Source organism: Equus quagga, chromosome 7 (genome assembly GCF_021613505.1).
Source record: "Equus quagga isolate Etosha38 chromosome 7, UCLA_HA_Equagga_1.0, whole genome shotgun sequence".
Lineage (NCBI taxonomy): Eukaryota > Metazoa > Chordata > Mammalia > Perissodactyla > Equidae > Equus > Equus quagga.
The window spans coordinates 98364189-98508367 of NC_060273.1; the positions used below are offsets into that span (position 1 = coordinate 98364189).

The 144179-nt window shown below is 39.1% G+C and overlaps 1 protein-coding gene across 1 annotated transcript; it reads right to left on the minus strand.

Annotated features, from left to right (window-relative positions):
* Positions 1–20196: 20196 nt before the first annotated feature.
* LVRN (laeverin) lies at positions 20197–98534 on the minus strand. Its single transcript, XM_046665436.1, has 20 exons — positions 97727–98534; positions 73938–74080; positions 72749–72888; positions 68900–69026; positions 54758–54912; positions 52915–53028; positions 47166–47309; positions 46567–46632; positions 46412–46477; positions 45825–45997; positions 44128–44204; positions 43628–43767; positions 41478–41533; positions 37834–37987; positions 36274–36368; positions 33754–33861; positions 32856–33023; positions 32499–32636; positions 26389–26464; positions 20197–22161 (listed from the first exon to the last, which is right to left on the minus strand). The coding sequence occupies exons 1-20, from the start codon at positions 98422–98424 to the stop codon at positions 22021–22023; spliced, it is 2979 nt and encodes a 992-aa protein (XP_046521392.1). The 5' UTR covers positions 98425–98534; the 3' UTR covers positions 20197–22020.
* Between the last annotated feature and the right edge of the window lie 45645 nt (positions 98535–144179).

The following is a 144179-nucleotide window of genomic DNA, read 5'->3' on the forward strand; positions in this document are numbered from 1 at the left end:
CTCACCCATCTTCCATTTGCAATAAGCAATGAATCTAGAGTTTACATTTTGACTCTATTGCTCAGTTTCATATCTTGACTTGAAATGTTCAACTAATACTAACATCAAATTGCCCCCTGGCTATTTTTGTACTTCAGTGTAAATAGCGCGCGCACACACACACACAATATATATATTTATTTTTAAGCTAAAAAATCTAAGAAAAACTATGTTGTCCCAAGGGAAAACTGAACCACGTTTATAAGCTGTGTCTAAGACATTTACTAATCTCTAAATTATAACCCTCTAACAATTGTCCTTTGCCACTAGGACTCAGATATTGTGTTGTGAGTCATTAAAACCACTTCACCGCAGGTTAATACCCGCCTCACTCATTTGTGAATTATAGGGTAAAAACCGCCATTTCAATCCTAATTACTTTTGCTGCAAAGAACAAGGAAAGGAAACAAAATCTTCAGTTGTAAGAGCTTGCGCCCCATCTGGCAATGATGCAAAACCTTAAGGTGGTTCCAGAAGTAAGGATATTGACCTGAACTTTATATCCACTAAGCAACTGCTGTATTTTTTTTTTTTTTTTTTTTTTGCAGGGAGGTGCTTTATGGACCCCAGGGTCCTTGTTTTTTTTTTTTTCTTTTCACTTTTTTTTATTGAGTTATTGATAGGTTACAACCTTGTGAAATTTCAATTGTACATTAATGTTTGTCAGTCATGTTGTAGGTGCACCACTTCACCCTTTGTGTCCACCCCCCACCCCACCTTTCCCCTGGTATCCACTAAACTGTTCTTGGTCCATAGTTTTAAATTCCTCATATGAGTGGAGTCATACACAGATTATCTTTCTCTTGCTGGCTTATTTCACTTAACATAATTCTCTCAAGGTCCATCCATGTTATTGCAAATGGAATGATTTTGTTCTGTTTTGCAGCTGAGTAGTATTCCATTGTATATATGTACCACATCTTCTTTATCCATTCGTCTGTTGATGGGCACTTAGGTTGCTTCCACGTCTTGGCTATTGTAAACAGTGCTGCAATAAACATTGGGGTGCACAGGACTTTTGGGATTGCTGACTTCAGGCTCTTTGGATAAATACCCAGTAGTGGGATGGCTGGATCGTATGGTAGTTCTATTTTTAGTTTTTTGAGGAATCTCCATACTGTTTTCCATAGTGGCTGCACCAGTTTGCATTCCCACCAGCAGTGTATGAGGGTTCCTTTTTCTCCGCAACCTCTCCAACATTTGTTGCTATTAGTTTTAGATATTTTTGTCATTCTAACGGGTGTAAGGTGATATCTTAGTGTAGTTTTGATTTGCATTTCCCTGATGATCAGCGATGATGAGCATCTTTTCATGTGCCTATCGGTCATCAGTATATCTTCTTTGGAGAAATGTCTGTTCATGTCTCCAGCCCATTTTTTGATTGGGTTGTTTGATGTTTTGTGATTGAGTTGCGAGAGTTCTTTATATATTAAGGATATTAAGCCTTTGTCAGATATATGACTTGCAAATATTTTTTCCCAGTTAGTGGGTTGTTTTTTTGTTTCAATCCTGTTTTCATTTGCCTTGAAAAAGCTCTTTAATCTGATGAAGTCCCATTTGTTTATTCTTTCTATTGTTTCCCTTCTCTGAGAAGGCATGGTGTCCGAAAAGAACCTTTTAATACTGATGTCAAAGAGTGTACTGCCTACGTTTTCTTCCAGAAGCCTTATGGTTTCAGGTCTAACCTTTAGGTCTTTAATCCATTTTGAGTTTATTTTGGTGAATGGTGAAAAAGAATGGTCAATTTTCATTCTTTTACATGTGGCTTTCCAGTTTTCCCAGCATCATTTGTTGAAAAGACTTTCTTTTCTCCATTGTATGCCCTCAGCTCCTTTGTCAAAGATAAGCTGTCCATAGATGTGTGGTTTTATTTCTGGGCTTTCAATTTTGTTCCATTGATCTGTGCACCTGTTTTTGTACCAGTACCATGCTGTTTTGATTACTGTAGCTTTGTAGTATGTTTTGAAGTCAGGGATTGTGATGCCTCCCATTTTGTTCTTTTTTCTCAGGATTGCTTTAGCAATTCGGGGTCTTTTGTTGCCCCATATGAATTTTAGGATTCTTTGTTCTAATTCTGTGAAGAATGTCATTGGGATTCTGATTGGGATGGCTTTGAATCTGTAGATTGCTTTAGGTAGAATGGACATTTTAACTATGTTTATTCTTCCAATCCATGTACATGGAATGTCTTTCCATCTCCTTGTGTCGTCATCCAATTCTCTCAGAAAGGCCTTGTAATTTTCATTATATAGGTCTTTCACTTCCTTAGTTAAATTTACCCCAAGGTATTTTATTCTTTTTGTTGCGATTGTGAATGGTATTGTATTCTTGAGTTCTTTTTCTGTTGGTTCATTACTGGAGTATAGAAATGCTACTGATTTATGCAAATTGATTTTATACCCTGCAACTTTGCTGTAGTTGTTGATTACTTCTAACATTTTTCCAATGGATTCTTTGGGGTTTTCTATATATAAGATCATGTCGTCTGCAAACAGCGAGAGTTTCACTTCTTCCCTCCCTATTTGGATTCCTTTTATTCCTTTTTCTTGCCTGATTGCTCTGGCCAGGACCTCCAGTACTATGTTAAATAAGAGTGGTGATAGAGGGCATCCTTGTCTTGTTCCTGTTTTCAGGGGGATGGGGTTCAGTTTTTGCCCATTGAGTATGATGTTGGCTATGGGTTTGTCGTATATGGCCTTTATTATGTTGAGGTAGTTTCCTTCTATGCCCATTTTGTTCAGAGTTTTTATCATAAATGGCTGTTGGATCTTGTCAAATGCCTTCTCTGCATCTATTGAGATGATCATGTGGTTTTTATTCCTCAGTTTGTTGATGTGGTGTATCACGTTGATTGATTTGTGGATGTTGAACCATCCCTGTGTCCCTGGTATGAATCCCACCTGATCCTGATGTATGATTCTTTTGATGAATTGCTGAATTCTGGTTGCCAAAATTTTGTTTAGAATTTTTGCATCTATGTTCATCAGTGATATTGGCCTGTAGTTCTCTTTTTTCGTGGTGTCCTTGTCAGGTTTTGGTATCAGCGTGATGTTGGCCTCATAGAATGTGTTAGGAAGTGTTCCATCTTCCCTAATTTTTTGGAATAGCTTGAAAAGGATAGGTATTAAATCCTCTCTGAAAGTTTTGTAGAATTCCCCAGGAAAGCCATCTGGTCCTGGGGTTTTATTCTTTGGGATGTTTTTGATTGCTGTTTCAATCTCTTTCCTTGTGATTGGTCTATTCAAATTGTCTGCCTCTTCTTGAATGAGCTTTGGGAGATTGTAGGAGTCCAGGAATTTATCCATTTCCTCTAGGTTATCCATTCTGTTGGCATATAGTTTTTTGTAGTATTCTCTTATAATCTGTTGTATTTCTGCAGAGTCTGTTGTTATTTCTCCTCGCTCATTTCTGATTTTGTTTATTTGAGCTTTCTCCCTTTTTTTCTTTGTAAGTCTGGCTAGTGGTTTGTCAATTTTATTTATCTTCTCAAAAAACCAGCTCTTTGTCTCATTGATCCTTTCTACTGCCTTTTTCGTTTCAATAGTATTTATTTCTGCTCTGGTTTTTATTATTTCTCTCCTTCTGCTGACTTTGGGCTTCATTTGTTCTTTTTTCTCTAGTTCAGTTAGGTGTGCTTTAAGGTTGCTTATTTGGGATTTTTCTTGTTTGTTAAGATGTGCCTGTATTGCGATGAATTTTCCTCTTAATACAGCTTTTGCTGTATCCCATATGAGTTGGTATGGCATGCTATCATTTTCATTTGTTTCCAGGTATTTTTTTATTTCTTCTTTAATTTCTCCAATGATCCATTGCTTGTTCAGTAGTGTGTTGTTTAGTCTCCACATCTTTGTGCCTTTCTCAGCTTTTTTCTTGTAATTAATTTCTAGCCTTATAGCACTATGATCTGAGAAGATGCTTGCTATTATTTCAATTTTTTTAAATTTGTAGAGGCTTGTCTTGTTTCCCAACATATGGTCTATCCTAGAGAATGTTCCACGTGCACTTGAGAAGAATGTGTATTCAGCTCCTTCAGGGTGGAGTGATCTATATATGTCTATTAAGTCCAATTGTTTTAGTTTTTCATTCAGCTCCACTATTTCCTTATTGATTTTCTGTCTGGCACATCTTAACAAACAAGAAAAATCCCAAATAAGCAACCTTAAAGCACACCTAACTGAACTAGAGAAAAAAGAACAAATGAAGCCCAAAGTCAGCAGAAGGAGAGAAATAATAAAAATCAGAGCAGAAATAAATACTATTGAAACGAAAAAGGCAGTAGAAAGGATCAATGAGACAAAGAGCTGGTTTTTTGAGAAGATAAATAAAATTGACAAACCACTAGCCAGACTTACAAAGAAAAAAAGGGAGAAAGCTCAAATAAACAAAATCAGAAATGAGCGAGGAGAAATAACAACAGACTCTGCAGAAATACAACAGATTATAAGAGAATACTACAAAAAACTATATGCCAACAGAATGGATAACCAATGATCTGTCCATTGATGTGAGTGGGGTGTTGAGGTCCCCTACTATTATTGTGTTGTTTTTAACATCTTCCTTTAGGTCTGTTAATAGTTGCTTTATGAATCTTGGTGCTCCTGTGTTGGGTGCATAGATATTTATAAGCGTTATTTCTTCTTGATGAAGTGTCCCTTTGATCATTATATATTGTCCCTCTGTGTCTCTCTTTACCTGTCTTATTTTGAAATCCACTTGGTCTGATATGAGAATTGCAACACCTACCTTTTTTTCCTTGCTATTTGCTTGAAGTATTGTCCTCCACCCCTTCACCCTGAGTCTGTGTTTGTCCTTGGGGCTGAGGTGTGTTTCCTGGAGGCAACAAATTGTTGGATCTTGTTCTTTAATCCATTTTGCCACTCTGTGTCTTTTTATTGGAGAGTTCAATCCGTTCACATTGAGAGTGATTATTGATGTATGTGGACTTAATGCTGTCAATCTGTCGCTCATTATCTTGTTTTCCTGTGTGCTTTAGACTACCCATTTAATACTGCAATTTCTTATGCTGGGTTTCTTAGATTTTCCTTATCTATGATTTGTGACTCTGTTCTGTACTTTATTTTAGTGTCTACCTTGAAGTTTGTATTTAGAATCTCGTGTATAATATAGTCTATTCTCTGGTGGTCTCTTACTTACTCGACCAATACTGATTTAGACCCTTTGCTCTTCCCCTCCTAAATAATTATTTTCATTTTTTATTCCAACTCGTCTTATTAATTTGTAGTTAGTGTGCTAAGATCGTCCTTGTTTTGGTAGTTTCCTTACCTTTACCCTAATGCTATAGTTGAATATTTGCTATCCTGTTCTGGTTCTATCCATCGGTCTCCCTAGTCTGTGGATTGTGTTCCCTTTCTCCCTTTTTTCTTTTTTCAAGTATGAGAGCCTTCTTGAGGATTTCTTGTAGTGGAGGGCTTTTAGTTACAAATTCCCTTAACTTTTGTTTGTCTGGAAAAGATTTAATTTCTCCCTCATATCTGAAGGAAATTCTTGCTGGATAGAGTATTCTTGGCTGAAGGTTTTTATCCTTTAAAGCTTTGAATATATCACTCCATTCTCTCCTAGCTTGTAGGGTTTCTGTAGAGAAATCCGCTGACAGTCTGATAGGGGCTCCTTTATAGGTTATTCTCTTTTTTTTTCTTATTTCCCTGAGTATTCTTTCCTTATCATTCCTATGTGCCAACTTTACTATTATGTGCCTTGCGGTGGGTCTTTTTACATTGACAAATCTAGGAGATCTAAAACCCTCCTCTACACACATTTCTCTGTTGATCCCTAGATTTGGGAAGTTCTCTTCAATAATTTCATTAAGCACACTTTCTGCTCCATTTTCCTTTTCCATATTCTCGGGAATTCCTATGATCCTTATGTTCTTACTCCTCATTGAATCCATTATCTCTCGGAGATTTTCCTCATTTTTTTTAATTCTTAGTTCTCTTTCTTCCTCTGTCTGGCGCCATTCAGCCTGTCTGTCCTCGATTATGCTGACTTGCTCCTCTAGGTTGTCTACACGGGCATTCAGGGAATCCATATTCCGTTTTATCTGGTCTATTGTGTTTTTCATCTCAAGTAATTCTGTTTGATTCTTCTTTATGATTTCAATCTTTTGTGAAGTAACTCCAGAACTCGGCTTGTTTCTCTATCTTTCTCTCTACCTCATTGAGTTTTTTGATTATAGCTGCTCTGAATTCATTATCACTTAGTTTACCTAATTCCAAGTCCTCAGGACTTAATTCTGTGTTTTTATTGTTTTCCTTCTGGTCTGGGGCTTTTATAAATTGCTGGATGGTAGAGGAGCGGTTTTTTCTCATGGTGGTAGAATTCAGTTGCAGTTACAGCCTGTCGCCACTAGATGGGGGTCGAGAGCGGCATGTTAGCTCTCCGCCTTGGGGCAAGATGGCTGCGCCCACTGGCTTTGCTGTGGGGTAGGGGCTGTTACTCACATGCGCCGGTCTGGGTTCAGATCAGTTCTGTTCTCTGGTCTCCCAAGGCCCTTGATTTATAGGGTCCCCGCAGACGGAAGCTTTCCCCCCGTCAGCGGGTCTCCACTGAATCAGCGGCAGGAGTCCTGGATGATCCCCCGGTCGCGCGGCCCCTCCCCCGCTCCCTCCCGACCCGCGCCACAGCGATCACAGACTCTAGGGGAGGGAGCGATGTTCTCTCCTACCGTTCCGGCTCCTCCGAAGGTGTAAAGCTAGGTTTATGATCTCCTCCTTCTTGGTATAGTAGGTCTCTAACGACCTGGCATTATGTTTATTCTCTGAAATTCAGTTCTTCCAATCTTTTGTTGTATTTTGGAGGGGAGAGAATCCCGGGTCAGCTCACCCCGCCATTTTGCTCCTCCCTGCAACTGCTGTATTTTTGAAATTACACAGTAAATTTTGCAAATCAAAAGTTTGCCATCTTGCCATTTAATGATTATCAATTCCATCTTGCCAATTAAGGAATGATAAACCTCAAAGCAGGTAAAAATCCTACCAGACTTTTCCACAGTCAGTCACACCTTACAAAAATACATTCTTTGGCCAACGTTTGCCTTTGTTCTTATACAATCAACAGGAGAAGGTGCTCTTCACTGATCTTACCACCCAAGATGCTACAGAAAGAACAAATACATCAAGGGCCAAGGGAAAGGGCTGGAATCCTCTAGAACTAGACAGAGGAAAATCTCCTAAAGGATAAGAATTGTGGTCAGCCAAGAAAAGACCCGACTGTAAACTTTTAAAAAAAATTAAAGTGCTAAGAAATAATAGGGCACCACAGAGTTGAAAGTTACTTCCCCTCATTTCTTCAATTTAAAACAGAAAATGAATCATACAAAATAATCCTCCTGTATTATCTCCAAGTTTCTCAAGCAAAGTCTAATAGCCTTCAAACTAACGGTGTAACTTGCAAATCTTCAGAAGAACTTTGCATTACTTTTAAAACATGTAACAATTTAATCTTAAAAGATGGAAGAGAATTTTTCAAAGTTAATACCTCACTAAATTTACTAGTCCAGAATTTATAGCACTTATACATGACTTTTACTTAGAAAAATATATTTCTTTCTCTTCAGATGTTCTCAGCTTTCCTAGAGAACAAATTGATGTAATTTAAAATTGGTTGCTTTTTCAAATGAAGGATTCATGTAGTAAAACACTCCTCAGTTTACCTCTTAATTTCTGGAGAGTATGAATCTTTGCTTATGAGTTGTATTAAATTATTTTATTAGTTTGTAGCCATCTGTATATTAATTTGTAATGTATACTGTACTTTAAAAGTAACACAACTCATAAGCTTATTTATTGTGATATTGTTTATAATTGCAAAATGTTGAAATGCGCATATGCAAGGGAGTGGTTGAATAAGCTATCATATATCCACATGTACCATAAACATGGAGTACTATGCAGCTGTGACAAAAGAATAAGGAAGATCTCTACAGAGTGATAGAGACTTCTAGAATATATTATTAAATTAGAGTACAAAAAAGTATCTACCCTTCAAGTAAGAAAGTGTACTACCCTTCATGTAAGAAAGAAGGAGATGTAATAAAATCCTTTACCTGTAGCCAAATAAGTTTAATAAATTCAACATGATGTAGGGTGTGGCTTACAAAATAAAAAGTCACTGGCTTTGAGAGACATGAGCCTCTAGGGGCTGCTGCAGTAAGGAAACTCTCTAGTTTATCTTCCTTAATGTATTAGCATCCTTCTCAGCAGCTACTGAACAAACTCTCACTGGGCTTATTCAATCCTCCAATGGAAAGATCCAGATAAGAATAATCCTTATTGTTTGGGTACTATTACTGCAGTTTCTCTGTGGTTACTGTTTGATTAAAGTGCGGTTACATTGTGAAACTGTAATGAGTTGTACTTTTGAAAAGGCAGACTTCCTAGTGGGAATCACCATGGAGGTCTAGAAGAGAATGGAGCTGATAACCTGAGCACAACCAGTGGCTCCATCACCGGAAGTGCTCAAGGTTGTCTATTACCACAACTCTTCAAATCATTCTCTCAGCAAGCATTGATTATATACCTCTTATTGCCCCGGCACTGTGTAAAAAAAACAAAAAAAGACAAATAAGACATGGTTCCTCTCCTTAAAGAGCTCACAAGTCTAGTAGAAGGAGATATGCAATCAAATAAATACAAGATGTGCTTTGCAAGTGCTCAGGACACTGCCAGGGCCAGTGGGGAGAGTGGAGGGACAAGTGGCTTTCTTAGGGAGGGAGGTATCAAGAAAGGCTTCCAAAAGGAGGTGGCAATTGAGTTAACTTTGAAAAAGGAACAAGGAAACCCAGGTAGAGAGGGAGTGAGAAGGGCGTTCTCGGCAGATGGAGCTGCTCGGAGCAAGAGCTTTATGTGGGGAAGGTCTGCATATTTCAGAAGGGTCTAGTGGGAGGAGGTGGGGGTTGTCCAGGCTATGATAAGGCTGAACCCCAAGTGCACTGCAATAGCATCTGTTATTTATATAGACTCTAAAGAATGTCATTCCTAATGACAGAAATGGAGTGGCAGGCAGGCAGATGAAATAATAATGCAAGGGGGAGGAGAGTAAACGGAGTTATGCAATTTCAGGACCTCCAGCAGCTCCGTTTTGGAAAACCATTAAGATAATTTTACACAATTTCTAACCTGAACAGAGATCAGCATAAGTATATAGAATGTGCAGGTGAACAGCCGTCTTTTTTAAAAGAATGAATTGTTTTACTATTATTACTATTATGCTTACTACTGTTACTATAGTATATTTACCATTATTCACTGTTACTAGTAGCATAACTGTCATGCTAATGTTGCTTCACTAATTTGATTTACTAATGTCCTGCTACACTTATTACTTCATGGACTACTTCCTATTCGCAGGACACATTTTGTATTTGCTGTATCTAAATTTGTTCCTGTTATTTTCTCTTCCAGGAATGCCTTCCCATCACACTTTTAAAAAAAGTATAGGGGGCTGGCTCTGTGGCTGAGCGGTTAAGCTCCAGCGCTCTGCTGAGGCAGCCCAGGGTTCGGATCCTGGGCACGGACATGGCACTGCTCGTCAGGCCACGTTGAGGCAGCGTCCCACATCCCACAACTAGAAGGACCTGCAACTAGGATATACAACTATGTACTCGGGGAGTTTGGGAAATAAAGCAGAAAAAAAAAAAGATTGGCAACAGTTGTTAGCCCAGGTGCCAATCTTTAGAAAAAAAAATTATAGATATTTGGTGTGCAATAAGAAGGTTTAAAGTAGGTATCTTTGAACCAGCAATTCTTCTTTGGGGAATTTCTTCTAAGGAAAGATAAAACTCTTTGCAAAAATTTAGCATCATGTATTAATTGCTAGATTATAGAGTTACTAGGTTGGGAGAGTAAAAGTTTAACAACTTGATTATCAAGCAAAATTATATAACACAACGTAGGCATTAAAATGATACTGTGGAAATATTTCCACAGTATCATTTTATCAGGAAGAAAGATGTATGCACTTTATTGTTAAGAAAACAGATTCCTGGGGCTCACCTGGTGGCCTAGTGGTTAAGTTCACATGCTCCACTTTGGCGGCCCAGGGTTTGCTAGTTTGGATCCTGTGTGTGGACCTACACACCACTTATCAAGCCATGCTGTGGTGGCGTCCCACATAGAAGAACTAGAAGGACTTAGAGCTAGGACATACAACTATGCATTGGGGCTTTGGGGGAAGAAAAAAAAAAAGAGGAAGATTGGCCACAGATGTTAGCTCAGGGCCAATCTTCCTCACCAAAAAAAGCATACACAGAGCAGAAGTTTTAAAAAAAAAGAGAGCAGATTCCAAATGAGAATCTAGAGGGGTTTTTTTTTTTCTTCTTGAGACAGTTTTGTTAAATCACGTTTTTCTAGGACCTTAACCATTTCTTCCAAATTTTCAAACTTACTGACATAAATTTGTTCATAATATCATAATGTTTTCTTTCGTGTGTGCAGCATCTGTAGTTATGTCTCCCTTTTCATTCCTGATACTATTTGTGCCTTCTCTCTCCAACTTTTCATCTTGCCAAAGAAAACTTTCCTTCTGTCTCTTTCTCTCTCCTTTTCTCTCTCTTTCTCCCTTTCTCTCTCTCTCTCTCCTTTCTCTCTCTCCCTTCTCTCCCCATTTCTCTCTGTCTTCCTCCCTCCCTGCGCACCGCCCTCCCTACCCCCAGTCCCCTTTCTCTCCCTGTCTTTCTTTCTTGCATTTTTCTTTTCTATTTCATGCCCTTCTATTCTGGGTATATTTTAATGGTATTTTTCTATTGTTTTAAGATGTATGATTAGCTCCTTAGTTGTTTTTTTTCCTAATATAAGCACTTGTTAAAATAAATCTCATTAAGTCTGTCTCTGCCAACTTACTTTACTTTTGATCTATTTCCCCCCTTACATCATATCTCTTTTGAGTCCTATCTCTGATTTGATCTCTTGTTTCAAAGAAATGTTTTCTATTTTTTTTATTCCATAGAGAAGTTTGTGCATATTTTCTTCTGCTTTATGGTATATTTGTTCTGCTGTATATTTTTTATCAGTTTTTTTTTGCCCAGTGCCTTTGTAGAGGTCCCATTCTGATCCTTTCTGATTATCTGTGATCTATGCATGCAGGCCATTCTTTCTGGGACAGCTATTTGTTGAAGGATAATGGAAAAAAGGACTGAAGGGATGAACTGGGAGAGCAAGTAGAGGTATGTTGACTTGGAAATTTTCCCACAAACCCCCTGCTCTGGTCATAAGCCCCCATCCAAGGCTCCACATGTGTTCCTAGCTTACAATTAAGCCTGCAATGTCCCTGGTCCTTTTACTGATCAAGACTAGTACCTGTAGGGCTGATGGCCACCCACCCTATTTCCCTACCCTACTGCTCCAACAGCAGAGGTGGCTTGTCTGTGCATTTCCACATTCTGTTCCATTTTCTCTGTCACTCTGTGATGTCTTCAGGCCCCGAGACATGCTGGAACCCTGTCTGAGGCTTGCAATTCCAAGGAAAGGGTTTCCAGTTTCCCTCAAGGTGTGCTGCTTAATTTTGGAAGGCTCTGCATATAGTTAAAGATCCATAAAACTGTATATTTGCTCTAAGATTTCTTTCACAATTGGGTCCAAGTTTTACTTTATTTAGCAGTAATTATTCATGATTGTGGTTTTCAGATTGTGCTGTTTGCTAGGTGCATTGAGTAATGAATTTTCATCTCTGTTTCACCCACACCCCGTATTTACCAGGCCAGCTTCAGCCCTAACCTTGTTTCTCTGCCTTCAGTCCTTCACATCTTCACACAACACAATCACGGTTTTATCTTCCTCAAATCCTGTTACATTGTGTCACTTTCCTGTCCAGCACCTTGGTGGTGCTCTGTGATGCTCAGCACGATATTCCAGGCCTTCCATGGTGTGACCTAAGACTACTTTCCCAGCCTCATTGTCTTGCATCCTTCCATTAACCTGGCCCTAAATGCCAGGAATGTTCCCATCTCCAACACCCACTCATGCTTTCCTCACGGTCCTGTTGCCCAATTAGGAAAAGCACCCCTGCTTCTACGTTTCCAAGCTGGAAATATTGTAGTTATTTACCCTCTTGTCTCCCTTCTTAGACTTCCCTCACTTCAAAGCAGCATCTACAAGATTTCTTTACTCTATAGCATGTGTCACAGCATCTAGATCATTGGCGCTCAATGCATATCTGCTAACAGAAAGTCACATTACCACAGGAAATGGTAACTTGGGGTTCTGTTTCCTGTGAATCTGAGCAATATAAGGCACTTTTACCAGGGTTTAACCCACTGCCTCAACCCTACCTCTATCCCACCCTCCCCTGTTAAATTGGAACGTAAGATTCCTGCCTTGCAGAGTAGGCAAAGCAAACCTCAAGGCTCACACTCACGACAGGGACAGAGAGCAGTCCCTCCCATGAATCTCATCTCTGCAAGATGTCCTCTTCTTTTAATGCTGCCGTAACCTGGTCACTATAGCATTGATCTCAAATTTCTGTTTAACACAAACCCAAACTAAAAGATAACATATTCTTGTGTATGTAGAAGGAAATACCGATAGATCTTGACAGTAAGTATCTCTGGATTTTTGTTTTATCCATTATTATTTCCTACACTTACACATTTCCTGTAATATACATATATTTTACTATTTTTTAAAGTATTAATAAGTATTTTAAGAGAGACTTCTGAGAATAAATGTACAGTTCTCCTAGTATGTGCAAAATAAGTCTGGCCAGCAGGTGGCGCAAAAACCTTAACTCAGAATTACAACAGATTAAAACAATCCTTACTAGTTCAAAAATGCCATGTGGAGGGCATGTTTCTTAGTGACCAAGGATCAGTCAAAATGGACACTGACTCTGGAATTTTCATATCCATTAAATATAATTTGTTTGACCTCTTCTATAGTCAAAGGAGTCATTTCAGAGGTGAATAAGGGACCTCTGAAGAGGGCATATGTGGGACCTACAGAGGCTGCAGAGCAAGAGGATTTGTGTAGAAGATTCTTGAGGAATGGACAAGCTAGATGTCAGTGTGATGTCATGCCTGGAAAGGGCTTCAGAGATCATATAGTGCATCAGTTTTCAAACATTGTTTTTTAGATATTTTTCTCTAAATAAATCCTAATACATGAAACCAACAACACTGGAGCTAACGTAATTGACGTGGGGATTGGGGACAAGAACCATGCTGGGTCTTCTCTTTGCCCAAGCTCCCCACCCCCATCCCCCTGGTGGCTGACATGATCACGAATTGGTTACTTAATCAGTATCTATGGAATTCATAAAATACTTCCAAGAAGCCCTAGGAAAAACCAGTAATGCAGTACTTTCACTTTCCCACTGAGGAAAGGGATGCTCAGAGGAAGAGAGTTTCTGGTTTGAAATGGAAAAATATATAAAAAGAAAAAAAATCATTAATTGTTATTAAAGGTAAAAATCAATTAAGGACATTCAAAATGCATCAAGAGATTCAACACTAAGATTTTTCACAAATTTTACATCCATATTTAGAATTTATATTGAATTAAATTTCTGATATTTTTGACTCAGGATTTACTTAAACCCTTTTTATGGTTGTATATGGTTTATGGAAACTATGTGAACTCAGCCTTTCAGCTAAAGCTAGCTTTCATGAGTAATATAAGCATATTCTTGGGTTATATTTATATCAATACAGTTTATTTATATCAATAAAATGTTGTTAGGCTGTACTTCCTGTATAATCTATAATTTTTAAATGCAATTATGAGTTGAAAGCATGAACCTAGCTATTTTAGAACTTTTGCAATCTCATAAAAATCTGTCATAAATTATGTTTGCAAAGTAGATGCAACAACCTATTTAAATGCACTTGCCTAAAGTTTCTTTTCAATACAAGTTCAAATTTAACTTTCTTTTAAAAATCATTCTTAGAAAGTTTTCTTTTGTTTTGAATGGCAATGTTTGCATGAAAGCACTGCCTGTTATTTCCAAGAGCTGCCTACTTGACACCCTATCCTTCTGGTCCACACTAGATGTGTGTGGATTAAAAGCTTTCAGATGAGGCTTCCCAGCATATAGTAGTCTCTTTCTTAACTGTGTCCTAAATTTACAAGTAAAAGAAAAGCCCTAAGTAAATGGGTTTGGCGGTAAACAGAGTTGGTCTTAAATACTGGCTTCTGACTCTGCGAGCACTGTGGCCTTAAGCCTCTGTTTCCTCATGTGTTTAAAATCAAAACAATTATACTGACCTGAGTTGGTTAGCAAGCCATTGTCTCTCAGTTCCAAATCCATCTTTTTATTCTCTGATCTGTGATGTTAGGACTGGGACTCTGCAGACCACATTACAACTTTGCCAGCTCTGCCAACAGGAGGCGCTCGGGGATACAGGAAAGCTGGCGGAGGGAGAAGGGGCTTGCTGCTTCCTGTTTGCTTCCTGTTTCTGCCAGCATCACCTCAGCAATGGTTCTTCCTCCTGACAGCGGCTGTTGGATTCCAGTTCTCGGGATTGCTCGCCTTCTCTCCTACCCCGGGCAGTCTTCCAGACCTGGCCTATGGTGTCCCCTTAGAGATACCAGCACCTAGCCAGCACCCCATCCTCAGAGGTCCAGGTCCAGCTCCAAGAGGCCCTCCTCTGAGTTCCTGAGGCATCAGCACCAGTCAAGTCAACCCCCTCCTCCAGGTCTGGATCCCAGCTCTGCCTGGCCCTTCCTCTAAGCTTCCAAGGCAGCAGCACCAGCTTCTAGGTTCTAATAACCCACCCTTCCCTTTGCTGCCACCACCACAGGAGTGCTAGCTGTTTCTTGCAGTTCCTGTCTTGGTGTTATCTCAGTGTTACTCTTTTACCTTTTCAGTTTCTTAGATACCAATTCCTATAATATGTTCTCTCAGTCAAAAAAGGCTGGTCCAGCTTCTGTTTTCTTGACTGGACCCTGACTAATTGATGCCAGCAGACTCCCAGGAAACAGACTCGAGGTGGGATTTTGAGATGAGGCTTGATCTCGCCTTTGGCCTTGAACACAGCACTGACCCCTAGTGCCACCACAATTAATCAGGTTATCACTAGTTGATGGCAGTGAAGTACCTACTGCAGCAAGTACCTTTGGAGACCCAGTGGCTGCTGTGTTTCACCACTGTGACTGACTACAAGGATGTGGCTATTTCTGAGTGTGCTGGAGGGCTTACAGGAAGAAAATGACCAGATCAAGTTGTGGTCAGAGAACCAGAGAACCTCAAAGGCAGTTCTAAAAGAACCTCTTGATTCTTATAGCTGCTCTGCAGGATGCACCATTACAGTGTGAGTTGAATTCACAGCCTTCCCAAGTCTCTATGTAGAATTAGGATGTTGATTGGGAAGGAGAGAGACCCTGAGATTTGGAATGAGGACATCGAAACATAACAGAAAATCGGGTACTCCCTAGTCCAAGCTCTACTTTCTAGTAACTCCAGCCCTCGGGGGAGAACTACTTCCTGGGCCACAAGTTGGGGGGTCGTCTTTTGCTTTTTAACTTCTCTAACCTGTTGAATAAATCCCTAACATTAAAGCCTCTTTGGTAAAACAAACAAAAAAGTAGCTAGTCTGGTTTCTGTTTTTCTGAGTGGATCCTAAGGACACACTGCCTCATAGAGTTCTTTTGAGGAGAGATAAAGCGTAGATAGCATGTAGTTCGGTTTGTCATAGGCAGAGGGCACTCAACAAACGGGTAGTAGTTTTTTTCCTGCTGACCACATCTATCTCCACTATATTGTGTTACTTTGAGTTGGGTAGGTGATAACTTCTCTCTGAACTTAATTGTAAAATGAGTACATTTTCTCTAAAATTTGGGGTATGTGTTGGTGGGAGAAAGATGAAGGAGAGCATCAACCTCATGAAGAAATACGTACCCTCATCCTGCTCATAAACACGGAAGCCACCAGCTGCAGCGCTGGTGGTTAGGAAAGCTTTCTGCTCACTGCTGCTAAGTCCAAGAAACACTTTCTGAAAGGAAGCACACCTATTCTGTTACGGGGCATTCTTAGGACAGTCTGCTAAATGAGACTCCCGGCATCACAAAGGTTCTTTAGGTTCATAGGGACTGACGGAACTAACAGACTGTGTTGATCCTAAGTAAGATATGCTAAGATGGAAGGGCCATTATAAATGATAGGGTGATCATTGCACTGAGGACAGAAAAGAAGAAACTCCTGCAAACCCCATGCTTAGCACCATTTTACTCTTCAGATATATGCATATGGACTCCCAGGGTCCAAGATTCGTCATCAAAATAGCCCACTTTCAGCAGCTTGGCATCGTTTGCAAGAGAGAGTAAAGAGAGGAGAACTTTGACTCATCTCACCTAATATCCTGCTTTTTCTTTCCCATGGGAATCAAAGGAATCAATGTACAGTTCAGCCTAGGACAGGCAGGTGTTCACGCACATACTATTTATACATACACAATCCATATGCAGGTTAAATATACCCACACATACACAAACAGATTTTTTTTCAAAAAATAAACTTTTAGCAAACATAATAACTTATAGTGTACTTTTAAGGATACAGCTTGAGTGGGAAAATTTTCTATAAAATGTCTGCAACTTATTATTTTGAAAATCCTGATCCAAGGATATTAATTTTTTAAAATAGAGCAGAAGTCCATATATGAATTTTTCATTCTGTACCTCTAAATCCCATTTAGAATTTTGAAGTCATGTTAGAACACCCACGTCAAAATAATTTTTATTCATCTAGTTAGGTTTTCTCCAAGGAAGAAAATAATGAAAGCAGCTGGTATATGTACCTCGCAGAGTTTTTTAAATTAAATCAAGATTATAATACTTAAGAATACATAGCTATATAGCGGGTATTATACACTACACAACTTCTAGACTTCGATGCCATTTATCACTAGTTGTGTGTAATGGCAATATATTATTTAGGCATTGCTACAGCATAGATTAGGTCAAGTTGTTACCACAGTGACTTCAAGGTTACATTCATCCATATAAAGTTTTTTCCAAAAGATTTAGTTCCGTTTTAAGTTTTAATAACTCCAGAATCATAAATGCTACAAACCTACCTACAAGTTTCAAACAAACTTTATTTGAAAGTTTAATGATTTACATTTATTTTACATTTATATAGGTTTGTTAATTTTGAGTAATAAATTTTTTATTTTAATCTTTTAGTCCCTCTGGTTTAAGATGGAAAATATTAGCTGAAACAAGAAATTAAGTCTTTTGGGACAACTTGTGTTTGCACTTTGTGCTTACTGAAATGTTGAGTAGCTAACTTCAGGGCTGTGGCTGTGGCCGTTACCAAGTTTGAAAGAAAAAATGGTTTCAAAGAAAGTGCATTGCACTTCTAATTAAAAAAACATTTATTCTAAAATTTAATTCAATCACAAATTTATAGAAAAGTTGGAATTATAGGAGAAAATTTTTTTTCTCAATCATTATGAGTAAGTTGTCGTCTTAGGCCCCATTCACCCCTTGATGTGTATTTCCTATAACCAGGGATATTTTCTACATAAATACAACACAACCATCCGTCAGAAAATTCACAATTAATACATTTCTAGTAACCTATTCTCAGACTTCATTCAAATTTTTCCTATTGTCCCAATAATGTCCTTTATAGCAAAAGGATCCAGTTCAAAATCGTATGTTACATTTTGTTGTCATGTATCTTTAATCTTCCTCAGTCTAAAACAGTCCTCTATCTTCCCTTGACTTTTATGACCTTGACACTTTGAAGGATACCTTGGGGCATGTACCTCAATTTCAGTTTGTCTGACGATTCCTCATGATTAGATTCATGTTATGTAGATTTTCCAGGGATATAACAAAAGTGATATTGTATTTCTGTCATTTCATCTTATTAAGTAGAACAAAATTTTTTATTTATCCCACTGTGACGATATTCACATTGATTAATTAAGGTGATGTCTGCCGGCTTTTTCCACTGTAAATTATTCACTTTCCCTTTGCAATTTTTCAGTATTTTGTGGAAAGTTACTTTAAACTTATGCATATGTCTTTTCCTCACCAAAACTTCAATTTTTCATTATTTAGACATATAAGGTATAGATTCATGAGTCCCTATCTTATTCCATTACGGTCTTTATTTATTATGATGCTCAAATTTTGCCCGATTTGACTAGTAGGCGCCCCTTCAAGCTGGCTTTTGTACCTCTTGATATGTCCCCATCATTCTTTACACACTTCCTTGTTTTTTGGTATAAAAAGATGTTCCATCTCGAATAGTCCCTTTCCTGCCCCAGCCCTAAAATCAGCCATTTCTCCAAGGAGCCCTGGTTCTTGTAGCAGAGCATGGCATTTAGAAGCCAAGATCTGGGCACTAGCTGTGCTCATTGTTATTAAGATGTTGCTGCACCCAGGCCCGCTCAGTTGAAAAGCTAGGGTACATGTCTACATCTGTATCTCTATCTATCTGTATCTGTATTTGTGTCTGTATCTGTATATCTATATCTATGTCCATATCTATCTATCTGTATCTGTATTTGTGTCTGTATCTGTATATCTATATCTATGTCCATATACCTATAGCTATATCTAAAGAGAGAGAGAGAAAGAGCAAGATATGTCTACAAACACACATTTACATCTATATGTATAACTCTATCTGTATATTGGCAACTGTGAGAACCATTCACACCAATACCTCCAATTCCAGTCCAACAACAAAGAGTTCATTCTAGTTTCTTCCTTTTGAATGTCGGCAACTCCCTTCTCCAAAAGTGAGAAACCTGGGTCCTATTATCATTTGTATATTTTCTTATTTGATCTATACCCCTGCAGTAACCAAGCTCCCATCTCTGCCTCTCCCCCACCCCGTGTGGATGCCCTCCTCACCCTCCTCAGGCTCTGATACCTCATGCTGGGCCACCCTATCCCCAGTCTGGGCCTCCTCTTCACCCACTAGGACTTGGACTCCTCAATCCCACCCTATTTGGGCTCTGACTGCCCATGCTAGGTGGTCCCTCTGCATAGACATCCTCCTTATCCTGTTTGGCTCTGATTCTCCCTGCCAAACCCCCGCTCCTTGCACTGTGTGGTCACCCTACTCACTCTTCTTGGGCTCTGACATCCTGTGCCAGCTGCTCCCTGCTGTGTGGACTCCTTCTTTGTCCCACTCCAGCTCTTACACCCCATTCCAGGTCACAGGCCACCACAGCTCCCTCTCAGCTCCCACTGGTGTAGGAGCCTACCTTGCTCTGCCTCATCTCTAGGACTGAGCTGTTTATAAAAGGAGGGAAGAGGAAGAGTCCAAATAACTCCTAAATATGTGTGCTGCAAAGAATATCCTTGCTGAATGTTGTTGAATTAGAGAGAAGATTGAGCTGGAGACAATACCATATAGGTATGGTTTCAAGAGCTGCTGGCTATGCTACGTAATTCTTTGTGTGTACGGGGAACACATAATGCTTTGTTTTGTACTTATTTGTAAGCCCCCCTAAAGGCTTTGCTTTTGACATATTAATCCTGCTACAGGTTGGATGGAAAAAAGATAGCATTCACTGGAGGAAACAAGCACAGTATCAAGTATGGCTCCCTTTTAAATCTCATCTCATTTTGCTGCTTCATTTGTTCTTCAGAATAAGTTGCTGTACAGCTGGGCCCCCGAGCTCTAAATTACAGAGGATCTTGAGTCTTCAAGACTAAGGCATTTGTTCTTTCACTCAAAGCCAACAATGGAAAGTCATGGAATAGATCTGAGCAGGAAAGAAGCATAAAATTGTGGGGAAAACTTTCATTTCTAATTACCAAATGGAAAAACAATCATAAATACATTGTACATTTTGCTAACATGTTTTAGGATGAACATTATAAAGTAAACTAGTGGAGTCAGAAAAATTGTTTCCTAGTTGGGGTGCTAATAGATAAGCTGGTTTATTGGTTAATAAAATAGTTACACCTTTTAGACGAATCTGCCTAATGTCACTGCCCGACTTATTGCCATCACAGTAGTCAATCAACAATTACTTCTTTTTATGCTAAGTACAAGATATGGTATAATAAAATGTAATGCTTATCTGGAGTAACTGGCTTCATCCATGTAAGAAAAAATGTATATCACTCACAATTCTTTTTAATATTGAGGAAGGATTATTAATTAAATATTAATAAATATTTGGGCATTGATTTTGGATAAACACTTTCAGTGCTGTTTAATTACTATAGAATCTAAGATATCACAGGACTTTAATTTTCAACAAATGGTCTGGAGAGCCCTGCCTACGCGCTCTTTTGGTAGAATCAGCCCGTGTTTGGCATCACCTGGTAACAAGTGCCCGCTCAGGTGCCCACTTTCAGCCTCCATGTGCACTTGGTGGACTGAGAACACAGCAGGGCAGGAAGACCAAGGAGAGAGGACATGGCCAATTGGGCAGAAGGAAGACAGAGGTTACTGGAAAGGGAGAAGGAAGACAGGAGAGCCCAAGGGAGAAGGGAGGGAGTGGAAATGGAGGACAGGAAGAACGGGAGGAGAAAGGCAGTAGAGAGGCCATGCGACAGGCTGTGGAAAGATCAGACTGATGATCAGAGAAAGTACAGGAAATATAGAATAAATGTTTAAGAAAGGGCAGGAGATATCTCACACATAACAATTTGAAGACACGGAGATAATTTATTGCTTAAATTTTAAATTTCTAAATTTAAAGAAAACTCTGACCTATGACCCATGATTTTTCCATGTGGCCAAGTCCCATAGCTTCCCACTCACCCTCGAAGCATCTTGTGAAGCGAATACAGAAGTGAACTGTGTATTGCATTTTAATTTGTGGCCACATTAACTTATACAAGAAATAGGGGGAAACCTTAGATCACATTGCCATGAGTTTACATAACACATTTAAAGGCTTTTAATTGACGGATTCCTTAATCTTTACAATATCGCTCTGAGGTAGATAGGAGATCTGTAGTTTTACCCCCATTCTAAAAAAACAAAATCAAAATTAAAACAGAATTATATCATATACACACAAAGTCTAGGGTAGGATGATGTGCCTTAGTTGTCCTGATTTAATTGGGTATAACAAAACTAAGCTAATTCCATAAGTTGTGATGGGTCAAAATTTTTAAAGTTGTCCAGACTACAAGTAGGTTCAATTTGGCTAAATGAAACCACGTTTCAAACTTACTCCCCTGAGTGCAAAGCTGTAAAGATTATGCTCTGGTTAGCCTTTTAGTTCTATTTCTACTTATTTGACAATTTCCCTTTGTGCTGAAGATTAGCCCATAATTGCTATGGTCTGTTGACGTCATTAATTTTGCTCATAAACTGGTTGAAAGAGCATCCATCCCACAGATGAATGCACAGTCGAGCTCCAGGGCAGAGCCCTCCCCTCCTCTCTGGCCTCCACAACAGCGATTCCAAGGGCACTTCACGGATCCTACAATCCTAAGTCTTTTTGCGACTCCATAAAGTTCAGTAGCCAGTAAGTGTGGTGCGATGCAGCAGCCACTGTGGGGAGAGAGAAATGGGCAGGAAAAGACACATTTCTTGCCTTTAGGGCACTTAATATGGCTCATAAAATTGTCTGCTCCTTCTTTTTAAAACTTGATTTTCTTTGGCTTTGCTGTCTTCTAGTGAATATTATTTTTCTGGATTCTGTTTCCTTACATTGTTGTGTTATTTGCTCATTGAGCTTTTAAATATTGAACTAAATAAGCCTTAGAGTATTGCAAATCTGTATTTCCCTCAGAAAAGAATGTGTTCATTTAGCCACTTATTTCATACTCCACTGTTTTTACCAGGCATTTAAAGTAAATTCTGTGGTTTTATAGCCCAACATGAAGTGAAATCTTCCCCGGAAATACAGCAGGGTTGGCAAAATCCTCAGCAATGGCTGAGCCTTGGGGCCAAATGTGACAAGAAGGGAAGAACAGGTAGTAAGTGTACTGAAATACAAATAACAAAACATGTGGTTTTCCAGACTCACAAAGTGTGGGAAAACCAAACTGTGAGCAAGCTACATTATAATATGCAAGAGGCGAGCTGGAAGTAGCCGCTAACTTATGTGTTTTCCCGTAGCCACGCAGTTATCCTGGCATTTCGCTTCTTCTTTTCCAGATTTTCCTGCTTTATCGTCTGTAACTTGGCATGAATCGAGAGCCTCTGGTGCTCCTCCAACACGTTACTGCAAAACTGCTGCATCTGGAAGGACAAAGAGCCCACCGGTTGGTGCCATCTAACTTCTTGTGTAGACACAACAAGAACGCTCATGTTAAGTCGCAACGTGATTTTGCAAATGGACGATGATGGTTGGAATGAGTAGAAATGTGAACCCCAAGATTGTGTGTCCCTGGGGAGACTGTGACTGAGAACATGCGCTGAAGACCACACCTGCCCCGAAGAATCAGATGTAGACTGGAAGCTCCAGGAAGTGGCAACTTACCTGTTTTATTCACTTCTCTCATCCCCAGTGCACGTCAGGTGCTCAGTAAGGATTTCCTGAATGCATATTGGACACCATACAAGATTCGTGAGGAGAGATACAAGGACACATTTCCTTATCTCAAAAGAAACTTTGCAACTTCCACAGCTCAAAACTGGACATACTATCTGTGTCTTTACAAATGTTATCTTTTATTTAAGAATATTTATAGTGGATTTGTCCATTGGCTAAATTCCTTCATTGAGTCAGGTCAAGCGTCAGATATGGGAACATTTGCCACAATATTACATATAAGCCAGACCCCAAGTGACTAATAAGTTATATTCAAATAGTCTATTTCTGTGTCAGTGGGTTAGAATTCAGAACACATGTTACTATAAGATGATAATGTACCCATACCAGCTCACAAAAAGGTCACTTAAACTCTAATGCACTTGAAATTAAGTAGTAATACGGCTATCAAGCCTAATTACAATGTAAAAGAGAAGTAAGCTTCCAGGAAGAAGTAGGTTAAGGAACAAGGAACTAACCTCCACTCTCCCCAAACCTGCCCGCTCCCACCATGGAGTGGGAGCCACATGCCCACGGCCCCATACTACTCGTCATGTGCCCACAACTGTGCCTGCAGTGGGTGGGAGACGAGTCGGGTCTGTGGGATTGTAGACGGGGCTTCATGAGTGCTTGAGAGCATGAGGCCAGGCTCCAGCAGGGTGGAGTATAAAGACCAGAGCAGGAGATTCAGAGAGAGTATGGAAACTGTGCTGGGATGGAGGGAGAAGGGATTCACGCAACTTTCATCTTCCTTTTTAGTAGTAATTATTATCGATACTAACATGTGAACTTCTAACATTATAGTAGGACTGTGGGGCATTAACACTTTTTTTGACAGGGATATTCATAGTAGCTAATTTACTTGTTTTCAAAATTGCAATAATTTAACCAGTGCTAAAGCCATTTTTGTATTTTTTTAATAAACTATCAGTGACTATAGAGTTTTGGAACTTTGAGGATTGCTAAATTTATACAAACTTCATTTGCTTGTTAAACAACAACAAAACTTTCCCAGGTTCTGTAGAGACAAAGATGACCGGAGGCGCTTCAGAAGATACAAACACAAACCCAGTCGGGGATCTAGGAGCTTTGTTCCAGAGATGCTGGGTGTGCCCTGCACTCCTGTCAGGGAATCCCTCATAAATCAGGTCCTGGCAGCTCAGCCCCAGGCAGGCCAAACCCAAACAATGATGATTCCTTCAGGAATGCGCGGTTCCTCCCCTCTCTCTCATAATAACAACTACATAACTGACTGCTGCTTTTTTTTTTTTGGCTCAGGCTCAAATTTCAGGCATTTATGACTACACATTTATTTGTTTCTTTGCTGGGGCAGGGGAGTTGAGTTTCCTTTCTTATTTAAACAGGCGCTTTCTGTCCTTATTAATATAGTTCCAGACCTTTGTGTTTAATTTGCTCTCACGTAATTTAAAAACAATTTTAATCAACTTTATTGAGATACAATTTACACATACTAAACTGTATCCACTTCAAGTGTACGAGTCAAGGAGTTTCGACCATTGTGTACACCTGTGAAGCCACAGCCACAGTCAAGATAAAGTACATTTCTGCCACCCACGGAAGTGTCTTCAGGCCCTTGTATAGTCCATCCCTCCGTCTGTCCCAGGCAACCACTGATCTGCCCTTTGTCACTACACATTAGTTTGCATTTCCTAGAATGCATCTGGTTTCTTTTACTCAGCATAATCATCTTGCGATTCTTCCACATTGCTACACAATCTTGTTCCTTTTTTTATTGGGGGGTAGTATTCCATTGTGTGGATAATTACATTTTTCTTATCCATCCACCTATTAATGGGCATTTGAATGGTTTCTAGTTTTTGGCTGATGTGAATGAAGCTACTATGAGCATTTATGTGCAAGTCTTAGTGTGGACATAGGTTTTCATTTCTCTTGAGTAAAAACCTAAAAGTGGAATTGTTAGGCCATAGCTTTCTAATGACAAATAAAAATGGCAAGCAATAGGATATATTGGAGAACAGGAGGAAGCCATTTGGTACAAACCTAATTCGGCCTGACCTTGTCTTTCCAAAAGGGCCTGACCGTGGCCGTTGAGCATGCATTGTATATCTGCTTTAGAGATTCCCTATGGCAAGAACAAACGCCCTTGAGATAAAGGTGCAACTTCCCTACCCCTCCCAACATTGGCATATCCTTAAGGATTAAGTATCTTTTCTTAGGCTAGAAAGTGATTGCTGCACTCACCTGTGACTGCCCATCCGAGACAATAGACCTGCCTCCTGCTACGCCCTCTGAGATAGCAGACCCACTACCTGCTGTGTCCATCAAGTGCTGTGCCGACAGGGCAATCTTGTGACTATTGTGGGAGGGACATTTCAATCATATGTGAAACACCCTGTTTGGGGGTATATAACCACTCTGTGCACCCCACTTCTTCGGTGCCCTTTCTTCCTTTGGGAAGAAAGGCCCCGGGCCATGGTCCTCAGATTTCAGCTCAGAATAAACTCACCCAAATTTTCATTTACAGATTGGTTATGGATTATTTTCGTCGACACTAATTACCATTTTAAAAAACTGTCTGTTCTGCAAAGTAGTTGTACCATGTTACATTCCCACCAGGAGGATAAGAGAGTTCCAGTTGCTTCATATCTTTGCCAACGTTTGGTATTGTAAATCTTTCTAATTTTGCCTATGGTACTGAGTGTGTACAGGTTGTATTTATATTTACTCTTGTTTCCTTTGTGTGTGTGTGGCTTTCTTGTAGACATTCACTTTTGTCCTTCAGTTTACCTTCTGGTTATAGGATCCCCCTTTCTTTCCAGAACTACCCCTCTGCTATCCCAGTGCCTGTGATTTGGGTGGGGCTGGCTGTAAGTGTGGGCACATGACCCAGGCTAGGCCAATCAGAGTATGTCATTCCCCCTGGACACAGTGGGTGGTGCCTGTGACCCAAGTAGGACCAACCAGAGTCCCTCCTTTAGGGCTGAACTTGAAGCTGGCTGAGAAAGGATTCCAGCTCATGGAAGCCTGGAGCCATGCTTGCCTCCATGTAGAGAAAGCCCATCTAAGAAGAAATTCAGCCCAGAGGAAAGCAGAGCCTAGAAATGGCAAGCCCCACGTTAGGTTCTAGATACAGATATGATTAAAGTGTGGTCTCAGTCCCTGAGGAACTCATCAGATAGCCTCAGGGGGTAGACATATTCACACATGATTACGTATAATGTGACAAGCGCTATGATAAAGATATCCATAGGATGATTTGGGAGCAGGGAGGAGGTGAGGGTGCAAATCAGTTAATTAAAAAATTCCTAGAAACAAAGTCATAAAGGACGATTAGGAATTACTCAGCAAAGGACAGGCATGGGGAGGGCACGCCAGCAGAAGGTAGAGTGTTTCCGAAACCTGGGAAATGTGACACAGCATGATAATTTAAGAAAATCTGTAAGCAGCATAGTACAACTAGAGGAAAAGTGTTTGGGGGTGTCTGTGTCTCTTGTTCTCTGACACTCGGTGGTGAGATGGGTAAAAATAAGGCTAAAGAGCAAGGCAGGGGCAGATTACGAAGAGCCTCACATGAGAATGAAAAGATTTTAAAGTTTCTTCTAAAAACTACGATGAGCTACCAAAGCTTTGGGAGCAGGGTGGCAGCTGGGAGCAATGTGGACGATGGACGGAGGGAAGACCAGCCTGGGGCAGGAAGCCCAGGCCAGAGTCTGCTACTATTCTTTCCCTCAGGCAAGAAGGAATAAAGTCCAGTCCTCTGTGAACAAGGATGGTCTCTATTTCAGAAGCAAGATATAACTAAAAACATTTTCTGCACAGTGATAAGAGCACCAACGGGAGCACAGAATGTAATCATTCAGATAAGCATATTATTTTTAAACTTAGCAACTCCAAATTACATAAAACGGGGCTTCCAAATTACCATTATAATTCACAATATCTAAAGTACTTACCTCCATGATCTGTGAATCCGTACTTATGGTTCTCCCTATTATATCTATGAGAGTAACCAACGATTGTGCTCCATACCTACAAAGCAACAAGATGCTAATCAGGAGTGGAAAATGTTTTGCAAGATAAAGCTATATTTTATATAGCAGATCAATGCTAAGTGTGCAGCCCCTAATAATTCCTATCTCCCAGATCTAAGCAAAAACATATATGAACTAGTTTAGCTTAATCTTTTAATAGACAATCTATTATGTTAGCACTAAAGAAATATTTATAGTTAAATACTGATTTGTATAATACAGAGTTTTTAAAGTTTTATTTAAATGTAAAAGGCTCTCAAAAAAATAACAACTGTTTTTATCACTTTAAATGAGGTGGTTAGAACAGATGTCACATACCTCAAATTAAGAAAATTTATAAGAAAGTAAATATGCAAATTATGCTCCTTAAAAAACAACAGTTAATATGAGATCAATTTCAGAAACTCTGACTAAAATACCCTGAAAGTTTATGTAAAATTTTGTATTTGTATATGCTTTTTAAAGAGAAAATCCTTATCTTCTGAGATTCTCAAAATGTTGGCGATCACTGAAGGCTAGGAACCTGGCTCTGCTTATGGTCCCTCAAACGAACATGGTAATCGACACTTCCCCTTTAGGTTAGTGTCCTTGAATACCCAACAAGAATCATCTAAGAAAAGCCATGAAGCATTGCTACAAAGAAACAGCAGATACATACCTGCCCAAAGCGTTGCTGTAGTTAAAAAAGTAAAGACTTTTGGATGCATTAAAAAAGAAAGAAAAATTAAAATAGAGTTCAGGGACCGAAAATAAAATAAGGGACCGAATAAGAAATGGTTGAACTGCCTTGATAGGTAATAAACAATTGATTTACTTTAAAAACGTATACTTGAAATTAAAAATTGTAAGAGTTAACCTTGGCATAACATACAGAGATGAGAGGTAACAGGACTTTTGTTCTTAAGTTTCCAGCTGTAACTTAAGTCGTGTCTACTTGAGCAGAGCGGAGGACAAGAGACAGTCTACATGTAATCCAGGCAAGCAAGCCTGTTTCTATGAGGAAAGAGGAAATGTTTCTTACTCCTCCGATTTTTGTTGGCCAGATATAAAAAGCCTGTGAGATGACTCAAAATATTTGGCAAAATTTGCAAAGAAATTGAATTCCAACCTTAAAATAAAAAGTAGAAAGCTACCTAGGCTGCTAACTATGTGATTTTCAACCAGACACAGGAGAAAGTTTACCCCAAGAGGCAGAGTGGGGTTTGAAGTTACCTTGGGCAACTTATAAATGGTAAAAATGGGGACTAACACACAGTTAGAAGCCTTTTCTGGAGATTAAATGAGATAATGGATGCTGAAGCACCTATCAGAGCAGCCAGCACACTTCATTCCCCCCGCTCTTGCAAGCTTCAAGAGGAGATGTTTGTGAGACAGAGAGGACTTGTCACTCTTGTTGAGAGGGAACACTCTGAAGCATTACTGAACAAAACATATACATTACAAATAATTTATCCTACCAGTATTCACATGCATTCTAATTAATATAAAGACAAGAGCCAATGTGTGTCAGGAGAGCTACCCTCTTAAAAAATTGGTAACATTCAATGCTGGTGTGGGCACAGTGATTTTGGTACTCTAGTTTAGCTTGCCTTCTGTCTCTCTCCTTTCTCGCATTTCCCCTCCCCTCCTAGCCCTTCTTATGCCATGTCTGACTTCCTGTGACAAGCATGGCCATTAGGCAACATGGGGACACCAAGGCATCCAGCCTTGTCCAGTGACAGTTGGTGGGAATGGGCCCTCCGGTGCTTGGGCACACCCCTCCGATACCTTCTCAGCTCTCTTAGTTCCCTTGTGCTCCTGTTTAGCCCTTTCAACTCTGTTCCCCATCATGAAATACAGCAGAGTGGAAGCGAAAATGAGTGCAAGTTTTCAAGCCTAAGGGAGTTTAGCCAATATAACAGTATTTGGAGAAGAAATCAAGAAGACGGTAAGACTCATTTTGGACCAGCTGAGTTTGAAAGTGATTATATCTTGTCTTCTATATTCAGATAAAACTAGGGTTTTCCTGGGGCTGGCGTGGTTGCATAGCGGTTAGGTTTACACCCTCCGCTTCAGTGGCCCAGGGTCTGCAGGTTCGGATCGCACTGCGGACCTACACACCTCTCATCAAGTCATGCTGTGGCAGCATCCTACATACAAAATAGAGGAAGATTGGCACAGACATCAGCTCAGGAACAATCTTTCTCAAGCAAAAAGAGGAAGATTGCCAACAGATGTTAGTTCAGGGCCTCACCAAAAAACAAAAAAAACCCCAAACTAGGCTTTTCCCTATAGGCTGTGAAGCCTATGTTGTTTTGAGAGAGCCAGAAGCAACTTAACAAGGATGATAAGAGCACAAATATCCTCTCTACAAGATACAATAAAAAGTCAGAAAAAATCCTATTGCTTCATCTCTTTTCACACATTCTTTCACAGGATCTATCCATAGCTGTACGTATATACCGATTTTTCCGTAACCCGATAGATGTCTTTATGGCCTGCGGAGGTTCCTTCATTGGGATCAGTACTCAAAAGATCATCTTTGGCCCAACAATGAACTGATTATTCCACAGCAACCAGTGCAGTGCCTTGCACATGGGAGTGAGGGGCAGGACCAAGCCAAAGTTGTTTCACTCAATCACATATTCGAAAATGTATTTTCAGATTAGGCTTCCTGAGGAGAATTCTGGGCCTGGATGAGGGGACCAGATGTTCCTGAACTGCTATTGGCGGTGTACTCAACTCTAACACTTGACCACCCCTCTCTCCTCCTTTCCAGCGTCCTCAGCTCCAGCCTGCTACTGTGACCAGACCCAAGGCAGCCTCTCAGGCCTTCCATGTAGATGACTTTTTCCAACTCTGACTGTTCAAATCCCTTTCTTCCCTTTGAATCCCCAAATCCCTCTACAGCATTGATCAGACATCACGTCCCAATCACTTTATATCCCCAACAACAGCTTGAACTAACTGTGCCTTGGCATAGAAAAACCAAAACTTTTTATTACTGGAAGGAACCTTAGAATTGATCAAATACAATGTCTTTCATTTTATAGAAGAGGAAACTAAGGCCTAAATGTTAACTAATAGGCAAACAATAAATAGATGTGCTAGTTACAGTTCCAGATGAGAGGGTTGGAGAATTTAGTTTCTCATCCATGTTTCTCCCAGAACAACTGATCTACTGGGAAAATGATACTCTGTTTATATTACCATCTATGGTACATAACAGGATTACAGCTATAAGATGCTGGGCAAGGTGTACGGAAAACTCTAGATTTCCTTCTACAGGACTTCTTAGAGCCTTTACGATGCTAACACATACTGTGAATTTGCAAAAGTGGAGGTTAAAACAGACAGTTTCCAAACTAATTGGGTTATTGTGTCCCTTGGTAAAGAAGGCTTGTCAACAGCTTCGATGAATAACGTTCAGTGGAACATATTGGAGAAACACTAATTTCAGTGCTAACTTGACAGTGATCAGCCACATCTTAGCAAATTCAGAATAAACCCTTTCCACATAATTAATGTAAAATTTAATTTGTCATAAGCACTTGTTTACTTACACTTTGATACTATCTTTATCATCACATGAGGACTGGTGACATGCAAATATTCATGTCAAATGTAACTGTTTAATAAGTAATAATTCAATATTCTGATGTATAAAGAATTAACTGAGCATTCCTGTGCCATTTTTTAGTGTATGTAACATTTTAATTCTTAATCTTAATATTTATTTCCTTCTAACAATCTATAAATATTGACTACCTATTTGAACAAAATGATTTGCAAAATTCAGCGGGACTGGTGAATATAAATTGAACCCGAAAAATAAAAATATTAGATTAAGAAAGCAAATTTGAGTCCAAAAGACTTTTTGTAGCAGAATGTGCAAGAGGAGTGAACTGAATTTACCATAAATAGAATAGGCATTTATTTTAATGAGCATAGAATTCTGTGGATAAAAGATAAAAATATTCAAGCCATAGTTATAAGTTCATGCATTTATAATACTAGGTACTTCTTGGAGATAATCGTAACACTCATTTAGAGTTTTTTAAAAAAGGAATCCCTTCTATACTCTTATTTAATACAGTTTTGTAGATCATTTGAATAAATTGCTAGACAGTGGGCTTTTCAGAGAGTTGCTAACATGTTCCTGTTCTCTAAATGCAGAAAAAAGTTCTTCCGAGGAATGAAACTTAAAACACGTTTAGAGTCACTTAATTAAGAGGAATCTTACCCATGGTTGCTGAAAGCCATTTTGGGGGCTTATTGGCACGTGTTCTGTGTATGGTAAAAGAAGAGACGAAAAAGTGAATTGAGGGGATGGTTTACCCCTTAGAGCAGTGCTGTCCAGTCGGACTCTCTGCAATGATAGAAATTTTCTCTAGCTGAGCTGTCCAATATGGTAGCTACTGGCCACATGGAGCACTTAAAATGGGTTTAGTGCAACTGAGAAACTGAATTTTAATTTAATTTAATTTAAATTTAAATGTAAATATCCACATGTTAGCTAGTGGCTATTATGTTGAGCAGCACAGCCTTAGATAATTTTTAAATCCAGCGTCAACTGACTCTGTTAAACTATACTGGAGTCACCTGGGGAGCTAGCGAAAGGTACAGATTTCCCGCCCTATTCAGGCAGATTCTGATTTTAAAGGGGGCTTGGGTGTCTTAAGGTTTATAGCCACTCCAGGTGATTCCGAAGCTCTGCTACATTAGGAAGTGTCTGGTTTATGCTTAGGCTCACCTGCTTGGGGACAGAGCTTTCGTTACAAGCTCCAAGAAGAGAGCAGAAACTACAACCCTGTAAGATTAGAATCTCTGAAACCTCAAAGAACAAGGAGACCTGTGTAAATAATCCTGATTTACTATATCCCAACTCCAAAATTCCCAGTGGGAGGTAGGATCTAGGAAAGAGGGAATTCTTTTTAATGACTTAAGCAAAAATGGAAGACACCATTTACCCTCAAGGTCTTAGGGATCCCAGGAAATTTAAGGAATTCATAAGGCCCTCTGAAGCAATGAACCTAGAATGACAGACAATTTAAAACAAGAGATAAGGACAATTTTCTCAATATGTAAGTAAGCTATGTGTTCCACTGATGAGCCAGAAAAAAAAGATACTGTATAAATGAACTTTTATCTACATGTTTTTAATTTCTGATTTAAAAACACATTTTTTGTTGTTTTAAAGGTATTCAATAAATGTTGTTTTAAAGGTATTCAATAAATGTCTAGAAAAGAAAAAGATTCCATTATTTTTCCCTATAAAAGAAGGATATTCACATTCTTAAACATTGATATTCTAAACATACTTTCTGTTCTAAAGGGATAAACTTATTTACAGGAAGTATCTTCCAATTTTACAGGTGTAAGGACCTGAACTGTTGGCTACTTTGTATCTGCTAACTCTATGTGAATACTTGTAGGACATATTATTCTAGGCTTTGAAGAATGTGTGGTTAGGTAATGTTCTAGAAAGAGCAACCACCAAGGGCATGCTGTCTGATTTTTCCATGTCAATGTATGTTTTATCCAACAGAGGAGCTAAGAAGTAAGCAGATTTAATTTTAAAAGGCAAGAAACATAAAAAGTTAAAAAATATGGAACCCAGATGTATAAAGGGAATATGACAAATAAAAGACATAAGCCACATCCAGGCTGATGTTAGTAATGAGCGTTGTTGTTTCTTAAAGACATAGTGATGTATTTCACAAAATAAATGAATGAGTGATGTACACACATACTGAAAAATAGTTTTGCTCTAATCTGTGTCTCTGAAGACAAGATTCTTGGTGGGCACAATGAGGAAACTGAGGTAGATAAGTATCCCATGCAAATCCATTTATATACAGACAGCCAAAACTGAGGATAAATGTTCTTCTCTTTTAGAACACAATCAGTTTGTGGTGAGACTAAATGCAGGAAAAATTATCACTTTTCTAGTCAATGCAAAGGACTTCTGTGACCTAGCCAGACTAAAGCTGAGCTACTAGCACCAAACCAATGACCTAAATGAAAGAAGACATCTCACATTTCCTTCCTACCTTTCACTCACAGCTTGCCAATTGTTGACTAAAAAGTCCTTTGCGATGTACCGGCCAACTTCAGATTCCGCCACAACTTGGATTATATTTGTCTCATTGAAGGTGAACGGAGACGTAGCAATGGCATACTCCATATATCTGCAAAAGTGCATTTGCAGAAAATAAATATGTAGAAATTATCCAATAGAAAGAGTTAATTTACATAAATGGAATTAAAATTCCATATGATTCTAAGCTGCTGATGCACAAATATGTATAGTATTAATTCTTACATTAGCTCATTTTTATTTTTCTCCCTTTGGTTTATTAATTGCATTCCTTCACCAGGAACTTTCAACGTAAGTTGACAATAATTACCTGTTAAGTATCCATGGATCTTTACTGCAGCCCATTGCATAAGCAAGTTGCATCCTTTCTTCTTCTTTTGTTTTGTTATTGTAGATACTTAGCAAAAAGTCCCATTCTTTTTCATTTCCCAAGGCAATGCCATAACATAAAATCACATTTCTAATCGGATAAGGTATTCTGTAAGGTATAACATGCAATGATATTTCTCATAGTACTTAAGCTATATGTTTACCTAGGTTGTCATATATTCAGAAGTATAAATCTAGAAAAAATGTTTGAGATCTCAGATACGAAGATAAAAAGTAGACAAGCAATTGTGGAAACTGCCATTTGCATTAATATCATCAGAAGAGATCATCAAATTAGTTTAGAAACTAAGAAGTTTTAAAGGAGAAGTAAGTTAGAATAGAACAGTGTACGTTGATAATTCAGTTTGGTCTCAAATCTTATTATAGCATTTCCTAAAAGTCCATCTGTCCATCTGAGGTGATATATTAAAGGTAATACAGTAGCACCAAATGACAGAGTCTTAGTCTCAGCTCTCAGTGAGACTGCAAACTCAGAGAAAGAGATGCTCTGAAGCACATATATATATAACAATAAAAAACAAGCATAAAGCACAACATAAATAAGACTCAAAATAGACATAAGTGCTTATTAGGGAAAGCACTGGCCACGAGAGGTCCTGATTGACAATTCAGTGTATTAATTCTAATCTGTTGTTATGCACAGACCTACATTACACAATTGTTTTTTTAAAAGGGTGTTTGAAAAAAAATAGCAGGAGAGAGAGATTAACCAAGTGAAAATGAAAGGGTCACTCCCAGAGCGAGAGCAGCAAAAAGGTAGAGAAATTTTTGGTGCTGAAACAGGACAAAAACAAGCGCAATTACAATGTTACTCTTACTCATTCTCTGGATGGGTCACCCAGTTTCTGAAGAGCTCTCTTGACAGTTGAAGACAGTCTTCAAGACCCAACCAACACGCAGTTCTAAAGAGTTCTTCCAGTGACATTCTTGAAGATAAAGTCAAAGAAAAACATTATATCTTGCATTACTACATTTATTTTTTCTGCCTCCAAGAATATGTGTTTCATAAAAGGAAAGGTGTTTTAAAACATCCTTCCAATAACATCAGTTTTGTTAGAAAAGCAGCTTTTGCGGATGGCAAACGTATTTAAGATTCAGACAAATATTTGCTGAGAGGATCTCGGGCATCAAATAAGCTCTAAGATTGGTATTTTTTTTTTTAAAGATTTTATTTTTTTCCTTTTTCTCCCCAAAGCCCCCCAGTACATAGTTGTATATTCTTTGTTGTGGGTCCTTCTAATTGTGGCATGTGGGACGCTGCCTCAGCGTGGTTTGATGAGCGGTGCCATGTCCGCGCCCAGGATTTGAACCAACGAAACACTGGGCCGCCTGAGCAGAGGGCGCGAACTTAACCACTCCACCACGGGGCCAGCCCCAAGATTGGTATTTTTTGAAGGTTAGAAATAAATTACTGCCATCCTTCATCTCCCTCAAACACACATGGGTGTACATGCACGCCATATGTGTTATCAATTTATTTTTCCTCCGTTTTATAATAATTGCCTTATGGATTAAAAAAATGACTTTAGAGTATCTGATCTAATACACTTAAAAATAAAGTTCTTCTGGGGCTGGCCCCGTGGCGGAGTGGTTAAGTTCGCGCGCTCCGCTGCAGGCGGCCCAGTGTTTCATTGGTTCGAATCCTGGGTGCGGACATGGCACTGCTCATCAAACCACGCTGAGGCAGCGTCCCACATGCCACAACTAGAAGGACCCACAACGAAGAATAAACAACTATGTACCAGGGGGCTTTGGGGAGAAAAAGGAAAAAATAAAATCTTGAAAAAAAATTAAAAAAAATAAAGTTCTTCTTCCATACATGAAAACAAGAAGGATGGTTTATTTCTGTTCTTTGACAACACGCCTTCATTGCTTGAGCTTCTGTTCCTTCCTCTGCTCCTCCTGGCTATTATAATCATGTCCAGAAAAAAAAAAAGAGGCTTTTGTCTTGTTTTGCTTTTATAGCTGGGCAGGGGTACTCATTATGGTTCCAAACAAAATAAATTCAAAAGGATACAGTGAAGAATCCAGATAATAAATCCAGATAAGCAGTGCCTTGAGGTGTGTCTCCCTACACTCTCTGAGTTTGGAGTGAGAGGTAAAGGAATTGAAACTGGCCATAAGTTTCCAGAAAATGCAAGAGCCAAATCTCCATTGCTCCACCCTCCAGCTTCCACCCAGCCTGCCTTGACCTCCTGATAAGCAGAAGTGGAATGTCCAAGGGTGGAGGCCCTCTGAGAGACAGTTCTGGGCATCCTTTACATACACACTCCCTCTCCCCACCCATCCCAAGTTGGCTGCAGCAAGATGAAGTGCTCTGGAAGTACAGTCCAACTCCCCAAGGTTGCTCTGAAGAGAAGAACTGGCCCCAGGATGCTACAAAAAAGCAGGTCATTTCAGTCCAATTTAGGAGAGCCAAGGATATAGCTGGTTAGCGTATGTGCTGCCTGATTGAGTACACTTTTGCCTTCCTATTCATTCACACAACTTGCCTAACCACTTTCTATCCTCCGCCTTCCATCTACTTGTCTGTTCGACATTTTGTCCATCCAGTCACGCCCTAGCACTAAAATTTATCCCTTCTCAGGATACTCTCCAGAGAGTATAATCACATTTCGTAGATTTGGTACTGCTTGCTTGGTCTAATTATTTTAGCTTGATGTTGACTAGAGCTGTAAATATAATCCCTGTAACATTCATTGTTGGTCACAAGTTCCCTCCCTAAATCTACAAGTCCAGCCTAAACAAACAAACCTTGGGTCATAGGGAGGCCAGCGGTACCACAGCCCTGTCTTGCCTTTCACCCCCTTCCCAGGCCATCACGACAACATACTTATTCCCCTCACCAAACCAATGATGTGAAAATCATTTGCAGAACTTACTCATGCTCATACACAAATGACTGATATATTTCACTCTCAATCTCCCTCGTGATATTTGCATAATGGTAGAATTGCTGTCACCAATAATATACAGAGACGTTTTTCCCCATGCCTTCGCATGCCCTTCAATTCATTGGTATAGCTGGCTTTGCTTAATACAACCCTTTAACAACAGTAGGACAAACTTATAATTTCAACCAGTAGCCTAAGATTTGAGAATGTTGAGCTGTAAATTCCTGTATGTACATGTATGTGCTTTGCAGGTAAATTAAGATCTCAAACTATTATTTCTCATTAGGATATGTGTAGCTCACCGATCCCAAAGCTACTGTTCTCAAGTAGCATACAAAATCTCTCAGCGAATCAGAGGTATTCAGATCTTATTTTATGAATCTGGAAGCCTATCTATTCATATGAATCATTTTATTCAATTATCGTTGCTCAAAAAATACTTACAGAGCTAAATAGTCATCTTGCAATGTTGCCACATTTTCACGAATTATAGTCGAATAAGTATTCCATATTGACATAAGTCTCTTTAATAAATACTTCTATAAACAATAAAGAAAATATACTGTTAGTTCTGGTTCACAACACTGAATTTTTCACTGTATTTCTCTTTGCCTGAAAAGACATTAATAGAGAACTGACAGATATTTCTTCAGAAATGATCTTTGTTACTAAATGTGTAACTGGTTTATTTTTTAACCTTTCTGGATTCAGTTTCCTTATACTAAGTAATTTGTAAAATATAAAGTATACAAGCACACTGCGTGGCATACAGGAAGAATTCAGTAAATATTAGCTATTATTATCATTCACTATCACTGCAAACATTTCCAGTTTTCTTCAAAATAGAGAAAAAAAAGGGAAAAATATAAAACTATTAAACCTTCTACATTAAAACTTCCATCTTAGTATATCTACCTCCAAGAAAATAAGGAGAATTGACTTATGCCTTTGACAAATTTAAGCCCCAACTCTGAAATAAAGTTTCTTCAATTTAGCTATCAGTTGGTAAATAATAAGATTATGAAAGTTATACATTTACCAGTACATTCCTAAGAATAAACCAGATGCAATTCATAGAAATTCTTCTTACAAACAAACATTAGTTTTGACTTTACTCAGAACCAGTCATCAGATATTATCAACAAGCCACCCTGACCCCACAAACATTAAGCGCCTCTTTTATTGGGCATCATCCCCATATTCAAGTAAGTGCCCATTAGCACATAGGACGCCAGATAAAAGAAAATATGGAACCCAAGGTATTTGTGATCTTGCCTACAGGCTGCCCCAGAAACTCACTTGGAATCCTTGCCTAACCTACTTGCCGGTTTGTCTGCGGCCCCCAGCTCTCTGAAGGGTTGCTCATGAGCTTCTGCTTTCAATTCTCCTGTGCCATCTGTTTTATGACCACTGTTTAAGATCTAATAGTGGAACTTTTCCCCTTTTATATTGTGTTATTTATGTTATTTTCCCCTTTTATAATGACATGATGGCATGTCATTTCTTCATTCATTAATTCTAATTTCCCCTTGTCTCTTCTTTCTTTCAAAAGCAGCTTCAAAACTTTTACTTTTTCTGGAACATATCTCTCTGGACTTAAGTGCTGGTCCTGTAAATCAGAGTATTTCAATTATAAATATAGAGTTGTTAAAAGTCATGCTGTTTGACTAACAATCTTTTAAGGAACCAGTTGCTAATAGATACTATCTTCTTCTATAAGAAAAAAAGCATACCATTTCCATCCACTTCTGGTTTCTCAGGACACATTGTCACTTTGCCACAAATTAAGTACCTTTCCAAACTTCACTCACACTCATCTCCTAGACAGGTCTATGACTAAGGTATTTTCTTCCAACAATAATCAGCCATTGTGAAGAGAATGAATATATACAGAACCAATAGACTATTACTCTGGGAAAGACCTGTCTCACAGATGCTTGTCTAGAACATGGAAAGAGGAAGAGAAGATTTTTTTCAAAACCACACAACAAAGAATGCAATTACCTTTAATAATGGGTATATATCATAGTTGTTCACATTGGAAATAAGATCCCTGGTCACCAGATTCAACAAAACTGCATGCCATACTATGATTTCATCTTCTTCAGCAAGGTACTTGGTTAAATCAAGTGCTGTTTCGATCTCGATATAATTGTTTCTGTTTGGTTTTTAAAAAAGTACACTCAAAAAACTTTTACTTGCTAAATAATTTGCATACTTTCCATATTCGTTCCTTGCTTCAGTGCCTGACTTCAATAAGGTATGTGAAATCAGGAAGCTAGAGGGTAAAGTTCTCTCTAAGATGGAATCCAAGCAATGTTGACAGACCCTCCATTTCAGTTTGGTGTGTTCAAGTGCCCAAATTTTTGGAGGCTATAGAAAATCCAGGCTAAACCTTAGACTGATTATCAAGCAATAGAGTATTGGTGCATTTAGTATGATTCTTATGAGAGTATAATTTCCATGCAACAAATATTAATTAAAAGTCATTCTTTATCTAATACTTTGCTGGCCACTAATAAGAACACAAACTAGTACATAGGATGCTACTCCTGCCTACCACTGAGGAGCTCATTACTTCAGTGAGGAGTTGAAACTTACGTATAAGAATCTGTTAATGAAAGGTCCTAGAAAAGGCAAAGAATACAATAAAGTAGCAAAGAAGGAAAACATGTACATGTGATGAAAAAGTCAGGGAAGGCCTCCTAGAGGAGAAACTTGAGAAGGGCAATGAAGGATGGGTAGGATTGAAATGGGTAGAGAGAAAGGGGAAGGCAGCTTGGAACAAAGAAGATAAAGTGGGAATTAGTGTGATAGGCAGATCAAGCTCACCGAGGCAGGGGGTTTCTTTTGTGCATAGCAAGAGGTGGGGCCCAATAGATGAGGGGGATCAAATCTGTGGAGAGCCTTGAATATCGGGATGAAGAGTTTACATTTGGTGGGAAGGTTTTTAAACAACTGAAGTAACATCATGAAATTGATGCCTTATAATTCCATTGCCTTGTGCTAAAGAAGACAGAATGGAATTCAAAGGAATGAGGCTGGAAGCTAATGCCATAGGCCAGGCAAAGGATGATGAAAGCTTGGTTTTGTATGAAAGCAGTGAAGGTAGTAAGTAAGGTGAGAATCCAAAAGACATTCCCAAGAATGAATAGATAAGACATGGTGACTATTTGGGAGATGGAGAGAGGAGGAAGTCAAGGATATCTCTGATGTTTCAAGTTTGGGTGATGGGAAGAATAGTAGCACTTTTGACAGAGAGGGAGAAATTGATAGCAGGAGTGATTTAGAGACAGAAATAACGTTCAGTGTTTAAGGTACTGAATTTAAATGACCACAGGATAAACAGAAGACAGGAAACAAGGAGAGATGTTGACTTAGAAGTCATCAACATATCCTTCCACAAACATTTGTTGAGGAACTTATATCTGCTGGGCACTGTACATGTATGTAATAAAATGATCACTGAAACCATAAGAATACATGAGTTATCCAAAGGAAAGACAGCAGAAAATAACATAACCATGATTGGTCTTAAGGATGCTCACAGAAGCAGGAAGAAGTCAGATATATTACGAGAACCAGGTTTGCACGTTGGAGTTTCAGGAAGCCAAAAAAAGAAGTTTCCAGGAGGATGTGGTCAACAATATCAAAGTCATGTTAACCTTAGAGAGGAGTTTCAGCAAAGTAGGAGGCAAAGAAATGTGCCGCAGGTCACAGAGGGAAAAGGTAGTGGAGAAAGAAGGATAAAATAAGCAGACATTCATTCAAGAAATATGACAGGCCAAAGAAAGAGAGAGCACACTGGATAATTTATTATGTATACCCCTTAATTTTATTGTCTGAAAATTTAAATTCTGAACATATATTAATTTACCTGGTTAAATATTTAGAAGCATAGCTTATATTGAGTAAATCCAATATAGATAAAATCAATAATTCTGTAATATACTAAAATACAGCCTCATTAGAATTATACCTACAGCCATCACCCTTGAGTAACAAAAATCACTTCAAAATCTTAATTGAGGGGCCAGCCCAGTGGCACAGTGGTTAAGTGTGCATGTTCCACTTTGGCACCCAGGGTTTGCTGATTTGGATCCCGGGTGTGGACATGGCACCACTTGGCAAGCCATGCTGTGGCAGGCGTCCCACATATAAAGTAGAGGAAGATGGGCATGGATGTTAGCTCAGGGCCAGTCTTCCTCAGCAAAAAGAGGAGGATTGGCAGCAGATGTTAGCTCAGGGATGATCTTCCTCAAAAAAAAAAAAAAACTTAATTGATAGTCTATTTATTTCCAACAACTCTTTCTTTTTTGATACGTCAGCTACTTTATTTCCTTGACTTCCAATAGTATAGAAAAATATGAATACATCCTCTACAATCTTCCTAAATTTATCCATTTTAATATTTAACAGATTTTAAAAAGCCTAATCACTTGTATTTTACTTAAGTTTTATTCTTGATTAAGATTTTAAAAATAATGATTCCTATACTATTAAAAATAATTCTATAAATATTGAAACCCCATTATCTTTTTCTATTCACATCTCCTCTACTGCATCCTTTTAAAAGTTTTCCTTCAAGGGCTTTGTTTTAAGACAATGAATCATCTTTATTGTTCTTTTACGATCCTTTAAAAAATTCTCCATAATCAGTTTAAATCTTATTATACCAAAGTAAATTTGACTGAAAATATATTGGACTTTGATATAACTGACAGCCAAGTTTTGACTTGAGAAAGAATATATTCCTTCTCAAGTTGTTGTAAAAAACACTGTTTTTTTGGCTTTCATTTCTAATAGCAGTAGATGTTATTGCTGTTCCTGATATGACTTTTTTGAATTGGCTTTTTTCAATTTTTTTTTATTGTGGCAAAATACACAAAACACAAAATTTACCATTTTAACCTCTTTTTTTTTGGTGAGGAGGACTGGCCCTGAGCTAACATCTGTTGCCAATCTTGCTCTTTTTTTTTCCTTCCCAAAGCCCCCCAGTACATAGTTGTATATCCTAGTTGTAGGTCCTTCTAGTGCTTCTATGTAGGACACCGCCTCAGCATGGCCTGATGAGCAGTGCTAGGCCCGTGCCCAGGATCTGAACTGGCGAATCTCAGGCCGCCAAAGCAGAACACACAAACTTAACACTTGTCTACAGGGTGGCCCCCCATAGTAACCATTTTTAGATGTACTGCTCAGTGGTATTAAATATATTCATAATGTTGTGTGACCATCATCACTGTCCATTTCCATAACTCTTTCCATCTTTTAAAACTGAAACTCTATACCTATTAAACAATCTCTCTTCATTGCCCCTTCCCCTCCAGCTCCTTGGCAACCACCATTCTACTTTCTGTCTTTATGATTTTGACTACTTTCAGTACCTCATATAAGTGGAATGACACAGTACTTGTCTTTTTATGACTGCCTTATTTCACTTAGTATAATGTCCTCAAGATTCATCTATGTTGTTGCATATTTCAGCAACTCATATATTATAAAATTCCACTATAACTACAGAATTTGATCCTAATCTAAAAAGTTAGGGTCTGTATATACTAAAGAACCATCCTTACAGTGATGAGGTTATGATGTTTACAAATTTCTTCAGGTCCACTCTAAACCATGAATGAAGAACATGTACTCACTTAGACAAGGAGAAGGCATCGTCGATCAACTGCAGTCTGTGAATAACAGGGATAGCCTGCAAATTAGATCCAAGTGTGTTCAGGAAAAGATGAAGACATTTTTAGTAAAAAAATAATTTTCAAAATAATAACAACATTTAAAGATCATTGCTGCTCACAAAGTACTTTCATGTGAATTATCTCATGTGCAGAGAAATAACAATTTCTAAAGATAGTTCCCATAACTTATTTATTATATATCTGTTTTTTGATAAATGATCCCTCAGGACACCAATCATAAGGTTTAAATATGGTGAAGAGTTTTGCCAAAATACTCCCTGAAAAACAGTGTGTTAAAAAATAAAGCAAGAAGCCAAGTTTAAAAGGCTTCTCCAAAACAGATATATATATTAAACTGTATTACAATGTCAAAATTATTGTCAGGGGAATTTGAAGCATGTGAAGCCTTAAATAAATATTATTTACCACTATTTTTGGCAGTAATCAGATACTCTTTTAAATGGCATCTGTCTTCTCGAGATTTTACTAATTTGACACAAAACCACTGACAGAGCCCTTTGAAACACGGAAAGGCAGGGGTCAATTGCCAACCTAACTCCTTAGGCTTCTGTTTGAGCTCCTTGGCGTTGCCAGGCCCCAGGACTTTGTCTCGTCTTGTGCCCTGAGGGTGCCCAAACTCCCCTACAGCATTCCTCCAACACCTCCCAGCACGTCCACTTCTGTGGTCCCAGAAGATTTATCTTCACAACATCCCTTCAAGCATCTGACCAGGCCAAGCTCCAGTCTTTCCTTGGTAGTAGTCTCATTTCTTTTCTGGCCGTAACAGCACTTACATTTTCTAGATTAATATTAATAATAGAAGTGTTTTATTTGCTCACCAATTATGTTGTAGGAATAACTGACCTCAGTTTTTCAATAAGTAAATCTACAACTATTGTAGCGGCATGACCTAGTGCTTCCAAGGCCAAGAGTACCCTTAGCAATTAATAAGTATTCAGCTACTCTGAAAAGATTTAAGAAGAAAATATTATTATAAGTGGGTTTTGTAGCTTTATTCAAAAGCCCAATAATAATTTTTTAAAATTACAAAACATGTTCTGAACACCTGAATTTTGTCAGGCCTCTGTTAAACATGATACCCACATAACCTTATTTAATCCTCACAACAGCTCTTAGGGTTGTTTGTAACCTATAAGATTATAAGGTCTATTATACCCATTATTACATGGATAAGGAAACTGAGGCATGACTGGTCAATAAGAGGCCCAAGGTCACATATCTGGTAAACGAACAAAAATCTGAACACAAGTCTACTTGACCCAGAACCCAAGCTCTGGACCAATATGCCGTACTGCCTCTTCTGCTAGAAAGGCTGATGCGTGTCTCCGAGAACTTTCGAAGAGAGAGACACCTAGGATATCTTTTAGTTCAACACTCTGCTTTTATGCATGGAGTCTCATTGAACTGTGCCAGGCTTCACAGCAGAGCCAACTTGATAGACTTCTAAGGTAGCATCCATTTCCACCAACGGAGATTTGGTTTAATTCAACCAATTAAAATCTGACTGACTAGAGCTAGCCAACATTTTAATATTTATATATTGCATAATGATTTATAGTTGTTTTACAATTTAAAGTGATATTGGATTATTATTGATATTTTATTAATTAAATTCTCTGCTATGAGGGAGAGTGAGAATTTCTAAAAACTCTATTCTAGCATACACTGCACATCCATTATGAGCTTAGAAATTTTAAGTATATGCTTACCTACATTGTCTTATTACATACATAAGAAAAATATGATATTATTCCCATTTTTAAAATGAAGAAATAGAAGTAAAATATTTAAGTAACTTGCCGAAGATCACAAAACTAATGGTTAATTTGTATTCTGATTTTTACTTAGAAAGGTAAAATCGTTGTGGGAAGGCAAGATTAATGTTCAAAAACATAATACATTCAACGAAAATCTTCCCTTTCTAAGAAAAATTTAAAAATCCAGTACATCTTGGGGTGAGAGGCAGCAATGGGGGTGGCGTCTCTCCTCATCCACTATAAACCACCAGGTTTATGAAAGTTCAACCTCTGAAAGGCTGGACAGCACATTATCAATGGTATTTAATAAAAGGTATAAAAAATTAACCCTACCTTAGGATCTTTTTCAAGCTGTTGATTTAATTTCTTCCAGCCTAATTTATCATAGTTAACTCTATAATATCCAGTCATATTCAAATTCAAAATCACCCAGTCATGCTCAGAATCCGAAACTTGCATTTCAGGAAATACTTCTACAAAGGAACATGTGAAAAGTTTGAAATGGTGTATTTTTAAAATATTCAATACATGTTTATACTATATCCTCTTAATTCTAAATAATAAACCCAAGAAAACAAAAAGTAAATGAATTCTAAAATATATACCAATCTTACCATATAATTATTTTTTTCACACATAATGGCTTTTGATTTATAACTTTAAAGCTCAATGTTGAACAAGAATGATATAATATTTTAGTTTTAAACAAGATAGCTTTTCAAAAGGTAGACATTTCAAGATTTTACTCTCTTCCTATATATATATATATATATATATATATATAACTATATTCATATAGATATGCGAAGATATTTTTGAAATTTGTTACTTACTGCTGCTATTATCTAGCCAGACTAAAGACTGTGTAGTTCCATTTTTTATCCAAAGAATAGGTACAATCCATGTGTCACTTATCGAAAAAAAATTAAAAATTCAGTTAATTTTCACACATAAGAATATAAACTCTGAGCCAATATTCAATGAGGTGATAAAACAACCGGACTCAAATCCTTTGGTCTCTCCCTCTGGAAGTGCAGGACTTGCTCTTAGGATTATTCACTGTCATTTTCACAAGCCAGCTTTGCTTTGGCTACTTGTTTACTCTCTCTTCTTATGTCTTACAGATTTACTTCCTCTTATAACTTAAAGCAGCTCTTAAGACTATCTTGTATCTGAAGCTTTAAAGACCTATTCATATTAATTCATATTCATATTCATATTCATATTAAATTTTAGCCAGCTAAGCTTAGTCCAGGGTCATTCCAATGCGGCAGACAGATCCAAACCCATCTGTGCCAAGAGAGGGGAAGAGGAATTTAAGAAGAAAAAGCCTCAAACATTTCATAATGCTTTTCCACCTCACGTTTTCTCCCCATCTGAAAAGTGTTCAGCGCAAATCATCCAGATTATTCGCATTCTTCCCACGTTGGTGGATGTGACCCCGATGAAGTAGCTGACCACAGGGAGGGCTTCGTCATCTGAAGAGACACGCTATTTGGAGTCTCAGCAATAGCTCCAGTCTTGCTCAAATGTCTGCTCCAATCTTGCTCACGGGTCTAGTTTTTGCTCTGTGTTTATCTGATAGCTAAGGCACACTTCTCAAAAGTCACAGAATGTCATAGTGACAAGAAACATCCAGGTCTCCTGTTCCTCTCCCCGGGGGTTTTAAAGAAAGAGTAGGAGGACCAGAAGATTTTGGTGGTGGTATTTGAAAATTAATTCCTCATTTGTCCTGATACTACAATGAGATGTGAGGATTAAAAACAGCTGAAAATTATTTAACAAGTTAAGAAAGAGAAGAGGAGGGGAGAAAGAGATGCATGCTAAACCACTTTATACTCATTATTTCCTTTCATTTTTACAACAATCCCCTGGGACACATGTTATTACATTTACTTCATAGATAAGGCAACTGAAACTCAGAGGTTTAAATAAGGCTTTCCTAAGGTTTGAATTTTGGTGAAGTTAGTATTTAAACCCAGGTCTAACAGAATCTCAAGGCTCTAATTCTAATATAAGTATGGCTACAAATACACACATATGTTCATGTGCAGACACGCACAGAACTATTCCCCAAGGATGCAGTTACCATTCAGTTCTGTTTCTAAGGAAGAGAAGACAACCTTGCAACAGGATCACCTTTTCTCTAAACTGACATGAGGCCATCCATGGCTCTATCCGATTGCTTCTCACCCAGAATCCTGAGTAATTCATTACCTCTGTCTGAAGGACAAAAAGGAATACATAACACCCAAAGCTTTGGTTGCTAGTGCTACCCTAAATCCCAGGGGAGGGGCATTGCCTTGACTTCACAAATGCAGGTCTCTGGCCTTGCTCAGGACATCAGGGGCTCTACCTCATCCCGGCACCCCAGTAACAGCCAGCCTGCAGCACTAAGTCATCATCCCGGAGTCACTCTGCAGAAAGGTGTGTAGCCAGCAGGGGTTATGCTCCTCGTCCACAGGCTGGTTTCCATCTGATCAGAGCTCAGTCTCAAGGAAGGTGAACACAGAGGAGCAAATCTACCTACTTGTGGGTTAGAAGAGTCTGATTTTTAACCTTTCCAAGATAAAATGGCTCCTGTTTCATGACGCCAGTAGATACATTTAAGGTGATAACTGGAAAACCACTCTGGTGCGTCCAACTGTCCATTATGCTTTTCACTGTTGCTGGCAAAAGAATTTTACCCTGGTCATCTATGGCCTGTTTAAAAAAATCATCACAAAAGCAGTTATTTATCATCAAAATCTTTCAAGGTAGCAATCTCCTAAAAAAACCCACATAGCTATTCTATTCCTCATTTATATAGCAACTTCCAGTGGGTGATAGTCTAGGCCAAATTCAGAACTCTGTTCAACTCTCCATATGAATGGTTCCTTAGCTCATTCATTCATTCACTGAACACATATTTATGGATCTAACACGTGCAGGCTCTGTTCTGGGCACTGGGAATACTGTGGTGAAGACTAAAGAAACAACCTCTGACCTAAGGGAGTTTCACAAACAAGGCAAAATTGCTTTCCTGTGGCATCGCCATACATGCCTGGCCTCCTGATTTTGTTGTACTATATAACACAAAACAACCCAGGAAAATGCGTCAGGAAGTAGGACAATTACCATTTGAAAATGCCTCCATAGATCATCTTGCTCAGCATTTGAGAAAGAAAATATCTTCAAATAGGACTGAAAAATAGAAAAGTTAAGGTTAAAATAAATAACATGCCAAAGCAATTTATGTTTACTGTCCTCCAGTAACGATTTTGTAAACTCACCTTAAGTGCGCTGATAAACAGACTCTCACTCAGGAAACTAGAAAGCATGCGGGCCATAGACGCTCCCTAAGACATAAAAAGCTGTCCATTATTTGAACAAAATTCGATATGTAAATACTGACATAGTCCATTTTGCTATGCAATATTTTGGGCTGTGCTCCTGATTGTATTATGCACTTTAGTCGAATGTTGGTGTTATCCCAAAGTATGCTAATAAAATAGTAGACTGTCACTAATCAGTAGATAAAAGGTGAGCCAATGTCCTACATATAGAGAGTTCAGAGTACACAAATTTTTTTAAATTGAATTACACGGCAAGAAAAATTTCCACCAAACAGACGTGTTTGCCTTCAAAGTAGCAAGCTGTCTAAGGCTATTTATAATGGTGGATGGTACTGAGCACCTAATATGGGCTTGACTAATATTTATTAGATAAAAATCAATTTAATCACATTTTCTGAAATCCATCTACTGAAAAAAATTAAAGTTATCTGTATCAAAAGTTGTACAGTAGCATATGAGTCTATGACCCTTACGATCCATTTTATGCAACTTTCTTCAAGAGTGCAGAATAAAAGGAAAGATTTAAGTGATTTTACCTTGTTGTAAGTAAATAAGTCAAAAATCTCATTTATTTCACCCGTTTCTGTGAAATTTTCCGCCTTCATGGATACAGCTCTAAATACCAGGGCGTGATCTTCTTTGAGGACACCATATAAAATGTTAGTAAAAAAGACCTCATTCTAAAAGGAAAAGATTGAGCCACCATTAACTGCTGAGGTGTCACAGAAACACAAAATTCAATGTTCCTAAAATAACTTTCAATAACTGACACTGAAGAGGGGAAAAACAGTAATTGAGAAGGGCTCTGTGAGCTGCAATATGCCAAATAAGTCAAGATTCCTTGAATAACAAAAGTCTAGGATACTTTCCTTCCCATTTGGTATCCTTTTTAACTCAATTTTTAAAAAATCAATTACAAAAGTTAATGTGGTTTCCAAGAGAGCTATTTACATTTCCCCTAAGGAGGTCCCTGACCACCCAGACAGGGCCCTCCAAGAAATAGCATCTCAAGACAGTTTTAATCCTCTAGAATTTCATTAGTAACCCTTTAAAATTGATCAATGTCTCTTATATGGGCATGTATGAAGCAAAAGCATGCCAGATTTACAAATTCACAAGGATGCTGATAAAATAATTTGTAACTGGAAATAAATCCACAGACTGGATACTACAGTTTATAGTTCATGCATTAAGAGAAGGCAATTGATTATATTTTGATGAGAAGTACAGGACTCTCCAAAAGACTGTCTCTCTCAGACACACAACAAGGGCCGTTTCTTTCTGAAGAAATGCTGGAAGGAAAACCAAAGGATAGCCAAGAGGTGTGTGGGATGGGAGTCAAAGAAAGGGCAGTGGAGAAGCTTCAGGGACAGCTCATTCATACCCTGCAGAGTTGGGCGAGCCCCTGATAATCCACATGAAGCCTCAACTCCCTAGTGATTCTCTCTGGGGTCCCCAAGTGACTCTCTCAACCCTCAACAGTGTCAGGTAAACTTTCAAATTCTCCCCAGCTTCCATTTGCCAATGTTCCAATCAACCTTCTCCTATGAGCACATTATGTTTAGATTTATTATTGCCATTGATTAGGCTACTATCAAACTCTGCTCTTCCAAAAATGAGAAAGTCTGTCATCTAGAGCAATGCATGTTAAACTTTAATGTGAATAAGGATTGCCTGGTGATTTTGTCAAAGTCATATTCTAATTCATTTGGTCTGGGTTGGGGCTTATATTCCTAATAAACTGCCACATGATGCTGATGTTGCTAGTTCAAGAATCACAATTTGAGTAGCAAGGATTTAGAGGAGACATCTGCATAAGTCTGATCTTCTTAAGTATGGCCTTTACTAGTTTAATACTCAAGAGTTCTTGGTAGTGTCTCACTTTTGACCCATGTGTCATATAAGCACCATGAAGAAAATAGAGAAAATACCCCCTACAATAATGACCATTAGAATGTTAGTACAGTTCTTTCCAATATTTTTTCCTATGTATTTATTTATTTCTCACAGTTGTAAAAACTTTTTATCCTGTGGAGGGGATAGAATTTGCCACCCCAAAATGTGTCTCTTTGGCTTGATTATTTTTAAGAACAAAAGACTCAAAAAAAAAAAAGAACAAAAAATCTTTGACCTTCCACCTAACCGTTTCAAAGAATTTAAAATAGAAGGCCTGTCTCAGGAAGGAGCTATCATCACAGATGACTCTAGATGTGCTAGCCAGAAAGGCACTTAGCAAGGCCATGGCCCAGCAAACATTTGTTTACCAAACACTTGCTTTTCCATCTCCACGTGAATGGCCTTCCTCTTCTTTGAAGTCTCAAACCACTACCCCCCAACACCCTCCCTTGTCTTTAGCTACAGATGGTATTTAAGGTGGTGATTTCAGCCATTTTGGTGAACTACTCAGTTTTCCTGAGTTTCTTCCATGTATACATGTTATTAAATTTGTTTGATTTTCTCCTGTTATTCCGTCTCATGTCAATTTAATTCTTAGGTCAGCCAGAAGAATCTAGAGGGTAGAGGAAGAGTTCTTCCTCCTCTACACCTGCTCATTTACTAATTATAGCATTCACTTAAAAATTTTGCTATCTCATCTTCTTAACTATTCTTAATAATGGCTGTTGCATTATAAATGAAACACATATAAATTGGAAGGAAATAAACAAAAACTTAATAGTGATTACACAAGATGGCCAAATCAAAGATGATCTTCTTCTTTTCAAAGTACAGCAGATGTAACTTTTGCAAAAGTAAAACATTAACATAAATAAATGCATAGCTGCATAATACCCCATCAGGTCGGTGGACCATAATTGACTTTATCATTTCCCTATTAGTTAGGCATTTAAGTTGCTTCTAGTTATTTGCTATTATAAACAATGTTTTAATGAACATTTTTGTACACATAGCCTTTTCCATATTTTGTGGGGGTTTTGCCCCTAGAATGGATTGTCTGTCTCTCTTCTACCTGCCTGGAATAAGATTTTACATAACCTTCTCGGTATCATCGAATCACACAAGGTAATTGTGATGAACGAGGCAAACACTTCTTCCTCAACATCCATGAGGTCTTTCTACTCTGGGCTTCACATAAGGTGATGCTTGTCCCAGGCTGTTGCTGTTCTGCCAGAGAGAAACACAACTTAAAGTGATGTTAGCTTTTCTAAAATAACTTATCTAGTCACTGCATTTAGTGATTGGATAAAGTGAGACTGTGCACTCACCATCCCTTTCTTCCTGCAAGCTGTGAGATCTCCCAGAGAACAAGACTGATTTCTGTTATATCGATTATTATCCTAAGAAATACAACTGTATTTATTATAATAAATTTGTGTGGAATGTCACTGTGGTTAAAAGCACAGGCTTTGGACTCAAGTTGCCTGAGTCTGAATCCTACCTGAAGCCTCTTAGGGGTTGTGTGACTCATAAAAGGCAACTCAGTTTCACCATCTGAAAATGGGGGAAGGAACACTGTCTTCACTGGATTATTATCAGGACTAAATTAATTTACATAAAATTCTTAGCACAGTGCCTGGCAAATAGGACATGCTCCATAAGGGCTAACCACGACTGTGATTACCTCTTTCTCTCCCACCCCACTTTCCCTCCCAGCGCTCTCACTCCTTACTCCTCCTCTTGCTCCTCCTCCTTCTTCTGAGGGTTGAATCAGATAATGTCTATAATACTCTATAAGCACACAGCGAGTGCTTAGTAAATGGTAGTTGTCACAATGATATCTAGTGGATACTCCATAATCTGTTGAATGACTGCACGAAACTTATTTTACAGATGAGGAACTAAAGCTCAGAGGTGTGCAACTGCTTGCCTCCACTTAAAATGATCATAAAAACAGAACAAGATCTGACTGGCTGCAAGGTCCATATGTGCCCTTCCCTTCCCCCAACTCTGCTGCTTCCCTGGACCAGGCAGAAGAAGAGAGATAGAGAAGAGTCAGTGAGTGGCAATGTCAGAGCTGGAGCTTCAGAGACCAAAAAACCAATTGGTTCTTAATATTCTGAATTCTTGACCATGACCCATTCATTTCATGTTTTAATGACTTTCAGCTGAAAATTAGACCAAGAAATAGAAAAAATAGAATTCTGTTTCTGCGTATGGTTCTTTGATTCCCTAGTTCAAAGGAAGCCAAAGTTCTTGATCTCTCAAAGATCAATGAAACAGGTCTCAAGCTTTTAAAACAGAAAGCTTGGGGCACTTTTTCTAAGGTGCCAGGATCCGATACTCTTCTGGCAAGGGTTATATTCACTTAGCTCTACAAGTGATTGAGAAATGTAGACACAGAAAAGAGTGAGTAAGACACCAATGATAAAAAGAAATAACTAAATGGTACAAAAAAGGGCTAATCTTACCATTTTAGTTTCAAAAATACCAATAATATGTTTTCACCAAGTTTTCCCAGATGTGATAATATCTTAGCCATTTTAGTTGCACTGAGAGGTAATTGATTAACGTTAACAATATATTCTATTCAATTAAGAACATAGAGGGGACTCTAATTGTTTTATGCGAATGGAAATTTTTCCTAATTGACTCTAAGCACAAAGTTAATTTGGGATACAACCAAATGCATTCAAAATCAGTTATAGAAGACACCAACCATGTGTAGATTCTATTTCATAAAAAAGAGGTATAAACAATTCTGTAAGTACAGAGTATATGGAAAGGACTTTTGAAGACAACTAAGATTTACTGTATGTATATAAATTTATATATATGAAAAGAGTCATATAATGAACACACACACACTCCCCATTAGCTCCTTGAGAACAATTACATTGCCAGGTGTTTTCTCTGTAGAGCACAGTGGTTAAAGGCATGGGCTTTGCAGACAGAAAAACCTGGAATTGAATCTCATCTCTGATGTTTAATAACTGTGAGACCTTAAAAAACTTAATGCTTCTATGCCTCAGTTTCTCAACTATAAAATGGAAAAAATAACAACTATGCTCATATGATTGTTTCGAGGATTGAGTAAGATGATGTATGTATAGAACTCATACCACCTGGCACTTAAGACCTAAATATTCAGTGAATGGTAAATTGTTGTTACCAATACAGTACTACTGTTGCTATTGTCATCGTGATCCTCATCATCAGACTAGACCCAGACAACGTGGTTATAATCACAGTTCGGACTCCATCAAGCAAATGACCTTGGGAAAGTCACTTAACCTGTCAATACTTCATTCCCATGATCTATATAACAATGTTCAATCCAGGGGAGGAAGAGCAGAGGCACTGCAGAGCAGCTGGATGGCGGAGTGATGGGCGTTTGATAGGATGTCTGCAAAGGGTAGGGTGGGCGGCATGAAACTGGGGCATTAAAAGGCTGCTACATGAGTGCTTCCCAGAAACTGATTTCATAAACAGATGGAAAAACATTTTTTTTTAAAGTTTCTGTGGGGCCAAGACAAATATCATCTCTCTCCTATCACCATCCTTTCATAAAAGAAGGGAAATTTTACTACCGATATAATAGAAAGAACATAATCTTAGAATCTCCTTCAAAGTGAATAAATTTGGCCTGTAAGGAATATCTGGCTAGTGGAAATCAGCATTTCAAATATCAATACTCTCTTTGAACGGGTGAGTGTAGGGAGAAGAGGAGGCGGCCAAGAATCGAGCCCTAGAAACACTTGGGAGGGGAGACAAGGCAGGGGCCAGAAAACAGCACCAGGCAGAGCAGTCCGGAGCAAGAGAGATGATGGGAGATAGGAACTTCAGAGGGGAGAACATAATGTCAGCTATAATATGCATATAATATCAGCTCTATTTTATAAAATATAATATATAATACTTATATAATATAGCATACTACTTATCATTAAAGTCATAGACTACTGATTTTAACTGCTTTAAAATTTAGTTTAGATAGGAATAAGTTAAAATAATCTAAAATCTAACAATAGGGAAAGATAATACACACATACCTTATAAGGTGATATAATAAAACATTAGGTTCTTAAAAAATCTTAAAAATCTTGTTTTCAAAAATCATTTAATGATTTATGGAAATGCTTTTGATATAATATGAAGTAGAAAAGATGTTACATATTTCTGCATAAGTCCCACTTTTATGAATATTTACAATAAGTAAAAGCATGGCAAAAGAAAGCACTTCAAAAGATAACACTGATCATCTCTGGGATTAGAGATAATTTAATATTCCACGCATTTTTTTCTGTATTATATATTTTCAACAATGAATATGCATTACTTTTATAATTAGGAGAAAAAATTATAAATAAATTTAACAGACATACTTACTCTTGGGAATTTAGGATTGAAGTGGTTAATTATTTCAAACTCAAAATAAGATGCAAAACCCTCATTGAGCCAGAGGTTGTTCCACCAAGCCATGGTAACCATGTTTCCAAACCACTTTTGGAGATGGGAAGAAAAAGACTCCCTTAAATTTAAGTAATATTTACTGTAATTGCATGTTAAATAAATGTGAGGTGAAAGACATCATTAAACTTTATTTGCCATCAATAATAAAACTTGAAAAGAAGACGCCAAAAAGCACGTTGCTGTTTTAACATGAAGAGATATCAGTGATGCATTTCTCTGAAGTAATTACTTCCCAGCCAATGATTGAGAGTAATTTTTGTTTTAAAACTGTGATGTTCAAAAATAAGGTAAGCTAAAGCAGCATTTCTTAAACTGTCCACTTTGCCCAAAAGTTATGTTAAATTAAAAAAGCAGAAGTCTTGAATGTTCGTTTAACACCTACTAATTATAGCATCTTATACACTAAACAGACTACGTCAGGATTTCGCTGTACGAAGTTATGATGTTTTAAGAACATGATTTGATGTGCATTATGCACAAATCACTCAAATAATCATATGTTCTGCTAAGTGGTCCAGCTATAATTATTTTCTATTTGAGCTTAACAGAGAGAAAGTGTCAAACGGATGATGAATTGAATCAGGAAAGAAAAACACAATAATTTCCAAAACCAACAAATCCACATCCTGGTATTTAACCAAATTCTTATAACAACTGTGCTGTACTAACAGCGCTTATATTCCAAATGACATGTTACTTAGGCTCTAACAAAAAATGACACTTTGGGTGACTGCTCAAAACTTGTGAAAGTGTGTGTTGACTGTGTAATAGGGTGTTATTCAATCCCAGTAAATCATTCTTTCCCAAAACTTCTTACGGACCCACACAAGAAGAAGATCACTTCACAGTTTGGAGATTTCTTTCTTGACAAACTTGTATTAATGGAGTGGAGGTCAAAATACAGATGTGAGAATCTCCATCAAATCAAAAAACTTAACTTCTGAAGTCACAACATGAAAGCATACAGATCTAATGAACTGAATTCTTCTTTACAGCGCCCTTTGGGATGCAGCTCAAGGATTAATTACTGCTCATCTCACTGACACTAATATTGCCTACATCCTTTTAACCTCTCTCCAAAAAGAACAAAAAAAATCCAAGTTTATCACAATCTTGACGAAGTGTGGATATCTTTCAGTGACATTTTACAATATCCCTTATCTTTTTTTTCTTTTGAAGATTGGTCCTGGGCTAACAACTGTTGCCAATCTTTTTCTTCTTCTTCTTCTTCTACCCAAAGTCCCCCAGTACATAGCTGTATCTTCTAGTGGTAGGTCCTTCTAGTTCTGCTATGTGGGATGCTGCCCCAGCATGGCCTGATGCAAGGTGCTAGGTTCGCACCCAGGATGGGAACTGGTGAAACCCTGGGCTGCCGAAGCAGGAGCATGTGAACTTAACCACTCGGCCATGTGTCAACCCCACAATATCCCTTATCTTAAGATGGAATGAAAACAAATCATCAAAGCTCTGCTTGGCTTACGTTTTCTTAAGAGGACTTTGTGGAGAAAAGTTAATCTTTGGATGTAAATACCTGACCCTCGAATGGACTGCAAGTTCTCATCACTATGATCCAAACCCAATAGCTCAAATCCACTGAGGATTTGATTACACACATCCTTCCTTGTTTTTACTCACTGTCCCACTTTTTGAATAATTTTTAAAAATTTGGTATACCACAGCATTTTTTGTTTTTGCTATTTTTGGTAGAGCAGCTGGAGAATATCTCCATGTAAATAAGAGAAAACATTTTACCACATGCCTGATGTCCGATCTCATGGGAGACAATGGAGGAGATGACAGTCTTCTTTTCTGTTAGCTGATCCTCTGGTTGCAGCAACAATAATGACTCATCGAACATCAGTAGTCCCCAATTTTCCATTGCACGTTTGTCAAAAGTAGGCAACGCAATTATATCTAAGTGGATTTAAATGGAGGGAAAAATGAAATCATCTCTTCTGAAAAATTTGAGATTTCCAGATGTAAATTTCTCAAAATGAAATCATAAAATTACTGAAAGAAAATGCAAGTGACTGTTAATAGCCTGAAGGGAGAGAAGGCTTTAAAGACTGGTATCAAAGACAGAAACCAGAAAATAAATTATTTTGACTATATAAAAATCAAATACTTTTGATAAAAGACGTATATACAAAATATACGAAGAACTCTTAAAACTCAACAATAAGAAAATAAACAACTCTACAAAATTGGCAAAAGATCTAAATAGATAATTCACTAAAGAAGGCATACAAATGGCAAATAAGCATATGATATGAAAAGATGCTCAATATCATATGTCATTAGGAAATTGCAAATTAAAACAATAAGATACCACTCCACATCCAAAATTCAAAACACAACACCAAATGCTGGAAACGATGTGGAACAACAGGAACTCTCATTCACTGCTGGTGGGAATGCAAAATCGTATAGCCACTTTGGAAGAGACTGTGGCAGTTTCTTATAAAGTTAAACACAGGTTGACCATATAGTCTAGCAGCTGAGCTCTTAGGTATTTACTCAAATGAATTGAAAACTTATGTCCACACAAAAGCCTGCAGACAAATGTTTATAGCATCTTTATTTATAATTGCCCCAAATGGGAAGCAATCAAGATGTCCTTCAATAGGTGAATGGATAAACAAGTCATGGTATATCCATACAATAGAGTATTACTCAGTGATAAGAAGAAATGAGCTATCAAGCTATGAAAGGCCATGGAGAAACCTTAAATGTATATTACTAAGTGAAAGAAGCCAGTCTAGAAAAGCTACACACAGTATGATTCCAACTATATATCATTATGGAAAAGGCAAAACTACAGAGATAATAAAAAGATAAGTGGTTTTCAGGGACTTGGGAGAAAGCAGGAGAATGAATAGGTGGAGCACAGGGGACTTTTATGGGAGTGAAACTATTCTGTGTGATCCTGAAATGTTGGATACATGTATTATACATTTGTCAAAACTCATAAAACTGTACCATACAAAGAGTGAACCCTAATGTAAACTTTGGACTTTAGTTAGTAATAATGTATCAATACTGGTTGATTAATTGTAACAAATGTACCATACTAATGCAAGATGTTAACAATAGCAGAAACTGGAGGGAGGGGAGGAGTGGGGGTAGGGAGAGAAGGTATATGGGAACTCTACACTTTCTGCCAATTTTTCTGTAAAGCTAAAACTGCTCTAAAAAATAAAGTCTATTTAAAATTAAATATTTTAGTTCATCAAAAGACATCACAAACAACTTTGAAAGGCAAAGCACAAACTGGGAAAAATATTTGCAGCATCTATCGCAACTAGACAATATTTTTTCAGTATTTAAAGAACTCTGGCAAATCAAAAAGAAAAAACAAAAATGTGAGAAATTCACCAAATAATTCAAACAGTCAAAACGCATTTAAAATGTTCAACTTCAGGGAATGCTGGGAAGATGGTGGCATAGGACTCTGAACTCACCTCCTCCCACGAACACAATAAATCTACAACTACCTGTGGAACAATTATCTCTGAGAGAGAACTGGAAACTGGATAAAAAGAGCCCCGACAACAGGGAACAACACTGACAGAGGTAGAAGAGGCAGAAACATCATCTGCTGAGGGAAAAACCACATTCAAGCCATGGCGCTTCATAGCCAGGAACAATCTTAAGATGTTAAACTTTTCCTGCAGAAGCAGAGGATCTGAGAGGGAGAGCTATGCCTTTGAATTCAGCACGACCAAGATGAGTGCCTTAATACCTGGCTTTGCTGGCTATTAAAACCAATGGGGAATGCTCCCAGAAAAGCTACTGAACAAAAGAGAAAGAAAAGTCTGCTCTTAAGCAAAGGGCCCCAACACAGATTCGCCCGTTCTGGAAATCAACACAAAATCACCAGAAAGAAAGGCACATAGTCCTTTGGTAGGAGAGACTCACCTGATAAGCTCTGAGTACATCTCAGAGAGGTAGAAGGTGGCTGGGCTCACCTCCCCAGAAGGAGACACTGGCAACAGCCATTATTCTGACCTAGTACATGAGTGCTGACACAGATGCTGGCAGACACCATTGGATTTCTTCCTCTGGCCTGTTAGCCCAGAGTTTTTCCCTGCCCACCAATTTAATCCAGCTCAGCCAGGGTAGGCAGCCTGCCCTACGGACTGGCCCCACCCACCAGCAAGCCTGCAGGGAATTTGTTGGCCTGTGTAGGTGGAGGGTGTGGGACATTTACAGCAGGGCTGGAAGGTCTGCCTTGGTGGGACAGGGCATGCACATCAGACAGGAGTGTGTTGGTGGGGTGTGTGGACCTGTGAGCAGTGGGGTGGATCAGCTGCAACAGACTTGTGCCACTGGCCATCTGAAATAGCCTTATAGGGGATCTGCCTCACCTTCCAATACCAGAAACAATTGTGTGCTGTCAAGCTTGGGGCAGGACCCACAAAGCTACAATCCTGAGACAGCTGACAACAGCCTTGCAGGCCAGAGGCTTACAGTAATTGTGAGCTCCTAAGCCTAGCAACCAGCCACCCTGGGGGCCTACTCACTTAACAGGAAAACAGCAGCAGGTATGTGCTATTAGACCTTGTAGCCAGCCATGCTGGGGCTCCCCCTGCCCAATAAAATGACTAAAGTGACTGTAGCAGCCACATGTGGCTGAGTCTTACAACCAGCTGGCCAGGGGGCCCAGTCTAGCCTAACCCATGTGCCTGCAGCAAGAACAACCCTGCCACAACAGAAGGGCACACGTAGCCCACACAAGGGACACTCTTGGAACATTTGGAACTGGTGATGAGAAGGAAGCACACTGCTAGGCCCCATAAGGCATCCCTTACATAAGGCCACATCTCCTAGATTGGGAGACATAGCTGATCTACCTCATACACAGATAAAAGCACAGAGAAGGAGGCAAAATGAAGAGACAAAGGAATATGTTCCAAGTAAGGGAACAGGACACATTCTCAGAAAAAGAACTAAACGAAAAAGAGATAAACAATCTACCTGATAAAGAGTACAAACTAACAGTCATAAGGATGCTCACTGATCTTGGGAGAAGAAAAGATGAACACAGTGAGAAATTCAACAAAGAATTGGAAAATATAAAAAAACAACCAATCAGAACTGAAGAATATAATAATGGAAATGAAAAATTAACCAGAGGGAATCAACAGCAGAATAGATGATGCAGAAGAATGGATCAGTGAGCTAGACAAAAGAGTAGAGGAAATCACCCAAAGTGAACAGAAAAAAGAAAAAATAATTAAAAAGAACACGGACAGTCTAAGGTAACTCTAGGACAACATCAAGCACACTAACATCCATATTACAGGTGTCTCAGAAGGAGAAGAGAGAGACAAAAGGGCAGAGAACCTGTTTGAAGAAATAATAGCTGAAAACTTTCCTAACCTAAGTAAAAGCACAGACATCCAGGTATAAGAAGCACAGAGAGCATCAAACAAGATGAATCCAAAGAGGCCTACATCAAGACACGTTATAATTAAAATGTCAAGAATTAAAGATAAAGAGAGAATCCTAAAAGCTATAAGAGAAATGCAACATGTGACATACAAAGGAAACCCCATAAGGCTATCAGCTGACTTCTCAGCAGAAACCTTACAGGCTAGAAAGGAGTGGCCCAATATGGCACGATATATTCAAAATGCTGAAAGAAAAAAAACCCTAAAGCCAAGTACACTCTACCTGGCAAGGTTATCATTCAAAATGGAAGGAGAGATAAAGAGTTTCCCAGACAAGTACAAATTAAAGGAGTTTATCATCAATAAATAAGCCTTACAAGAAATGTTAAAGGGACTTAAGTGGAAAAGAAAAGACCACACATAGAAATATGAAAATTAGCAAAGAAAAAAATCGCTAGAAAAGCAAATATACAGTAAAGGTAGCAGATCAACCACTTACAAGCCAATATGAAGCCAAAAGACAAAAGTACTAAAAATATCTACCTCCAAGATGAGAAGTTAAAGGACACACACACACACACACACACAAAGAGGTTAAATGTGATATCAAAAGCATAAAATGTGGGAGGAGTGGAGTAAAAGTGTAGGGCTTTTAGTAAGAAGTCAAACTTAAGAGATCATCAACTTAATAGAGATTGCTATTTATGTAGGTTATTATATATAAACCTCATGGATATCACAAACCAGAAACTTGTTATAAATGCACAAAAAATTAAGAGAAAAGAATCCAAACATAATACTAAAGAAAAACATCAAATCACAAAGGAAGAGAGCAAGAGAAGAAAAGATCAGAGAAGAACTACTAAAACATCCAGAAAAAAGTAACAAAATGGCAATAAGTACATATTTATCAATAGCTACTTTAAATGTCAATGAATTAAATGCTCCAATCAAAAGACATTGGGTGGCTGAATGGATAAGAAAGCAAGACCCATATATATGTGGCACATAAAAGACACACTTCAAACCTAAAAACACTCACAAACTGAAAGTGAAGGGATGGAAAAAGATACTCCATGCAAGTGGCAATGAAAAGAAAGCTGGGGTAGCAATATTTGTATCAGACAAAATAGACCTTAAAACAAAAACTGCATCAAGAGACAAAGAAGGGCATTGCATAACGATAAAGGGAACAATCCAACAAGAGGACATAACACTTGTAAATATCTGTGCACCCAGCACAGGAGCTTCTAAATATACAAAGCAATTATTAACAGACATAAAAGGAGAAATAGCAAGTAACACAATAATAGTAGGGAACTTTAACACTCCACTTACATCAATGGATAGATCATCCATAAGGAAGATCAATAAGGAAACATTGGCCTTAAATGGCGCATTAGACTAGATGGACTTAGTGGATATATACAGAACATTCCGTCCAAAAACTACAAAATATATATTCCTTTCAAAAGTACATGGAACATTCTCCAGGATAGATCACATATTGGGCCATAAAACAAGTCTCAATAAATTTAAGAAGATTAAATTAATACCAAACATCTTTTCTAACCACAACAGTATGAAACTAGAAATCAACTACAAGAAGAAAACTGGAAAAATTACAAATATGTAGAGATTAAACAAAATGCTACTGAACAACAATTGGGTCAATGAAGAAATCAAAGGAGAAATCAAAAAGTACTTGGTGACAAATGAAAATGAAAATACATCATGCCAAAATTTATGGGATATAGTACAAGCAGTACTGAGAGAAGTTCATAGCAATACAGGCTTACCTCAAAAGCAAGAAAAATTTCAAATAAACAATCTAACAGTGCACCTAAAGAAACTGGAAAAAAGAACAAACAAGCCCCAAATCAGTAGAAGGAAGGAAATAATAAAAATCAGAGCAGAAAGAAATGAAATAGAGACTGAAAAAACAATAGAAAAAAAATCAATGAAACTAAGAGTTGGTTCTTTGAAAAGATAAACAAAATTGACAAACTTTTAACTAGACTCACCAAGAAAAAAGAGGGAAGGCTCAAATAAACAAAATCAGAAATGAAAGAGGAGAAATTATAATGGATACCTCAGAAATATAAAGGATTATAAGAGAATACTATGAAAAGCTATTTGCCAACAAATTGGATAATCAAGAAGAAACGGATAAATTCTTAGAATCATACAACCTTCAAAAACTGAATCAAAAAGAAATTTGAGGGGCTGGCCTGGTGGCATGGTGGTTAAGTTCAGCACTCTGCTTTGGCAGCCCAGAGTTCACAGGTTTGGATACTGGGCATGGACCCAGCACCACTTATCAAGCCATGCTGTGGCAGCATCCCACATACAAAATAGAGGAAGATTGGCATAGATGTTAGCTCAGCAACAATGTTCCTCAAGCAAAAAGAGGAAGATTGGCAACAGATGTCAGCTCAGGGTCAATCTTCCTCACAGGAAAAAAGAAATTTGAGATAGAGAAGAGAAGAAAATTTGAGTAGATCAATCACCAGGAAAGAGATTGAAACAGTAATCAAAAACCTTCCCCTAAACAAAAGTCCAAGACCAGATGGCTTCCTAAGTGAATTCTATCATTCAAAGACTTAATACCTATCCTTCTCAAACTCTTTCGAAGACTTCAAGAGGAGGGGAAGCTTCCTAACTCAATCTACAAAGCCAACATTATCCTGATTTTCAAACCAGACTAGAACAACACACACAAAAAAAATTACAGGCCAATATCACTGATGAATATAGATGCAAAAATCCTCAACAAGATACTAGCAAATAGAACACAACAATACATTAAAAATATCATACACCATGATCAAGTAAGATTTATTCCAGGGATGCAGGGATGGTTCAACATCTGCAAATCAATCAACATGATACACCACATCAATAAAATGAAGAATAAAAATCACATGATCATCTCAACAGTTGTGGAGAAAACATTCAACAAGATACAGCATCCATTTATGATAAAAACTCTGAATAAAATGGGTATGGAAGGAAAGTAACTCAACATAATAAAGGCCATATATGACAAATTCACAGCTAATATCATGCTCACTGGTGAAAACCTGAAAACTGTCCCTTTAAGAACAGGAACCAGACAAGGATGCTCACTTTCGCCACACATTTACAATAGCACTAGAAATCCTAGCCAGAGCAATCAGGCAAGAAAAAGAAATAAAAGGGATCCAAATTGGAAAGGAAGAAGTAAAATTGTCATTATTTGTGGATGACATGTTTTTATATATACAAAATCCTAAAGAATCCACTAAAACACTATTAGAAATAATAAGTGAATACAGTAAAGTTGCAGGATACAAAATCAACATACAAAAGTCAGTTGTGTTTCTATACACTAACAATGAAATGTCAGAAAGAGAAATTAAGAATACAATTCCATTTACAATTGCAACAAAAAGAGTAAAATACCCAGGAGTAAATTTAACCAAAGAAGTGTACACTGAAAACTATAAAACATTGCTGAAAGAAATCAAAGACACAAAGAAATGGAAAGATATTCTGTGCTCATGGATTGGAAGAATTAATGTAGTTAAAATCTCCACACTTCCTAAAGCCATCTACAGATTCAATGTAATCTCTATCAAAGTTCCAATGACAGTTTTCACAGAAATAGGACAAACGATCCTAAAATTTATATGGAACAATGAAAGAGCCCAAATAGCCAAAGAAATCCTAAGAAAAAAGAACAAAGCTGGAGGTATCATACTCCATTAGTTCAAAATATACTACAAACCTATAGTAATCAAGACAGCACAGAAACAGACACACAGATCAATAGAACAGAATAGAGAGCCCAAAAATAAACCCACACATCTATGGTAATTTTCCACAAGGGAGCCAAGAATATACAATAGAGAAAGGAAACTCTCTTCAATAAATGATGCTGGGAAAACAGGACAGCCACGTGCAAAAGAGTGAAAGTAGGCCATTATCTTACACCATACCAAAAATTAACTCAAAATGAATTAAAGGTCTGAAACCATAAAACTCCTAGAGGAAAATATAGGCAGTACACTTTGATGTCAGTCTTAGCAGTATCTTTTCGAATACTGTGTCTACTCAGGCAAGAGAAACAAAAGAAAAAATAAACAAATAGGACTATGTCAGACTAAAAAGCTTTTGTACAGCAAAGGAAATCATGAACTAATGAAAAGACTTCTCCCACTAACTGGGAGAAAATATTTGCAAATCATATATCCAACAAGGGGTTAATTTCTAAAATATATAAAGAATTCATAGAGCTCAACAACAAAGAACCAAACAACCTGATCAAAAAATGGGCAGAGGGGCCGGCCCCATGGCCGAGTGGTTAAGTTTGCACCCTCTGCTTCTGTGGCCCAGCGTTTCACTGGTTCAGATCCTGGGCATGGACATGGCATCACTCATTCAGCCATGCTGAGCTGGCACCCCACATAGCACAACCAGAAGGACCTGCAACTAGAATATACAAGTGTGTACTGGGGGGCTTCGGGGAGAAGAAGGAAAAAAAAGGGGAAGATTGGCAACAGAGGTTAGCTCAGGTGCTGATCTTTAAAAAAAATGGGCAGAGGATCTGAACAGACGTTTTTTCCAAAGAAGGTATACAGATGGCCAGTAGGCACATGAAAAGATGTTCCATATCACTAATTATTAGGGAAATGCAAATAGGAACTACAATGAAGTATGATCTCACACCCATCAAAACGGCTAAATTAACAAGACAAGAAAAAACAAGTGTTGGAGAGGATGTGGAGAAAAGGGAACCCTTATACACCGCTGGTGGGAATGCAAACTGGTGCAACAGTATGGAGATTTCTCAAAAAATTAACAACAGAAATACCATATGATCCAGCTATCCCACTACTGGGTATTTATCCAAAGCACATGAAATCAACAATTCAAAGAGATTTATGCACCCCTATGTTCATCACAGTATTATTCACAATAGCCAAGACTTGGAAACAACCTAAGTGCTCCTCAAAGGACCAATAGATAAAGAAGATCTGGTGTGTGTGTGTGTATATATATATATATATATATATATATATATATACAATGTGATACTACTCAGCCATAAAAAAAGACAAAATTGTGCCATTTGTAACAACATGGATGGACCTTGAGGGTATTATGCTAAGCAAAATAAGTCAGATAGAGAAAGTCAAGAACTGTATGATTTCACTTATAAGTAGAAGATAAAAACAAAAGCAACAAAGAAACACACACATATAGAGATTAGATTGGTGGTTACCAAAAGGGAATAGGAGAGGGAGGAGGGCAAATGAGGTGACAAGGCACACGCCTATGGTGGTGGACGGTAATTAGTCTTGGGTGGTGAACATGAGGTAGTCTCCACAGAAATTGAAATATAATGATGCACACTGGAAATTTATATAATGTTATAAACCAATGTTACCACAATAAAAAAATTAATTTCCTACTCTTTGACTTTTGGAATTTGTACCCAGGCAAATAGCATGGATATTTGTAAACATTTCATTATAAGGGTTTTCTTTAGCATTTTAAAAGTAGCCCCCCCCCCACCGTCAAAATGGTACAATCCGTCCAAATGTTCAACCACTGAGAATTAAATATTTTGTCGAATTGATATGTAGGTATTCTATGTCTTAAAAATGGCAATAAAAAACAACATTTAGTTATCTGGATCATGTTGCTACATGCTGTTAACCTAAAAAAATTAAAAAGCCATTCAAAGAACAATGTCAACTCTATGGTGCCATCTTTGTTAAAAACAAAGAAGAAAATAGACAAACACAGAGAGTGGGACTAAAACAGACATTGGGACAATATACGCCAAATGTTAGCCTTGGTTATCTCTGCATAGTAGCATTTCAGGAGATTTTTCTTCTCTTTTTTTGTGCTTTTCCTTATTTTTCCACGATTTTCTGTCGTGTGATCATTTATTACCTTTATAGCTAGAAGAACAATAAACGTTTCTATGGTCTTTTGCTAATGAAAGAAATACTGTTCTTATAATCCATGCTACATTTGCCTAATGAATGTTCTACACTGTGCTATGTTCAATAATTTAAGTTGACTTTACACATGGTTGAAGTTGACAGTGTGTAGTAAAGCCTACCCAGGTTACTACGTGGCCTCCACCAGTAAATGCTCTATTAACTTTGGGCGTATTTAGTTGCCTTAGCCTAAGTTTCCCATTCTTCTAGCCTTCCTTTTCCTTCACCCACACCCATCCCACCCACAAACCCACCCACTTTTCTCACAAAAAACTCCTCTGCTCTGCTCAAGACAAACACTGTTGTTCTCTGCAACCACTGAGCCTTTCTCTGCTCAAGCTGTTTGGTTTCCCAGGAAATCCTCTGCTCAATCTATGAATGCCACCAATACTTGTGGTCCAGTCTCCCCATTTCTAAGAAGTCATTTCAGACTAACCTGATAACCTGATAAGTATTTTTAAAAAATTATTTTTTGTACACTTCAGATGCACAGAATTGGAATAAACAAAATTCTTGTTTCTTGATAAACCATCATTATTGGTTCACACATGACCCAGTTTTATTTTAATGATTAACTCATTATTTTAAAATAGTATAAATACCCATAAATCTGCACTTATACTTTAGAACAGGAGTTGGCAAACTTTTCCTGTAAAGGGCCAGAGAGTAAATATTTTTGGCTTTGTGGGCTACATGTTTTCTGTTGCATCTTCAACTCTAGCATATAATATGTCACAAAATATTATTCTTCTTTTGATCTTTTTCAACTGTTGAAAAATGTAAAAACCATTCTTAGCTCATGGGCCATACAAAAATGGGCAATGGGCCGGATTTGATAGTTTGCCAACCCCTAATTTAGAATATTACTAATAACTCTTACTGTGATTTGCAGACCAGCAGCATCACTACCACCTGGAAACTTATTAGAAATGAAACTTCTGAGACCAACCCCAGACCTACTAAATCAGAAACTCAGGGGTCAGGAGCAGCAATCTGTGTTTTAACAAGCCTTCCAGGGGGTTCCAATGCATGCTAACGTTTGAGAACAGCTGACGTAGTCTTTCTCTGTGCTCCTTCTCAACTGATCCTTTAGCCTATTTTTCCAGAGTTTCACCACTAGACTACATTTTGTGTTTATCATTCCCTTGCTTATATATATTATAGATATAAAATATCTATAATATCTATAATATATACACATAATGCTTAGATATGATATTGTTTAGTTATTTTTTTTAACTTAAGAAAGCATTTCATTTTCATTGCTATATACTTTTCCATTGTGTGAATGAACCACAACTTATCCATTCTCCTATCAATAACCATTTTGGTTGCTTTCATTTTGGAGCTATTGTAAAAAGTGTAGCTATGAACACTCTTGCATGTCTTCTGGTACATATGTGCTCAAATGCCTCTTGTGGATATATTTGGAAATGGAATTATTGGGTTTTAAGTTATTCTAATGATCAACATTGAAAGATAATAAATACATTTCAAAGTTGTAACAACTGATACTCCCTTTGACAATGTCACTTTCTAACACTTGGCATTTGTCAGAATGCCTACTTTTTGACAACTGAATGGGTATAAAATGGTGTCTCATTGTGGCTTTGGATATTTATTTCTCAGGTTACTTAATGAAGTTAAATATCTCAAGCGTATTAGCCACGTGTCCGCTTTTCTGTAAAATATCTATTCAGATATCCTTTATTTGTTTTATCTATTTTATTTTTCTTATTTATTTGTAGGTGTTCTTTATATATCTGGGCTACTCCAATGACCACTTCTCAATCCTCTTTTAAGACTTTTACTTAGCTGGTACGTTATCTCTTGCTTCGTAATTTCTCGCTTTTGTTTCTAACATATAGAAGCTATCTCCCTAACTCAGCTACTTGAACGGAGCCTCAGCCATCTACTTCTTTTGCATTCACAGAGCACCTAGAAAAGTCATAGGTAACTAGTATTTACTCAGATTCTCATTGATTCTGGCCATTATTTTACTGCTTTATGAGTTATACTGTACTTGAGCTTTATTGCTACAAAAATACAAATCATGCTTGGATGTATAATTTGTACTATTGATACAAATTAAAAGTATAATCAAAATTTAAAAGGGAAGTTGCCATTTTAAAAGCTTGCAAATCTTACATGCCCACATTTATTCCTAAAAGCAGCATGCCACTTATTCTTTCAAAACTGATAACAACTCAAACAGCCAACTCTACCAATCTCTGTAATATTTTGATATTTCAGTCCACTTTTGACTTTAAACAGAGTGAATTAAGATGGAAGCAACATCAGAAAAAAGGCTGTTCTATACAATAGGTACATAAACATGGTTTAGATTCTAAGACTTAGAATTCATTGAGAAGCTACAAGAAGATAAGCTACAAGAGCAGCATGGGAGAAATAAACAAAATGGCTTTTCACTTGACTCACTGAGAGTAAGAGTATTGCATCTGTGGGAAATGCTAGTAGGTAAGGTTTGGTTTTTGGGGCTTTTATTTTTTTAAGTGACTCAACCAAGAGTTAAAGTAACTAGGAAACATTAATATATCTGTCTCTTAAACATCCTGTAATAAAGAAACTCCTTATTTTAATCACCTCTCTATCGAAATACAATTTTGATTGAGCACCTCCCGTGTGTGTTCATAGAGTAACGTTGGTTGAGGTGCTATGAAGGATACCAACAAAATGCCAGAAACAACCCTGACTCCCAGGAGGTGATAATTTAGCCAGAATTTACATGGAATTACTGAACTAATTGAATGTATTTATTCCCCCCACCAAAAAAAAGTTCACTATTCACCACTATGAGAGAATCACTGTCATAGGCTCTGAGGGTACAAAACAAAGAGACAACCCAGATCCTGACCCCAAGCTACCCTTGACCTAATGGGGAAGACCACTAGGATCTAGTAGGTCAAGGGCTTGAATGCAGGGGTGCACAGGGTGCTGTGGAAGCATGAGAAAGGGAGTCAGGGAAAGCTTCCTGGATGAGGTGGCACTGAGTTGAGAAATACAAGAATCAACCAGTTCGGTGAAAGGCATTGCAGGATGTGCAAAACGCATGTGCAGAGCCTAAAGAAGAGGAGAGGAAGGTGAAAGTGTAGGATAGGACAGAGACGGTACTAGAGCATCCTTCCCACTCTGAGGGACTGCCAAAAGCCCCAAGAGATTGGCAAGAGACGCACTGTTGTAAAGACAGGGTATGGAGTTTGAACTTTATCCTCAGGGTAATGGGAAGCCACAAAGAGGTTTTAAAGAGGACAGTAACATGATCAGACTTTACTTTGGAAAGATCCCTCTGGCTTCAGTGTGGAAAATGGATTGGAGGGGGCAAGAGGATTAGAGGTGAAACCAGATGAGGGCTGTTATGGCAGAGATGTTAGTGATGCAAACTAGGGAGAACTAGGGGGATGGGAAGAAATGGATGGATGTAGACATAAAAAGGAGGTGACTAACTGCACGGAGGAGACGCTTTCATGAACAGGGTATCAAGAATAACTCTGGACTTCTCATCTAAATAAAGATAAATGGAACTTTTCTTGCCACACATGGGTCATCTTGAGAACCTCCAACCACAGAAGTGCCAGAAGCTTGGTCTCCATGCCTAGGCTCCTGCTGCCTCCAACTCCCAATATGACAGCTATCACCTCCAGGATCCCTGAGTGGACCAAGGCTGGGTCCCATTCCTTCGGTCCCCATTCCTCCTTAACCAGAAGGCTCAAGCTGCAGAGCCCTTGGCTTCCTGGAATTCATGAGGCTTGAGCTCCCACATATTTATTTACTCCCCACCTTCTTCCACCGTCTACCAGTATAGGCAGAGCATACTTTTTCTAAGATTTCAACTAACATGTCAGAGAAACAAAATACATTTACATGATACCCTCAGTTTAGAGAGAAAAAACTCTGAACAACTTTCTGAGCTGAGTGCCCCACAATTTTAAGGACGTACCATACACATCTATTAGAGATAAGATATTTACATAGTTTCTTGAGGATCATATTAAGTTCACTCATGATTCCAATTTTATTAAATGAACATTCACAGATGGGACGCCAAGTCCTATCCACTTACTTATGGCTAAAGAATTTTTTTTTTAAACTAACAAAACCTTACTAAAGGGAACTGATGTAACTCACACAGGCTTGCTAAAAGGATCCAGAACATTGCATTGCACACTTGTGTTATGAAAGTAAAGGACAGAATGCAAGAAAGAAGGTAGGGTCTGGAGGATGTGAGGCTGTCAGTGACTACCCAGGAGGGATCTAAAGCCTGAGGGCTCTCTGAACATGTGCTGGGCACATGGCACCATACAGAGAAAGAGCAGATGGGCCTCTGTGTGTTCAGGAAGGTTTGGGACATAATAATGAGAGGCCAGTGGGGCTAACTCTGAAATAGCAGCTAAATGGTGACAATGGGTCCTTGGAGGCTCATTTGGATACCTTTTGACCTCAACCCAGGGCCCCCATAAAAGAAAACCAATTGCATTGGAAGGGGAAACACCTCACCTGTTTTTGGAAGAGGGTAACTAATATTAAATAAGTCTTCCAGAAAAGAGAAGATGGGACCTGTGATGTTCAAAGCAAAGTCTGCATATCCATTGGCGATGGCATCTTTCCGGGCCCAGATGCTTATCTAAATCAAAACAATTAGGCAGTGATTAGGAAAAGCAGTAATGATTTTGGAAAGTGGCAGCCTCCCTGCTCCAATTCCCTGATGCTCTAGAGCCAAAGCCTTTGCTTTTCAGAAGCAGCTACGTACTAACCTGTTTAAATGTGTATATGGACTGAGAAAACCCCAGAAGGCTACTCACTAGGTTGTGAACAGTAGTTTCTCTGAAAGTGTGTTATTTCAATCTTTTAGAATAACAAGTATAACTCAAAATATAGTTCAAAAATAATTCCTGGAGTCGTATCTACCTCCTCAGAAAATGTAGACTCTATGTCAGAGTAAAAGGCACCTGGGACCCTTGGTTTCCTCTTTAGGACATATTTCCAATGATCCAAAACAGATTTGTACAGGCAGTTGGGTTACACAGTATGGTACTGTGGGGGATTGGAATTGGCCACCCCAAGATATGTCTCTTTGGCATGAGGATTATTTTGGGCTGGTTACTTTTAAAAACTGCAGACATGAGAGAAACTCTGAAAAGTAGAAGTTAACCTTTGTAAGACACATCTATATTTGAAAGGGAAATCTCCATCTGTAAAGGTGTCCCCCTCTGTACCAGGAAGAAGGGGGGATGACCTTATCTCTAGAAACTCTTATCAATGTGGAAGGCAAGGATGTAAATCTGCATGATAACCTTATTCTTGCTTCCTGTACTTTCCTGGTAATCTCCCATAACTGACTCCTTCAACCCCCAACATCCTCCTTTGTCTTTAGCTGAGAGTGGTATTTAAGATGAGAACCTCGGCCATTTTGGCAAGTTGCTCAGTTTCCCTGTGTCTCTCCCATGTATACATGTTATAAACCTTTGTTTAATTTTCTCCTGTTATTCTCTCTCACATGGATTTAATTCATAGCCCAGCCAGAAGGACCTAGAGTGGGCAGAGGAAATGTCTTCCTCCCCTACAGAACACATGAAGCAAATTTGAATCATACAAGTTTAAAATGGTTTCTTAATGAAAACATTAATAGTCCCATCTTATTTTCAAAATTTGAAATAAGGCTAATTTCCCTAATTTTAGAAAGTTCACCAAACGTCTTATGGTTTTACAGTTATTAAATTAAGTGAATTATATTCTCTGTTTATGACATTTTCACGTTACTAGGTAAAAAGAAATCCCTACCGTGTACTGTAAGTGAAAGTAACGGTGCTATTATTTGGGCACTTGGGAACTTATTTGTGAGATTTTGGTGACTAACTTGCTGTTGTTTTAACATTTATCATTATTTTACCATGAAATCATTTTATCCGCTACAACACCACCATCTAACCACTTTTAAATGGAGATGCTGGTGTTAATGCTAAAGAACATGCATGAAACTCAATAACCCTGGAACGAAAGTTAGAGATGAGGGAGTGAAAATAATTGTTCTGATGTGAGTACCATTAATTTGAGAAAGAGCTCTCTGCAAAACATTAGAGAAAATGCTAAGGAAACAAAAAGCAGCAGAACAATACTTGCAGACTGTTGCACTCCAAGAACATGTTCACCTTACTTTGCTTTTATGTTTGCTGGAAAATTTGTCTGGAATTACGTGAAGTCTTCAGGAATGCTCCCGTTTCACAAAACGCAACCATCTGTTTTTGAAGCCTGCTGCCTTGATCTCATCACTGTCAGCTGCCCCCATGCTGCAGAGGCCTCATTATCCTGGGAAAGAGAGGCCTAGGCCTCAGCCCTGCCCTTGAACTACACTTTACCTCCCCAACTCCAGTCCCAACTGCTGAGGGAACAGGAAGACTGCTAAACCAAAGCACACATTATGGATCAGACACTTCTCCCCACATTGAAGATAATGTCTGCATTTCAACTGAAGCCTTTTGGAAAATAAGGGCAATAACAATTAACATTCATATGTTAATTTTCAGTTTATAAAACTACCATTCTATAAGACAAACGGGAAGCAAAAAATGGAGATTTCAAGCTGGGTAGGAGAGGCAGGTGGCCCCTGGCAGGCCAGCGAGGAACACAAACCAGTGAGAAACATTTTGGAGATGCAGCCATAAATTTCCTTCGAAATCCCACCTGGTGCACCAGTGTGTTCTCAGGTCTCCCGAGACATAGCAGAGCTCACCCTCTAAGAGATGAATATCTTTACCCATGTGTGCTAAATTCTACTCAAAATACATTTTTTCCTATCTTGTTGTATGTTTCCTATGTTTATCTTCATGCCCTGCATTAACAACATATTCAATTTCACTAAATTTTTATTTCTTACTTCATGAGGAATTTTTGTATAGTCTGGACTCTATTCCAAGAGTACATTCTGGTTCCCTTGTAGAGTATATGGTGGACTCCTTCACTTTGCAGAGCTGAGCCATTGCCAAATGCAACATTCCACTGATAAACTCATCCCAAATTTCTATTTTCTGGCTAAGAACATCACTTTCTTAGGCATGCTCCATTTCCGCTTTGCTTCTACGGCAGCTGGCTTTCTTTTCAGGGTGATCTTTCATGAAGCAACAGATATGACCCTTTTATAAGAATTGTTCACCATGCAGCAGGATTGAGAGCAACAAGCCACTTGAGATGTGGATGCTGACAGGTCACCTTGGGTCACTCCTTAGCTCTTGGGCCCACTCCTTGCCAGGTACAAAGCATGTGCTTCCAAATCATGCCTGAGAAGATTTATCAATGTGTCATGAACATTTGACTTGGCCAGTGTTCTTTCTGTGAATATTCAAGGATGTACCAGTGATTATTCAATAAGGAAAATCAGGGGCTGAAGCCAACAGCTGAGGACAATAACAAGCTGTTGTTTGCATCTAACACATTTTTATTTATTTACCCTTAGGAGGAGTACCTTTGAGTGATTCTCCCTCTGGTGATAGATTTGGCTCATCCACAACTTCCTTGTCCCCACAAGTCAATGGTACAAGCCTGGAAGATCTTGAGCCCAGCAGAAAGCTTCAGACAGCTGTAGGGCCTGATTTTCCTCAGCTCCGTGAAGTCGATCTGACTAGAAGGAACTGGGCCTCAGGCACTGGCCTTACTTACCTCCACACTCTGGTATAGGGAGTGACCCAGTATATAAAGTGCTGCCACAATAACCTTGATATTTTCTAAAGGATTATTATGTAATGAGGGTATGATTGGGTGAACACTAGGTATTTCAGGACAGAGCACTACTTTCTGCCACTCTGGGGAAGTGCTGCATGCCGAGACTCGGACCTCAGCAGCCCTGCTTCTAGATGGGGGTGACAGTTAACCCACGTGCACCATTTTGACCACAGCAGTTGTCCCGGCTGGTGTCCGTTTTGGTTGTTTGGGGCCTATGCCATGCTTATTGCTGACACTTTGAGCACCAGCCCAGCTCCAAGGCTGCATTAACAGTGTGGGTATGTAAACAGCAGGGAATCCTGAGCTTCAAGGTGCTGGTGCGGCAGCTGGCCCTACTCTCTCCTGTCCTCTGAAAGGCAGCAACAGCCCGGGAAGAGGGGCTCAGAACCTGCGTTGAGTGGGCTTCATGTGCAGCCTTTCCACAGAGACCCCTCCATAGAGCTGCAGCGGGAGTTGTTGTGTCCCATTCTGCAAAGCCACACTAAGGGTTTTAACAGGGCTTGGGAAAAGTATGAGCGAGAACCAGGAGGCGATGGGATACATGGAATAACCCCTGGATGCAGAAAGAGTGGATGAACAATCTGCAGCCATCCAAATAGTACCTTCACCTGCAGAATCTTCCTTACTCACCTCCTGGCCCCTTTCGGTTCTGTTGACATGGTCACAGTCACATATGGCAAATGCGACTAAATAAGTTGGCATGAGGGGTGTAGTATAGAAGGTGGTAACGGTCCATTTGCTTCCATTCACATCTTCTTTTTCAGACTGACCTAGGGAAATTGATTTTAGTCCAAATTACTGTGAACCTAAGCAATAATATCTACCTTTGAAATAACTCGTCAAGTTGACCATCACTTCTTAGCTGTAACTATTGCTGTCACATAGGAACTGCAGGCCCAGTGTTGTTAGATGTTCTGAGTTTCCAAGGATGCAAGAATTTTGACTTTTATGAGAAATCTCTGAATTTTTAAAAGTTGGATACTAATTCAATCAAAAGAAAAAAGTCATGTGAACCAAATACAACACATCTGTGCACCAGATTCAGACTAAGCCCACTAGCTTGTCATTGCTAATGATCAATACTTGAAGCCCAAACTCATGGGCTGACAGGCTGCCAATGTAAAGGAACAGAATAATGGCCCCAGCGTCTACTACAAAAGATCAGGATTTACCATCTCCAAGATGTGGCTGCTGATACATACCCCATGTGACTGTTCTCCCTAATGATAATATGCTACAAACACATTGCCTAGAAAAGCTACTGCTATAAAAGCTATTTTTGTTGCTGTTGTTAGTGTTGTCATGTTGATTGCAACTCATAGCGACCCTGTGTACAGCAGAGCAGAACCCTGCCCAGTCTTTTTGCACCACCCTCTCACCTTCCAACACTGTACCAGACAATGCTCTGCTGCTATTCATAGGGTTTTCATGGCGAATTTTTTGGAAGTGGGTGGCCAGGACCTTCTTCCTAGTCTGTCTTTGTCTGCAAGCTCTGCTGAAACCTGTCCACCATGGGTGACCCTGCTGGTATTTGAAATATCAGTGGCAGAACTTTCAGCATCACAGCAACACACAGCCACCACAGTATGACAACCAACAGATGGGTGGTGTTTTTCCCTGACCTGGAATTGAACCAGCGTCGCAGCGGTGAGAGTGCTGAATCTTAACCACTAGATCACCAGGGCTGGCTCTAAAAGCTATTATAGAAGTAAATGTAGATATATATGTATACATACATACATATACATATATATATATATATATATATAATTAACGTAGAAAAATACATATATGTGAGAGGACAGGAAACATTACTTACCTAGCCTCGGCATGTTGGAAAGGGCCACATAACTTGAATGATGAATAATTGTAATACTAAAAGTTGCCTTCAGAGCTGGCTCATCAAAACAAGGGAAAACATACCTGGCAAATGTTGGTTCCATATGAGATGCTAACAGTGCCCTGAAATACATTTTTGGGAAAAATCTATTTATTTTTATCTCAGACCAATGGAAGCAAAAAAAAAAAAAAATAGGTTGAGCGATTATGGCTCATAATTATATACAGGAAGGAGCTAGAATGTTTTCCCTTCATCTTCCTCGCTACCCTCCCATTACACACACTCCCACTTCAAGTCTTATTGCCCCTTCGAATCTTCTAAGATCTAAAATACGAAAGAACTATTTAATTTTCAATTACAAAATGACATTTACTTCATTATTTCATACATCTTTAAAACCTTTTACAAACAAAATAAGAACAAATATAACCAATATGCACTGCCAGGCTTTTGAGAACCAAGTTTCTTTTAAACCAGGATGACTTCTTTGCGAATGGTTTATTATTTTTGCCCTCCACCAAAGTGCAGGTCAGCTGAAGAATGGTGACATTTTTTATCTTTTTCTCACATATTCCCTCTTCTTCCTGGTTGAAAACTTACAAAAAGTTTTATTTTGCACACCCCTGGGGGTAAACAACATGGGTACATGCCAACTGAAATAAACAACTTTCCTTTACCTATGGATAGATTTATCAGATCTCTACCACTCCTTCCCCGATCTGCATGGAGAAATACAAAAAGTGACATCATCCCACCGTGTACCTGTGATTTGGAGGGGAAAGCTTAGAGACAAGAATACCCCGAGCAAACAAGGAGATTGTCAAGTCCACCCTCTGTACACATCCCCCAAGTCCGACAAGAGCCTGAGTCCTAGCAAACAACTTTTTCCTAGAAATAAACCTGCGGTCTTACTATCCCATTTTTCAAGACTCTGTGCCCTAGGAACTGTTTTTAGATGACACTTGTGAATGCTAAATTCCTTTTTCCTTATAAGGTCCTGAGGCTTAGTGTCTCTGATGCATTTATTCTTGCTTCAGGCCCAATTCTTAGATAAATAAAAGGCAAATTCAATAAAGATATCTTGAGAGAGCACAGCCCATCGATCACCCACCTCTGTGAATCCCTTCTCCCTCAGGATGGGGCCCCCGCTCACATAAAGGCTCACACAGCTTTAGGAAGGACACACAGAACAGTCAGCACGGCCCAAACCTCTGATAGTCAGCTCATCTGAGGTGCTCATAACTTCACTGTAACAAACTATAATTTTCAACAAGTCAGTTTTGTCTTATTTGCTTTTTCCACTTTATTATACTATTGCTTGCATGGATTGAAGGAGGCCCGTGGGCTCTGACATCAGCCACTTTGGCTGCAAGACTGCTTTATCTACTACCAAATGAGCAATTCTGAACAAGTGACATATTCTTGCTGAGCCTCAGTTTCCTCACTTAGAAAATAACAACACTATCAGCTTTTTATTGCTGTATCAGCACAAATAATCCATAATCAATCTATAAATCAAAATTGGGGTGAGTTTATGATAAGCCAATTTGAGGGCTATAGCCCAGGAGAACTTTTCCACAAGAGAGGGAGCTCTCCGAAGAAGTAGGGTATACAGAGTGGTTGTATACCGTCTTGGAACAAAGGCAGGAATATGACACATGTGACAGGAATATCTCTTTTACTACTGTCACAAGATGCTTAGCTAGCACAGCAGGTCAGTGGTCGTAAGGTGAGCACAGCAAGCTGGTGGTCAGCAGGTCAACGGTCACGAGATGAGTTAAAGTAGGTCAGTAATTAATCTTTAGTTTCTGGGAAGAAATGCTTATTCTTAAAGAAATGTTGATACGGGGGAGGCAACATCCCTATCTTTAAGGGCATCATTCTTGGCTTTGGGACATTGTAAATGTTTAAAGCAGATGTGCGATGCGTGCTCAGCAGGCCATACCAGGCATTTCTGGAAAAACAAGGTCAGGCCAAGTTAGTTTTAAACCAAATGGCTTCCTCATGTACTCCAATATATCCTATTGCTTTTCCTTTATTCATCAGCAGTTTCAGTTTTCATTTTATTAGTAACTGAATTTACCAATAAATTACCTTTGTATTCTCTTATATTCCTTCCAACCTCACAAATCATTCCTGGTATAGATGAACTAGAAAGGAATTCGAAGAGGGATAAGTTACAGTGTAGCAGTGGAGGGTTGGAAATCCCTAATTACAAATGCATTTAAAACCGTCCCAGAAGTCACAGTTGACCACAAGCTGAATATGAACCATGTTTGTCTCCTCCATAAATTTTCAACTACCAGAAGTTAGGGGTTAGGTATTTTTTCTTCTGTATCGTTTATAATACTTGGCAAAAATATGAGTTCATAGTAATTAAATAAGTATTTTCTAAAATAAAGGCAGCTTGACATTAGTATATTCAAAAGAATACAAAGTATTTTTCAGAGTTTGTTAAACTGGCATTTGTTTGTTTTGTAGTAGTGGTTGCTATCTTTAAAAAGTATAGGATAAAGTAGAGAAGAGTCAAGCAATTGACAATATAGAGGAAAGAAGGGAAATGAGTAACCTGAGTTCTTGCTCAGGATCTGCAGTCTAAATACGGTGGTGCAACTTTGAGAAAATTGCTTAAACCCTCCGGACATCCATTTCTAGAAAGTACAGGGATGGGACTAGATAATCTCTAAATTCACTTACAGCTCTAAAACCAATCTAACAGGGATAAAGACATCCAACAGATGGAAAAATGAGCCCATGAAGTGGCCATGGCTGAGTCATCTAGGCTTGGGAGAAACAGTCCCCTTGGAAGTTGATGCACAGCCTTCAGGACGTCTATGAGCCCTCTGAAATTGTAGGACATTTTGTACACATGGCAATATATTAGCATAAAAAAGTGTAGTGTAGAGTGAAAAGGCACACTCAATTATATAATACATGCTTATATATTTGGAAAGCCAAAAAATGCCTATTGTTTTTGTAACAGAAACTAAAGAGAGTAAAGCTTGGTAATATCTTCTCCGCTGCCATGACTTCACAAAGCAGTTGAATCTCAAGGATGTTGCAAGGCGGGGAGGAGGGAGAGAATCAGACTCTTCAAGGAAGTGGGAAACTTTTGTGCTCATTGAAAGGGACTCCAGGTTCAAAAGGTCTAACAGACATCAGCTTTGAGAGTCACCACTTTACTAAATCAAACACCGAGCACGGCCTTCCAATTCCGTGACTCAGGTCTCCAGAAAAAAATAACAGAAACTCTGTTGGATTTCACTCAACTATTTCTCTCCCTGGTTTATACAAACAAACAAAAAGGGAAAATTCTCTACAAGACACAGCCTTTCTGGACTCAATCTTAACTGCAAAGATCTGGGCCAGAAAGCAGCACACATGATCTGATTTTGCCACATCAGGAGACCAAAGGCTGGTATTTATTTCCCATCTCTCTCTGCTTTGGACTCAAGCAACCCTGTAAGAATATCCTGATTTCAGAAAATAGAAGCATCCACCGCCCTCTCCTCCCTTCAAACCTCACTGAAACATGCTATTATGGTGCCTATGAAGTTTAGAGTGGTCAGCCAGCAAGGGAGTTAATTTGGGAGACTTTGTCTCCTAGCGGCTCAGTATTGCAAAGCCATCTTCCTGTCCTCTTGAATAGCCAGAGAATCACGGACTCACTACTTTCTTGAGCTGGAAGGGGTCTTAGCAGTCAAGAGCACATGATGCCCTTGGGGATCCATCCACTCAGTAAGGTATTTCATTCCAAATTATTTTATGAGCTCCATATGCCTACAGGTCTAGTTAATAAGTGCTAAATAACATAGCTGGTCAAGAATTAAATAAGACTCCTTGGAGAGTTGTCCCCCCAATTTTTTAAATATAATAACAGACTCAGAAATCAAAATCTCTATAGTAAAGACAGATGTTACACCACTGGCCTGTGGTTTAAAGATTGGCCCCTGAATCATGTTTGTTTATTACTTGTGTAATAGGATCTTAAAATGGAAGTTTCCATCAGGCAACAAAATATAATAGGAGCAAAATTCCAAAGAAAGGTGCCAGACCATGTTATGAATATTTTCAAAGTAAACGGGCTTGAGAACCTGTGGGCCCCTCTGGGGCTTCTCAGCTATATCAAGGACATAGAAGAGTCAAGGAATGGAGACAAAAGAGATCAGAGAAGAGATTTCTTGGTGGGGGAGGGGTGTTATTTTGCCTAGCCGTCATACTCTCAGGGAGTTGGGAGCATGTGCAAGCTTCTAACTCTGAGCTGGGCAAGAAGATCCCTGGAGAGCAGTAGAAGTGTTTCCTGAGGCGGAGAGACCTAGAGGCTGGTGCTCACCTCACTCTTGAGGAAGCTGACATTGACATTGGCTGGAGTCTAACTCCTGCCAGGTAGGAAACTGAAAGGCAAGAGAACTGACTAGCAGAACGAGAAGAGTGCTGCTGCCTTGGCACCCACGTCAGTCCCAGGCAAGGGACGTATGAGTGTTCCTTGGAAGAGCTGTGGGCCCTGAGACAAAGAAAAAGCCAGTAAGGAGACCGTCTTGGGTTCTGTTCAATAGAGCCACCTGGAGCAAGCTAGAGGAGCTTGGAGATGCACAACTCGATGTCTAGGGGCTGAGGAAAGAGTCACAAGTGACCATTAGAATGTAGAAATAGGAGAAACATCTGCAGGGTCAAGGGAATTATAGGAGAAAGAGAAATAGTGAGAAAACTCTGAAAAATCCAGGAAAATAACATCCCGAAGTAAAAAGGCATCTGCTAGACCAGAGTGAGACCGAATGACAAGAACACTGGTTCAAGTAAGAACTGCCCTATGAGTCACCACTCCCTGTCTCCTCTAGTCGCACTGCACCAGGGGTGTTGAAGCAGCAGCTCTCAAATGGAAGTGGAGGACTAGAAACATGAGGTGGAGAAACGGAAGGACCACTACCACTTACCTTACAGGATGAGGCTATCCTGAAGCCAGCCTGAGCTTGGGGAAGTGAGGGTAGAGGGGGAGAAAGGGAGATTTACCAGTAAATTAAGTTTAAAGTTTTGAGTATCACACAGGACTGAATTTTCTAATTTTTGCATCTGGACAGTGTTTGTGACTTAGTGACCATAGATCATCTGTCACCTAAGAATGAGCAGGAAATTGTAGGCTGCTAGAATATTCACGCAGGAGCAGGAAAGATTACCCCAGAGACTAAACTGTAAAAAGACAGTGGGAGAAACGTGGTTGCTTTTTTACTGAACTATGAGGTATGCTTTTGCAATATGCTAGTTACACTTGTTTTTAAAAGATATAGGATCTAAATCTTTAACAAGCAAAACCATCCCATAGAGAAAACTGCTCAGCCACATGAAATATGTGTGTTCAACACCTCTCTAGGATAATGAAATGACCTCTTTTCTCTGTGACACCAAAATCATCCTGTGCCTGGCACTTGAGTTCATTGACCTTGTTTTGAGACTTCTAAATTCTTTCCTAATATTACTCAAATTTCTCTCTTGTGTGTCACACCCTGAGGACTGTGCCAGATTTCCCAGCATAAACAGCGATGGAAGGAGGACTTTCTCAATTCTCTAGTCACTTTTCCTTCACCTGCACAAATTGATTGATTTTGATCACGCTGCTCTCACCTTAATTTGATCCAAGTAAAGATCCTAATTTTCTCCAGCCATTTCACACCAGCAAGCCACTCCCTTCTCTTGATTTTTCTATTTTCATTTCTCTAAATACCTCCAGATTCTGTCTTATCTTTTATAAAGAAAATGGTATGATCAGAAATGCAAGAAGCACTCCTAAAAGACACTTTGAACAAGAATGGGATTATACATTCTTTCATTGAATTTCAAAAGTAGAACAGACCTTGGGAAGTCCCACAGTCTGAATTTACAGATGTGAAAGCTGGGAGTTGATGCAACTGACTAGACAACTAGTAAGTGGCAGGGATGGTACCTGGTTCTGGTACCAGGGTTCCAGCTCCCTAGTCTGGGGTCCCTTCCAGTGCGCTGCCTGCTTTGAAGTACATAATACAGTAAATACTAAAAGCAAACTTAGATATTGTGAAGATGACTGAGGGTTAACTTTATAATTATCAGCATTACCAAATCTAGAAATTGAGACTTCTGTTTTCTACCATGAGGGAGTAACATGGGCCAGAATTAGCCTTCTGCAGAAAACAACTAAAAAACCTGACAAAATACATAAAACAAGCAGTTTTCAGACATTAGATGACAGGAAGCACAGGACTCTGATTCCCAAAAGAAGAGAAACAAACAAGGTGAACATTACGATCACTCTGTCTTCCTACCTGGAAGTAATTTCAGAACTGCAGCACAGGGAAGCGGAACTGACAAAGAGTTTGGTGACCTCATTGAGTTGAGGCCACAGAGGTTTGAGCTTAGGGAGACCTGGATAGCTAGAATTTGCAGGGTAGAGTATAAGAGAGGAGGTAGCTAGGCGGAGAAAGACATCCAGAAATCTACATGGAAGTCCCCTTCAGTCTTTGGTCAAACATTAATCTGCACTTCATGAAGTCACGCAAAGAAAAGCTGTCAGGGAAAGAATAGCTACCAGGGAGGGGAAAGCTGAACAATCCCCAGAGCTCACATAGTGCTAGGAGTTGTTCAAATTTCCACAAGCCAGAGTTTAGAAATCTCCAGAATATAAGGCTTTTTCAACAGAGATCAAAAGGGCAATGCCTGAATAGCAAGCTAAAGTAGCCCTAGATTAAAGGCAACTTTAGATCCGCTCTCAAAAGGCTTAAATACAAGCCGCGAGAGATCAAATAAGGATCAAGAGGATCACCAAATGACTTACATGCCTATCCAAAAGAGGCCAGCGTTCACTAAAGCGATATAACAAAATGCAGCACTTGCAACATAAAATATGTCAGGCACTCAATAAAAAATGAGAAAATGCCCAAATACTTGGAAACTAAATAGTATAGTTCTAAATAACCCATGAACCAAAGAAGAAATCAAAAGGAAAATTAGAAAGTATTTTGAACAGAATTAAAATGAAAAAACAACATAAAATCATTTGTGGAATGCCACTAAAGCAGTAGTTAGTGGAAAATTTATAGCAGTAAATGCCTATATTACAGAAGAAGAAAGATCTTAAATCAATGACCTTGCACTCACCTTAAGAAAATAGAAAAAGAAAAGGAAATCAACACCCAAAGTAAGAAGAAGAAAGGAAATAATAAAGAATAATGCATAAATCATTGAAATAAAAAAATTAAAATAGAGAAAATCAGTGAAACAAAAAACTGGTTCTATAAAAAGATTAATAAAGTGGATAAATCTCTAAGCAGACTAATCAAATTTATTGACTATCAGAAGTGGAAGAGACCTTGGAAAGCCCCAGTCTCTTAATTTACAGATGTAAAAGCTGAGGCCCTGGGAGTTTATGTAACTAATTAGAGAACTAGTAAGTGGCAGGGTTGGTACTAGAACCCAGGCTCCAGCTCCTCAAAGAGAGAAGATACAAATGACCAATCAGGAATGAGAGAGGTGACATCACTACAGATTCTACAGATACTAAAATAATAATAAAGAAATATTTTAAACAACTTTATACTTACAACTTTGATTAAGTGGACAAGTTCCTTGAAAGACTCAAGCTACCAAAGCCCACTCATGAAGAAATAGATAAGCTAACAGATAACCGTATATCTATTAAAGAAATATAATTGTAGTTAAAAACCATCTCACAAAGTAGTTCCAGGCCCAAGTGGCTTCATTGGTGAAACTCAACCAAGCATTTAAGGAAGAAATAATGTCAATTCTATACAAATTCTTCCAGAAAATTAAAGAAAAAGGAATACTTCCAATTGCCCAATCTGGCCTTAGCCCAGGAACCCCAAAGCACTCCAGTCACAGACCCTAATAAAGGCATGTGCCCCAGGTCCTGTTACTTCCATCCTATACCCTGCTTTGACCTCCCCATGTTACCCCTCAAGGCATGCCAGTTTCCTCCAGGACCTGTGAATAATAAACTTCTTTATTTTAATTCCCTTGTGGTCTTTTGTTGAACTATGGCTCACCATCTAACACCCCAGTGTTCTATTTAACAAATGTTAATTTAACGAAGTCACAACAGGAATCAACAAAAAAGCTGCTAAAAGTAAGAAGTGAATTTAGTAAGGTTATAGCATACAAGAGCAACAGACAAAAACTAGCAACAAACAATTGGAAATTGGAATTAAAAAAATACCATTTATAATAGATTTTAAAAATGAAATAGGGATAAATCTGATAAAACATGTAAAATATGCACAGTAAAAATTATAAAACCTCACCAAGAGAAATTAAAGAAGACATAAATAAATAGACATACCACATTCATGGGTTGGAAGACTCAATATTTTTAAAATTTGAATTCTCCCCCAATTGTTCTATAGGTTCAACACAATCCCAATCAAAATCTCAGTAGACTTTTTTTGGGGTAAAAATTGACAAGCTAATTCTAAAAATTCATAGGAGAATGCAAAGGACCCAGAACAGCCTAAACAACTTTGAAAAAGCAAACAAAGTTAGTGCATGAATACTCCCTTATTTCAAGACTTATTATAAAGCTATAGTAATCAAGACAGCGTGGAACTGGCATAAAGATACGCAAAATAGATCAATAGAACAGAATAGAAAATCAAAAAATGTACCCCTCATATAGATGAACAACTGATTCTTTACAAAGGTGCAAAGACAATTCAATGGAGAAAGAATAGACTTTTCAACAAATGGTGTCTGAACAGTTCAATTTCCACATGTAAAAAAAAATTGAACTTCAACCCGTATCTCACACCATATACAAAAATTAACTCAAAATAGATCATAAATCTAATTATAAAGCCTAAAACTATAAAACTAGAAAAGGCATAGGAGAAATTTTTTTGTGAGCTTGGCAGAAGCAATGCTTTCTCAGATACAATACTATATAGCTGATACATAAAAGGAAAACTAGATGAAGTGGATTTTACCAAAATGAAAAACTTGTGCTCTTTGAAAGACACTGTTAAGAGGATAAAAAGACAAAGCACAGACTGAGAAAATATTTGCAAAACACGTATTTGAAAAAAGACCCTTTCAAAATTCAACAATAAGAAACAAGAAAAAGTGGGCAAAAGGTTTGAACAGACACTTTACTAAGATACATGGATGGCAAATAAACATAGGAAATGATACACAATATTATTAATAATTAGGAAAATACAAATTAAAACTGCAATGAGAACCACCTGTTAGAATGGCTAAAATGAAAAGGCTGGCAATGCCAAGTGTTGGTGAGGATGTGAAGCAACCAGAATTCTCCTGGATTGTTGATGAAAATGTGAAATGGTCAAACTCTTTGGAAAACAGTTTTTCAGTTTCTTAAAAAATTAAACATTCACCTACCATATGATCCAGCCATTCCACTCCTAGTTGTTTGCTCGTGAGAAACGAATTCACATAAAGACCTGTACATGAATATTTCTAGAAGCTTTGTTTATAATAGCCCAAAACTGGAAACAACCAAACATCCATTAACAGGTGAATGGATAAACAAATTGTGGTATAGCCATACAATGGAATGCTACCAGCAATAAAAAGGAATTGATATACACAAGGATGAATCTCAGAGTAACTCTCCTAAGTGAAAAAAGTCACACATGAAAGAGTACATATTGCAGTATACCCTTCATATAACACATTAGGAAATGCAAATTAATCTATAGTTATAGAAAGCAGATCCATGGTTGCCTGGGGACGAGGGTGTCAGCGTGGTGTTGAAAGGAAGAATTATAAGGAGGTGCAAGAAATTTTGGAGGCGATGGATACGTTTATCATCTTGATTGTGGTGGTGGTTTCGCCACAACATATGTATACATATGCCAAAACTTATTGAGTTGTACACTTTAAATATGTACAGTGTATTGTATGTCAATTAGACTTCCATAAAGTTGTTTAAAAATTAATAGAAATACAAAGAAGCAAGAAAATGTGCACTATAACCTGGAGAAAAAGAAGTTAGAAACAAAACAAAAATTGACAGAGATGACAAAATTAGCAGACAAGGGTGTTAAAACAGTTACAGATATGCTTAATATGCTCAAGGATATAAAGGAAAACATTAACATAATGAGGAATAAAATGAAAGATATAAAAATGTAGAAATTTTAGAGATAAAAATGCAATACCTCAAGTAAAAATTTCACTGGATGAGATTAAAAGCAGATTGGAGCAGAAGAAAACATATCAAAGGAATTGAAGACAAAACAATTGAAACTACCCAAAATAAAATACACAATGAAAAAATACTGAAAAATAATGAAAAGAATGTCAGCGACCTTTAGGTAATGTCAGGCAGCGAAATAGGTAATTAGAGTCTCAGAATAAGAGGAGAAAACGTAGGGGACAGAAAAAAACGTTTAAGAAATAATGGTTGAAATTTTTTCCAAATTTGATTAACACTATAAACCCACAGATACAAGAAGCTCATTAAACCTCAAACAGGATGAGCAGATGATGACATACTGAGGCAAATCATAATCAAATCACTGAAAACAAGTAATAAAGAGAAAGTCTCAAAAACAGAGAAAAAGGCAAATCACACATAGAGGAACAAAAATTAAAATCCAAAGACTTCTTTTCAGAAACTGTGCAAGCCAGAAGACAACAAAATCACATCTCTGAACTGCTGAAATGAAAAAAATAACAACAAGAATAAAGCTGCTAATCTAGAATTCAATTCTGTCTGGTATTTTCACCATAAGCATTTCACCATAAGCATAAACATGTTTGCCATAAGCATTTTTGCTGCAAACATTTTCACTACATAACTAATTTGCCATACAGCAATTTTGCCAAAAAAGGTAAAATAACTGGTTGACAGTTTGTTTTCATTTCCATCTTTTGGTAATTTTTGGTAACACCGAATTTATTGAATTTTACGGCAGTTTTGCTGTAAAAGATATACATACATCTTTGTCATAAATAAATAAATATCTTACAAGTAGGCAAATCAAAAGAAGACAAAAAAATGTATAATTTTATAAATGAAAGACTTGGAAGACAAGTACTTAGGTACAATCCACAAAATAAAATCAATTGTGTGTGCAGTATTGCCATGAATCTACACCCTGGTTTGTTCTTCTCATTTGGCATCCATCATACTTTTTCTTTTTCACAAAAGAAGTTTCTACCTTCATTAAGAGACATATCAGTTTCCAAATACTAGGATACGTATTTGTAACTGAGCTTTGAATTGCATTGTGAAATGCAATATTGTCACATGTCCATTGATAGATGTTCCAGAACTCTATGGGAAATGTGGGAAATATACAAATGGGAGTACTGCAAGAATTTTGTCAATGGAAAGTAAATAAAACCAAACTGACAATCAGCTGAAATACATTAAGTCTGCCAAAGGTGGTTGATTGACGTCAATGGAGAAATGAAACTAAAAACGGTTAACTCATTATTTTATCTTTTACAGCAAAATTGCCTTATGACCAATTATGCAGCAAAAATGTCTGTGGCAAAAATTCTTGTGGCAAACATGTTTACAGCAAAGATACTTATGGGAAATCTACCTAGAACCGAATTCTATATCCAGCCAAAATATCTCTCAAAAATGAAGGAAAAGTGAAACTTTTTAGACAAATAGAAGCTGAGAGAATTTATCAACAGTAGACGTGAACTTGAAGAAATATTAGCCTTTCAGGTGGAAGCAAAATAATACAACATGGAAACTTAGATGCACACAAAAGAAGGAAGAACATTGGAGATGGTATATATGTTAGTAAATAAAAAGAGGTTTTATCTTGTTAAAAATTTATTTAAAAGTTATTGTTTAAAGCAAAAACAGTAACAATATATTATAGGGTTTATAACCAATGTAGAAGTAAAGTGTGTAGCAACTATAGCACAAAGGAGAGGGAAAATGGAAGGATAGGGTTCTAAGATTCACATATAATATGTGAAGTGGTATAACATCATTTAACTGTAGTCTGTGATAAGTTAGGGACGCACATTGTAAATCCTAGAGCAATCCTCCTGCCCTGTTTCCCCCACGCTACCACAAACAAAAAGATATAGCTAATTAGCTGAGTTAAGATTAAATGGAATGTTGGGGCCAGCCCCATGGCTGAGTGGTTAGGTTCGCATGCTCTGCTTCGGTGGCCTGGGGTTTCACCAGTTTGGATCCTGGGTGCGGACATGGCATCGCTCATCAGACCATGTTGAGGCGGTGTCCCACATAGCACAACCAGAAGGACCTACAACTAGAATATACAACTATGTACTGGGGGACTTTATGGAGAAGAAGAAAAAACAAAGAAGATTGGCAACAGATGTTAGCTCAGGTGCCAATCTTTAAAAAAAAAAAAGATTAAATGGAATGTTAATAACTACTCAATCCAAAAAAGGCAAAAGATAAAAATAGGATAAATAATATATGGGACAATAGAAAACAAATAGCAAGATGGTACATCTAAGCCCAACCAAATTAATAATTACATCAAATGTAAACAATCTAAACATCCCAATGAAAGGGCAGAGATTGTCAGACTGTAAGACCTAACACTGTGTTTTGGTAAGAAATTCACTTTTAATATCAAGACACATATAAGTTAAAAATAGAATAAAAAAAGATGTATAAACAGCAATCATAAGAAAGCTGGAACAGGAAGGTGGGAGAAGATCACTGGATTAGAGCATGGCCCCTGCATAGAGATAGTCTCTCAAAAATGTTGTGGGCAGGTTAGGCAGGGATTGGCATTTCTAATATTGATTTGAAAACTTTAGATTTTTCAAACAAAAGGAAGGCATTTTCTTTACAGTAAACTTAAAAGATCTCATTCTAAACCTTCTCAATCCACTATGTCAATAAGAAAAGGAGATAGTCCCTAGTACTTTGTATTGTTTTTCATGGAGTTAGATCCCACGCTTCTCACTTCTATCCATACTTTATATAAGTCTTTCACACAGTTAATTAAGAGGTAAATATAAAAAAAATTCTCATAACTCATAATGGTACAATATCACCCTAATGAAAGGGATTCCAAGGGATATTTATTAATTGGGATTAGCGCTATCGACAAGGGTCTCATGAAAGGTCAAGCTCATCTTCAAGGGTTACAAGTGAAACATCGTCCTCTACTATTCTCAGTACTGGCGTAACTAATTTTATCCCTGGGAAAGATATTTCAGAAAAAGCCTCCTTGTGCTTTTAAAGTGGCCAAAGACAACTTGTTATCCATTCTGTAGTCCAGGGCCATTTGAGTGACTTGTACTTACAAGAAAAAAAAACATTTTTTTTACTTTCTCAGTGCCCCTGTTATCAGATAACTAAGCGACCCTCAACAAGCTGAGTAACTAGCCTTTAGCATAAGTATCATCTGCAATGGGTTCCAAAGGTCAGAAGCAACTGGTAAAAAATATGGTTTTGTAGTATAATGTTTTGTGAAGTCCTTGATAACAATTGTTTGGAAACCTTGGATGAATTCGACTGTTACAAACTCCAGTCATTCATGTTGGATGAGACATTTATTTTACATGTAGGGGGTTATTAGTCAGAATTTACTTATCAGAAGTCAGATGTGTAAGGAAAACTTATAACTAACTATACTCGGGAACCCATGTTCTCACTGATGGTGGAGGGAAAAAACCAAAAGCTTACCAATTAAAGGTTATTCATTGTGACTGAGTTTAAAACAGTCTTATTTGCGGGGGGGAGCAGGGGGTAGTCAATTCAAAGTCCAAATTCCCTTTCAGGGCTCTTTTATTTCCTTAGGACATGAGAACTAAGAAGCTTCCTCCTATACCCAGATGCCAGATGGGCAAAAGGGAGAGAAGAAAGAGATCTTTTGAAGGAATTCTTGCATTCACTAGACTGGTGTGACTACATTCTCTTGACTGGAATGACTTGTCAACCATTCCTTCATAACAGTCAAGGCCCAGTGGTTCCCACTGATGACATGACCCTTACCTGGGCTCTAGCTCGCATGGCCAGTCCTGGCTGCAACTCCCTTTGAAAGTACACCTTAGGTAACCACCCTACAGCAGTCACTGCAATACAGTTACTTTGATCCCTGGCATGGTGGCCCCTCTGTAGCTCCATAGTCAATATCCTCAGCCCATGTGGGAAATTCTAGATCCCATGAGGCCTCAGATAAATCACAGGAACCATGTGCACTATCTAGGACCCAATGGCCTAAGCCATTTCTATTCTACAAATTAGAAGCCACACTGGCTGCAGAGTCATGCTGACCTTAAAAGAAAAAACAAGCCTCCCGCTCTGACATCTTCCTTATGTACTCTTTCAGTATTTTTTGCTGCATCCTCCACCCTTTATTATATTCTACCCTGTTGCAGGTAATGTCAGTGATATCTTCTCAGATCTCATTATCATTTTTGCTCTCTCGTCCAACAGTCAGCACCTGTGTCTCCTTGTGGAACTGCACTGCCTGCACCCCTAAGGAGAAGACAGCCTGAAAATTAACTTGGCCCAAGGGCCAGTCTGTAATCAATGAATTACAGATGTGAGGAGTACAAATGCTCCTGCTCCCTTGCTCCTGATGGGGACAATTTGGAGGTAAGCCTCACACTCTCTCCAGAACTCTCCTCCATGGGACTTTGATTGATCTCATACCCTAGCTTGGCCTCCTTCCCTTCCCAGTCATACTTCCTCATTCTCCAGTTGGTTTTTCCTGGGATCACTTCCTAAGAAATTACTTTCACAGGAAAATTTGTCTTAGTGTCATACCCTGTCAGAAGGAGGAGTGTAAAAAGTAAAAACACCTGTTCTCTCCACTTGGCTTCTCCCTGTCTTCCCAGCCTTCCTCTCCGTGTTGGAAGGGCTTTCCACTATTCCCCCTTCCTATACAGAAACTGCTCTCATCAAAGCGAGGGACCCTAGGCTGGTTTCATATTCAAATATCAATCAATACAATACAACATATTAACAGTCTAAAGAAGAAAAGTCACATGATCATATCAACTGATGCAGAAAAAGTGTTTGACAAAATCCAACATCCATTCACGATAAATAAAAAAAAAACCTTTCACAAAGAACATGAATAGAGGGGAACTTCCTCAACTTGATAAAAAATATATACAAGAAAACTACACTCAACATCATACTTAATGGTAAAAGGCTAAAAAGTTTTCCCTGAAGATCAAGAGAAAATCAGGGATGTCTACTCTTACTACTCTTATTCAACATAGTACTGGAAATTTTATCCAGGAAAATAAGGCAAAAAAAGAAAAGAAACTGCGTATGGATTGGAATGGAAGAAATAAAATGTTTCTATTTGAAGATGACATGATGATCTACACAGAAAACCCCAAGGAACCCAAAAAACCCTCCTAGATCTAGTGAGATCAGCAAGTCCTAGACAGACAGAAAAACTCCGTATTTCTATATAATAGCAACAAACACATTAAAATTAAAATTAGAAATACAACCCCATTGAGCCAGCTCTGATGGTCTAGTGATTAAGGTTCAGCACTCTCACCACCTCAGCAGCCCAGGTGTGCTTCCCAGGCACAGAACCACACCACCTGTCTGTCAGTTGCCATGCTGTTGCAGCAGCTCACATAAGAAGAACTAGAAGAACTTACAACTAGGACATACAACATGCACTGGGGCTTTGGGGAGAAGAAAAAAACAAAGAGGAAGATTGGCAACAGATGTTAGCTCAGGATGAATCTTTCCCTGCAAAAACAAAAAACAAAAAACAAAAACAAAAACAAAACCCACCATTTATAATTGCTCAAACAAAATTAAATACTTAGGTGTAAATCTAACAAAACAGGTATAAAACACTGATGAAATAAATCAAAAATCTAAATGAATGGACAGACATTCTGTATTTATGGATTGGAAGATTCAATATAGTAAAGAAAGGCAGAAAAATAGTGGAAGACAAAAATAGGAACAAGGAAAAGGGTAACAAATAGGAAATAGTAATAACTATGGTAGACATGAATCCAACTAGCTAGCCCTGGTGATCTAGTGGTTAAGATTCAGTGCTCCCATTGCCACAGTCCAGATTCATTTCCTGGTCAGGGAACCACACCACTAGTCTGTTGGTTGTCATACTGTGGTGGCTGCATGTTGCTGTGATGCTGAAAGCTGTGCCACCAGTATTTCAAATACCAGCAGGGTCACCCATGGCAGACAGGTTTCAGAAGACCTTCAGACTAAGACAGACTAGGAAGAAGGTCCTGATCACCCACTTTGGAAAAAAATGGCCATGAAAACCCTGTGAACAGCATTGGAGCATTGTCTGATGCAGCACTGGAAGTGAGAGGGGGTGCAAAAAGACCAGAATTCTGCTCTGCTGTACACAGGGTCAAAATCTAGTGACAGAACTAACAACAACAACAAATGAATCCAACTATATCAATACCAATATCAGAAATGAAAGAGGGGACATCTCTACAGATCCCATGAACATCAAAAGGATAATAAGAAATATTATGAACTACTCTATGCCCATGAATTTGATAATCTTGATAAAATGTACCAATTCCTTCAAAGACACAATCTGCCAAAACTCACACAAGAAAAGGAAATAAAAGGTGTATAGATTGGGAAGGAAGAAATAAAACACTCTTTATTCACAGATGACATGATTGTCTACGTAGAAAATCCAAAAGAATTGACAAAAAAATTCCTGAAGCTAATAAGTGACTATAGTAAGGTTGCAGGATATGAGGTTAATATACAAAAGTCAATTGCTTTCCTATATACTAACAATGAATAAGTGGGATTTGAAATTAAAAACACAATACCACTTACATTAGCAACTCCTAAAATGAAACACTTAGGTAATAAACCTAACAAAATATGTATAAGATCTATGTGAGGAAAAATAGAAAACTCTGATGAATGAAATCAAAGAAGAACTAAATAAATGGAGAGATATACCATGTTCATGGATAGGAAGACTCAACATTAGCAAGATGTCAATTCTTCCCAACTTGATCTATAGATTCAGTGCAATCCCAATTAAAATCACAGCAAGCTAATTTTGTGGATATCAACAAACGGCATTGAAGATTCATAGTGATAGGTAAAAGACCCAGAATAGCCAACACAATAATGAAGGAGAAGAACAACTTTGGAAGATTGACATACCTGACTTCAAGACTTACTATAAAGCTACAGTAATCAAGACAGTGTGGTATTGATAAAATAATAGACAAATAGATCAATGGAATAGAATAGAGAGCCCAGAGATAGATATACATAAATAAAGTCAACTGATCTTTGACAAAGGAGCAAAGGCAACACAATAGAGCAAAGATAGTCTCTTCAACAAATGTTGCTGGAACTACTGGATGTCCATATGCAAAAAAATGAATCTAGGGGGCTGGCCCCATGGAGTAGTGGTTAAGTTTGGCATTCTCAGCTTCAGTGGCCCAGGTTCACAAGTTTGGATCCCGGGCACAGACCTACACTACTTATTAGCCATGCTGTGGTGGCAACCCACATACAAAGTAGAGGAAGACTGGCACAGATGTTAGCTCAGGGCTAATCTTCCTCAAGCAAAAAGAGGAAGATTGGCAAAAGAGTTTAGCTCAGGGCCAATCTTCCAAAGCAAAAAAAGAGAAAAAATAATCTAGACCCAGACCTTACAACCTTCACAAAAATTAACTCATAATGAATCATAGACATAAACGTAAAATGCAAAACTATCAAACTCCTAGAAGATAACACAGGAGAAAACCTAAATGACTTTTGGTATGGTGATGTCTTTTTAGATATTACACCAAAGACATGATCCATGAAAGAAATAACTGATAAGCTGTACTTCAGTAAAATTTAAAACTTCTGTTCTATAAAAGACAATATAAAGGGAATGAGAAGACAGGCCACAGACTGGGAGAAAATGTTTGCAAAGACACATCTGATAAAGGACTGTTATCCAAAATATACAAAGAACTCTTAAAACTCAACAATAAGAAAACAACTCAATTAAAAAAATGGACAAAGACTTCAACAAACACTTCACCAAAGAAATCATACAGATAGCAAATAAGCATATGAAATGATGCTCCACATCATATGTCATCAGGGAAATGCAAATTGAAACAACAATGAGACATCACTAAATGTCTATTAGAGGGGCCAGAATCTAGAACACTGACAACAACAAGTGCTGACAAGGATGTGGAGCAACAGGAAATCTCATTAATTATGGTGAGAATACAAAATGGTACAGCCACTTTGGAAGACAGTTTGGTGGTTTCTTATAAAACTAAACATACACTTACCATACAATCCAGCAATTATGCTCCTTGATATTTACCTGAAGAAGTTGAAAACTTATCTCAACCTGAATGCAGAGTTTATAGCAGTTTTTTCCATAATTCCCCAAATTTGGAAGCAACCAAGATGTCTTTTAGTAGGTGAATGGATAAATAAACGGTGGTATATTCAGACAATGGAATATTATTTGGCCCTAAAAAAAATGAGTTATCAAGCCATGAAAAAACATGGAGGAAACTTAAATGTATTTTACTAAGTGAAAGAAGCCAATCTGAAAAGTCTACATACCGTATGATTCAAACTATATGACATTATAGAAAAGGCAAAACTATGGAGATAGTAAAAAGATTAATGGTTGCAGGGAGAGAGGAGATGAACAGGCAGATAGAGGATTTTTAGGGCAGTGACAATATTCTATATGATATTGTAATGATGGATATATATGTCATTATACCTTTGTCCAAACTTATAGAATATACAACCTCAAGAGTGAACCCTAAAGTAAACGATGGACTTTGGGTGATTGTTATGTGTCAATATAGGTTCATCCTTGGTAAAAAAAAAAAAAAGTTCCATTATGATGAGTGATCTTTATAATGGGGGAGGCTATGCATGTGTCGGGACAGGGGGTGTACAAGGACTCTCTGTATCTCCCTCTCAATTTTGTTGTAAACCCCAAACTGCTCTTAAAAAAATAAAGCCTTAAAAAATTATTCTTAGAAATGATACCAAAAGCATGATCTATAAAAAAATTGATAAATTGGACTTTATTAAAATTAAAAACTTTTGCTCTCTGAAAGACCTTATTAAGAAGATGAAAAGACAAGCCACAGACTGGGAGAACACATCTGTAAGCCATGTATTTCACAATGAACTTAGATCTAGAATATATAAAGAACTCCCAGAACTCAACAGGAAAATAACAAACAATTCAATTAGAAAATGGGCAGGACACAAAGAGACATTTCATTGAAACTGATAGACAGATGGCAAATAAGCATGATAACATGTTCAACATCATTAGCACTAGAGAAATGCAAATTAAAACCACAATGAGAAATCACTAAACACCTATCAGACAGCTAACAGGAAAAACAGTGACAATACCAAATGGTGTCCACAGTGCAGAGAAACTCTCTCACTCATACATTGTTAGTGGGAATGGAAAATGGTGCAGACACTTTGGGACACAGTTTGGCAATTTCTTAAAAACTAAACATGCAACTACCATACCACCCAGCAATTGTACTCCTGGGCATTTATCCTAGAAAAATAAAAACTCACATTCACACAAAAATCTATACATAATTGCTAGCAGAAGCTTGATTTGTAACAGCCCAAAACTGGAAACAACCAAAATGTCCCTCAATAGGTGAACAGCTAAACAAACTCTACATCTCTACCATGGAATACTACTCAGCAATTAAAAAGATCAAACTATTGATACATGCTACTTGGATGGATCCCAAGGCCATTATCCTGAGTGAGAATAACCAGTCTCCAGAGGTCACATACTGTATGATGCCATTTACATAACATTCTCAAAATGACAAAATTACAGAGATGGTGAACAGGTTAGTGGTTGCCAGGGGTTTGGGATGGTGGGGGGAGAGGTGGTATGAGTATAAAGGGAAAGTATGAAGATGACCTTTGAGGTGATGGAACAGTTCTGTATCTTGATAGTAGTAGTGGTTACACAAATCTACCCATGTAATAAATGACATAGAACAATATACACACATAGTATCAGTGTCAAATTCCTGGTTTTAATATTGTACTATAATCATGTAAGATATAATCATTTTGGGAAACTGGATGAAGGGTACATGGGACCTCTCTGTACTATCTTTGCAACTTTATGTGAATCTGTAATGATTTCAAAATAATAGAAAAATAAATGGGGCACTGATTGTGGGCACCAGAATTATCTGAAGCAACTGTTAAAAATATATAAACTTCCAAACCCCACTCAAAACTCAATGATCTAAAAATTTTCTGTTCTTTTTACATTTTTAATTGTGGTAAAATACACATAAAATTTACCATCTTAACCGTGTACTGTTGAGTACTGTTAAGTACATTCACACTGTTGTGCAACCAATCTCCAGAACTCATTTCTTCTTGCAAAACTAAAACTCCCCACTCCCTCAGCCCCTAGCAATCATCAGTTTACTCTCTGTCCCTATGAATTTGACTAGTCTGGCTTCCTTACATAAAGTCCTCAAGATTCATCCATACAGCAGCATATGTCAGAATTCTTTCCTCTTTAAGGCTGAATAATATTCCAATGTATGTATATACCACATTTGTTTATCCATTTATCCATCGATGGACACTGGGGTTGCTTCTATCTTATGATGAATAATGTTGGTATGAACATGAGGGTTTTGATCTGGAATTTCTGAGGGTGTGCCCCAGGAATCTGCATATTTAATATGCTCCTCTGGTGATTCTGATGCACATTAAAGTTTGTGAACCACTACTCTAATTTAGGATTTTCCAAAGTATAGCTGGAGAAAGATTTTTGGTCGCCCTCAGACACACTGTTATATAGATCTGACTCACACATGAGAAAGTCAGTCCTTTTCCAATTTTATGAGCCATTCTGATTAGATCAAGAGAAAGTCTTAGTTCGGTGTTCTCTTGAATACCTAATTCTACCTTCTCTTTTTAACAAAGAGACAGCAGCCTTCAGATTCAGTCTTCAGATCCTTCAGCAGGCAGTAATATAGATAGAACTTAATAACATTGTTTTGTTTTATCGAATTAGTGCCATTACTTTCTATAAATTGCAAGTGGTTTTCCATTTATGACAATGGGATAGAGCTGCTTTTCAATAAATCTACTTAATATTTTTGTTTAAATCAAGTAACTTTTTTTTAGCAAATAACATGGCTGGAGATAGGTGAATATGGCAAACCCTGAAACAGTGATATGCCAAGGAATGAAGAACACACTGCTCTGAGGGACATTAACATTTGGATCTTGCTCTCAACTTTCTACACATGAAACGAGGGAGCCAGACACTGACACACAGAAGCACATGTCCAAGGCATCCATAGATGGCTTCTATATGGCAGAAGGTGATGGCACGTGCCAAGCAGAGAAAGGCCAAGCGTAGGTGGGAAGCATCCCAAACAAGTTCTGAAGCTAGAAAATCATAACCTAAACCTTAGAAATGTGAGACACTGATGCTCTTTGTATTTTCTGGAATGATTTTCTTTTTCTTTTCCCTTAGTGTTGAGTAAAATTATTTAAAAACATCAGCCTGTCCAGACTCTGACAAGGCGTCACCAAAGAAGAGAGCTAAACATGTTCCAACCTTTGCAGCTGGTATTAAACACCCCGAGAAAAACGTGAAATCAATAGGCCCTTTCTTCCCATCTGGGAATCTTCTTAGACTCATATCTTCCAGGAATGTTGCAGGTTCCATATTTAGATAACACGAGGCTGCTCCGAACCATTATACCCCGAGCTACTGATAGTACCACAGGTTGTGTACCAGTCACCGTCCCTTCCGTCTGGGTTAATTCTCACAACACTGTACAGGCTGGCACTTACTATGACTATTTCACGAATAAGACAACAAACTCAGAGAGGTGAAGAGACTGACTCAAGTCACATGGCTCAGGTTCCAACTCAGGCCTACGGGGCTTCTAAAATCTGCTCCTCTACAAGTTGTCATTTTGACCAGGTTCTTTGTGATCTTGGCTTCAAACGCAGCGGCAGACTCCTTTTCCTCGTGGTTTCAGAAGCAGAGACCTAGAAGACAACTTAGAGGCAACTGCTCCTCTAAGATGCCACGATTCTGGAGCTCTGCCTTGGTCTATCAACACCTGCAGGACTTATTAAGATTTCTGCTTGTTTGAGTTTTAATGTTCTCCAAAGCTGGTTTCTAGTCACCTCTAGAATCACCAGCACAATAGAAAACTGGAAAGAGACTTTGCTTTCCCATGTTTGCTGTGGTGGTTTGTCTGGGCCACAGCCCCATCAAGACAGGAAGAAGCAAGAGGGTGAGCAGATGAAGATTTACTGACTGATAGCAGAATACACCACCCCATATTTGTGCAAGGAGAGTGGTCTTCTTTTTCCTCCCCAAAATCTTGCACCCTGAACTCTACACAGTATTTCAAAATGTTTCCAGTGCCTATAAATCCAGTAACACACTATCCTAATGAGAAACTTCTCGAAACTATTTTTCAAGCATTGATGCATTTTTGAAAGAGAAAAACCAGACACACTGTCCTTAAAAACAAAAGTTATAGATTACACATCCACTAAGGAAGTTTATTAAACTTATTTAAAACCCCCTGAAGTTTTGAAAATAATGCAGGAGACGATTTAGTGGGTAATTTAGTGTTTTTCCCCCCTCAGAGAACATCTGAGAACATTTTCTCTAATAATAAAGGGCAAAGTACATGCAGTTGTGTAAACCGCAAATGCTTCACCAGTGCGTGAGTGGAGATCGCCAGTTTGAAAAGAGAGTTATCTTCTACATAAACCATTTCCCTGGCGCTTGCCCGAGGTCAGTAATGTGATCACAGAGCGTGGAAAGAGGCAATTTTTAAGCTGGAAACACTCCGCGTGGGAGACATTATCTCAAAAGAATGTAAAGAGAACACATGTACGCTACGTGAGCTTGCAAACTCGGGGGGGCGGGGGGGTCTCGCTTTTATTTTTTTTCCCAAAGGAGGAATCCTGAAAGCGCCGCCCCCGACTTTCGGCAGAGCTGTTCAAAGAGCCAGGAGGGGAAGGGAATGCCTCTGCTCGCCAGCAAAAAGAGACGCGGGACCCAGGCAGGGGGTGGGAGAGGAGGATGAATTAAAGGGGATTCTGAAGTTTTGGAAAACCTTAGCAAAAAGAAGAAAGTATAAGAACAAACAGCCCCAACGAGAGTCTATTTGTTGCAAGAGCAGCAATTACAGAGCCCAGAGAAAAGATGTGAGAGCTGAGCGCTGAGGGGCGCTCCAGGAGGGAAAAACAGAGCGGGCAAGGGTGCTATAGGCCGGCGCTGCTCCGACTTTAACGCCCGTGAATCACCGGAGGATCTCGATAAGACGCATATTCTAATCCCCTTGGTCGAGAGTGGGGCCTAAGAGTCTGCATTTGTAACAAGCTCCCAGATATTGCAGCTATTGCTGGTCCGCGGACCAAACTTTGAGTAGCAAGGGATTTGTTCACTGCGGTGAAGAAACTCCAGGTTAGAGAAGACAGGGGCTTTCTGAAAAGGACGATAAACTTAGAGTGACCTTAAAAGGGGCAACTATAGAAACAAACTGGATGGGCAGGGATGGGGCTGAAAACTGGCCAGAGGAAGGACTACGGTCTCGAAGCCTTTCTTCCAAGCAGAATCTCTGGACGGAAGAAGAGGAAGGAGGCGCTCGCCCTCTGGCTTTGGAAGAAAACGTCGCGAGGGATGGGCTGGAGGCTGTTTGGGAAAGGCGGGAGATGCGCACCTGGACGCATGTAAGCAGGTGGACCCGCAGCCCGCGCGGGGGCCGAGGAGGCCCGGACAACCTGCCCTTACCTGCGCTCACCCTGGTCTGTGTAGAGATTGAGGAAGAGCCCCTCCCAGGTGTCCTGGTACACTGGGCCAGAGAAGCTGAGCTGCAGCTTGTAGCGGCTCCCGGGCTGCAGGGCCTCGCCGAGCTCCAGCACCATGTACTCCATGTCCAACGCGAACCACACGTCGTTCACGGGCACGCGGCCTATGGTGGCGTCCCCAGTGACTGGGGACAGAGGACCTCGCACCTCGGCGCTGTCACAGTCCAGGAGGAGGCTGTGCAGCAGCAGCCGCGCGGTGGACACGATGCAGTGCACCGTGATGTTCACGCGGCCAGTGAAACGCAATGCGGGCGCCGAGAGCTGGTCTGGCTGCAGCCGGGGCCACAGCTCCAGCTCATAGTGCAGCGGCACGAGCCAGGGAGGCAGGCGCAGCTGATCCCAGGGTCCTGGGGGCCGCCAGTCGCTCGGGGTGGCCGCCACCGCCGGCTTACGAGCGGGGCCAGGTTTCGGGGTCGGCGGCTGCTCCTTCTGCTTGCGGGGCTGGACCGGCGCGGCGCCCGGGCCCCCGCGGTGCTGCATCTCCGACGACGGGTCGCGCGCGCACTGGCCGTACAGGGCTGCCAGCACCGCCAGCGCCAGCAGGAGCGCGGCGGCCAGCCCGGCCAGCAGCACGGCTACGGCGCGGCTCACGTAGAAGCCGGAGCTGGAAGGGGGCCCCATGGCTGGGGCCTGGGGCTGGGGCGAGGTGAGAACCCGGTGACGGCGGCGGCGGTTCAAACCACAGGCCCGGGCGCTCAGGCATGGGACCCCTGCCCCTCCTCTTTTGTACCGTCCCTCCTCCTCCTCCTCGAGGAACCCGGCAGACAGGAGAGAGCAGTTGGGCCCACGGCTTTCCCCCTCCCAGCGAATCAGATCCAGGTCCCTGCCTACCCACCCCCGCCCCCGCCCGAGCCTAGGGAAGAGGTGGACCCAGCGCACCGAAGCGCGCGCCCCTTCGGGTCCGAAGGAAAAGACCTTGCAGAAGAGGCTCCCCGCGTCGCCGCGGGGAGGGGAGGGTCGGACCAAACTCGAATTCGGACACCTGTGTCAGGGATATTTGGATTCATGGGATGTGTTGGGTGTGCCCCGGGGCGGTTTCAAGTGTTGTCGGAAAAGAGGCAGGTACAGAGCATCCTCAGCTCCTCGACTGCCGTGATGAGCTGCCGGCAGCACACCTGCTGGCCACCACCCCGGGGATTCGTGCTTTAGGGGATGTGGTGGGGGCTTAAGCACCAGGACTTTTGGGGACGCGCTCTGAAATGACCCTGGGAGGGACAGCGGCGCAGTCAAAACTAACTTTCAGAGCCAAACCTTTGGCCTTAAATTCCCGAAGAAGCTCGGGACTCACGCGACCCAGGCAGCAAGCGCGAGGAGGGAAACAAGGTCGCGAGTCCTGGAGCCTTTCAGAGCTTGGGAAGTGGGGCTCGAGGAGGGGGCGACATAAAGCCAGGGAGCGTGGCGTCTGGGTCTCCCCGGTGCAGGAAAGGAAACGGCCGCTTTACCTCGGGAAGGGGCCAGGCGGGAAGCCGCCACTTAGCTCCTCGGCAGCTGGGATGCGGTTTCCAGTCCTGGAGCCGGATCTGGCTCTCTGCACCCCTGCCCGGGGAAAAAGGTCGCCCTGCTTTCAAAACTAGCCCGTTTCAAGCAAAGAGACTAAGACAGTCTGGCGGCCGCCAGCCTTTTCCCTTGGAAGCCTCCGGGCTGGAACTCGTCTCCGCGGCGGTGCCCTGGTCCGTGAGATCTCCGGCGTGTCCGGCATCTGTTTGCTATTTAGCGGGAGCCCTGGGAGCCTTCCCCCGCCCGCGAGCCGAGGGCCGACTCCGCACGCGCCCGCTGGGTGAATTGGGAACAGGGTTGCAAGCACTCAGCGGGCGCTGGGGAAGAGGCAGGACAGGTTGGTTACAGATCCTGTTGCTGGCTGAAGATTTATTTGAGCGTATCCTGTCTTTAGACGCCTTCGGTTTTTTGAGAACGAAGAGAGTTTTTCCGTCGGAGTCATAAAACGGTCTTCGCTTTCCTGCTTTGAACTGTATCTCCCTTCCGATTGAGGAAACCCTTCCACCTGAGTTGAGAGACGGGGTAAACCAAGATGATTCTCCTGGAAAATGTGATGTTCCCTGCTCCTTGAACTGAAATTAATCACATTAACAACAACAACAAAAAACCCTCAGAGAAGAGCAAGGAGACTTGTCTTCCAGGCTCACGCACGTGGTTGTGCTGTAATCTGCGGACCAGTTTCCTGATTACAGGTTTGATTTGCTTTCTTCAGAAACAGAACAGTCACGTTTAAATATAATTATGGCCACATGCATCACTCCCAGAAGATCCTGAGTAGAGCTGAGGGAGGAGAAGCTCTTTCTATTGCTCTCCGCATAACCTACCACAAGTCAGGCTGCCAGAACTGTGAGCTGCTGAGCTAGCAGGGGTCTCTGGGTTTAGGTCACGGTTAGATGGGGATTGTCACAGATAAGAAGCTAATCAATCATTGGTCTTACCAGCCCCTGGACAATTCTTTGAAGGATTCCGGACTCCTAAGGCAAGAAAAAATAAAATCAAAGGAGTAACAGAACTACTTCAAATTCATGTTAGAGGTTTCCCTCTCCTCAATTTTATATAAGAAACTCTACTGAAAAGTGTATGTGGACATGAGTATTTAATTCCATTTCTCTAATTTCATTAAAGAGGTTGGCTACCATACAAAGAGTTTCAAAGTAATAAAATCACACCAAATGATTCAGCAATTAAATATTTTATTAAAAGGGAAAATATTTCCAAGTCATTAATGTCACTCAAAAGAAGTTGCAAAATAGTATATCAGTTTAGTCATGCTTACGTTAATAATAAATAAACTGGAAAATACTATTATGTGAAATGTTTGACATCTCACTGAAAGAGTCATTCTGGGACATAGATCAGTCATCAGGAAAACATTCACTAGAAAATTAGAAATAAACTTTTTAAAAATGTTTTTCTTTTTTTTTTTTTAAAGACTGGCCCTAAGCTAACATCTGTTGCCAATCTCCCCCCCCCCCCCCCCCCCATAGTTGTATATTCTATTTGTAGATCCTTCTGGTTGGGCTGCGTGGGATGCCACCTCAGCATGGCCTGATGAGCGGTGCCATGTCCGTGCCCAGGATCCGAACCAGCGAAATCCTGGGCCGTGAAAGCAGAGCTCGAACTTAACCACTCCATCCTGGGGCCGGCCCCAGAAAGAAACTTTTTTACTGAGCTGCTCAGAAGATCTAGTTGCCATTCAGATCAGCAAAAGCAGTGATTCTCAACTGGGGGTGCTTTTGGTGCCCCCTCTCCTATTTGACAATGTTTGGAGACATTTTTGTTTGTGACAGCTTTGCAGGGGCTGCTACTGGTTTCTAGTTGGTAGAGGCCAGGGATACTGCTGAATATCCTACAATGTACAGGAGAGCCCCTCACGAAAAGAACTATTCCACCCAAAATCTCTGCTCTTCAGATATCCTAAGCTAAAACAATAATCCAAGCCTTTTATATGCTACCCAGATGAAATTTCACCTTTGTATCTTGTGTCACTATTTACTTTTGTTGCTTATGTTTATGCTTTGGCATGCCTATTTTTTCCCCCTTTTTTTTAAGTAATTTTATTGGGATTATAATGGTTTATAACATTGTGTAATTTTGGGTGTACATTATTGTTTATCAGTTCCTGAATACACTTCATCGCGCTCACCCCCAGTAGTCTAATTTTTATCCATCACTATACATATGTGCTCCTCTGTCCCTTTTGCACACCCTCCAACTGCCCTCCCCTCTGGTAACCACTAATCTCTTCTCTTTATCCATGTATTTTTTGTCTTCCACATATGAGTGAAATCATGCAGTGTTTGTCTTTGTCTGGCTTATTTTGCTTAACATCATACTCTCAAGGTCCATCCATGTTGTTGCAAATGGGACAATTTTGTCTTTTTTATGGCTGAGTAGTATTCCATTGTATACATATACCACATCTTTTTTATTCATTTGTCAGTTGATGGGCACTTGAGCTGCTTCCATGTCTCGGCTACTGTGAATAATGCTGCAATGAACATAGGGGTGCATAAATCTCTTTGGATCATTGATTTCAAGTTCTTTGGATACATACCCAGTAGTGGGGAAGCTGGATCATATGGTAGTTCTATTTTTAAATCTTTTGAGAAATTTCCATACTGTTTTCCATAGTGGCTGCACCAATTTGCATTCCCACCAGTAGTGTATGAGTGCTCCCTTTTCACCAGAGCCTCTTCAACATTTGTTGTTCTTTGTTTTAGTTATTATAGCCATTCTGACCCATGTAAGCTGAGGGAGTTCCAGAAGCTCTTTCTATTGCTCTCTGTATAACCTACCACAAGTCAGGCTGCCAGAATTGTAAGCTGCTAAGCTGGCAGGGGCCTCTGGATTTAGGTCACTGTTAGATGGGGATTGTCACAGATATGAAGCTAGTCAATCATTGGTCTTGCCACCCTCTGGACAATTCTTTGAAGGATTCCAGACTCCTAAGGCAAGAAAAAGTAAAATGGAGTAACAGAACTACTTCAAATTCGTGTCAGAGGTTTCCCTCTCCTCAATTTTATATAAGAAACTCTACTGAAAAGTGACGTATGTGGATACGAGTATTTAATTGTGGTTTGATTTGCATTTCCCTAATAATTAGTGATGTTGAGCATCATTTCATGTCCATCTTTATTTCTTGGTACTTATTGTGAAACTCTATTATACTTTATTATCCCCCTTGGCCACATGATCTAATTTTTCTTTTCTTTTTTGAATGAGTAATATATTCATAAGGTTCAAAAATAGGAACAATATGAAAATTTATATGTTGGGATATCTTGCCCCCACCACTTCCATAGTTAAGAATTTTTAATAGTTTTTTTGTGTATTTTTTCAGTGTTTCCTTATGCAAATCAAATACAATTATATACCCTTGTATTTCTCCCCTTTCTTACATAAAAAATAATATACTAAATATGCAATTCTGCATCTGGCATTTTCATTTACCAATATACCCTGGATGTCTTTCCATATTAGTCCACAGATATCTTTCACATTCTTTTCCACAGCTGTATTATAGTATTATACTTCTGCGGCATAGTATAATATTGTATGCAGATACCATTGCAAAGATTTTCCCAGTTCGGTTACTTGAAAGGATTCACCAGACTCCACAGAGTATCTTCACACAGGCTTTTATTTAAAAGCAAAAGATATGGTGCAGTAAGAGAAAGAGAATACAGGCAAGCACTGGAGGTCAGAGAGAGCGCCCATGTGCAAGCTCCCCAAGGGCCCTTATTTGCCTAAACAGACCACACTGCGTCATCAGCTTGAACCACCAGGGTCTGTAAGAGGAATCTTGTTTACAAAAAGCTCAAAGGAGAAGCTCTTAGAGAGGTCCTTTAAATAATCAAGGCAATTTTGTCAGACCCATAAATCCAGTTGCAAACCATCAGTAAAGAAACTAACCCTAGTGGCCTCCAGGGAGAATTTCAGACCTTAATTGCACATCATAAATTGATCAAGAGTCAGAAACCAGATATCCAGAAGTAAGGCAGAGTAAGAACCACTGAAAATCCTCTTCTCCAGTGAACACTGGAAAAATTGTCAGAATTAATGATTTCAGAACTCTGGAAAGTAACCAAAAGCTTGCAGCAATACAGGGAGTCTGTTCAAGAAAAACAGCCAAATTTCAGTAGAAAACAATGATGTCTATGGCATTTTCACTTGCTTTATTCTCATTTCCTTCTTCTCAGCTCTGTGGTAGCTTTAAAAATCAATAGACTGCCATCATAGTGAAAACCAGCAGCCTGGCAGCCATTGGAAGGATGTTAAAGCTCCATCAAGGCCCCATTCTCAGAAACTTGTCATTATTTGAACTATCTAGTGAATCCCTGGAAGACTCTACTCTCCAGGCTGCCTTTATTTGACTTGATTCAGAGTTCACCCAATGCAAACATCCCTTTCCCATGGGCAATAGTTGAAAACAAGCATAGGCAATTGTTTAACACTGCAACTGACTGAGGTGGGCAGTATTGAGGCAAACACTAAGCTCATCAGAAAGCTTGAAAGCAAAAGCTCAGGAATTAGATATCTATAGGGGCTTTGAAAAGCTCCAAAATGTTCCTGAAAATCTAGAAGGCCATATGCATGCATAGGGCTGTGCACATGCCTAAGGCTGTCCATATGCTCAGAAAAGACCTGAGAAGGCCCTGAGCTCTCACATCTAGCTAGTGTTAAGGTGTTGCTCAAGCTAGCTTTGAAGGCTAAGGCAGAGTTGTCAACTGCCTGGCAAGTGTTAAAAGGATGCCTCAACACATACACAGATCCCCTTGGCAAAAACTGGGAAACTTATTGGTTCTAGGTATTTAAGGAAATCTCTGTCTAACCATTAGCTGACCACTAAGCTAAGTGAGCAGAGACATCAGTGACCACCACAACAGAGAATACAGACTTTACTGAATTAGTTCAGAAAAGTCTCCAAGCAAACAAATGACAACAATGACCAGTAAAAACAAACCTTGAAGAGGCAAGAAAATCTTTTTTTCAGAGTTGTCATTTATTATTTCTCTCTCTGTCCTTGGCTCTTCATAGTTTGATTATAATGTGTCTTGTGGATTTCATTGAGTTTATCCTACTTGAAATTTGTTGAGCTTGTTAGACTTGTAGATTTATATCTTGCAAAAGATTTGGGAAATTTTTGAACATTATTTATTCAAATAATCTCTCTACCCCTTTCTCTCTCTTCCCTTTATTTAAAATGTCATGTTTCCAACAAAAAATTTATGAGACATCCAAAGAAACAAGAAAATATGCCCATACACAGGGAAAAAAATAGTCAACAGAAAATGTCCCTGAGGACTTTCAGACATTGGGCTTACTAGACAAAGAGTTGAAATTAGCCACTTTAAGTATGTTTTTAAAAAACACAAAGGAAATCATGTCTAAATAACCAAAGGAAAGTATGGGAATGATATTTCATCAAATAGAGAATATCAATAGAGAGACGGGAATTCTAAAAAAAGAACCAAATAGAAATTTTGGAGTTAAAAGTACAATAACTGAAATAAAAAATTCACTATAGGGTCTCAACAGCAGTTTTTAATCAGGAAGAAGAAAGAATCAATGAAGTTGAAGATAGGTCAAATGAGATTATCCACGCTGAGTAGAAGAAAGAAAACAAAAATGAATGAAGAAAAATAAACAGGGCCTACGAGACCTGTGGGATACCATCAACAGACCAACACACAGATTGTGGGAGTCTTAGAAAGGGAAGAGAGAGAAAGGGGTAGAGAGATTATTTGAATAAATAATGTTCAAAAATTTCCCAAATCTTTTGCAAGATATAAATCTACAAGTCTAACAAGCTCAACAAATTTCAAGTAGGATAAACTCAATGAAATACACATCAAGACACATTATAATCAAACTATGAAGAGCCAAGGACAGAGAGAGAACCTTGCAAGCAGCGAGAGAAGTGATTTGTCACATACAAGGGATTCCCAATAAGACTAGCAGCTGACTTCTCATCAGAAACCTTGGAGACTAGAAGGCAGTGTATTGATATAGTCAAAATGCTGAAAGAAAAAAACTGTCAGCTGATAATTCTATATGCAGCAAAACTGTCCTTCAAAAATGAGGGAGAAATAAGAAATTCCCAGATAAAGAAAAGCTGAGGGACTTTGTTACCACTAGATCTGCCCTGCAAGAAATGCTAACGGGAGTCCAGGTTAAAATGAAAGGACACTAAGCAGTAACTTAAGGCCATATAAAGAAATAAAGATCTCTGGTAAAGGTAAAAACATGGGCAATTATAAAAGCTAGTATTATTGTAATTGTGGTTTATAACTCCACTTTTGATTTTCTATGTGATTTAAACACAAATGTATAAAAAATAATTATTAATTTAAGTTATTGGGCACACAGTGAATGAAGATGTAATCTGTGATATCAATAATAGGAAGGGGGGATATCAAGCTGTATAGGAACAGAGACTTTGTATGTTATTGAAGTTAAGTTGATATGAATTCAAATTAGATTGTTATAACTTTAGAATGTTAAACGTAATCCCCATGGAAACCACAAAGAATATAGCTATAGATAATACACATAAAGAAATAAGAAAGGACTCAAGGGGCTGGCCTCATGGCCAAGGGGTTAAGTTTGTGTGCTCCACTTCAGCAGCCCAGGGTTTCACCAGTTTGGATCCTACGCGCAAACCTAGCACCACTTGTCAGGTCATGCTGAGGCACCATCCCACATAGCAGAGCCAGAAGGACCTACAACTAGAATTTACAACTATGTACTGGGGGGCTTCAGGGAGAAGAAGAAAAAACAGAAGATTGGAGGCAGGTGTTAGCTCAGGTGCCAATCTTGAAAAAAAAAAGAAAGGACTCAAAATGTTCCATACAAAAATCAACTAAACACAAAAGAAGGCAGTAATGGGGGAAGTGAAAAAAATTATATAGCATATAGAAAACAAATAGCAAAGTGTCAGAAGTAAATCCCTCTTTATAAGTACTTACTTTAAATGTAAATGAATTAAACTCGCCAATGAAAAGAGAGAAACTGGTGGAATGGATTTTTTTAAAAAACATGACTTAACTATTTGCTGTTTGCAAGGGACTCACTTTAGATCCAACAATACAGCTTGAAAGTGAAAGGAGGCAAAAAGATATTCCATGCAAATGGTAATCAAAAGAAAGCTGAGGTGGCTATACTAATATCAAATAAAATAAACTTTAAACCAAAAAGTTTACAAGAGACAAAGATGGATATTCTATATTAGTAAAAGTTTCAATACAGGAAGAAGATATAATAATTATAAATATTTACACATCTATAACATAACCTTAAATTATGTGAAGCAAAAATTTGACAGAATTGAAGGGAGAATTAGACAGTACTACAATAATAGTTTGAGACTTCAGTAGCCCACTTTCAATAATGGATAAGTCAACCAGACAGATGATAAGTAAGGAAACAGAAGACTGAACACAATAAACCAACTAGGCCTTACAGATATACACAACACTCCACCCAAACAACAGCAGAATACACATTCGTCTCAAGCATAGCTGAGACTTCGCCATACATAGACCATATATTAGACCAGAAAACAAGTCTCGTTGGTTTAAAAGATAGATATTATACAAAACCTCTTTTCTGAACACAGGGGGATGAAGTTAGAAATCAGTAACAGAAGGAATACTGAAAAATTCACAAATATTTGGAAATTAACAACATAAACAACAAATGGGTCAAAAAATAAATCACAAGAGAAATTAGAAAATACTTAGCATCAAATCAAAACAAAAACACAGCATACCAAAACTTACAGGATACAGTGAAAGCAATGCTCAAAGGAAAATTTGTAGCTATAAGTGCCTACATTAAAAAAGAAGAAAGATCTAAAATCAATAACCTAATATTACACCTTAAAGAATTTGAAGAAAAGAGCAAAATAAACTCAAAGATAGGAAATAAAAAACATTAGAGTAGAGATAAGCAAAATAGAGAGTGGAAAACAATAGAGAAAATCAATGAAACCGAAAGTTGGTTCTTGGAAAAGATCAGCAAAATTGACAACCCTTTAGCTAGACTGACCAGAAAAATAAAAGTGGGAACATTACTCCAAATGAAAGGATTATAGATAAGATAAAAAGGACTATAACAGGATGGTATAAACAATTATATGCTACCAAATTAATTAACCCACAAGAGAAATTCTCTGAAACACACAAATTACTTAAACTGACTCAACAAGAAATAGAAAATAGAGATTGAATAAGTAATGAAAAACCTCTCCCAAAACAAAAGTCCTGGACCAGATGGCTTCCCTAGCGAATTCTACCAAATATTTAAAAAAGAATTAAAAACAATCTTTCTTAACTCTCCCAAAAAATTGAAGAGGAGGAAACACTTTATGATAACATTACTTTGATATCAATACCAGATAAAGACATCACAAGAAAATTACAGACCAATATCTTTATGAGTATAGATGCAAAATCCTAAGCAAAATATTAGCAAATAAAACTCAACAGAGTATTAAAAGTTTTATTCCTCGTGACCACGTGGGTCTTAACCCAAGAATGCAAAGGTGGTTCAACATAAGAAAATCCATTGACGTAATACAACACGTTAATAGAACAGAAGGACAAAATAGCATGATCATCTCGATGCAGATAAGGCATTTGACAGAATCCACCAAACTTTTATGATAAAAACTGTCAGAAAAATAAGAATAAAGGTAAAGATTCCTCAACATAATAAAGAGTATTTATGAAAAATTCACAGCTAACATCATATTCAATGGGGAAAGACTGACTTCCCCCTGAGATCAGGAACAAGACAAGGATGCTTGCTAATGTCACTGTTATTGAACATTGTACTGGAAGTTCTAGCCAGAGCTATTAGACAAGAAAAAAATAAATAAAAGTAATCTAAATTGGAAAGGAAGAGATAAAACTATTTATATTGCAGAAAACATGATACTATTTATAGAAAATCCCAAAGAATTCACAAGAAAGCTATTACAGCTAAAAAATGAGTTCAGCAAAGTTGCAGGATGCAACGTCAACATACAAAAATCAGTTGTGTTTCTATACACCAGCAATGAATAATCTGAAAATGAAATTAGGAAAGCAATTCCATTTACAATAGTACCTAAAAGAATTAAATACTTAAGAATAAATCTAACCAATGAGGTGAAAGATTTGTATGCTGAAAACTACAAAACATTGCTGAAAGAAATTAAAGATCTACATAAATGGAAAGACAGCACATGTTCATGAATAGGAAGACCTAACAGTGTTAAGATGTCAATGCCACCCAAAGTGATAAACAGATTCAACATAATCTCCATCAAAACTCACAAAAATGGAAAAGCCAGTCCTCGAATTCATATGAAATTGAAAATGGACCCAAATAGCCAAAATAATCTTGAAAAAGAAAAAGTTGGTGGATTCACACTTCTTGACTCTGAAACTTACTGCAAAGCTAAAGTAATGAAAACAGTGTGGTACTGGCATAAGGATAGTAATATATATCAATAAAATAGAATAGAGAACCCAGAAATAAACCCTCATATATTTCCAATTGATTTTCAACAAGAGTGCCAAGACTATTCAATGGGGAAAGGACTGTTTTTTCAACAAATGGTGCCAATAATCTGGATAATCATGTGCAAAAGAATGAAATTGGAGCCTTACCTTACACCATATACAAAAGTAAACTCAAAGTGGATCAAAGACCTAAACATAAGGCTAAAAATATAAAACTTGTAGAAGAAAACACTGGAGAATGTCTTAATGACACCGGATTCGGCAATGACTTCCTGGATATGACATCAAAAGCATAGGAAACAAAAGAAAAATAAATTGGACTCCACCAAAATTAAGTATTTTTGTGCATCAAAAGATACTATCAAGAAAGCAAAAAGACAACATGCAAAATTAGAATATTTGTAGATTATATGTCTAATAAGGGATTAAGTTCCAGAATACATAAAGAACTCCTATGACTCAATAACAATGAAAAACAACCTAATTCAAAAATGGCTTAAGTAGACATTTCTCCAAAGAAGACAGACAAATGGCCAATAAGCACATAAAAAGATGCCTAGCATTGTTAGTCATTAGGGAAATGCAAATCAAAACCACAATTAGATACCACTCCCTTCCTATTAGGATGGCTATAATAAAAAACATGGAAAATAACATGTTGAGAGGATGTGGAAAAATTGGAACATTTATGAACTGCTGGTGGGAATGTAAAATGGTGCAGCCTCTGTGGAAAACAGTTTGGCAGTTTCTCAAAGACAAACAGAACTACCGCATGACCAAGTAAATTCCACTCCTAGGTGTATATCCGTAAGAATTGAAAACAGGGAATCAAAAGGACATTTGTATACAAATGTTCATAGCGACATTATTCACAATAGCCAAAAGGTGGAAACAACACAAATGTCTATCACCCGATGAATGTATAAATAAAATGTGGTATATACATACAATGGCATATTATTCAGCCACAAAAAGGACTGAAATTTTGATATATGCTACAACAAGGATGGACCATGAAAACATTATGCTTAGTGAAATAAGCCACACACAGAAGGTTATATGATGATATGAGTTATATGAGGTACCTAGAAGAGGTAAATACAGACACAGAAAGTAGATTAGAGGTTACCAGGTGCTGGAGTGAGGGGGAGGGAAGAGTTATTGTTTAACGGGTACAAAATTTTTGTTGGGGCTGAAAAAGTTTTAGGTATAGACAGTGGTGATGGTCACACAACAGTCTGACTGTATTTAATGCCACTAAATTATACACTTACAAATGGTTAAAATGATACTTGTTATGTATATCTCACCACAATTAAAAAAAATACCGTAAACCTAAGCACAATAGTAAGATTTCATTATGTACAGTGATCAAGAGCTATTACTTATTAAAACTCAGGAATATGCAGACAATATTAGCTTAAAAGTTATTGTCACTCTGGATGTTTAGTCTGTGAATGTTTGTTTATAATTGTACCTGTTGCTTTGGAAATTTAACAACCGAACTGTTAAGAGAAAAATATGAATCCTTTTGAAAAATGAATATTATGTTGGAGTACAAGACTAGAAGAAATAAGAAAAAAGAAAGAAAACATTACCAGCACCCCCAGAATCTACAATCCCCTTCTAATAATAAACTTCCTTCCCCCCAAAACTACCATCCTCTAGTTTTATGATATTCATTTCCTTCATTTTTCTTTATCTTACCACCTATATGTGCGACCCTAATCCTTATATATCAGTTTTTTCTTTTCTTTTATTTTTGAGGAAGATTAGCCCTGAGCTAACATCTGCTGCCAATCCTCCTCTTTTATTTTATTTTTTCCCTTTTTCTCTCCAAAGCCCCCCGGTACAAAGTTGTATATTCTTAGTTGTGAGTCCTTCTAGTTGTGGCATGTGGGACGCCGCCTCAGCGTGGCTTGATGACCAGTGCCATGTCCGCGCCCAGGATTAATCCTCCTCTTTTTGCTGAGGAAGGCTGGCCCTGAGCTAACATCCGTGCCCGTCTTCCTCTACTTCATATATGCGACGCCTACCACAGCATGGTTTGACAAGTGGTGCAAAGGTCTGCTCTCTGATCCGAACTGGAGAACACTGGGCCACTGAAGCGGACAGTGTGAACTTAACTGCTGCACCACCAGCCCGGCCCCCAGTTTTTCCTATTTTCGAACTTCATATAAAAAGGAACCTTAATATGTTCTCTATGATGTCTGGGTTTTTAGCTCAATGTTATTTTTGTAAGATTCACGCATGACATTGCATTTAACTTTTTATTTATTCTTACCAATATACAGTATTCCATTGTATGCATATTCCATGATTTATTTTACTGTTGATGGATATTTGAATTGTTTTTAATGCGTGGCTATTATACATTTTGTTGTTGTTCTTAATGTGTGGCCATTATGAAAAGTGCTGCTATAAATACTCTTGTATGTTTTCTGGTATACATTTTCGTTCAATATATATCTAGGAATGAAATTATTAAACCATAGAATATGTGTGTACTTTCAACTTAGGTAGACGATGCAAAGCTATTAGTAGTACCAATTTACACTCCTACAGCTGTGTATAAGAATTCCCACTGCTCCATAACTTTGCCAATACTCGATATTATCAATCTTTTAAGTTTCAGCCATTTTGGTGTGTGTGTTTTTAATTTTCACTTCCTTAATTGACAATAAGTCTAAGGACTTTTTCAGATAATCATTAGGTCTTTGGTATTCCACATTTGTGAAGTGCTTATTCAAGGGTTTTGCACATTTTTCTACTGGTTGTCTTTTTCTCATTGACTTGTATATTGTCTAGATATGAGTCCTTTGTTGGATATGTATGTTGTAAATACCTCTTCTGATATTAAAGCAGGATAGAGACAGCTGAAAAGAGAGTAGGAGCCTTCCAGGAAGAGAAGAATTTCGTTTCAAATATTTTCTTTTGAAATTCCAAACTGTAGCCTTCTCTTCTGGAGCCTGCTTGGAGCAGCAGTCTCTAGACTACTTTTGTTGTCCTTTACCAAGTCCTGCTTACGTGCATCTGTAAACTTTTAGAGTGTGATAATACCTATCATCTGTGGTCCTCAGTTTTCAGGTTTTGGCTGACTGCATGTGGTGGTCATGAAAATATTATCATTCAGATCCCCTGCAGCAGGGAGTGCAACTGACTGACAGCCCCAGCTGCTGCTCTGAGTCCACCACTGTGTTCACACTGAGGCTATGCATCCTGTATTCCCTGGGCTGCTCCCCGCCAATGAATGACTGAGCCTAGCAGGCTTTTTAATGAAGGTCTTATGAAGGAGTTGGCTGATGAGTGGCTTTGGCTGGAAGACCTCCCACTGGCCTGCTAGAAACTTTAACACTGCACTGCAATCTGAGACTCTTCTTGTCTAGCACTCCTCTCTTCCCTTCCTCCTACATGGAAGTCTGACCAGCATCACAGTCTGAAGGCTCTCCCCACCTCCTCTGGCCCCTTGCCCCTTTCCTCTCACAATCATTTTCCGCAGTAAATTCTTTTCACATCTAACCCCATCTTGGAGTCTGCTTCTTGGAAGACCCAAACTAACACACTATAGAAAAAGTCCTATTTAGAATTCTGTTACATTTACGTCAGGATATATATAGAATTTTTTTCTTATCCTCACAATTCAAAAATTATGGCTAGGATGTGTTTAAGAGCAAGCCTCTTTCATTGAATCTTTTTATTAGAATGTCATGAGTTTTTCTGAGATTTTTAATCAGTTTTTCAGTTTAAGAAATTTTTTACACTTATGTTTTGAATTATTGCTTCTTCTCTCTCAATTGTTCTTGATCCTTCATCAAAAACATCCATTCTTCCAGCGGATGCCCCCAGAACATCGACACACACCTAGGGCAGGAGGGAGCGCACACCAGAGGAGCGACAGTGGAAACAGGTGACCAGAGCCCTACCTAAGCCCCCCGCAATTACACCTAAGCCCAGAGGGAAGCTCCAGAGTTACACACCTGAGTCTGCGGGGAAAACCCCTACCCGCCATTAGCGGGGAGGCCCCGCCTAGCATACACAACGCCGGGAGGGTCCCGGAGAGAATCCCAAATGGCACGGTGGCCCACCAGCTGCCGCTGCTGGCCCCACCAACTGCCGGGCAGGGCTCGGGACTACCAGAGATCTCCTGGGAGAGGACTGGGGCTGGGTGGAGCTCCAGCGGCCGGCTCTGCGGCCCAGGGGGGAAGCTCCGGAGCTCCACCTGGGCAGCAGGCAGAGTCTCTACCTGCCATTAGCGGAGAGGCCCCTCCCAGCATCCACAACACCGGGAGGGTCCTGGAGAGAACCCCAAACGGGGCGGCGGCCCACCAGGTGCTGCCACCGGACCCACTGACTGTGGCTATCGTGGCTTGGGGCTCAGGGCTAACAGAGATCTCCTGGGAGGGGACTGGGGCTGGGTGGAGCTCCAGCAGCCAGCTCCGTGACCTGGGGGGGATACTCCAGAGTTCTGCCCTGGCAGCAGGCAAAGTCTCTACCTGCCATTAGCGGAGAGGCCCCACCCAGCATCCACAACACCGGGAGGGTCCTGGAGAGGAGAATACCAGGCAGGGCAGCAGCCGGCCAGCTGCCACTGAACTCAAGGTCTCCGGCTATCCCCCAGACAGGCAAGGGGCTCCCTGACATCCTTGGGGAGAGGACTGGGGCTGGGTGGAGTTCCAGCGGCCTGGCTCCGTAGCCCAGGGGGAAACCCTACAGTCTCACAGCAGCCTCATGAAAGCCTCTGCACAGCACTAGTAGAGAGCATCCATCTGACAGCCACAAGGCTGGAAGACCCTGGGACAAAAGTAGCATAGCTAGGTGAGCTAACCACAGACTGCAGAAGATGCCAATAGCTCTGCTGTGACCCATAGTGGACAAGTGAGATTTTGTGAGCGCCAACAGTGACGGAGCTGCAAATATAAGTGGTCCTGCCCCTGGCCGCTGGAAAAGCCCATAACACTGCTGCAGAACCTAAGGAGGGAGCACGTCTAGGTGGTCTGCAACAGTAGGCACCAGCAGCCTGAAGCCCCCCTGTGACGGCCCCTACAGCTGAAGAGGGAACCCACAGGACCACTGTGACTACAAGGCGGGGCCCAGGCCCAGTTAGCAACAGCTGATAGGGTTCCTGGTTGGTGCAGTATAAACAGCTGCTCCCCCACCACACCAGTAGAAACAAGTGGAAGCAGTAACTAAACTCTATCGCTATGCGGAGGCACAAATCTACAACATCAAGCAATATGAAAAAATATATTAAATCTCCAGAACAGAAGGAAAATAACAAATACACAGAAAACAATCCCAAAGAAAATGAAATATATAACCTAAATGACGATGACTTCAAAACAGCCATCATTAAAAAACTCAATGAGTTAAAAGAGAATTCAGATAGACAACTCAATGATTTCAGGAGCTATGTCACAAAAGAGTTTGATACTGTAAAGAAGAACCAAACAGAAATACTGGAAATGAAGCACACAATAGAGGAGATTAAGAAAAATCTAGACGCACTGAACCGTAGGGCTGATAATATGGAGGAAAGAATTAGCAATTTGGAATATAGGAATATAGAAATGCTGCAGGCAGAGGAGGAGAGAGAAGTAAGACTAAAAAGAAATGAAGAAACTCTCCAAGAATTATCAGACGCAATTAGGAGATGCAACGTAAGGAGTATAGGTATACCAGAGGGAGAAGAGAGGGAGAGGGGGCAGAAAGCCTATTCAAAGAAATAATGGCTGAGAACTTCCCAAACCTGGGGAGAGAGATGGAACTTCATGTGACAGAAGCCAATAGATCTCCAAACGTTATCAATGCAAGAAGACCAACCCCACAGCATATAGTAGTGAAGCTAGCAAAAGTCAACGACAAGGAGAAAATACTAAGGGCAGCCAGGCAGAAGAAATTAAACTACAAAGGAACCCCCATCAGGCTATCAGCAGATTTCTCAGCAGAAAATTTACAGGCTAGAAGAGAGTGGAATGATATATTCAAAAATCTGAAGGACAAAAACCTACAGCTGAGAATTCTCTACCCAGCAAAAATATCCTTCAAATACGATGGAGAAATAAAAACTTTCCCAGAAAAAAAAAAAAATTAAGGGAGTTCATTGCCACAAAACCTCCTCTTCAGGAAATGCTCAGGAAAACCCTCATTCCTGAAAAATCAAAGAAAGGAAAGGGGCTACAAAACCAAGAGCAAAGGAGAACAGTAGAAGGACAACAGTGTAGCAGCTCTCCATCAGAACAGATTAAACCATGGGATGAGAAACAAAGGAAATTGAAGAAAACCGGAAAACAAGACATAAAACGGCAGTGGTAGGCCCCCACATTTCAATAATCACTCTAAATGCAAAAGGATTGAACTCTCCAATCAAAAGACACAGAGTGGCAGGATGGATCAAAGAACAAGACCCAACAATATGCTGCCTCCAGGAAACACACCTCAGCCCCAAAGACAAACACAGGCTCAGAGTGAAGGGATGGAGGACAATACTCCAAGCTAATAATGAACAAAAGAAAGCAGGTGTCGCTATACTAATATCAGACAAAGTAGACTTCAAAGCAAAACAGATAAAGAAAGACAAAGAGGGACAGTATATAATGATAAAAGGGACTCTCCACCAACAAGACATAACACTTATAAATATATATGCACCCAACACAGGAGCACCAAAATTTGTAAAGCAACTCTTAACAGAACTAAAAGAAGACATCAACAACAATACAATAATAGTAGGGGACCTCAACACACCATTAACACCAATGGACAGAACATCCAGACAGAAAATCAACAAGGAAATTATAGCATTAAATGAAAAATTAGACCAGATGGACTTAATAGATATATATAGAACACTTCATCCAAAAACAGCAGGCTACACATTCTTCTCAAGTGCGCATGGAACATTCTCAAGGATAGACCATATTTTGGGAAACAAAGCAAGCAGCAATAAATAGAAGAGAGTTGAAATAATATCAAGGATCTTTTCTGATCATAATGCTATGAAACTAGAAATCAACTACAAGAATAAAGAAGAGAAAGGTGCAAAAATGTGAAGACTAAACAACACGCTTCTGAACAAACAATGGATTATTGAAGAAATTAAAGAAGAAATCAAATTTTACTTGGAGACAAATGAAAATGAGAATACAACATACCAAATCATTTGGGATGCAGCAAAAGCAGTCCTAAGAGGGAAATTCATTGCAATACAGGCTCACCTCACTAAACAAGAAAAAGCTCACATAAGCAACCTCAAACAACACCTAACAGAATTAGAAAAAGAAGAACAAACAAAGCCCAGAGTCAGTAGAAGGAGGGAAATAATAAAAATCAGAGCAGAAATAAACGATATTGAAACAAAAAAGACAGTAGAAAGGATCAACAAAACGAAGAGTTGGTTCTTCGAAAAAATTAACAAAATTGACAAACCCTTAGCCAGACTCACCAAGAAAAGAAGAGAGAAATCTCAAATAAATAAAATTAGGAACGAGAGAGGAGAAATCACAACAGATACCAATGAAATACAAGGGATCATAAGAGAATACTATGAAAAACTATATGCCAACAAATTGAACAACCAAGAAGAAATGGACAAATTCCTAGACTCCTACAACCTCCCCAAACTGAATCAGGAAGAAATGGAGAATCTGAATAGGCCAATCACAAGTAAAGAAATAGAAACAGTGATCAAAAACCTCCCCAAAAATAAGAGTCCAGGCCAGACGGCTTCTCTGGAGAATTCTACCAAACATTCAAAGAAGATTTAATACCTATCCTTCTCAAACTATTCCAGAAAATTGAGGAAGATGGAGTAATCCCTAACACATTCTATGAAGCCAACCTCACTCTGATCCCCAAACCTGACAAGGACAACACGAAGAAGGAGAACTACAGGCCGATATCACTGATGAACATAGATGCAAAAATCCTCAACAAAATTCTGGCAAACCGAAAACAGCAATACATCAAAAAGATTATACACCATGATCAAGTGGGATTTATACCAGGGACACAGGGGTGGTTCAACATCCACAAGTCAATCAATGTGATACACTGCATTAACAAAATGAGAAACAAAAACCACATGATCATCTCAATAGACACAGAGAAAGCATTCGACAAGATCCAACATCCATTTATGATAAAAACCCTCAATAAAATGGGTATAGAAGGAAAGTACCTCAACATAATAAAGGCCATATATGACAAACCCACAGCCAACATCATACTCAATGGACAAAAACTGAAACCCATCCCTCTGAGGACAGGAACAAGACAAGGGTGCCCACTTTCACCACTCCTATTCAACATAGTACTGGAAGTTTTGGCCAGAGCAATCAGGCCAGAAAAAGAAATAAAAGGAATCTAAATAGGTAATGAAGAAGTAAAACTCTCGCTGTTTGCAGATGACATGATCTTATATATAGAAAACCCCAAAGAATCCATAGAAAAACTATTAGAAACAATCAACAACTACAGCAAAGTAGCAGGGTATAAAATCAACATACATAAATCAGTAGCATTTCTATACACTAACAATGAACTAACAGAAAAAGAACTCAAGAACTCAATCCCATTCACAATCGCAACAAAAAGAATAAAATACCTTGGGATAAATTTAACCAAGGAAGTGAAAGATTTATACAATGAAAACTACAAGACTTTCTTGAAAGAAATTAACAACGACATAAAGAGATGGAAAGACATTCCATGCACATGGATTGGAAGAATAAACATAGTTAAAATGTCCATACTACCTGAAGCAATCTACAGATTCAACGCTATCCCAATTAGAATCCCAAGGACATTCTTTACAGAAATTGAACAAAGAATCCTACAATTCATATGGGGCAACAAAAGACCGCGAATTGCTAAAGCAATCCTGAGTAAGAAAAACAAAGCTTGAGGCATCACAATCCCTGATTTCAAAACATACTACAAAGCTACAGTGATCAAAACAGCATGGTACTGGTACAAAAACAGGTGCACAGATCAATGGAACAAAATTGAAAGCCCAGAGATAAAACCACACATCTATGGACAGCTAATCTTCGACAAAGGAGCAGAGGGCCTACATTGGAGAAAAGAAAGTCTCTTTAACAAATGGTGCTGGGAAAACTGGACAGCCACATGCAAAAGATTGAAAACTGACCATTCTTTTTCACCACACACCAAAATAAACTCAAAATGGATCAAAGACCTAAAGATTAGGCCTGAAACAATAAGTCTTCTAGAAGAGAACATAGGCAGTACACTCTTTGACATCAGTTTCAAAAGAATCTTTTCGGATACTATAACTCCTGAGTTGAGGAAAACAATAGAAAGAATAAACAAATTGGACTTCATCAGACTAAAGAGCTTCTTCAAGGCAAGGGAAAACAGGATTGAAACAAAAAAACAGCCCACTAATTGGGAAAAAATATTTACAAGCCACTTATCCGACAAAGGGTTAATCTCCATAATATACAAAGAACTCACACAGCTTAACACCAAAATACAAACAACCCGATCAAAAAATGGGCAGAGGACATGAACAGACATTTCTCCAAAGAAGATATAAGTATGGCCAATAGACACATGAAAAGATGTTCATCATCGCTAATCATCAGGGAAATGCAAATCAAAACTACACTACGATATCACCTTACACCCATTAGATTGGCAAAAATATCCAAAACCAAGAGTGACAAATGTTGGAGAGGTTGTGGAGAAAAAGGAACCCTCATACACTGTTGTGGGAATGCAAACTAGTGCAGCCACTATGGAAAACAGTATGGAGATTTCTCAAAAAGTTAAAAATAGAAACACCTTATGACTCAGCCATCCCACTACTGGGTATCTATCCTAAGAACCTGAAATCAGCAATCCCACGAGTCCCTTGCACCCCTATGTTCATCGCAGCATTATTTACAATAGCCAAGACGTGGAACCAACCTAAATGCCCAGAAACTGATGATTGGATAAAGAAGATATGGTATATATACACAATGGAATACTACTCAGCCATAAAAAAGGACAAAATTGTTCCATTCGCATCAACATGGATGGACCTAGAGGGTATTATGTTAAGCGAAATAAGCCAGACAGAGAAAGACGAACTCTATATGACTCCACTCATAGGTGGAAGTTAACATATAGACAAGGAGAACTGATCAGTGGTTACCAGGGAAAGGGGGGGGGTGGGGGTGGGCACAAAGGGTGATGTACCCACAACATGACTAACAAAAATGTACAACTGAAATCTCACAAGGTTGTAATCTATCATAATGTTAATAATAATAAAAAAAATGAAGATCAACTGTGTGTAAATCAACCCTCTTTCCTAAATCAGAAAATACACTGCCTGACATTGGCAGTTCACATGTAATAATTGAGAGCAAACTGTAAAGAAGAGGAGGACAAAGTTGTGTTTTCTTCTCTGTAGTATCTTTCACACAATCTGGTGGGAGCCGTAAGCATGGCAAACAGTCATTTAAGAAAAGGATAGGAAGAAAAACATGTGAAGGAGAAGACCATTCTAGATAATACTACTAAAAAACATATATTAAAATATGTGCTCATTTCTTTCTTCAGCTATCCATTTAATTATATAAAATCAAAGAAAAAACTTGATTTTCAGTAAAATATTTTGTTTGGTTACCTGTTTATTTAGATGAGAAGTTAGAGACTACAGGAGAACTTCTCAGACAAATTTGCACAAAACAGTCAGTTGGCATATGTTACTTCCAAATGAGCCCTGATGTATTAGTTAAGGTTTAGCCTAAACTGCTGTAACAAAGAGATCCAAAAAAAGCAGTGGCTCAAGGAAGGCAGTTTATTTTTTCTCACATAGTAGTCCAGAGGTAAGGAGAGGATCCCAGTTAGGCTGGTGGCTGTTTTCCATGACATCATCCATCCCCCAGCTCAACACTGGCTCACCAGTGCCACATCTGCAGCTTGGCTCTGGGATGGGAAAAGAAAGTGGAGGGCACATGAGCCCTTTGGAAAGTGATGCAGATGTGTTGCACATGTTTTTTTGGTTCATATTGCAATGGTAAGGAAATCATATAGCCATATCTAGCTCTAAAGAAAACTAAATTTGTCTCTAAAATTCTGTGGAGGGATTTCTATTACTAAAAGGAGGAAAGAACAAATAGGCATTGGAAGATAATTAGCAGTCTTGCCATACTTGAAGAAAACAGTTTAGTGCAGTCAGTCTTGCCTCAGGATTTAAATAAAATACTTACAAAAAGGAAGTTACCACACCAAAACCTCAGGGAAAATGTTGTGTAGCACCGAACATTATTTTTATCTAAGGATGCACAGAAAACACGTTCAGTGTGGCTATCAATTGTAACACAGTTTATGAGCCATAGGAAGGCAATGAAGCTCACCCAAAAATGAAGATCAAACCTGCCACGTGCACCCTCAATTCTCCAGTGTTCTGTCTAAAATTACCACTCCACCCCATTTCCTATGCCTTGAGGAGGCGGGAGTTTTACTGAGCACTGCGCTATAATTGGCATCTCACTCAGCCTACTCAGAGGCCAGAAGACCCTTAGTCAGCATCAAGTGAACCTTCAGCATTTGTGTAAATCAGGATCACTATACAAACGCAAAACAGAGAAAGTTCTGGAGTTCAGGTAGAGAACTGAACAGCAAGCTAAGAGTTGGATAATGTCATTTCCCATCCTGGTTCTATTACTACCTCACTAAGAAGCTTTCCCATGGACTAAACAGTAGTAAAATAAGATCAAGAATAATAAAACTTTTTTTAAATTCCTATATCTTGGGAGCATCTCATCCTATATCTTTGGCCATACGAAGTGGCCAAAGGTAACTTCATAGATAGCAAAGGCTAAGATCAACAGAGATTCCATAAAGGTTTGTTTTGCTCCTGCAGCAGCTCTTTGGAAAGAGATTGGTATCTTGGGCTAATTATTCACAGTTCTTCATCATCCAATTCAATCTTTTCTCTGTTCTTTGCTCTGGGAGGCTGATCTCTACTAACTGCATTAGCCAGACCCTCTTGACCTCTGAGCCCAGTTGGATTTGACAAATGGGAGGCAGCATCAAGAGATCAAAAGGCAGAAAGAGAGACAGGTTGAGGTAATTCTTCTCCCTGGCTCCTTCTGTACCTCAGCACTATGGTTCCAGCAAGGGCTGAGCTCGTCTATGGCCACAGCTCCTGTTGAGTGGCTCTCTTCCACAGTCCAGCTTTCTTCAGGCTCAGGTGAAATCATTTCCTTTTGCCCTTCGGGTCTAAGTGTGGCAATGATTTCTCATTGCTGCTACTCCCTGGTTGTGTAACTATTCATTATTGCTTCCCTCAATCCTATCCACATTTCCAGAAACAGCCCCTTTGTTAAATTCTCTCCAGTGAAACCCATAGATTGTGAAATCTTTTTTCTGTTGTATCCTGATACAATAGTTTTATCAGGAATTGTCCCAGGAAATAGACTCTCAAAATGTGACTATGGGACTGGACAGCTCATATATCTGAAGACCACGTGAATATCCTCCTTGCTGGGACAGTGCTCACTCACATTCTCACCATTGTGGCATAGGATAGATTACAGGTAGAAAACAAGGCACTGGGAGATTGAATGACTGTGGGATTTAGCTGTTGGCAACGGTGATTATGAGGATTGTGGACTATTATGGCTTCTTCTGAATGTCCTGGAGAGAGCCAAGGAGAAAAAGGTAAATTTAAGGCTTTAAAATCCCATCTCAAGGTATAAATGGACAGTCAGAAAATCTCCATGTTGACTTAAAGAAGTCTCTTATCTCCTCTAGCTGCAAAACCAACATAGTTTGGACTAGGCTTGGGGTTGCAATGTCAGTTACATGTGCAACCCCACCAGGTCTCTAATGCTAAGGTAAGGGCACTATTCGGGAAGGGGTGGGATGCTGGGACTTCGGGTGGGGATATTTGGACAGAAATAGACAAAACTGAGAATTTCAAAGCATCAGTTTGCTCTGAACCTTCTTTACCAGTGGAAGCAGCTCCCTATTCTGTCTCAGGAAACAACCTCTCTTTGCAGAAAAACCTTTCTGCCTCATCTGAAGCAGCTGCCTTGAAAAGGGATGCTTATTCTCAGCCTCACAGACCCACTTCTCATTGCCTCCAGGCTCAAAATGGATTCTAAAGTAGCCCAGATAAGGAGGTGCAAAGTCTTCCCCAGGAAGAGAGCCTACACACCTAGAATCCTTCAATTTTGTGTCAGCAGAGGTCTGTGAAGCATATATGAGAAGGGATTCTAAGAGTGTTAGACAAATATAAGAGTGAATCAGGTCAAATTTATGATGATGCTCTCACATAAGACTCCATATTTAATAGGTTAGCTTGAAGATCTGGATCAGAATTAATGGAAACCTAAACTCAGTAGTAGCCTACAGTCAATGAGCCTGATATGCCAGAATTAAATTAGAATCACCTCAGTTTTCAAAATAACGATGCTGTAGCCCCATGCCCAGAAATTTTGTCGTAATTAGTCTGGGATGGGGTCCAAGCATTGGTATTTTCAAAGTTTCCCAAGTAATTCTAATGTTGAGAACCACTGTAGTAGAAGAGATCAAAAAGCCGCTGCTTATGGAAATATTGGAATGGATCTATTATGTGTGACCTGCTCTTTCACCTCCTAAACATATGCCTGGACACCGCAGAGCAAAGGTCTCAAAAGCTCTCAGAGGAAATAGGTGCAGCTACCAATGGAAGAATACCTGATACACGGCACAGAGCCTGTGGAGGGGGTAAGGGCACTGCCTTAGGTGCCCATGACTGGGGGCACAAAGGATAAAGGACACATGCCATCCCCTCCTTGTCCCCTTTGGTGTTGTAGACCAACTGGAATATGAATGTGAGAGCTGATGCATGGGCCCACAAACATGGATAAAGCCCAAGGGTCAGTGGTAGACCAGTGGTAGACCACAGAACTGAACTTAACACTGTGTCCCACGTGAGTGGGAGTTGTCCAAAATCAGCATACCAGCCTATTAGCACCTCTCTGAAGCCCAATCTCACGTAATCTTGCAAAAGAAATACCACATCAAGCACAGGAAGTAGTGCACTGGTTAAGCCACACTCCTGCTTTGGGTTAGAGAGCACCCAGAAGGGGAGAAATGAGGACCAGAGTTCCACATGGGTCCCAGTCTGGACTTGTGACACCCCAACAGGATGGTGCTGTTGGTCCCAGCTGGTCTCGGGCACCAGGGGAGAGGGGACTTGAAAACTTCAAACACGGTCTTCCAAAGCACAGCCAGAGGGGGAGCTCTACTTGCCCAGGTCTATGGTGCTGGGATTCCACTTCCAGCCACGAGAAAGTAACTGGAACCAGACATGCTCTCCTGTGATAACTGCCCTCCTATGGTAACTAGAAAATGAGATAAAATTTATGAAGCAACTGTTTTCAGATATTAAACAATCAGTACAGGATCGTGATTCCTCTCTAAGAGAAGGGTCCCAAATGAAGTAACATCTATGATTATCCTGGCTTTCCAGATTGGAGTTTGGGGAGACTGAGATGTCTCGTATTAATAGAGCAGGAACATCCAAGAGGAAGGAGTTAGGCAGAGAAATTTGCACAGGGGTCTCGAATCAATTGCTGCATACTTAGCTGCATGTGCATAGGATAAAATGCCACAAATCCAGGCAAGAAAGAACCAGGAAGCTGTAAGCTGAACAAGTACAGAGCTCACAAAAGGCTGGAAGATATTCATGTTCCAGCCAGCCAGAGTGGAGAGTCCTTGTTGAACTTCAGGGCATTTAATCAGAAACCCTGGAAAGAAAACTCCCTAGTTTTAGGGCTGAACTAGTCCTAGAAGAAAAGACTATTTTAGATCTGGCCCACCAGAGCCTAAAATCAAGCCTCAGAAGCACGAACTTGATTGACAAGTATGTTAACTGTCTGCTGGAACAAAGTCACAGCCCTGTGGAAGTCTGGATCCTCCCAGAAGCACATGCCAAATGCCAAGATGAGATTAAATGTGCAAGGATGTTATTGGGGGAAATACCTGTGGGAAAAGAAACAGGCAAGGAGCCAGGGCAGAATGGGAGAGTCATTAGACCTCAATGTAAATCTGACCTCAAGTGAAAGAGAGAGGGAGAGAAGGTTGGGTGGAAGTGTTCTAGACTGCCTTGCAGTCAATGGAAGTGTTGACAAGGCTACTGGTGAGTCCATGAGCCCACAGACTGTCATGAGAGAGTTCCACATCTCCCTACCTCATTCAGTGAGAAGGAGCTCATTGGAGGCATGGCCTCCTTCAGGCACAGCTTTCAACCACAGCAGTGTGGGCCCTCCTTCAATTACATGCCCTGGAGATCAGCTAGGCAGGTTCTCATGGCTTCCACAGACCACTGCACAGATCTATTTCTCCAGACAGGTCCAGGAAGCAGCTCTATTGTTGTTTCCAACGGGCCTCTCTTTCCAAGGAGAAATTCAGTGAAAGGAGGTGAGTAGGATGTACTACAGTCTCTGACACAGCAGTTGATCTCAAGGCCACAATTGGTATGCATCCCCTCCCTTCTCCATCATCTATTCTAGATTCCCTTTATCCTCAGTGGTCTAGTGGCTTATCTGATGGTATGAACCAAACTTGCATTCCTAAGGGGTCTGATCACTTGATAGTCATACTTTTCTCAGTCTAGGGTTGGTGCACATGTCCACTCAGTTACAACAGGGCAAAGGAGTACCTGAAGGTGCCCAAGTGGATCACGTTGCTGTCCTCATTACGTAAAAGCAGTCCCTCCTCTTCCTGCTGATCAGGGTCAATTACACCTGCCAGGATAGTAACTCCTCTATTTGCCTGCTGGTCCCTGAGCACAAAGAGTCCAAAGTGCCCCGTGGCAGCCAGAACTTGTAGTTCAATGGTATGCTTGCTGAGTCCCCTAGAAGAGTGCACCCCATTAAGGCAGCAGGACTTCCAACCACACACAGCCCAGAATTTCAGAGATGAGAAATACAAAATTTCCTAGTTAGTCATTAGAAGGAATAGAAGATAGGGCCATTCCTGTCTTTACTCGTTGTTTTCCAGACTTGTACCCTTTCAAATGGGGAAACAGCATATTAGAGATCCCTGATTTAATAAATCCACTGCATTCTGAAGGACAACACCCCATCTCTTCAGAGCATTTCCTTCAAGCCAGCAATTGAGTTGCACCTTTAGAAGGCTTTTCCATCATTCTATAGGGTCAGCTGCCTCTGGACGGTGTGGTATGTGCTACAACCAGTGAATCCCACAGTTAGAGGTCTCCTCCCACAACTTTGTCACTGTTAAGTGGTTCCCCAAGTCAGATGCCATGCTGTGTGGGAGTCCACGTCTATGGATCAAGCACTCCAAGTACCCCCAGATAACAGTGCTGGCTGAGGCTCACTGGGCTGCAAAGGCAAACCCATACCTCAAATAGGATATCTATCCTGTGAGAATGGACCACTGACCCTCTCAAAATAACTAGTCTCTCACAACTGCAATTGATGCTGCTTGGTCAAATCCAAAATAGTTTACAGTTATTCTCTAGGATCCACCTAGTTTATGCAGAAGTCAGATTGGAATTAAATGGAGACACGATAGGAACTACCATTCCTGCATCTTTTAGGTCGTTAGAGGTTTGCCATCCTGCCTGGAGTACGATATGTCTTTGGTTTACTATCTAACCGGGGAGGGAGTGATGGATCCCAAGGTTCCCATTTGGTCTTCCCCACTGTGATGCTCTTACTACACAGACAAGGGACTCAGTATTGGGGTTACCCCAACTACCAAGTATATCAATTCCAATTGTGCACTCACAGACTGTGAGCCAGACTTTAGCCAGAACTGCATTTATTACCTGGCCCTACCAGCCCCTAGTCTAACAAGGGTCCATGATGACACTCTGGGGCTCTGGGCATCACGCTTTGAGGCTCATGGTATCAGCTCAGATCCTGTGTCCAATACTGCTCAAAATCGGTTATTCCCCTTTCCCCACTATAAACTCACTCAAGTAAATGGCTATAGATCTCCTAGTGGAAGTGATGGGGATTTTTAGGCTGCTTAATTTTAAAACGGTTTATGATGAGGATTTTTAGGCTGGTTACTTTTAAAACTACAGATAAGAAGCAGGTTCCAAGGAGTGGAATTTGTTTGCCCTTTGATCAGAGACAATTGCATTTGTAAAGGAAATCTCCATGCCTCCCTCTCTGGAATTTGTTTGCCCCTTGTTGGGAAACATTTACATTTCTAAGGGAAACCTCTATCTGTGAAGATGCCTCCCCCTCTGAGCCAGGAGGAAGGGGGGATGGCCTTATCTCTGGAAACTGTCTGGCAACCTCATGTAACTGACCCTCCCCCCGACAAATCCTCCTTTTATCTTTAGCCGAGGATAAAATTCAAGCGGTGACTTCTGCCATTTACTCAATCCGGTTTGATTCTTATCTAAAAGTTGTGGGACCGCCAAATGGCCAGACCAAACGGGCACTAATAAAGAGATAACTCACATACCTATGCCTTAAATTTGGCCCTAACCCTCAGTTCGGGGCAGCAGCAGAAGCTCTGACTGCCCATGGGTCCTGTCCCCATGCTATTCCACACTATTCTCTAAATAAAAGAGCACTACTGCCAGATCTTGAGAGTCTAAGAAATCTTTCTTTCGACTCCTCGGCTCACCGATCCCGCATCAGAAGGACTGGAGGCATCATCTCAGTAGATACTAGTCATGGGGTTGCAAGGTCCTTCCTCCTAGGGACCAGTCACTTCTTCAGTTAGTGGGTTCCAGATCTGAAAACTGGCTCGAGCCTAGGAACAGAACAAGGGATCATGACCTTTTATTGGGATGGCCGCCCTCAGCTTCCTGCTCTTCCATTCTCACTTTCTGTTTTGTTTTCTTTTTATTTTAATAGATGTCAAGGAACAGCCTTATTGGCTGCCAGTTTATTTCGATCCTAGAGACACCATGCTCTAATAACTACCTCCACAATTCCTGGTGGGTGAAGCCCCTCCATCTACAAACAGAAAGTAATTATAGCCCTACGGAGACTCAGCTGGAGTCTTCAGGAGTAAGGTTTTTAGAAGCAGTCTCCTTAGAAGGGATGAAAGGGCAAGTGGAACTCAGAAGCGTGGTTGCAGGGGCGGCTCTGACCTCCATGCGGCTCCTAGGTGGTCAAGCTTCGATCTAAGCTGCAGAAAAATGAATCATGAAGTCAAACAAAGTTTAAAGGATAAGGAACAAGAGAAAAGATCTAAAGTTAATAGAGGACAGGCATCAAGAAAGGACTAACTAAAAATTCAGAATAAGAAGAAATTTAAAAGAAACAGGGGACAAGATAAAGTTTTAATCAAAGAAAAGAATCCTGTCAGTTTAAATTAAGAACATTATAAAATAATGGAAATTAAATATACGTGTATAAATGATAAAATTCCTAAAGACAAGAAGTTAGAAAAATAAAAGAATTTCACAAACTAAAGAATGAAAATCATGAAATAAATATTTAAAATAATCATTAGCAAGATAGAAATAAAAAATTTAAGAATACAAGAATTAAAAATTTTTAATTCATAATTTAATTCTTAATTTTTAATATTTAAGAGTAGAAACAATAAATATCGAAGAATAAGAGAAGACAAGGCAGAAGCAGGAAAATAAAGATTAAAGAGACAGACATTAAACTAAAATAGCAATAGATGGAGGGAAAGGAGTAACCTGTGTAAATTACCACAAAACCTCCAGGGGCAATATAGACACGGTTTTCCTTAGAAGCTTTAATAGTAAGAAATCCACCATCTTCATAATAAAGATTTCTTCAACCTGGCACCTCCCAAACGATCCTCCACTCCCAAAGAATGACAGAACCTTCTGGCATTTATCCCATCAAAGGGTAACCTTATTTTAAAAAGTGTTTCAAATGACCATATCTCCAACCAGCTTTTTCTGAAAATTCACAATGATGGAACGTGGCTGCGGAGGCCACACCTTAAGTGGAGAGAGAACAAAAGTCTGATTAACTCTACCACTGCAGAGTTTTGGGTGGGTTTTTTTGTTTTTGTTTTGCTTTTTGTTGTCACTTTGGGTCGTTAAAAATTGTTCCTCATATGCATACCATCACTTCTCCCATGATGTGTTATTTACCCAGACCCCTGCACTGGCCACTCTGGTTCTTTGAGGGTGAAGGAACTCAGCCACATCCCATGCTGGGGATGCCAAGATGGCAACTCTCAGAGTTCAGCTATTTTAGTTGCCACACAAGCTACCTCTAAATTCACCATTGGGCCCCAGAAACACTGTGTCAAGTAACAGTCAGTGACTCCAGGGGACTCTCCCTCAAGTCTTCTAAAGGAGGCCACCCTGCTTGATTTGAAAACGCCACACCTATCCTTCCAGAGGGGCTGCCTTTGTGACTTGGTTGATGCTCTGGCACTTCTCTCTCTGAGGAAGAGGATACCAAATCACAAACTGAATCCATAGTCAGGTGCCTTGATAGAATATCCATTTCTCAAATATTATGGACTATGTTCTAAGATATTGAGACACACAACAGAAAAGTCCTTATTACAAGAAGAAAAGAAAGCAGAATAGAAAAACTTAAACAAAATTAATGAACCCAGGTATAAGCAGGCCAGCAGCCTGGTCCCTTCTGGAATCCCTACTTTACTACTTCTTCCTATTTTGGCTCCTTCATGCCCAGGATGGAGGAGCCAGAAGCAGAAAGGTATTTTTCCCTGGAGCCCATGTTGAAGGCCATGGTCATGTCAAAACAAGTCATTGCTCTTCAGAACCAGGAACCCTTGCAACTAAACTTGTGGGCCACACCCTGCGACACACACTTCAGCATCAGTAGACTGGCATATCATCACGTCACAGATTGCCAAGTCAGCTAAGAAACCACCGCTGGAGTTATTTGCTGAGATGGTGATCACAAACCAACTAACTGGTGGAAAACTGGTGTTCTGGACTGTGCCTCACAAGGGGTGCTGTTTCCCGCTGACTGCACTTGGACACGGGCGATTTTGAAGACAGCACTAGTGGGTTCTTCCCCTCACATATGAAAAGAATAACACACTTCTTTTGTATCTCCATTACAGATTTTAAGAAGAATAAAATGAACTATTTTCTTCTATAATTAAGTGTGCAGTTTGCCGGGAATGAAGTTTCACTTGCCATTTTGCCTATCTATGAAGAGACATGGGAAGAACTGATTTGAGAATAGCCTATTTTCTTTTATAATTATTTCTGTGTTAAATGAAGTGAACTCACCTTGTGGACAATGAGAAAACAGAACAGGAAAAAAAATGTCTATCATACTAACATAGGTGACTATGAACATTTTGGGGTATTTCCCTCCAACTATGTTCCTATCTATCCTCTAAAAAACCAAACCAACTATGAACACTAATCATAATACATACAAAATAAAAAGTGCTTTTTTATTTCATTCAAACTGTATCATGAGCATTTCCTCATGTTACTATTTTCACAAGGATTCTTTCATTTTTTTATTTTTTATTTTTATTGAGGTCATAATAGTTTACAACATTGTGAAATTTCAGTTGTACATTATTATTTGTCAGTCACCATATAAATGAGCCCCTTCAACCCTTGTACCCACCCCCAACCCCCTTCCACCTGGTATCCACTAGACTGTTCTCTTTGTGTGTGTTTTTATCTTCTGCATATGAGTAACATCATCTGATGTTTGTCGTTCTCTGTCTGGCTTATTTCACTTAACATAATTCCCTCAAAGTCCATCCATGTTATTATGAATGGGACAATTTTGTCTCTTTTTAGAGCTGAGTACTATTCCATCGTATATATATACCACATCTTCTTTATCCTATCATCAGTTGATGGGCACTTGAGCTGCTTCCACATCTTGGCCATTGTGAATAATGCTGCAATGAACATAGGGGTGCATAAGTCTCTTTGAATTGTTGATTTCAAGTTCTTTGGATAAATATCCAGTAACAGGATAGCTTGGTCATATGATATTTTTATTTTTAAGTTTTTGAGAAATCTCTATACTGTTTTGCATAGTGGCTGCACCAGTTTGCATTCCCACCAGCAGTGTATGAGGGCTCCCTTTTCTCCAAAACCTCTCCAACATTTGTTATTTTTTGTCTCGGTGATTTAAGCCATTCTAACGGGTGTAAGGTGATATCTTAGTGTAGTTTTGATTTGCATTTCCCTGATGATTAGTGATGGTGAACATCTTTTCATGTGCCTGTCGGCCATCTGTAAATCTTCTTCGGAAAAATATCTGTTCATATGCTCTGCCCATTTTTTGATCAGGTTGTTTTTTTGTTGTTCAGTTGTCTGAGTTCTTTATATATTATGGAGACTAACCCCTTGTTGGATATCTGATTTGCAAATATGTTCTCCCAGTTGGTGGGTTGTCCTTTCGTTTTGATCCTGGTTTCCTTTGCCTTGCAGAAGCTCTTTAGTCTGATGAAGTTCTGCTTGTTTATTTTTTCTTTTGTTTCCCTTGTCCAAGTAGACATGGTATTTGCAAAGATCCTTCTAAGACTGATGTTAAAGAGTGTAATGCCTATGTTTTCTTCTAGAAGTTTTATGGTTTCAGGTCTTACTTTCAAGTCTTTGATATATTTTTAGTTAATTTTTGTGTATGGTGAAAGATGATGGTTTAGTTTCATTGTTTTGCATGTGGCTATCCAGTCTTCCCAACATCACTTATTGAAGAGACTTTCCTTTCTCCATTGTGTATTCTTTTTTGTTTTTTTTAAAGACTTTATTTTTTTTCCTTTTTCTCCCCAAAGCCCCCCGGTACACAGTTGTATATTCTTCGTTGTGGGTCCTTCCAGCTGTGGCATGTGGGATGCCGCCTCAGCATAGTTTGATGAGCAGTGCCATGTCTGCGCCCAGGATTTGAACCAACGAAACACTGGGCCGCCTGCAGCGGAGCACACGACCTTAACCACTCGGCCATGGGGCCAGCCCCTCCATTATGTATTCTTAGCTCCTTTGTCAAAGATTCGCTGTCGTTGACATGTAGTTTGATTTCTGGGCTTTCAATTCTGGTCCATTGATCTGTGTGCCTGTTTTTGTACCAGTACCATGCTGTTTTGGTTACTATAGATTTGTAGTATATTTTGAAGGCAGGGATTGTAATGCCTCCAGCTTTGTTATTTTTTCTCAGGATTGCTTTAGTTATTTAGAGTCTTTTGTTGCCGCATATGAATTTTAGGATTCTTTGTCCTATTTCCATGAAGAATGTCATTGGGATTCTGATTGGGATTGTATTGAATATGTGGATTGCTTTAGGTAGCAGGGACATTTTAACTATGTTTATTATTCCAATTGGTGTACATGGAATATCTTTCCATTTCTTTGTCATCGTCAATTGCTTTCAGTAATGTCTTATAGTTTTCATTGTATAGGTCTTTCACCTCCTTGGTTAAATTTATTCCTAGATATTTTATTCTTTTCGTTGCAATTGTAAATGGGATTGTATTCTTGAGTTCTCTTTTTGTTAGTGCATTATTAAACTATAGAAATGCAACTGATTTTTGTCAGTTGATTTTGTACCCTACAACTTTGTTGTAGTTGTTGGTTACTTCTAATAGTTTTCTGATGGATTCTTTAGGGTTTTCTATATATAAAATCATGTAAAACCATATCATCTGCAAACAGCAAGAGTTTCACTTCTTCATTGCCTATTTAGATTCCTTTTATTTCTTTTTCTGGCCTGATTGCTCTGGCCAAAACTTCCAGTACTATGTTGAATAAGAGTGGTGAGAGTGGACACGCTTGTCTTGTTCCTGTTCTCAGAGGGATGGCTTTCAGTTTTTCCCCATTGAGCATGGTGCTGGCTATGGGTTTGTCATATACGGCCTTTATTATGTTGAGGTAATTTCCTTCTATACCTATTTTATTGAGAGTTTTTATCATAAATGGATGTTGTATCTTGTCAAATGCTTTCTCTGTGTCTATTGAGATGATCATGTGGTTTTTATTCCTCATTTTGTTAATGTGGTGTATCACATTGATTGATTTGCGGATGTCCAACCATCCTAGTGTCCTTGGTATAAATCCCACTTGACGGTGATGTATGATCTTTTTAATGTATTGCTGTATTTGGTTTGCCAATATTTTGTTGAGGATTTTTGCATCTATGTTTACCAGTGATGTTGGCCTGTAGTTTTCCTTTTTTGTGTTGTCCTTGCCAGGCTTTGATATCAGGGTGATGTTGGCCTTGTAGAATGTGTTAGGAAGTATTCCTTCTTCATCAACTTTTTGGGACAGCTTGAGAAGGATAGGTATTAAATCTTCTTTGAATGTTTGGTAGAATTCTCCAGAGAAGCCATCTGGTCCTGGACTTTTATTTGGGGGGAGGTTTTTAATTACTGTTTCAGTCTCTTTACTTGCGACTGGTCTATTCAGATTGTATATTTCTTCTTGGTTCACTTTTGGGAGGTTGTGAGAGTCTAAGAATTTATCTATTTCTTCTAGATTGCCCAATTTGCTGGCATATAGTTTTTCATAGTATTGTCTTATAATCCTTTGTATTTCTGTGGTATCCATTGTAATTCTCTTCTTTCATTTCTAATTTTATTTATTTGAGTCTTCTCTCTTTTTTTCTTGGTAACTCTGGCTAAGAGTTTCTCAATTTTGTTTATCTTCTCAAAGAATCAGCTCTTTATTTCATTTATCTTTTCTACTGTCTTTTCTGTTTCAATTGCATTTATTTCTGCTCTGATTTTTTGTTTTCTTTTTCTAGTTCTGTAAGGTGTAGTTTGAGACTGCTTATTTGGGATTTTTCTTGTTTGCTAAGGTGAGCCAGTATTGCAATGAATTTCCCTCTTAGGACTTCTTTTGCTGCATCCCATATGAGTTGGTATGGTGTATTTTCATTTTCATTTATCTCCAGATATTTTTTGATTTCTCCTTTAATTTCTTCAGTGATCCATTGGTTGTTCAGTAGCATGCTGTTTAGTCTCTACACCTTTGTCTCTTTTCAAGATTTTTTCTTGTAGTTGATTTCTAGTTTCATAATATTATGGTCAGAAAAGACACAATATGATTTCAGTCTTCTTAAATTTGTTGAGGCCTGCCTTGTTTCCCAATATATGGTCTATCCTTGAGAATCTTCCATGTGCACTTGAGACGAATGTATTCTGCTGTTTTTGGATGAATTATTCTATATACATCTATAAAGACCAGCTGGTCTCATTTTTCATTTAAAACCACTACTCCTTATTGACTTTCTGTCTGAATGATATATCCGTTGAGGTAAGTGGGGTGTTACGGTCCCCTACTATTATTGTGTTGTTGATATCTCCTTTTAGGTTTGCTAATAGTTGTTTTATATACTTTGGTGCTCCTGTGTTGGGTACATATATATTTATAAGTGTCATGTCTTCTTGCTGGAGTGTCCCTTTTATCACTACATACTACCCTTCTTTGTTTCTCATTACCAGTTTTATCTTGAAGTCTACTTTGTCTGATATAAGTATGGTAATGCCTGCTTTCTTTTGCTGTCATTAGCTTGGAGTATCATCTTCCATCCCTTCACTCTGAGCCTGTTTTGTCTTTGGAGCTGAGATGTGTTTCCTGGAGGCAGCATATTGTTGGGTCTTGTTTTTTAATCTATCCCGACACTCTGTGTCTTTTGATTGAAGAATTAAATCCATTGACATTTAGAGTGATTATTGATATATGAGGGCTTAATGCTGCCATTTTATTTCTTATTTTCTAGCTCTTTTTCATTTCCTTTCTTTCTCATCTGATGTATTTTTGACTACCAATTCAGTTAGGTAGTTTTCTATGGCGATTTTCTTAGTTTTCTCTTTATTATCATTTGTGTCTCTCTTCTGATTATTTGTTTAGTGTTTACCATGAAGTTTGTATAAAAAATCTTGTAGATGATTAGTCCATTTTCTGATAGCCTCTTATTTCCTTAGACTAAGTCAATTCTCACCCCTTCCTCTCCCTCTTCTAAGTTTTTATTGTTACAACTTATTCCATCTGGTGTTGTGAGTTTGTGGTTAAAATGATGAGATTATATTTATTTTTGATGTTTTCCTTCCCTTTATCTTTAATGTTATAATTAAGTGTTTGCTAACCTGTTCTGATAAAGAGCTGCAATTTTCTGATTTTTTCTACCTATTTATCTCCTTGCTTGAGGCTTTGTAACCCCTTTTTTTTCTTTTCAGGTGTGAGGGCCTTCTTAAGCATTTCTTATGGGTGGGGCAGTCTTATGGCAATGAACTCCCTTAGCTTTTGTTTATCTGGGAAAATTTTTATTTCTACATCATATCTGAAGGATATTTTCACTCAATAGAGTATTCTTGGCTGAAAGTTTCTATATTTCAGAATTTTGAACATATAATTCCACTCTCTCCTAGCCTGTAAGGTTTCTGCTGAGAAATCTGCTGAAAGCCTGATAGGGGTTCCTTTGTAAGTTATTTTCTTCTGCCTTTCTGCCCTTACTATTTTTTTCTTTGTCATTATCTTTTGCCAGCTTTACTACTACATGCCTTGGAGAAGGTCTTTTTACATTGATATAGTTATGAGATCCACTGGCTTCTTTCACTTGTATTTCCAGCTCCTTCCCCAGCTTTGGAAAGTTCTCTGCTATTATTTCTTTCTTTTCTTTTTCCAGCTTTTTCTCCCCAAATCCCTCCAGTACATAGTTGTATATTTTAGTTGTGGGTCCTTCTAGTTGTGGCATGTGGGATGCTGCCTCAGCATGGCCTGATGAGTGGTGCCACATCCATGCCCAGGATCCAAACCAGTGAAACCCTGGGCCACCAAAGCAAAGCGTGCAAACTTAGCTACTCAGCTATGGGGCCAGCCCCACCACTATTATTTCTTTAAGCAAGCTTTCTGCTCCATTCTCCTTCCCTTCTCCCTCTGGAATATCTATAATCCTTATGTGGCACTTCCTAATTGAGTCAGATATTTCTCAGAGAATTTCCTCGTTTCTTTTTAGTCTTAGTTGTTCTCCTCCATCTGAAGCATTTCTGTATTTCTGTCCTCCAGACTGCTAAATTGCTCCTGCATAATATCTGCTCTATTATTCAGGGAGTCCAGATTTTTCTTTATCTCATCCATTTTTTTTTTCACCACCAACATTTCCGATTGGTTCTCCTTCATAGTTTCAATCTCTTTTGTGAAGAAGCTCCTGATTTCATTGAACTATCTATCTGTATTTTCTTGCAACTCACTGAGTTTTTTTATGATAGCTATTTTGAATTTTCTCTCATTTAGATTATAAATTTCTGTGCCTTTAGGATTGATTTCTGGGTGCTTGTCATTTTCCTTCTAGTCTGGAGATTCAATATAATTTTTCACACTGTTCGATGGTGTAGCTTCATGCCTTTGCATAGTAATAGTATCTGGTCACAGCTCCCACCTGCTGCCACTGGGTGGGGGTCAAGAGTTGTGTATTCTGAGCCCACCATGATCCATGGCTCAGTCACCCACAGTCACTGCTTTTCTATCTGTGCAGGTGCTCTGGCCAACCAGCTGAGCTGGAGCACCAGGTCGGGGGAAGGGTGCTTTCTTTCACCTTCACAATCCTGGGGACATTTTCATTCTGCCTTCACTATCTGCTCTCCTTGAGTGCTAGCTTGATGAAGACATCCCTGCAATAGCATTTTCACCTCTGTGTGGGGCTTTCTCACAGGCTGTGAGGGAACTTGGAGAGTGAAGGAGTTCCCATGGATGGCTTACCCTCTCTCCGCATTCCTCTCACAGCTGTGCATGTTCCTGCACCCTCAGTCACTGTCGTTGGGGTGGGAGAGAAGATCCCTTATCTACTCCCACTTCCTCCAGGGAGTCCAGCACCTCCACCTTCAGATGTATGGCTGTGGGGGTCTCTCAGACGTCTATTGTGTTGTATGAATATCCTCTGTTGGTATACGAATGTCCTTTTCATTGTATCCTAGGGAGAAGAGTCTAAGGTGAGAGCTCACTCTGCCATAATGCTGAGGTCCCTCCTCAGGATTCTTTTATTTTTAATATCTGTCTAATCAATGTTTTTTGTTTACTTAACTATTCTCCTACTATTGTACATTTAGATTATTTCTAAATGTTTGCTGTTAAAAATAAAGCTAAGTGTTAAATTAGATATGTTTCTAGTTCCACAATTATATTACTTCCTTAGGAATGAGACTCATAATTACAGGGTACTACAATGTGAACGTTGTTATGTTTCTAAATAAATGTGAATAAATTGTCCTCCAGTTAGGGGTTGATTAAAAATATTTACCACTCAGTATGGACACAAGAAAATCAGAACAGACTTCTGCTGTCAATAATCTACAAAGGAGCCTTGGAGCACACCAGCAGAATATTAGCCTGCTTCTGCTAATTTACAGGGCCATCAAATTGCACCCTTAATAGCAACATCACCATTTACAAAAAAAAAAACACCTCTCTAACTGAAAAGGAGAGAGAGCTTTCATCTTTTTATCTCCTATTTTAACACTTAATGTTCAATCTTAATAGTAAAGTTGAAGATTTTTTTCTCATACTCATTGAATTCTTTTAGAACTTAGCTCTTCAGTCCATTTCTTTGCACATTTATTTATTGGAGTCTTCATGTTTTATTTACACATCAGAGAGGCTGTATGGCACAGCAGTTAAGAGAGCAGACTCTGAAGTTAGATGGACAAGGGTTTCAATCCACAAACTATGGCTTTCTAGCTAAGTGACATTGGGCAAGTATCTTAGTCAGCTTGGACTGCTACAACAAAATACCCTAGACCAGGTAGCTTGAACCACAGAATTTTATTTCTTACAGTTCTGGAGGCTAGAATTTGAGATGATATCAAAATCATGTAGGCTTTAAGAAAGGATTTTTTCCCTTTTGCACATTACCGGTTCAACATTGCAGATTGATCACGCACATTATCTCCTCTTGTTCTCCAAACACACACATACACGAAGATGAGAAAAGGAAAGAGTGGATAAGAAATTTCAATGAATTTTTGGAACACTTCAAAAAGCTGAGGAAGTTAAAACCTAAGTGCCTGCAGAGGGAAATAGTAATGAGAAGCAAGGAAATCCACCTCCACAGAGCCCCAGGAAGGCTGAGGATTTGAAGGTATCTGTTCCCATGGAAGGTGGAGATATAATGTGAGAATAAAAACAGGGGGCTTGGTTGAGCACATATGGAACAATTCAACTGCCCACACATCCTTTCACTCATTCTTTATGGCCCAAAGGCTTCATGTTTCTGTGCCCACTCTACCTTCACACATACATGTAGGGAACTAGAGGTTTATTCTTTGGAAGAATTAAACTGAGATGGCTCTGACCTTAAGATGCTGCAGAAGGTAAGGGTAAGCCATAGGAAGACTCAACACATCCAGACTGCACTCCAGATATTCCTCTCACTTTAGTATACAGCAGTTTCTTCCTTCCAGTTGCACAATCTACCAACCTGGGATTCCTCCTTGACATCTCTCTTTCTCTTACACTTGACACCAATTTTATCAGGAAATGCTGTTGACTCTACTTTTAAAATAAATCCAAATCCAACTACTTTTCACCACCTTTATTGTAGCCACCCTGATACAAGCCATCATCTCTCTATCTCTCTCATAGATTACTGGAATAGCCTCCAAACTCATCTCCTCACTTCTAACGTTACTCCTTACAGTCTTTTCTCAACAGAAGTGCCAGAGTGATTCTTTGAAATCTGAAGTCAGATTCTGTCACTCTTCTACTTCAAACCTTATAATAGCACCATTCTATATTTAGTAAAAGCTCCCCCCACCCACAAGGCCCTCCTTTTACCTCTGTGACCTCCTCTCCTCCTATTTCCTCCTCAATCAGTCTCTTGCTGCTATACTGACCTCCTTGCTATTCCTCTAACATGAAAGACCTGCTTCTACTTCAGGGCCTTTGCACTGGTTTTTCTTTCCAACTGGCCTGCTTCATCCCAGATGTCCCATGATAATATATATTTGGTCTTTGTCCCTGATTTCTGGTACACAGCTCCTAAAACCCTCAGACTCTCCTGAGTGATAAGTATCTTTTGTATGCTAATGCCATGACTAGTGGCTAGGGGCCTCAGATAGCTTCACCATGGGGGCTGGTTGCCAAGGAAACCAACCATGTGATTACAGGGTTGGACTTTTTATCCCTCCTCTCAACCTCTGGGGAGGGCTGATGGGCTAGAGACTGAGTTAATCACCAATGGGCAGTGATTTAATCAATTATGCCTGTGTAATGGAACCTAAATAAAAACCCCTAAATGATGGAGTTCAGAGAACTTCCAAGTTGGTGAATGCATGCACATGTCAGTAGGGTGGTGTACCCCAATTCTACAAGGACAGAAGCTCCTGTGCTCCCAGATATTCAGACCTCACCCTAAGTACCTCTTCATCTGGGTGTTCATTTGTATCCTTTATAATATCCATTATAACAAGCCAGTAATAGTAAACTGCTTTCCCTGAGTTCTGTGAGCCATTCTAGCGAATTATCAAGCCTCACAAGGGGGTCATGGGAACCCCAGATTTACAGGTGGTTGGTCACAAGTACAGAAGTCCCAGTACTTTCAATTGGCATCTGAAGTTAGAGAAGTCTTGTGGGACCAAGTCCTAAATCTTTGGAGTCTGCGCTAACTCCAAGTAGTTAGTGTCAGAATTGAATTAAATTGTAGGACACCCAGTTGATGTTCAGCAAGTTAAAGAATTGGTTGGCATGAGGAAAAAATTCCACACATTTAGTGTCAGAAACATTGTAGGTAAAAATAGACCAGATATCCACATGCCAAACTCCCTCACTTCCATCAAGTCTTTCTGTTCAAACATCAATTTCTTGAAAAGGCTTACCCTCACCACCTTTATAAAACTGCAACCACATAATATTCATAATCCCCTTCATCCTGCTGTATCATTTTTCTTTTTCTATAGCACTTATCACCTACTAAGATACTATTTAATTTCCTTTTTCTTATATCCGTTGTTTTTTGTCTCTCTCTCCAGGCTGCTAGACTGTAAGCTCTGTGAGGGCAAGAATCCTTCTCTGTTTTGTTTACGGGTGAGTCCCAAGTGCCTAAAATAGTGCCTGTCACATAATAGTATTTAACAGATATTTGCTAAATGAAATAAAGAGTAACCACTCTTTAATGAAATTCTACACACTTAATTCACTTTTAATGAAATTCTACACACTAAAGGGAAAAGCTGTGCCTCCATACCCTGTCTTGCTCCCAGAATTCTAGCAGCCTGGCATATGCCCCAGACACGAGATGAAGAGTTTTCTCTTGAGAAACTAAATAATGCTGCAAAACAGACTTCTGGCACGAGATATTGGAAAGGAACAGCAGCTCATGTCCTGATTATCCTTCAATGAGGGACACTAGCCAACCAGTCACTCTAAAACGTCCTCCTTCCACTATACACAAAACTTCTATTTGGCAATGTAGAGCCTCATGCTTGAATATGAATGGTTAGCTAAGGATCAGTGGTCATTGGAGGAAAACCTCCAAGATGAAAGAAAAAAATTGAACATGAATGGGAAACTATGAGGAAACAGAAAATGCAAAAAGCAGAACTTAATTTTTTAACTCTGCATAGAATTGTTAGTGAGATAAGAGAAGATAGTGACCATTAAACAAGAATGAAAATATAAACAATAGAAAACCAAGATTAAGCTCTTAGAAATTAAACATACAGTAGCTGAAATAAGATACTCAGTGTAAAGATTTAGACATTAAAATAAAAAGAATCTTATAAAACAGGAACAAAATGGTCAAAAGAGATGAAAAGTTGGAGAAAAAAGGTAAGAAAATTAGAGGAATAGAGAGAATTGAGAAAACAAAGAAGAAAATTGTTGATGAATTAATATAAATCCAGATTGAAAGGGTATACTGTGTGACCAGCATAATTAATTGGAAAATAATAACAAAAACAAAAACTCAAGACCCCCACCAAGGCATTTCATTGTGAATTTCAGAGCATCAAAAAGGGACAATCTTAAAAAGGCTCCAAAGAGAAAAAAGACAAATGAACAGGAGTCAGAATGACATCAGACGTCCCACAACATTGCTAGAAGCTAGACTAAGATGCAGCAGTTCTTTCAAAATTCCTAGTGAAAGTTATTGTCAACCTAGAATTCTATATCCAGCCAAATGAACAATCAATTCGGAGAGTAAACTAAATATCTAAAATCTTCAGGTATGCAAGGATTAAAAAACTTACCTTCCATGCACTTTCTTAGGAAGCCGATGAAAGATGTGCTTCCCCACACATTGAAGAAAGATGAAGACATGAGACTCAGGAACTGATGGATCTGACATCCCCAGGGGTGAGGCTGTGCAGCAGCAATGCATATATGGAAATAAATGGATATGAGCAAATAAAAAAACAACGCAATTATTAACTCCAGGAAGAAGGAAAAAATTATCTAAGAACAGAAATACATTCATGGCTACATTATTGGTTTAGCAGTGAATAACATGCTCATCAATGACTTCTGATTTAACTCAAACTGTGGCACGACCATGTGAGAAGGATGGGAAGAAAGGAATTAAAAGGGGACACTGTAGAAGACGGCTTAATTACCAATTCGATGTAATAGACTGTCCAAAGATACTTTCTAAAACTGACAATCAAAAATAGCTGTCTATGGGGACCACCTCATGGTGTGGTAGCTAAGTTTGCATGCTCTGCTTTAGTGGCCCAGGGCTCACAGGTTCAGATCCTGGGGGCAAACCTACACACCACTCATCAAGCCATGCTGTGGTGGCATCCCACATACAAAATACAGGAAGACTGGCACAGATGTTAGCTCAGCACAATCTTCCTCAAGCAAAAAGAGGAAGACTGGCAACAGATGTTAGCTCAGGGACAATCTTCCTCACCAAAAAAAAAAAAAAAAAAAGCTATCTATGCATAGCATTTAGAAATATGAACATACATCCAGAAGAAACAGTTAAAGCAAGTTTATGGGTGGGTGGAGAGGCATGTGGTAGGGGGTTGCTGTTTTTTATTATAAACTTTTCAATATTGTTTGATTTAGAAAAATATATGTTCACAATACTTTGGTAAAAATATAAATTAATTTCAAAAGTAAGTATGTACATAAATGCATACAGGTGATGCATGCTTATTAAGAAAAATGCAGAATATAGCCAAAAAAGGGGGAGAGGTGGGGAAATCAACCATAGCTTCATGACCCAAAACAATCACTGTAAGACTCTGTTGTACTTACTTCACCTTCCATAAAAATAGCATTTTAAATATATTTTACATACAATTTAGATCTTGCTTTTTTTTTATTTTACATCATTCCAGAAGAATTGTTATCAACCTTTTAATAGCTGCATAACATTCCTCTCATCTGCGTCCCTATTGATTCTGAGTACTCACATGGACAGCAAAGATATCTCTAAGAAAGAGAGGACTGGGGGAGAAGGCGACTCTTCTTTAAAAAATTAAAATCTTGCATCAGGTAAAAACCCTTTTGAAAACTCAATCCAAACTAGCTCAGGTAAAAAGGGAAACTTCCTGACTTACAGAACTGGAAAGTCCAAGCTGTCACTTCAGGCATTGCTAGGTTCAGGGCTCAATGTCATCAGTACCCAATATCTCTCTCCATCCGCGGCAGCATTTGCTCCTTTAGTCAGTTCTTAACTTGGCTCTTCCTCATGGTTACAAGATGACTGCAGCAATTTCAGCCTTACCTTTTCCCAGGAGGGCCTCTTTCCCAGGTCATCCTCAAACAGCCTAAGATTCACTCTGGGTTAGCTTGGGAGATCGGCCAATACCGGAACCTGTTACAGTGGCCAGGGAGATGCGGTACTTTGATAGGCCAGGACGGGTCACGTGGTCCACTGCTCTGCACCCTCGAGCCCCACCCAGACCAGCCAGGGGAGGATAGGTGGGGCAGAATCATCATTGAGCAAAGTGGGGATGAAGGGTGGTATGCGAACAACAAACATCTGTGACAAATTTTTGCTTTGTTTTGTTTCATTCAATTGTAAAGGTAGTATAGAGAAGGTATGAAAAAACAAATACAAATCAGCCATGATATTTGGGGGTATTTCTTCAACTGCCCACCACCCTCTCTACACCTCTGAGCCGTCAGTGTATATTCCTTGTACCACTTGGCAAGTCTACAATGCCTCATGAGTCCAAATACTTCCTGTGTCCACGCCTGCCCCAGGACTCCAGGAGAAGGTAACATGACTGGGCAGTTTGGTAACACTCTAAGTTCTTGGTGACCAGCCTCTGCTGAATCCCAGTCCTACCACTTTCTTTGACTTCCTTTTTCGCTATCTACCAAACTATCTCCACACATTCTCCACTCTCCTCACTTATAACCCTCCTCCTCCCCCTTATCTCCTGCTTTACAGAGAAAATAGAAGTAATCAGCTGGGAACCACTTCGACTTTCCATTCCAGCCAGGCTTCTGTGCATCCACACCCATCTTTCCTACTTCCCTCTGGACACAACAAATGACATTTGCTTTTGATCTAAAGTCAGTTCATCCGCTTTTGCTCTGAATATTATTTGACTACATTTTCTTGGAAAACTTGTGTATCTGTTAGTCTCATTCTTTCTCACTCTAGCTCCCACTCTCTTTTCTCTCCCTCTCTATTGCATCGTTTTTCTTCCCATTTAAACATGCTCAAGTCTGCACTTCTAAAAAAGAAAGACAACTTCTTTTTCCCTTGACTTCCTATGCCCCTCCATTTATTATTCTATCACCTCTACTTTACAGTAAAGCTTCTGTTAAAAGTTATGTGCTTTTCATGAAAAGATGCTCAACATCACTGATCATCAGGGAAATGCAAATCAAAACTACACTAAGGTATCACCTTACACCCATTAGAATGGCAAAAATAACCAAAACAAAAAGTGGCAAATGTTGGAGAGGTTGTAGAGAAAAAGGAACCCTCATACATTGCTGGTGGGAATGCAAACTAGTGCAGCCACAATGGAAAACAGTATGGGAATTCCTCAAAAAATTAAAAATAGAAATACAATATGACCTAGCCATCCCACTACTGGGTATCTATCCAAAGAACTTGAAATCAGAAATTCCAAAAGTCCCATGAACCCCTGTGTTCATTGCAGTGTTATTTACAACAGCCAAGACGTGGAAGCAACCTAAGTGCCCATCAACTGATGACTGGATAAAGAAGATACAGTATATATATACAATGGAATACTACTCAGCCATAAAAAAGAATAAAATCATCACATTCACAACAACATGGATGGACCTTGAGGGTATTATGTTAAGTGAAATAAACCAGATAGAGAAAGACAATCTTTGTATGACTCCATTCATATGTGGAAGTTAAACATGTAGACAAAGAGAACAGATTAGTGGTTATCAGGGTAAAGGGGGGTGGGGGATGGGCACAAAGGGTGAAGTGGTGCACCTGCAACATGACTGACAAACAATAATGTACAACTGAAATTTCACAAGGTTGTGAACTATCATAATCTCAATAAAAAGTTTTTAAAAAAGTTATGTGCTTTTGCTGTCTCTATCTTCTTGCCTGTCACTCATTCTTCAAATTACCCCAATTGAAATTCCAACTCTATCATCTCCTGAAACTGCACATTATGTCCATATTGCTGAATCTAAAGTGCTGACTTTACTTGGCCTCTCTGCAGCATTCATTACAGTCGATCAGTCTCTTCTGCTTGACCTCTCCTTGGTTCCTTCCTCTCTGGCCCATCTTTTCAGATACCTTTGCTCGGCCTTCTCTTCTGCCTGAATATTAAATACAGGAGTTCCTCAAGGTTTGGTCTTGGGCCCTATTCTCTTCTAACTGTGCTCTCTCTCTCAAGTAATGTCACTCTGTCTCATAAGTCCAAATATCACACGTATGCTGACAAATCCTACACTTGTGTCTTAACGCATTTACCCACCTGCTCCTTGGAATCTTCGCTGACTGTCTCACAGGCTCCTTGGCCTGAACGGGACTCATTCTGTCTTCTGACCTCTCACCTCCACATCTGCTTCTCTCTCCCAGTTTCTTGGGAAACGCTGTCTTGGGAAATGGCATCACCATTCCCACGCTCAGTTGCTTAAGCCAGAAAGTTAGCTTGAGAGTTAGCCACGTTTCCTCCCTCTTCCTCACTTCTCACACGCAATAAATCACCAGATTTTGGAAGTTAGTCATGTTTCTTGTTCTTCTGCACTCCTCACATCCAATCAATTGCCAAGTTTTATCAGTTTTGCCTCTAGAATATCTCTCCAATTTTTTCTCTCCTTAGTGCCTCTATGCCCTCCCAGGCCAGGCTAACATCATCTCTGACCTGGAGCATTGCAAAAGCCTCTTAAGTGGTCTCCTGGCATGTGATTGCTTATTTGAGGCCGATCTTATCCTGGACTGTTTATCCATGAAGGCAAAGATAAGGACTGTCTTATTCACCACTTTATTTACATTCCTATTACACTGCTTCACATAGTATATTGCCTAATAAATCTTC

Bases quoted from the DNA above. Each gene is read 5' to 3' on its own strand.
- LVRN (XM_046665436.1), bottom strand. From the start codon at position 98,424: ATGGGGCCCCCTTCCAGCTCCGGCTTCTACGTGAGCCGCGCCGTAGCC. The intron at 45,998-46,411 runs GTAATTGTCCTA...TTTTTTAAACAG, and splicing joins TATGGAGGCATTTTCAAATG to GCCATAGATGACCAGGGTAA. The intron at 37,988-41,477 runs GTGAGTACATGT...AAAACCAAACAG, and splicing joins GATGCCTTCTCCTTGTCTAA to AAACAATTATATCGAGATCG.